This window comes from Pelmatolapia mariae, linkage group LG4 (genome assembly GCF_036321145.2).
Source record: "Pelmatolapia mariae isolate MD_Pm_ZW linkage group LG4, Pm_UMD_F_2, whole genome shotgun sequence".
NCBI classification, from domain to species: domain Eukaryota; kingdom Metazoa; phylum Chordata; class Actinopteri; order Cichliformes; family Cichlidae; genus Pelmatolapia; species Pelmatolapia mariae.
Window position 1 is genome coordinate 10,871,167 of NC_086230.1, and position 134,203 is coordinate 11,005,369.

General features: G+C 40.0%; 9 protein-coding genes and 1 non-coding gene across 16 annotated transcripts; 4 read left to right on the forward strand and 6 right to left on the reverse strand.

The window, feature by feature from the left end:
• Nucleotides 1-314: 314 nt before the first annotated feature.
• On the reverse strand, nucleotides 315-19,936 carry xpnpep3 (X-prolyl aminopeptidase 3, mitochondrial). Its single transcript, XM_063471419.1, has 12 exons — nucleotides 19,820-19,936; nucleotides 19,623-19,736; nucleotides 16,006-16,128; nucleotides 15,733-15,920; nucleotides 15,343-15,562; nucleotides 6,435-6,616; nucleotides 6,273-6,335; nucleotides 5,815-5,928; nucleotides 5,607-5,692; nucleotides 4,456-4,639; nucleotides 3,759-3,879; nucleotides 315-3,678 (listed from the first exon to the last, which is right to left on the reverse strand). The coding sequence occupies exons 2-12, from the start codon at nucleotides 19,687-19,689 to the stop codon at nucleotides 3,512-3,514; spliced, it is 1,515 nt and encodes a 504-aa protein (XP_063327489.1). The 5' UTR covers nucleotides 19,690-19,736; nucleotides 19,820-19,936; the 3' UTR covers nucleotides 315-3,511.
• A 1,497-nt stretch (nucleotides 19,937-21,433) lies between these two features.
• On the forward strand, nucleotides 21,434-58,944 carry st13 (ST13 Hsp70 interacting protein). Of its 2 annotated transcripts, none has more exons than XM_063471420.1 (13): nucleotides 21,434-21,579; nucleotides 21,977-22,116; nucleotides 24,316-24,364; nucleotides 24,458-24,554; nucleotides 54,235-54,308; nucleotides 54,455-54,521; nucleotides 54,645-54,729; nucleotides 54,836-54,946; nucleotides 56,109-56,211; nucleotides 56,375-56,491; nucleotides 56,589-56,628; nucleotides 56,848-56,954; nucleotides 58,151-58,944. In XM_063471420.1, the coding sequence occupies exons 2-13, from the start codon at nucleotides 22,007-22,009 to the stop codon at nucleotides 58,283-58,285; spliced, it is 1,095 nt and encodes a 364-aa protein (XP_063327490.1). In that variant the 5' UTR covers nucleotides 21,434-21,579; nucleotides 21,977-22,006; the 3' UTR covers nucleotides 58,286-58,944. The 2 variants fall into 2 exon arrangements, with proteins under 2 accessions (XP_063327490.1, XP_063327491.1); XM_063471421.1 differs by lacking the exon at nucleotides 21,434-21,579 and adding an exon at nucleotides 21,652-21,769.
• Nucleotides 58,945-59,309: 365 nt separating this feature from the next.
• rbx1 (ring-box 1, E3 ubiquitin protein ligase) lies at nucleotides 59,310-62,536 on the reverse strand. Its single transcript, XM_063470534.1, has 5 exons — nucleotides 62,437-62,536; nucleotides 61,508-61,586; nucleotides 61,299-61,369; nucleotides 59,652-59,737; nucleotides 59,310-59,474 (listed from the first exon to the last, which is right to left on the reverse strand). The coding sequence occupies exons 1-5, from the start codon at nucleotides 62,509-62,511 to the stop codon at nucleotides 59,462-59,464; spliced, it is 324 nt and encodes a 107-aa protein (XP_063326604.1). The 5' UTR covers nucleotides 62,512-62,536; the 3' UTR covers nucleotides 59,310-59,461.
• Nucleotides 62,537-62,726: 190 nt separating this feature from the next.
• On the reverse strand, nucleotides 62,727-62,798 carry trnaq-cug (transfer RNA glutamine (anticodon CUG)). Its single transcript has one exon. It is a non-coding gene; the product is annotated as a tRNA-Gln (tRNA).
• Nucleotides 62,799-63,922: 1,124 nt separating this feature from the next.
• Nucleotides 63,923-69,148, reverse strand: chadla (chondroadherin-like a). Its single transcript, XM_063470535.1, has 11 exons — nucleotides 69,053-69,148; nucleotides 68,317-68,475; nucleotides 67,558-67,752; nucleotides 67,325-67,480; nucleotides 67,080-67,225; nucleotides 66,654-66,892; nucleotides 66,175-66,446; nucleotides 65,159-65,495; nucleotides 64,712-65,064; nucleotides 64,326-64,492; nucleotides 63,923-64,243 (listed from the first exon to the last, which is right to left on the reverse strand). Exons 1-11 carry the CDS (start codon nucleotides 69,062-69,064, stop codon nucleotides 63,952-63,954), a joined length of 2,328 nt encoding a protein of 775 aa, XP_063326605.1. The 5' UTR covers nucleotides 69,065-69,148; the 3' UTR covers nucleotides 63,923-63,951.
• Nucleotides 69,149-70,191: 1,043 nt separating this feature from the next.
• Nucleotides 70,192-78,578, reverse strand: LOC134625314 (ran GTPase-activating protein 1-like). Of its 3 annotated transcripts, none has more exons than XM_065470437.1 (16): nucleotides 78,490-78,578; nucleotides 77,583-77,702; nucleotides 77,357-77,484; nucleotides 76,406-76,465; nucleotides 76,137-76,316; nucleotides 75,860-75,994; nucleotides 75,486-75,644; nucleotides 74,975-75,088; nucleotides 74,431-74,530; nucleotides 74,217-74,301; nucleotides 73,057-73,204; nucleotides 72,594-72,710; nucleotides 72,389-72,494; nucleotides 71,396-71,484; nucleotides 71,156-71,320; nucleotides 70,192-70,835 (listed from the first exon to the last, which is right to left on the reverse strand). In XM_065470437.1, the coding sequence occupies exons 2-15, from the start codon at nucleotides 77,692-77,694 to the stop codon at nucleotides 71,195-71,197; spliced, it is 1,659 nt and encodes a 552-aa protein (XP_065326509.1). In that variant the 5' UTR covers nucleotides 77,695-77,702; nucleotides 78,490-78,578; the 3' UTR covers nucleotides 70,192-70,835; nucleotides 71,156-71,194. The 3 variants fall into 3 exon arrangements, with proteins under 3 accessions (XP_065326509.1, XP_063326606.1, XP_063326607.1); XM_063470536.1 differs by lacking the exon at nucleotides 78,490-78,578 and adding an exon at nucleotides 77,888-78,016 and having other exon boundaries at nucleotides 71,199-71,320; XM_063470537.1 differs by having other exon boundaries at nucleotides 70,193-70,835; nucleotides 71,199-71,320.
• Nucleotides 78,579-81,598: 3,020 nt separating this feature from the next.
• Nucleotides 81,599-98,331, forward strand: LOC134625988 (zinc finger CCCH domain-containing protein 7B-like). Of its 2 annotated transcripts, XM_063471423.1 has the most exons (22): nucleotides 81,599-81,802; nucleotides 82,046-82,113; nucleotides 82,234-82,270; nucleotides 84,536-84,733; nucleotides 86,468-86,626; nucleotides 87,373-87,453; nucleotides 87,907-87,949; nucleotides 88,053-88,225; nucleotides 89,990-90,584; nucleotides 91,136-91,197; nucleotides 91,289-91,382; nucleotides 91,559-91,720; nucleotides 92,485-92,699; nucleotides 93,400-93,500; nucleotides 93,643-93,824; nucleotides 94,393-94,478; nucleotides 94,802-94,962; nucleotides 95,674-95,779; nucleotides 96,154-96,262; nucleotides 96,421-96,557; nucleotides 96,683-96,852; nucleotides 97,582-98,331. In XM_063471423.1, the coding sequence occupies exons 2-22, from the start codon at nucleotides 82,055-82,057 to the stop codon at nucleotides 97,760-97,762; spliced, it is 3,111 nt and encodes a 1,036-aa protein (XP_063327493.1). In that variant the 5' UTR covers nucleotides 81,599-81,802; nucleotides 82,046-82,054; the 3' UTR covers nucleotides 97,763-98,331. The 2 variants fall into 2 exon arrangements, with proteins under 2 accessions (XP_063327493.1, XP_063327492.1); XM_063471422.1 differs by lacking the exon at nucleotides 82,234-82,270.
• A 2,092-nt stretch (nucleotides 98,332-100,423) lies between these two features.
• On the forward strand, nucleotides 100,424-111,040 carry LOC134625989 (thyrotroph embryonic factor-like). 2 transcript variants are annotated; one of them, XM_063471425.1, is made up of 4 exons: nucleotides 100,424-100,654; nucleotides 105,812-106,372; nucleotides 107,274-107,476; nucleotides 107,826-111,040. In XM_063471425.1, exons 1-4 carry the CDS (start codon nucleotides 100,549-100,551, stop codon nucleotides 108,039-108,041), a joined length of 1,086 nt encoding a protein of 361 aa, XP_063327495.1. In that variant the 5' UTR covers nucleotides 100,424-100,548; the 3' UTR covers nucleotides 108,042-111,040. The 2 variants fall into 2 exon arrangements, with proteins under 2 accessions (XP_063327495.1, XP_063327494.1); XM_063471424.1 differs by lacking the exon at nucleotides 100,424-100,654 and adding an exon at nucleotides 104,174-104,798.
• A 4,811-nt stretch (nucleotides 111,041-115,851) lies between these two features.
• LOC134625316 (protein Tob2) lies at nucleotides 115,852-120,885 on the reverse strand. Its single transcript, XM_063470539.1, has 2 exons — nucleotides 120,644-120,885; nucleotides 115,852-118,296 (listed from the first exon to the last, which is right to left on the reverse strand). Exon 2 carries the CDS (start codon nucleotides 118,092-118,094, stop codon nucleotides 116,883-116,885), a length of 1,212 nt encoding a protein of 403 aa, XP_063326609.1. The 5' UTR covers nucleotides 118,095-118,296; nucleotides 120,644-120,885; the 3' UTR covers nucleotides 115,852-116,882.
• Nucleotides 120,886-126,467: 5,582 nt separating this feature from the next.
• On the forward strand, nucleotides 126,468-130,122 carry znhit1 (zinc finger, HIT-type containing 1). Of its 2 annotated transcripts, none has more exons than XM_063470542.1 (6): nucleotides 126,468-126,533; nucleotides 127,596-127,693; nucleotides 128,258-128,302; nucleotides 128,928-129,007; nucleotides 129,094-129,263; nucleotides 129,685-130,122. In XM_063470542.1, exons 1-6 carry the CDS (start codon nucleotides 126,509-126,511, stop codon nucleotides 129,690-129,692), a joined length of 426 nt encoding a protein of 141 aa, XP_063326612.1. In that variant the 5' UTR covers nucleotides 126,468-126,508; the 3' UTR covers nucleotides 129,693-130,122. The 2 variants fall into 2 exon arrangements, with proteins under 2 accessions (XP_063326612.1, XP_063326611.1); XM_063470541.1 differs by having other exon boundaries at nucleotides 128,227-128,302; nucleotides 129,685-130,116.
• The last annotated feature ends 4,081 nt before the right edge of the window (nucleotides 130,123-134,203 follow it).

Genomic DNA, 134,203 nt, shown 5'->3' on the forward strand with positions numbered 1-134,203 from the left:
TTTTTTGTAACTAAGTATAACAAACAAGATGTTAAACTACATAAAACATTTCCTTGTTTCTAAAAAAACCAAACACATATCAGTTAAACCAACTGGCTTTTTAAAAAAAAACAAAACAAATCAAGTTCAAAAGAGGTCTCCAAATATTTTCTGGCTTTCACAATAAACAGTCCCAATCAAAAGTTTAAGACCACTTGAAAAACGGCAAAAAATCATATTTTGCATGGTTGGCTCTTAACAAGGTTCCAAGTAGAGCTTCAACGTGCAACAAAAAGAAATGGGAGTGAGACGAAACATTTTTTTGAGCATGCAATTTATTGAAAACAGCGCTTAAAAGGAAACAAGCTGTTTTACAGCTGCATAAAATGCAGTATTTTTAGTGTGTTATTCCGAGGCGTGAGTTCAGCATCTGTGTTATAGCACAAGCTGATTTCCAATCCTCTGCTCAGCTTCCAAATCTACGTTCTATGGATTTAACTCATGTTGTGAACTGATAAGAATCAAATTTTACAAAAATAAAATTGTGAAACAATATCTTTTCTTATTAAAAACCAAAACAAAACGTGGTATTATATGGATTTATAAAAAATTAAATGGAATGCAGCCATTTTTATTGTAATCAGTTTAACACATATGTTCATTTTACATAGGTGTTTTATGTTAATGCAAAGTAGTGATATTTAAAATATACTATATATTATGCACTAAGCTCCCAGTTTCCTTTTCCCAGTGTCAAAAATAATATTATCATTCAAGATAATGTACTAGACTGCATTATGTTTAAAATGGTTTCTAATATTCTCCTGATTGACATTCACTACCAGTTAAAAGATTGGACACACCTTCTCATTTATTTTCATGACTATTTACATTGTAGATTCTCACTGAAGGGATCAAAACTATGAATGAACACATATGGAATTATGTAGTAAATAAAAAAGTGTGAAACAATTCAAAACAAGTTTTATATTTTAGATTCAAAATAGCCACCCTTTGCTTTGATTACTGCTTTGCACACTCCTGCATTTTCTCCATTCCCTCATGAGGTCGTCACCTGAAATGGTTTTCCAACAGTCTTGGAGTTCCAGAGATGCTGGGTGCTTGTTGTCCCTTTTGCCTTCATTCTGCAGTCCATCTCATCTCAAACCATCTCGACTGGGTTTAGGTCAGGTGACTGTGGAGGCCAGGCCGTCTGGTGCAGCACTCTATCACTCTCCTTCTTCTCCAAATGGCCCTTACACTTCCTGGAGGTGTGTTTGGGGTCATTGTCCTGTTGAAGAATAAATGATGGTCCAACTAAACACAAACCAGATGAGATGGCATGTCGCTGCAGGATGCTGTGGTAACCATGCTGGTTCAGTGTGTCTTCAATTTTGAATAAATCCCCCACAGTGTGACCAGCAAAGCAGCCCCACACCATCATATCTCCTCCTCCATGCTTCACAGTGGGAACCATGCATGCAGAGACCAACAAAAAGCACAGATTTCCACTGGTCTAATGTCCGTTCCTGGTGTTTCTTGGCCCAAACAAATCTCTTCTGCTTGTTGCTTTTCCTTAGTAGCTGTTTCTTAGCAGCTATTTGACCACAAAGGCCTGATTCACACAGTCTCCTCTGAACAGTTGATGTAAAGATGTGTCAGCTGCTGGAACTCTGTGTGGCATTTATTTGGGTTCTAATCTGAAGTGCTGTTAAGCGCTTGATGGTTTTTGCGACTGCACTTGGGAACACATTCAGAGTTTTAGCAATTTTTTCAGACTGACTGACCTTCAGCTCTTAAAGTAATGATGGACTGTCATTTCTCTTTACTTAGCCGATTGGTTCTTACCACAATATGAATTCTAACAGTTGTCAAATAGGGCTGTCAACCTGACTTCTGAAAAACACAACTGATGGTCCCAACCTCATTAAGAAGGCAAGAAATTCCACAAATGAACCCGCACAAAGCACACCTGTTATGATCAATTAATCAAGTGCTTTTGATTACCCTCTGAGTTTCTATGGAACCAATAAGAGTGAACTTAGTACTCCACAGGAATGCACAAAGCCCTGTGATGATAAGGTCTGTAATTGACAGTGAACTAATACTAATACTGCATTAATACTAATACTCTCCGTCTTCATTCAAGCAACATATATATTCAGATTAACCACCAAAAACTTTCCCTGACTTTGACATTAAATATTAAATATTATTTTTTATTAAAAATATACTACTTAGAGAGTAAGTATAAATATACCAGCCGTCACCTGAAATGCACTGAGATCTTTTAAATTTAAACCTTGAGGCTTGACAATAGGACCAAAGCATTTCATGACTTTTATTATTCCAAAAGAGCACTTGGCTCTCACACTACAGGCTTACTTAAGGTTTCCAGAGTATTTAAAAGTAGAATGGGAGGCAGAGCCTTCAGCTTTCAGGCCCCTCTTCTCTGGAACCAGCTCCCAGTTTGGATTCAGGAGACGACCACCTCTCTACTTTTAAGATTAGGCTTAAAACTTTCATTTTTGATAAAGCATTGAATTAGGGCTTATCTGTCCACAGTCTGGTATCACTCAAACTTTCTTCCTGTTAAAAATTAGTTTTTTTTTCCTGCCTATTGTAGGGTCTTTACTTTATAATATAAAGCAAATTGAAGTGAATTCTGTCGTGATTTGGCACCATGTAGATAAAAACTGAATTGAATGAATGGTCCTACAAAACAGTCCTTTTTGTCCAAGACATAAGGGGACAACTGACCCTTATAATATAGTGAAGGAAAGGTCATCTCTCCCTATGATCAATCAACAAAACATCCTCCCTAAGTAACCCAAGTTATACCCATTGAATTTATTAGTTATGAAAGAAATATTGGAAATATTTTAATACACAATAAGTTAGAAAACAACACAACTCTCCTCTCTGCTAAAAGAAAAACAAAATCCAACACACACTGACACTCTTGTGACCTTTTTCACATTCAGCAGATCAATGAAGACATCACAATAACTCCAGATTTATGACGAGCAGCCTTTTCAGACAGTCTGTTCAGTATTCAGGGTTTGGATTCTTTGTACTGCAGTATGAGTTGGAAAACAATTATGCACTTCTGTGTGCAACTTCTTCAGTGAGATAAGAAAATGAACCATAGTTCAGAAAACATGATGAGAATCAAACAGGTTTTATGACGTAAAATACTTTCATGGTAGCTGGATGTTAGCTGTTGTTTGTAGATGTTGATTTAGACTTTAGTGTCAGATTTAGCTCACTGATAGAAGAATCTGTAATCTGCCTTTTTTTGTAAATAAAGAATTGCAACTTTATGTTTGGCTGTTTGGTTTTATGTCTTGGAGCTGAGTTGTTCTAATGCAGCCAGTATTTCATAGACAGTAGTGAGGATAACAGGTTGTTGTGACTTAAAAACTAAAGTCTTATAGTGTGCTCCCACCTGTAATGCACCATGGCCCTGAGTCTCATGATATAAACAGATAGCAGTGAGTAGCACTCGGCCAGTTCTCTTTCTCTCCCTGCTCTATCGCTGTGCACAGGCCCGCTCTACATCAGCGATGGTCTTTGGTGCATCAGAGGACAGAATCAGAGGTCCTCCCTTCTCTCTGATCACCACGTCATCCTCAATCCTGACACCCAGGCCTCGAAAGTGCTTCGGCGCTTGGTCGTTGTCTTCACAGATGTATAGCCCTGCAGCAAGACACAATGTGAGCCGTAACGGTAACGGGACAGAGCATTTACATGCACGTGCAGCCGTGTGGATTTCAAACCTGGCTCTATGGTGATGGCCATTCCTGGCTGAAGAGGTTGCGAGCGAGATAGCTCAGGAGTGTCGTGGACATCCATGCCCAGGTAATGGCCAACGTGGTGGGGGCAGTACCGCCTTGCAGCCTGGAATTTAAATAAATAAATAGTAAAAAAGGCTGCAGCAGTCAGACGAGTGGTTCTACTAAAGTCAAACCTCACATAACCCTTAACAAAGCACAACCACATTAAAGAGCACTTAAAACACCAAAAAAAAAAAGATTTATAGAAGTCCAGCATGGACCTGAGAGGAATCCTCTGGATTAGGTCATCTGGTCTGGACAAAAAAAACCAAAAAACTTTTTGAAATGTTGAATTGAAGCCCCAGCTTTAGTAACTACCACCACAAGATATCCCTTGTAATACTGAAAGGGAAATCTGACTTCATAAGAATATAACGCCAGCATTCCTTCTGAAGCCTAAATTATACTCTGTTGCAGATACGGACAGCCGGAGACCCGACAACAGAGTAGTTATTCCTGTTATACTTCTTTGACGACCACTTGAAGTCCGCTGCATGTGTAAAAATTCTGAGGAAAAGTAAGATTTGTCCGGACTCCTCCTCTAGGGACCATGACACTGTGCAGATGAGCCTAATTAAATATAAAGTGCACAACCAATCTACCAACCAATCTGGGCACCCACTGTTTTTCCAATTATTACCTTTAGCGCCTCAGCATCGCTGGTACTGGCCTCAAGGATGCCAAGCCGCTTAAGCTGTCGTCCCAGCAGAGCCAGCATGGTGCTGTAGATGTGATCCAGACTGACGCCTGGAGAGCAAAGAGATAAACAGGAGCGCTGGACCTCCAGGACGGATTCGTAGAGCTCAATCTGTGCAGGACTGAATCTAGTATTGAACAAAAAAAAAGAAAAGAAAAAAAGACAGTTTATTTCTGTGACTGGAACTGATCAACCTTCAAAAACACAAACTACAGTTTCTTTAATTTAAGGGACCTAAATTCTAGAAATCAGATAAAATGAAATTTAAAGTTGAATACCACGTTCACCAAACCAGGATTGGAGGTGATGTGGACCACCTTTATTAACACATGCATTCTGGAAACAAATACTTGGAACAAATAGATGACTAAATAAACTTGGGTGTAAAATGAAGTTTGACAAATTTACACTGTACACTGACTCATGGGCTGCGATGCACAAATGGCAACTTCACTCTATCCTTAGCGAAGTCATGATAACAGATGGAAAAGAACTTCTGCCACAACTCAAGGCGTAAAGGATTGAAACCTACAATCAGTGATTGTAGTTTTGTAGTTTAGCTTCTCTCATTTCCAAAAGTTAGATCACCCCTTTTTTTTCTTAAAAAAATAATTTAAAAAAAATGGCTGGTTCTATTAAGGGTTGCCACACTAGATCATCTGTTGCTATGCAAGCCAATACGCACTGTGGTAGGTAATTATTCAGATCCCCATATTAGATTTGAAAAAGCTTTTGTGTCCTTCTTGAGGGCATAAACTCTCCATATTTATGGGACTGGCACAAGCAGCACTCTGGCATGTTGCTCTCATGGCTGGGTTTTGTAAAACTAAGACAGATTCTACAAAGCTGGACTAAAAGAAACCCAACAGCTTAACACAAAAACGCACGATGCATTTATAGATGGCAAAAATGGCATTTTTCACTGAGAGGAATGTGACAAACTTCATTTTACTCTTTGATAGAGTATCAAGGAAAGATCTTTGTCTATTCATAATATAATGTAGTGATTACACATGAGCTCATTAAACAAACTATCACTTCTGTAAACAGTTGGCACCAAATATTGTAAGGGTCCATGTAATCAGCTTGCTTACTTTCCATTTACTGGCCATGTTCGAGTGATATCGCTGACATAACCAAAGTATTCGCAACCACCATCCAGCAACACCATTTCACCATCCTGATGGAGGAGACAAAGAGGAGGGAGCAAAACATAATGAGTCATATATGCTACTTAAATACATGTAAACTAATTATTCTCGGGAATATCAGTGTCCTCTGATGCTTTCATGGAGTAATTACCTTGATTATTTGGTTGTTATTTATGTAGTGCAGAGTGTTAGCTCGATTTCCTCCAGCAATCACCGGAGGGTACGCAAGAAAGTTAGCACCATGGATCCGATTCTCAAAATCAAACTGGAAAAAAGGTTATGTTAAATATAAAGAAAGGAGGGGTGGCTCAAGACTTTTGCACAGTACAGTACGTAACAAATAAAGTAGACACTGTAAGACTTAAACAGCATTTTCAGTTTAAGGTACAACTCTCTGGAGTTCCATACCTGCTCTTTTAAAGCAGATTCATTAAATTAGGAGGTAAATTTGGAAAATTTCAAAGCTGCTTCTCCAACTGTAAAAATTAATAAACTAACACTTACTGTTCTAATAATTACATCATGAGCCTAATCAATGAAAGACACAAAGATAATGACTGCTCACACACGTAAAGGCAGTGAAGAAATAAATGTCATCACAGAAGTCACCTTAGCAAACAGAACAGCTTCATCCACATGTCCTTGAGACAGAGCCATTGTCCTCCTAAAAGCCTGAAAGATAACAATATGAGCTGCTGCGAGTACACTTTATAAATCTAACATTCACTTGGAGTCTTCAAGAGCTTCACAGGAACCAATTTAAACATCAACCTGTGCCGTGATTCGACCCGCCTCTTGCATGAGAGCCACTTCGGCTGAGCTTTTGAGGGCCCTGAGAGAGTGTATGAGAGGTCTGAGAGTGCGCGGTGTCGGCCCCGCCTCCAGAACGGGACACACGTGAGCCTGGTGGAGCCGAGGGTGAGCCGGCTGAGAAGTATCGTACCACAGCATGCCTGGAAGAGGATCAGAGAACACAGAAATGCTAAGAGTGAATTTGAGGTCCCAATCAGTGAAAAGATAAAAGAACTAAATAGAAAAAAAAAGAAAAAGAAAAATATTTTAATACCTAAAAGAAGAGTTTAGGCACTGAAATAGGAAAGCATTTATCCAACAACTGTGCTACTTGTCCACTTTATGCTTTTCCACCCAAGGCTTCCAGCAGCTGGATCTTTGTTGCACTGCATTTTTATTTACCTCACACTTCCTGTCTTTCTTTACGACCGTCCTGTCAAAAAGAACATCTTCACATCAGTCAATAAAAAACTTAAAATACTGGCAGCTATCAGTGCTGCCCCTCAGCCTCCCAGTAGATGCACCTGCAGTTTCAATTTGAAGAGCCTAGGTGCTTTTCACAAAACTTGAGCTCTGATCTTGACCTTGAGGTCAAAGTCCCCAGGATTCATACCGATCCCAGATTTTGAGTAGATGCAACTATGGTATCAATTTGAAAATCCTACTTCGCCTCACTCTTGAGTTAGCATATCCACGCTGCCCACCTGGCTGCTCGGTGGGGTGATGACAATACCCCATTAGCATTTTACAGCTGAAGGATAAAAGAATCCACACAGATCCGCAGGTGGAGAGCCAAAAAAATGAACACAGAACAATAATTAACGGGTCGCACACTGCAGAACTCTAGAATCCTTATTTATTGCAGCAACCCACCTCAGCAGCAATAACCTCAATCATCAGTTTCTTACATCACTGTGGAGGGATTTTGGTCCACTCTTTACAACGTTGCTTCACCTCATTGAGGTTTGTGGGCATTCATTTATGCACAGCTCTCTTAAGCTTCCACCAAAGCATTTTAGTTGTGCTAGAGTCTGGACGTGAGGTGAGTCTAGGCCTGTCAGGTGAGGTCTGACTGACACCTTGATTTTTCTTTTTCACCCATTTGCTGTTAGGGATCATAGTCCTAATGCATGGCTTAATTTTTTGCCAAGCTTCAGCTGCTGGACAGAGGGCCTCCTGTCTGCTTGGAGAATACTTTGGTATGAAGAGGAGTTCATTGTCAACTCAATGACTTCAAGGTGCCCGAGTCCTGTAGCTGGAAAATGAGCCCATTCACCGTGCTGACAGTTGATATGAAGTGTTTGTGCTGATATGCTGTGGTTGGTTTTCCCCTGTGCTGTGTATTATGGCCATAATGCCAAACGTGTGGCTTGTTGCATCATTGTAAACCTAATTTCCCCCCCAAACTGTACAATCATGAACTTTTGGGTCTTTTGCAGATTTTCTGACCTTGAGGTTAATTTGTTAGGGCCACCAATACTGGGCAGAAGTTTTGCTTCCAAAACACTGCATGTTATGACATGCATAGGTTCTTTCTCTTCAGCACCCTCTGCTGGTCATAGTGGGAATACTCACAAGCTTATATTTTGGTGGGGTTTTTCTGTGTTCCTGTGGGTAGAGGAAACAGGAAGCTGGTCGCTTGTTAGCCTGCAGAATATGCTGTTTGTCGCCTTAGATGCTCTTTAAAACATTTCTGCCTTGGGGAGTTATTGCTTGTGAGTTTTAATGTACAACATGTTTACAAGTTTATTTGGTGCATTTCTATTACAGAGATTTGTTTAGAAACCAGTTATTTCATCTGTTATGTTTATCTTTGAGGAAGCTAAACTCGCTAAGTTGTATTGTGATCAATACTGAGTCGCTGTTGATTACACATACTATATAACAGTATCGTTCATATCCTAGAAGTGTGAGTTAAAAGGAAAAGACATCTTGTAACATTTACTTTGTGTTTGTTTTTAGCTTTACGGGAAGAAAAGGATGTCAATCATTGAACTACTGACGAAGTAAAAAGCCTTAATCTTATTTCCGCCTCCAATGTTCATTGAAACCATTAGCTGTCTGTCAAGTTGGGCAAAGGGACGCACAATAAGGACAGAACAGTAAAAAAGCAGCTTCTCAGCGGGCAGAGATAATCAAAGACAGAAACCTCGGCTGCCAGCACGTCTCATCTCTACTACTGCTTACGCTTGCCACACAGCAGCATTGTGGGATGGAGGACATACAAGCCCCAAAACAAATAACGCAGCTGTCGGCTCTAGAGACCAGGTTAGTGGCCTCTATAGCATCTAGTGGATCATCAGTCAGTCGAGCCGTTGCTGCAGCTCGTGCTAAACTGGAGGCAGCTCGCGCACGAGCCGATTATGCCAAAATAGAGTCAGAAATGATGATTGAGAAGGCTTGCATAGAAGCCAAATTGAACACTTTACAGTATGAAAAGGAGGTAGCAGCAGCTATGGCGCAAGCCAGCATCCTTGAGGTTGCAGCAGAGGAGTCTGTCAAAACTGAAAGGAAACCAGCCTTTGAAGAGACTGCTGAAAGGACACGCCAGTATGTGGAGCAGCATCTACAGCCAACCGAGAGTGCTAAACCAGAGGCAGAGCAAAGAGAGTCAACTGTTCATGAGCTGAAGCCCACGATTCCACCCAGGTAAAGCTTTGGTACTCCATATGTTGAATCCCACTTGTTCAAAATGAGAAACAAAGCCATTCCAACATCAGGGCTATCTCAGGAACCAAAGTCTGGTATTTACCCCCACTCAACACCGCACCCACCAGAGAGCACAAGGGAAAGGTCGCCTGATCGAGTCACACCACAACTCCTACCAGATGGCAGTGCTCAGGTGGGTGATATAGCAAGGTACTTGGCACGGAGGGATCTTATTAATGCTGGTCTCACAAAGTTTGATGACTGCCCTGAAAATTACTGGGCGTGGAAATCCTCCTTTCTGAATGCAATCAGTGGACTAAAACTCAGCCCCAGTGAAGAGTTGGACCTCCTTATTAAGTGGCTGGGGCATGACTCAGCACGGCATGTGAAAAGAATAAAGACGGTGCACGTCTGTCGTCCTGAAGTTGGACTGGACAAAGCCTGGGAGCGCTTGGAGGAATGTTTTAGCTCTCCAGAGATAATTGAAAAAACACTGTTCGACAGGCTTACAAACTTCCCAAAGGTCAGTAGCAAGGATCCTGTGAAGCTGAGAGAGCTTAGTGACCTGCTGCAAGAGGTTGAGGCAGCAAAATCAGAGGGTTATCTCCCAGGACTAAGCTATCTTGACACTGCACGTGGTGTTGCTCCAATTGTGGACAAGTTACCACACAATATCCAGGAAAAGTGGCTCTCTCAGGGTTTTAAGTATAAAGTTGACCATAGTGTCATTTTCCCGCCATTTTCCTTTCTCTGTGACTTTGTCTGCAGAGAGGCACAAGCCCGCAATGACCCAGGCTTCAGGCTCTTAGCATCTACAACAGACCACTTTAGATCAGATACTACAGTGAGGAAGCCCTATAAGGGTTTGGTCTCTGCTCACAAGACGGAAATATCACAGGAGAAAGCTGGCCAAGACAGTGTGAGAGAGCAAACCTGTGATGTGGAAAGGCAGTGTCCTAATTCATAAAAAGCCACATCCCCTCAAGCGCTGCAGAGGGTTTCGCAATAAACCCATTGAGGAGCGTAAGACCTTCCTCAAGGACAATGGTATCTTTTTTAGATGCTGTTCTTCCACTAGTCACATGGCCAAGAACTGTAACACAACAATCAAGTTTACAGAATGTGAAAGCAGGAATCATATCTCTGCCCTTCATCCAGGACCACCCCTTGCAACTCTCTTTGGTCATGGCGGGGAGGGCATGGAAGAGACGACTCAGCCTGCTATAACATCGACTTGTACCAAAGTATGTGGAGAGGCTCAGAGAGGAAGATCCTGTTCTAAGATCTGCTTGGTAAAGGTTTTCCCAAAAGCACAGCCAGAGTGAGTGACAAAGGCTTATGTCGTGCTCGATGATCAGAGTAATCGGTCACTTGCCAGGTCAGAGTTTTTTGATGTTTATGGCATAGAGGGATCAGAGTCTCCATTCACACTTCGTACATGTGCGGGAACGACAGAAATGATGGGTAGAAGAGCTACAGGCTTTGTAGTGGAGTCACTAGATGGAGCCACATCAGTCACGCTGCCGACAATAATTGAATGTAATAACATTTCGAGTAACAGAGCTGAGATACCTACCCCTGAGGTGGCAGCAGAACATGCTCATCTAAGGCCAATAGCCCATCTCATCCCACCACTCGATCACAAAGCTGACCTACTTAGTGTCCACAAAGCGAGGCAGCATAGAAACGGTCCTCACAGTGCCCCATATGCACAGATACTGGACCTGTGATGGGTCATCATTGGTGATGTCTGTTTAGGTGATGCTCACAAGCCTGCAACTGTGAATGCCTATCACACTAATGTGCTTGAGAACAATCGCCCATCCTATTTCAGACCATGTCCAAATATGGTTCATATCAAAGAGAGTTAAGGGTCCAAGTCTGAGCGTAAAGCCTTCCCTACCACCGAAACACCTAGAGTTAAGGCATGCACTCTTGGAAGCACTATCTTTGATACATCTGAGGATGATAACAAAATCGGCCTTTCTATTGAAGACAAACTGTTCCTAGAGGTCATGAAGAGAGAGATGTTCATAGATGACAGCAACAGCTGGGTGGCGCCACTTCCATTCAAGGGACCTTGCCAGTGGCTGCCCAACAATCGCGACCAGGCCGTCAAACGTTTATCTTTTCTTCATCGCACCCTTGAAAAAAGGCCTGAAATGAAGAGGCATTTCTTTGCTTTCATGCAGAACATATTTGATCGTGACCATGCTGAACTGGCTCCTCCACTTGAGGTGGACAAGGAGTGCTGGTACTTACCTACATTTGGGGTGTACCATCCTCAGAAGCCGGGTCAGATCAGAGTTGTGTTTGACTCAAGTGCAAAGTGCCATGGCGTCTCTCTCAATGATGTTCTCCTCTCTGAACCTGACCTCAATAATAGCTTGCTGGGAGTATTGTTGAGGTTCAGACGTGAAACTGTTGCAGTAACCGCTGACATTGAACAGATGTTTCAAAGTTTCATTGTAAGAGAGGACCATCGAAACTATTTGCGCTTCCTCTGGCATGAAGACAACAATCCTGCCAATGACATCTGTGAGTATCAAATGAAGGTTCACGTGTTTGGCAACAGTCCCTCACCATCCGTAGCTATATACGGCCTTCGATGTGCAGCAGCTCATGGTGAAGAGGAATTCGGATCAGATGCACGACGCTTCGTTGAGAGGGAGTTCTACGTTGATGATGCGCTTATGTCAAGGCCCACAGCCAGTGAAGCTATTGATCTAATGAAGAGAGCACAGGAAATGCTTGCCACATCTAACCTTCGCCTGCATAAAATAGCATCAAACAGCTCTGAGGTTCTTGATGCGTTTTCTCCAGATGACAAAGGGGCTTAAGGAGCTAAATCTGGAGACTGATGTGACACCTACACAGCGAAGTCTTGGTCTGATATGGGACCTAAAGAAAGACGCCTTTACCTTTCGAGTAGCAGAGACAGTGAAGCCCTTTACAAAGAGAGGTGTCTTAGCTACAATCAATGGTCTTTTCGATCCCTTAGGATTTGCTTCACCGGTTATAATCCAGGGAAAGATGCTGCTGAGAGAACTTTCAAGTGAGGTCCTAGACTGGGACACTCCACTGCCTAGAGAAAGGGAGGCCGAGTGGGATACATGGAAAGAATCTCTTGTCGATCTCAAGAATGTACATATTCCAAGAACCTACACTTCTGCTACGATGTCAACAGCAATCAGAAAAGAGTTACACATCTTTTCAGATGCCTCCACTAAAGCCATTGCAGCAGTTGCTTTCCTAAAGACCACTGGCGAAAATCAGAACCATCAGGTGGGCTTCGTTCTAGGGAAAGCAAAATTGGCCCCACAATCTGCTCATACAATTCCAAGACTGGAATTGGGAGCTGTTGTGTTAGCTGCAGAGCTTGCCGAAGTCATCACAAGTGAACTGGACCTAAATCTTGATGCAGTTGAATTCTACACAGACAGTCGCGTGGTTTTAGGCTATATAAGCAACCAGACAAAGAGGTTCTATGTGTATGTTGGCAACAGGGTGCAGCGAATCAGGAGGATTTCAGAACCAAAACAATGGCACTATGTCCCTTCGAGCTCTAACCCTGCTGACATAGGCACACGCTCGGTGCCTGCTGCCATGCTTGGTGACAGTGCCTGGCTTAAAGGTCCTGCCTTCTTGTTACAAGCTAGTGTTACAAGAGAAGCTAAAACCTATGACCTTGTGGACCCCGAGTTGGATGATGAAATACGTAGCTTTGTCACTCACACGAGTAATGATGGGTCTCTGTTTGGATCGCAAAGGTTCAGACGTTTTTCCTCTTTGAAGAAACTCCTCAAGGCCCTTAGCTTGCTCATTCATATTGCAAAGGTCTTCAAGAGCAAAGGTGAAGGTCCCTCTTGCAGTTCATGGCATCATTGCAAACAGTCTCGCACAGCAGAGGAACTGACAAAGGCTGATATTGTCGTCATCAAAAGTGTGCAGAAGGAAATGTTTGAGGAGGAACTTGCCTGTATTGCCAATGGTAAAGACATACCAAAACACAGCTCTTTACAAAAACTCAGTCCCTACTGTGATGATGAAGGACTCTTGAGGATAGGTGGAAGGCTCAAACATGCCAACATCGACTGCAAGGAGAAACATCCTCTCATTATTCCAGGTGGTAGCCACGTTGCCATGTTGATAGTAGAACACCATCACCAGCGAGTAATGCATCAGGGACGGGTGTTCACAGAAGGTGCAGTCCGTACTGCTGGATATTGGATTACAGGATCAAGGAGGCTAATCAAGCAGATTATCCACAACTGTATCACCTGCAACAGATGTAGGAAGAGAGCAACTGAGCAAAGAATGGCAAATCTGCCTTCTGATCGTATCAGCACTGAACCTCCTTTCACCTTCGTGGGCTTGGATGTATTTGGCCCTTGGTCTGTGGTCACAAGGCGCACAAGAGGAGGCCAGGCAAATAGCAGAAGGTGGGCTGTTCTTTTTACGTGTCTTAGCACACGTGCTGTGCACATTGAACTGATTGAGCCGATGGACGCATCAAGTTTCATCAATGCCCTGCGTCGATTCTTCAGTTTGAGAGGGCCTGTTAAGCAGATTCGATCCGATTGTGGGACTAATTTCGTTGGTGCTTGCCGGGAGCTAGGTTTCACACTGACAGACCCTGACGTGTCAAGCATTAAGACATACCTGGGAGAAGAGGGATGCACCTGGATCTTTAATCCACCTCACTCTTCTCATATGGGAGGAAGCTGGGAACGTATGATAGGGTTGTCCCGACGTGTCCTGGATGCAATGCTTCTCCAAACCACGCACTCTCACTTGACACATGAGGTGCTTTCCACTCTAATGGCAGAGGTAACAGCCATCATTAATGCTAGACCTTTGTCTCCTATCACAACAGATCCTGACACACCCTTCCTGTTGACGCCTTCCATGCTTCTCACTCAGAAGGTGTGGACTCCTCTCCCCCCTCAGGGAAGTTTTATTGAGAAAGATCTCCATCGACAGCAGTGGAGGCAAGTTCAATACCTTGCAAACACATTTTGGACCAGATGGAGACGGGAGTACTTAGGGACACTGCAAAGCCGGAACAAGTGGCAACGTAACCATGCAAACCTCAAGGTGGGAGATTTGGTGCTCATCAAAGACGCACAAGTGAGGCGCAATGAATGGCCAATGGGACTTGTCAACCAGATCTTCCCGGATAAGGCAGGGTCAGGAAGATTGAAGTGAGGGTCTCAAGAAATGGAACTATTAATACTTACCTGAGACCTGTGTCAGAGACAGTGTTATTGATGTCCCCAAAGGACTGAGAAGTATATGTGTCATGATGGTAAACATTGTATTCAGATATAATCTGTAAAATCTTGCAGTTTATGATGTTTTAGTTGGTTCATAGTGGTATTTTACAATACCAGACGGGGAGTGTTATGACATGCATAGGTTCTTTCTCTTCAGCACCCTCTGCTGGTCATAGTGGGAATACTCACAAGCTTATATTTTGGTGGGGTTTTTCTGTGTTCCTGTGAGTAGAGGAAACAGGAAGCTGGTTGCTTGTTAGCCTGCAGAATATGCTTTTTGTCGCCTTAGATGCTCTTTAAAACATTTCTGCCTTGGAGAGTTATTGCTTGTGAGTATTAATGTACAACATGTTTACAAGTTTATTTGGTGCATTTCTATTACAGAGATTTGTTTAGAAACCAGTTATTTCATCTGTTATGTTTATCTTTGAGGAAGCTAAACTCGCTAAGTTGTATTGTGATCAATACTGAGTCGCTGTTGATTACACATACTATATAACAGTATCGTTCATATCCTAGAAGTGTGAGTTAAAAGGAAAAGACATCTTGTAACATTTACTTTGTGTTTGTTTTTAGCTTTACGGGAAGAAAAGGATGTCAATCATTGAACTACTGACGAAGTAAAAAGCCTTAAACTTATTTCCGCCTCCAATGTTCATTGAAACCATTAGCTGTCTGTCAAGTTGGGCAAAGGGACGCACAATAAGGACAGAACACTGCATACATATATATATTCCTGTGATAATAAGGTTTGTGAAAGACCCTGAAGCAGTGTCACTTTGTTTCTTTATTCAAGCAACATACGTAATTCAGACTGACCACACAAAACCATTGGACCTCCTTTTCCTTTCTCAGAGAACAATATGGCAGTTAGTGATCTGGTAGGAATGAACCATAACACTTTTTTTTTTTTCTCCACAGGATTGCAAAGAGTAATACCCCCCCCCCTCCCATGCACCCACCTTTCAGGCTCTTGAGTACAACACCCAGTTCTTCTATGCTATGAACTCTCTCTATGCCAGTCAAAGCAGCTGCTCCATCCTTCCCAGACCGCGGTCCGTCCCACAGTTCTCTCCCCGGGTCTCTGCGAGGGACGAACAAAATAGCCTGGTCTGGTCGACCCTTCCCGTGAAGAACCAAGGCACTGTCAGGTTCGAGGAAACCACTGAGGTAGAGGAAATCCTGAGGAACATATGTTTTGAGATGAATTAGTAAAAACTTGCTAAAATTACAAGAAGTACTCAGTAGACCAAAATAAAATTTCACCCAGGAAAAGGAAGAAGAGCAAAGTCCAATTTTTTCTCCTTTCTGAAGAATTCTGAACTGAATGCAACTTAAAACCAAGTGCTCACCTGGTTCTGATGGAAGGGATAAGGGATGTCATTGGTCATGTATCTAGTTGGGTGAGACAAAATGATGGCCACATGGGTGCTGGAGGAAGCAGAAGGTCCGAGTCTTTCGGCCTGAGCCTCGATAAGTGAGGCCAGTCGGTGTCTGCGGAGCTCATATTCCGTCTGGCTTAAACCTGGGGTTACCTCACCTGAGGAGAAGCATGCTTTCCTTAAAGAAATAAATTAAGAAATGACATTTTACAAGATCAGCTGTCCACTGTAAACAATACTAACCATGTTTGATGAGGTGTGGATGAGTGAAAGGACTGGGCTGGCCAAGGTAACGAGGTGGAACCGTCTTTGGCTTCAACCCGCCAGGTTTCACAGAAATGTTTCTGCACAGGCACCAAATACATCCTACAGACAGAAACACACACAGACTGTAAACAGGTGCTTTGGTCAATTCAGTTTGACTAAAGCAAAGTTATATCAGTTCTGTCCGCTGGGTGATGCTGGAGTATTGAATATAGTAGTTTTTTCTCATGCATCTTTTTAAACAAGAGTTTAAACAAGAGTTTAAAAAGATGGGGTTCGGTATTAAAAGTGAGTAAAAGTTTAAAAAAAAAAAGAAGACCCAACCCCATTTATAGCAATTTTCAGGCCACTACAAAGCATCCCGATGATTATTTATTGGGTAGAAGTCTGCCTGTTTTATGCAACATATCAGTGGGACGAGTGGGTGTCTTCAAAATGAGAGAGAGAGAGATCAGTTGCGTTAACAATCTATTATCTCCCACCTACTTACCTTTCGCTCATGTTACTAGGTAACAACAGGATGTCATGGGACAACTGACTGTTAAAATTGGTGAGTGATCTAACCCCTGTGACATTAACAGATTTTTTTAAAGTGTAAAACTAGAGCAAATGTAATATTATACATATGTATTCAGTTACAGTGTGTCTGATTTCAGCCAATATGTAAAACTTTTTCATACAAAACCATTTAAAAAAAGGGGGGGGGGGTCATTTAGCAATCACCTAGAGGTGGGGGGGGGGGGGAAGTGACAATGATCAGCTCCAGGCTTCGCAAACCAATAAGTTGCGTCACAGCGGCTTTATCAGCATAGAACAGCGTCTCACATCAGAAAACATTTCAGTGTACCGACGGGTAAATCGCTGCCCACTGGTGGTGAAGGTTTGAAGTTACATTTTTTTAAAAGCGCGATTACAAAACATACCTTTATATAAACAACTAAAAAGCACAGGGGCGCTGGACAATCATAAATTATTATGACTTTATTAGATATTTATTATCTGAGCATCAACATATGCTGTATTTTACAGGTTGAAGCAATGGTGAAGTTAGAGTAGACTATCTGTACAGTGCTGTGAAAAAGCATTTCCCTGATTCCTGATTTCTTCGTTTTTTGCATATTCGGTACACATCATCATCAACATCATCAACAAACACATTTTTTTATTAGAAAAATATAACCTGAGTAAATACAAAATTCAGTTTTAAGTGAATATTTCATTTAATAAGGAGAAAAAAAACCTACCTGTCCCAATGTGAAGAAGTATTTTGTTAAATCATGAACTGTGATTAACCACATTTTTGGAAAGCTGAGTGCAATTTCAATTTAACTTTTTTTTTTTTTTAATTAAATCTTCATCTAAGGACCACATTTTGTATTTTCTCAGGTCATCTTTGCATATTCATTAGCTAAACCACATAAATGGGACGCATATGCAATAAATAAATAAATAAATCAGGAAGAAGAAGAAAAAAAATCATGGCATTGTAACTACATGCCAGTTTAGTTCAGCGGATCTAAGCTCCAGTACTGTGCAAAAGTTTTGAGCCAAACGAAGAAGCACAGGGGTGGCTGTGTCCATAAGAACTTTTTGTTGATCCATCTACTGTTCACTGAAGGGTCATTAGAAACGGTCTCAGTGGAAGGCAGAGGGATGCCAAATTACACAAGAACTGGACCAAAAATCAGTGACAACAGGTCTGATGGAGTGTTGAATCCAAATGTGACATTTCTGGTTCAAACTGTCATTAGTACGTACAGGGGAAGTCAAGAGAGAGGTGCAACAGTGAGTGTCTACAGCAGGGGTGCCCAATCCCAGTCCTCGAGAGCTACTGTCCTGCAGCTTTTAGATGCATCCCTACTCCAACACAGCTGAATCAAATGGTTTGATTGCCTCTTCAGCATGCCATCAAGTTTGGCAAATGCCTGATAACAAGCCATTCATTTGATTCAGGTGTGTCGGAACAAGGATCCATCTAAAAGCTGCAGGACGGTAGCTCTCGAGGACTGGGATTGGGCACCCCTGGTCTACAGCAATCTGTAAAACAGGGTGGAGGCTCTATTATGGTTTGGAGTTCCATTTAAGCCAGTGGTGTTGGGGATCTTGTCAAAATTGATGGAATTATGAATGCAGAAAAGTACCATCAGACTTTGATCCACCATGCAATCTGCCTTTTAAGTCTGACGTCATTCACCGTTTCAGGGTCCAAACTCCTCTTTAGTTCCCAAACTCAAACAAACACTGTTGCATCACTGGGAGCTAAAAGTGCCAAAGGTCTTTAGTTTGTAATTAAGTAAAAAGTGTGGCTGCTCTACCAGGTGTAACAATCAAGTTTAAGATTCAGGCATCCATGAAAAACAGGATTTATTAAGTTAGAGGTTAGTGGGGAGTAAGTTCGCTAGTTTCTATCCAAAGATGATATACCATATTCTGACTAAGTTATCCTGAAAAATGAAAAGTACAGCGCAGCAATCACTTTGGACATGCATGAAGACAGAAAACTAAACAGCAGCAATGTTTGTAAGGTTACTGAAGTTGGGCTAGCTGTCAGAGCTATGGTTAATATGGAAAATATAAACACATTAGCACAGTGAAGCTGGAGGATGAACGCTAACTTTTTTGCCCTCAATGAAAGTTAATGTGAGGGACCCCGATGGGCAAAGACAAATGCAATCATACGACAGGAAAAAGACGCTGAAAACGGACCAAACTTCAGTCAGCAGAACGCCTGTGATTATCCATCCCCAGCACAAGGTTAGTCACTGATATCCTGCTGTATAGTTTGGATTACTCGCTATGAACAAATTCCTGATCCTCAGCTTCATGCACCCATTCAAATCTTCGTTAGCCTCAGAGCGATACTTTTCTGACACGTTCAAATATTTGGTGGCTCCCAAACCATAAGCTGGTTTAAATCAGCTGAGCTTTACAACGTGCTGCAGACAAATGGTGGTAATAAAAACCTAGAGAGGTGATCAGCCAGTGATCACTGACTATTTTAAGGGCTTGTTCAGATTAAACTGAACACAATACAAACACTTTAAAAAGACACCAGCCTTAATGGAAACAGGGTTTATACGTCATCACTTAACAACCGGATACTATCTGGAAAGTGTCTGATTGATTTTTCAGGATGATAATGATCCCAAACACACTACCAATGCAGTAAAAGCATACATAGAAAAACACACAATAACACTATCAGCCATGGATTGGTCTCCCCAGAGCACAGACCTCGACATTATTGAAGCAGTGTGGGATCATGTTGAAAGAGAACAGAACAAAACCAACATCCAGAGAAGAGCTTTAATTGTCCTTCAAGAATCCTGGAGAACTATTCCTGAAGATTACTTAAAGAAATGAAAAGAAAGCTGCCTAAAAGATATTAGACTGTGTTGAAGAATAAAGGTGGTCGTACCAAATATTGACTTTCAAGCTGGTTAGAATTATTCAAACTCTGTTATTGCCTTATATACTGTCTCTAGACGGGGGTGTTTTTTTCCCAATTCCCACCAAACATGTACATAAGCGAGGCATGGTTCAGGACTTTTGCACAGTAATGTCATTGTAGTAATTGTAAAGTTACTGTCTCTAACCTCCACTCCAGGTCCGTGGCATCAGCTTGACAGCGGTCCTCACCAAAGCGCTCGCTGAGAGCAACATTGTTGCTGCAACTTGAGGACACCGATCAGTCACAGCATGTCGCTCCCCTGCGGAACAAAGTGTGACAGTCAGCGATCTACCGAGCACTCATATTCACAGAGACACCCTGAAGTAACTTATTATCACTTACCGAGGTTAACAGTCTCTTCTCCAGCAGTTATATGTGCCCTGAATGACAGCTACACCTAGCTAGCTCGCTATTCTCACGTCTGCTAGCCACGCTCGTTTGTAGTTCAGGAGATTTGCTTCCCTGAGTTTGGTTTCCCAGGTAGAGAAGCGGAACCCTCTCCCTTTACTACTTGTTGAACCGACTACAAGTGAGCTTTTATTTTACTTCTTGATGCATTCTCAATCATCCAGGAAAGTAAATCTCCAAAAGTTGATTCTGTTCATCTGGACGTAGCGTTTTGTGGAAGAAACGTTTTGTCACTCATCCAAGTGACTTCTTCAGTCTCCAAGAAGACTGAGATTCAGTCTCCAAGAAGACTGAAGAAGTCACTTGGATGAGTGACGAAACGTTTCTTCCACAAAACGCTACGTCCAGATGAACAGAATCAACTTTTGGAGATTTTATTTTACTTATTTCTACACTCAATAAAATGGAGGCTATCGAGTGCCAAAAGGAATCAAATAACTAGTTAAACAATTAATTAAATGTAATTAATTAAAATTGTTAACAAATAAATTATTAAATGTTTTAAATGACATTATTGATATTTCAATTAATTATGTATAGATTTATTTAATGTATTATTTCATATTTTAATTAATTATCACATTTTTATTATTTACTGAATGATGTATTTATTTGATTCATTGAGGCACTGTATGTCCTCCATAAAATACACCATCAGCTTGGAAAAACAAGTCACAAATATTGCTCTCTCATAAAAAAATAAACTACTAAACTAGAAACCAGCACAACACTGTCACTCTATTATTTAGTATGATTTTAACTTACAACAAGAAAAAAAAAAAGCAGAATATTACAGGAGCTTCTTTCTAGCATTTCTACTACATGGTAGAAACAACAAATACGTGTATATTTATTAGCGATTTACACTATGAAATTCAGCGTATATGATTAGAAAATGAAAGTGCCTAAACCGTCAGGCGCGTTACTGCCTGGGAGGCTAGACTCCGGGAAAACTGGTCCACTCCAATGATGAGGTAACATGCTGCCTGTGCATTTTAACCCTGAGCGTGACATTTCAGGGAATAACGAGACAAGGTTCAAGGTGGGATGGGTTTGTATTTTTTTTATTGCCTATTATTGCACCTAATTTTCGTAATTATGTTCCTCTTCTTGTATACAGCGCTTTGTGACTGTTTGCCTGTTAAAGTGTTTAATAAATAAACTTTGCTTATTCATTTATTTATTATTATTGTCACGATGCTGATACAGTCATGACTAGTAAAAAACAAAAATCTAAATGCACTGTTATATTAAAATGATCCAGTACAACTACAGGAAATGCTATTCACTATGTCAGTAGAAAGAATATTAAATATTTATATATATTTATATTAAATATTATTTTAAATATTTCTATTTACAGATATTTATATAAGAAGAAAAAAGTGTTAACGTTTTTACTACTTGGGTTCATTAACCCCTCTAATGAAATAATCTCGTACTTCTAGGGTTTACAAAGTTTGGGGGAGCTGAGTTGATTCGCACGCGCTGTGAAGCAGAACCGTTCCTGTCAGGCCAAGCTCAGGGCACACACCACCCTTACCCCCTCGGTCTGTCCGATAACACGCCTGAATGAAAACCCAGGAGCGACGCCACTGTCGGTGAAGGTGTATTATAGTACTAACATCGACTGCAGGCTTCCTCTGTGTGTGTGTTTTTTTCCTTAACTGTCAGTTAGGCATATCTTCGGCCGGGTGAGTTTGCTTTTATTCCTGAAAAAAATGTTTGCATCTACGAACTATTTTGATTAATCACGGCCCGCGGTGCAGCAAGCTAACGACGTTATTATGCGTCAAACGGTCGCCGCGTCACAGATGAATTCACATTTCTAGAAACTTCTGACCTACGACCCCTGAAACAGTCACTACTCGTAGTCGTTGCGTGGTTGGTTCATTTGTAAAGCTTCAGTAGTGCTTGTTGCTGGTTTTATATTGAACTGTGGAGCTGGTTACTGCGCACGCTCATTCAGTCCTTGTGCTTTAGCATACCTAGCTTACGGATGCTGTCATTTGTTTACGTGCAGCTAAACACAACTCCGGACTTTGCTAAGCTGTTGATTGTTTTTCCTCTCTGGTTTCCCCCTGCACGTAGAGCTCCGTCTGGTGGACGTGAAACTGCAGCATGGACCCACGGAAAGTGGCCGAGCTGAAAGGCTTCGTGCAGTTGTGCGAGGCTAATCCCGGGATCCTGCACCTTCCAGAGATGGGCTTCTTCCGGACGTGGCTGCTAAAGTCAGTACACTAAGAACTTACCTGTTGCTAAAAACAGTGGGAAGCCATTGTCTAATGCTGGTCTTCCTGGTTTAAGGAATCACAGATGATTTTTTTTTTTCATAATGCCAAAACAAGTGCTTAGGTGAGATCTCAAACAGACTGTAGGGTTGATCACATGCCCTGTTCCGCCCACCTAACGGTAAAGAACACGGCCCCCCACCGTAGGGTGCACAAAGCAAAGCCTCACAACACAACGAATTGTTAAAGTAAAACCCCAGAGGTTATTTTGCTTCCGTTGTTATTAATACCTCAACTCTGCAATGCAGAAAACTGTTTTGTTTTTTCATCTGAACAGCTCGGACTGCGGTACTATTATTTGTTTATGTTTTTAAGGTGCAGTCACTTATTTTTTTGAGTTTGTTTAATAGAAAAAGATATTGTGCTTATGAATATACATCGATTAGTGTGTAATTATATTGTCCAACAAATTGATGTTCTCATAAACTAATTAGTTCTCTTAAAAAAAATACAGAGGAGCAGATGTCACTTTATGGAAGCCGCCATGTTACCCTGCAAACTTGAATACAGTGACTGAGATGTACATCACTGTATGTGGGTAGAGACCAGCAGCATACGTCAGAGGCCGCAGAGAAATCGTAAGCGTTCGCATGCGGTGGAGGTGAGATTTAATTTGTGTCTGCGCCTTCGCACTCAAGATATGAAAAGTTACACCTAGGTTTTATCGGTCCCCTTCACCAAAGAAGTGAAAAACGCACGATGGCATCTTAATAAAACATCATCCTCTTGCTCCTCACCTCAAGCCTCATCTCCTAAATTGAACTCAGAAAGGTCTAACACACAGAAACGTGCATAAACATGCTTATTTATTCTTGATATTGTCACAGTTGGGTATTGTCAGCCGATTAGACACGCGACCCTCCTGAGCAGACAATGAACAAAAACAAGCTGAAATCAGTTGACTGCAGTCTGCAAAAGACTGACATCTGGTGGTGAGATTTTCAGCACTGTAACTTTAACTAAAGTAGCAGACTTTTGTCTGTGCTGCTGAGAATTTTTAGAAATAAACTGCTTGGAAAAACTGAATTAAAAACCAATTAGCCAAAACATTAAAAACTAGGCTACTAGTATTCAGACACCCACCAAAGGACAGATCTGAGACGTGTGTGCTGCTGAGCTCTAACTTCATTGTTTAATCACCTAACTACAAATCATTAGTTTTCTGATGGATTTGAATACAGCTTTTGTTTTACTACACTCTTGGGCTCACCAGGAGCCCACTATGATTGTTGGGGATCTGACACAACTTCCTGTGGGGATAAAAGAACGGTCTTTAAAGGTTTGGGACAGGTTAAGTAGGGTAAGAGGCTAGTGAGTTCACCTTCTCAGCATCTGTCCTCACAATTATTATCATAGAGGCATGTGGGCCAAAATCTCAAATCAAAGTTCACGGAATGAATGTTTTAAGGTGCCAATATATCGTCCGCTGTGGTCACTTTGCTCACTCCGCACCGTCATCACACAGATACAGGCTTATACTGGCTGTTAAGCCATGAGAAGTCGCTGCAGTATTTTCCTAAATGATAGTTGTCAGGGCTCCGACAATATCGCATCACAAGCACCGATAAGAAAGAGAAGAAGTCAAAACTGGAAGCCAAGACTTTGTTGAGTGTCTTTTTTTGGGGGGGGATTCTTTCTACACACTTACGTTTTCAAACAGTTGCAATATCTCCCTCTGCGCGTCAGTACACGATCGTACACTTGTGTCTTCAAACAACCTGCAACTTCTGCGGGGCAACGAGCCAAGTTACAAAACTCAAGAGGTGCAGGACCTGCCAACACGCCACAAAGATTGGGTCTCGCAACACAGGATGTGATCTCAAAATCATCATCAGAAACCAGCGACGCAGGGATCATTAAAGCGGCCTTACTTTGTGCGCTGCTTGTTTTACTCAATTTAAGCTCACTTTTTGCAGTTTTACATGCTGTGGTTCAGTGAAGTGGTACCAAGGAGAGGGACGTAACTTTAAATCTGATGGTGTATGTGATTTGATTACACTAAAATGTTGAGAAATTAACTAAGCAATATGTTCAGGTGAAGGTGAAGTAACCCTGTTACAATATCTGTTTAGGCTTTTCCTCCAAAACAATGTCTTAAAATTTAGTGTTTTGTGTTTATTTTATTGTTCTGTTTTGCAGCATGGGTGCAACAATCCCTCCACCACCCAAGACAAGTGACTCATGCCAGGTGATGCCTAAAATATTATTTAATTGCCTTTTACTTCATGCTAATGTCAGAAATTACACCTCATCGTAACAAAGCGTGCTTTCTGACTTGTAGGGTGGATGTCCCTGTGGCCCTCCACCCACCGCAGCTTCGCCTCCTGAGCCTGAGCCTGCGCCTGCTGTGCCGTCTGAGAGCGAGGAGAGTGAAATAGGTACTGTATGCCCCACTCAACACTTTGTTTCATGACAGCCTGGAGCTTTGATTTACATGCTGTAAATTTAATAGATTAAATGAAATAATGCACACAATTTACTGAAGTTTTTTTTTAATAGAGTACACTTTAACTGCTAGTCCTTTATTTATCAATGAATGTTTTAATTAATTATAAATAAACAGAAAACACTTCTATTTACATCCTATTAAAGCATTTTAACATCATTATTTAGTACTGAAACAGACTCAGAGCTCAGCCGCAATCATCTAAATTCCTGATTCTAAATATTTCAAAACTATAACAATGAGGGAGTTAACACAAGAATCAAGTAAGAATACTAAAGAGAAATTACTTGAACAGTTACCACCAGGATACAAACATTAAGTTCACCAAGGAGGATGCCGGGGAAAACACACACACACAGACATAAACATATTAAAAGATATCCAAACTGGCCCTTTATCAAGTCACCAAAAATGCACCGAAAAGAACCTGAGGCATCAACCAGTGAGGAGCACAGTGACTGGGAGAATAACGCTGTCATCCACGGCTAACATCCACGGCACTTCAGACCCAGCCACACACTCAGACAAAAACCCTAGCTAAACAACTCAGTGCAGAGAGGAGTGCTTGGTTATAGACATGAGAGCGACCATTCCACAGACACATGGCACAACACGCCTCTTCTACAGGATGAGACTGGGCTGTATGTTTGCCTTTAAAGGACAAAGGATGCTCTCCCGAGGATTCTAATGTTCACATTTTGGACAGAGAACAGGAGGCAGTCTACATCCAGTTTTGATTTAACCACCATTCATGTTTCCACGGTGACAATCCCGTGAGCTTTTAGAGCTGAAGGGGCTTACTGGATGAGACGTGAAACCCAAAAGAAGTCCAGTTGGCTTCAACTTGAGCCATTTCAGATCAGGATAGAATTTTTTCCATCTAGGCTGAAAAAGCTACAGATGGAGCACAGTGGAGATGTGGCTGGATGCATGTGCAGAAAAATAGCTCACTGATATACAGTGTTGGGTAAGTTACTTTACTTCAAGTTACTCGTTACTTTCAAAGTAACTAGTTACTAGGGACAGTAACTTTGGTTTTACTCAGAATTCTCTTGTTAATGTGTTGGTTCCGTAACTGGATACCCAGCAAGATTCCCAGTCTTCTAGCTTGCTTACTTGTCATAAGTGCACTGTGCCACCTACCAATAGAAAGGAAAAGATAATGTGCATATTTCCACAAGAGAAATCCCACGCCTGGACCGCCGTTGACCGCCTCCATGATTCTAGCCTACGTCACAGCGTCATGTGTGCTTTTTACATCCAACACAAAAACTGCAGTCGTGGTGCTTGCGATTGTACTCAGAACTTGGAAATTCTGCCTTCTGAATAGGAAGATGTAGGTAACACCAGACTGCAGATGAGCTGCATACAGGGCTGGACTGGGACAAAAAATCATCCCGGGCATTTTGACTAGAGAGCGGCCCGCCATTAAGGAAAAATCATAAAGCCTTTTAATGAAAACAAACACTGTTGTGACAGTGATGTACACTGTTCTGATGGTATATATGTATCAGTCTATCAATCGTTTGTTGTAAGATTCAGATAATTATTTTTTAAAAGCTAGACATTTTAAACTAGAAAAATTTGCATTTCCTGCGAAAATGCAGTGTGGATGCTGTAATGCTGAAGCTGTCTGCTAAAAATAGCTGAAAAAGCTGAAAACTTGCAGAAATTGTAAAAACTTTGCAGAAGCAAAGGAACTTTGCTAAAATGTAGTAACTTAGCAGAACTGCAATATCTTAGAGGAAACATCATACTTGGCAGAAATACAATAGCATAGCAGAACTTAGCAGAAATGTAACTTACCAGAAACACGATAACTTCTCAAAAATACAAGAATTTAGGAGAAATAGTATAACATAACAGACAGAATATATTTAGCCAAACATTCTTAAACATTACAGAAATACTATGATTTAGAAAAACAGTACAACATAGCAGAAACGCTGTCATTTACCAGAGACACTGTAATATACCATCAATATTGTAATTTTAAATAAATACTATGTTTTAGCAAAAATACTCCAGTTTAGCACAAATATTATAACATAGCAGAAATACTATTCTATAGCAGAAATGCTATATTTAGATAGAAAAATATAATATTGTAGAAATACTATGATTTAGCAGAAATCCTACAATATAGCTTAAAAACAATGATTTGGAACAGATACTATGATTGAGCAGAATAGTAATAACTTAAGTGAAAATATTGGAAAGTTAGTCAGGACTTCCCTCAAACAAACAGCCATAAATTCCTAACCGTAGGGGCTAAAACGGTCATTCTTAGACCGTTTTGTTCAGACGACATGGGGGAATCTTGAAATGTTGACCATTTAAAATAAAAATATGAAATATTATAGATATATGACATAGATGATTGGCTGGCTGGGAAGCCATGAAGGCAACAATATGCAAATTTGAATGTGCCAGCCCTCATATATGATTGGTTGTCTTAGAAGCCATGAATGCCCCAATATGCACATTTGAATATGCCAGCCCTCAGATATGATTGGCTGGCTGGGAAGTCAGGAAGGCAATAATATGCAAATTTGAATGTGCCAGCCCTCATATATGATTGGTTGTCTTAGAAGCCATGAATGCCCCAATATGCACATTTGAATGTGCCAGCCCTCAGATATGATTGGCTGGCTGGGAAGTCAGGAAGGCAATAATAAGCAAATTTGAATGTGCAAGCCCTCAGATATGATTGGTTGTCTTAGAAGCCATATACAAAGCAGTAAAACTGTACTATGATTTGGTACAAAAACTATAATTAATAAAAAATACTATATTTTGCAGAAATACACTTTTTTAGCAGAAACACTATAGTTAGCACAAATCTTACGAAATAGCAGAAATAGTATGATTTAGCAGAAATGCTAGATTTAGCACAAATACTGAAAAGCAGCAGAAATGCTATGACTTAGCACAATATTAATAACTTAAATAGAAAAATTGGAAAAGCAAAATGGACAGCTGAACAAATGCTGAACATGCTAAGGGTCCCTCAAATGTAACTGTTAAATGAAAAAAAATCAGCAAAAAAAAGTATAACCGTCACACAATCACAAATATGGACACATATGGAAACACACATGCACAGAGAGACACACACAGGACCAAATTCAGTCAACCAGTCTAAATATATTGAATTTAAATCATACAATAAGATGCTCCCATAAAAAGGCTCTCTCTGTCTGTCACACACACACACACACACACACACACACACACACACACACACACACACACACACACACACACACACACACACACACACAGCAGCAGCAGCATCAGCATCAGCAAGTGAACAGGGGCTGTTAACAGCATGTTTCTAGGTCAGTCAAACAGCTGTGAGATTCTCAATTTGAATCCACCAATCAGAGAGGCTGTGTGCTTTTTCCCGCCAAAACTGGTGCACCAAGTGCAGGCTTTTACACATGCAGCAAAGAGAGAGACAGGATTTTTGCAGTCTATTTCTCATAGTCAGGACTCCCCTCAAACAAACAGCCATAAATTCCTAACCGTAGGGGCTAAAACGGTCATTCTTAGACCGTTTTGTTCAGACGACATGGGGGAATCTTGAAATGTTGACCATTTAAAATAAAAATATGAAATATTATAGATATATGACATAGATGATTGGCTGGCTGGAAAGCTATGAAGGCCCTAATATGCAAATTTGAATGTGCCAGCCCTCAGATATGATTGGCTGGCTGGGAAGCCATGAAGGCAACAATATGCAAATTTTAATGTGCCAGCCCTCAGATATGATTGGCTTGCTGGGAAGCCATGAAGGCAACAATATGCAAATTTGAATGTGCCAGCCCTCAGATATGATTGGTTGTCTTAGGAACCATGAATGCCCCAATATGCAAATTTGAATGTGCCAGCCCTCAGATGTGATTGGCTAGTTGTGAAGTCGTGCAGGTCCTGATATATAAATTTGAATATTACAGTCCTTACAGAGGATTGACTCCCTGGGGACCTGGCAGAAATATATAGAAATACAATGATTACCCAGAAATACTGCATTTAGTAGAAATACTATGTTTTAGCACAAATACTATAAAATGGCAGAAATACTATAATTAAGCAGAAATACTATATTAAGTACAAATCCTGTAAAATAGCAGAAATAGTATGATTTAGCAGAAATGCTATATTTAGCACAAATACTGAAAAGCAGCAGAAATGCTGTGACTTAGCACAATAGTAATAACTTAAATAGAAAAATTGGAAAAGCAAAATGAACAGCTGAGAAAATGCTGAACATGCTAAGGGTCCCTCAAATGTAATTGTTCAATGAAAAAAAAATCAGCAAAAAAAAGTATAACAGTCACACAATCACAAATATGGACACATATGGAAACACACAGAGAGACACACAGGATCAAATTCAGTCAACCAGTCTAAATATATTGAATTTAAATCATACAATAAGATGCTCCTATAAAAACTCTCTCTCGCCCTCTCTTTCTCTCTCTCTCTCTCTCTCTGTCACACACACACACACACACACACACACACACACAGGGAGAGAAAATCAAGTTTCTAGGTCAGCCAAGCAGCCTGGGAGCTGCTAAATTTGAATCCACCAATCAGAGAGGCTGTGTACTTTTTCCCGCCAAAACAGGTGCACACACGCAGCACAGAGACAGGATTTGTGCTGTCTACTTTTCATAGTGAGGACTCCCCTCAAACAAATGGCTATAATTTCCTAACCGTAGGGGCTAGAACAGTCATTCTTACACCGTTTTGTTCAGAAGAGATGGGGGAATCTTACAGTGTTGACAATTTATCATTAAAATATGAATTATTGAAGATATTTGACTTCTAATGCACCATAACTGAGTAGAGGCAAAGCGAAAACTGCCTTGACTTGCCCTCAAACAACGGTTTCTAACTCTAAATCTATTTGGAGTATAGATATCATTCTTTCACCGTAAGAGACAGCAGGCTTTGGTGAACAGTCATGGAAATTTTCAGGTCTCTGTGGAAATCTATCAAAAAGATATGACGAGAGAAAAAAGTGCCTCATTTCCAGAGTTTGAAATCTGAAGAAATCTGAGCGAGGGACAAATTTCCTACCCTCAAACAAACCCAATTCATGGCCAAATGGTAATAGCTGAGAAAAAAATTCTTGAATTGTGAGCGTCAGGAGTGTCTGGAGATATATTGGCACAAGCCTCATGTCTTAACTTTGCTTTGTTCGGGAGATATGACGGTTCGAAAATGCCTCTCATTACAGAAATCAAGCGGTGATTTTAAACGAACTCTCCATTGACTTTCTATGGGGATTTTTGAGACTTTGTGTTGCTCTGAGGAGATTTGCCAAAATTCTATAAATCCCACAACAATGATAGTGACATTTTCTGAAAGCCAGCAAAAATACCTACGTTTTGATGTATAATTTGTGGCGGTTGAGTGAAAATTGAGCAAGTAGCAAGAAGCTGTTCGGACATAAAGAGAAAATTGCGAAAGGTACAGTGGCTCACACAGAACCAACTGCATAGCAACCATAACAACACATGTATTTTGTGAAAAATCACAAAGATGAAACTCAAAACTTAAAGAGGGATAAGATGAAAACAGTAACAGATATGAAAAAGCTGAATCAAACATGAATAGCCCAATAATTTGTGAACATTTTAAAGTTTAAATGGAGTTTCTATGTGAAAGTATAAGGAAGTAGTTAAGTTTCAAAAACAAGCAAGTTTTAGCAGAATTGCGGAAGTTTCCCATTCATTTCAATGGGACAAATTAAAGGAAAAAAACTTGATATTTCAAAAAGTATAATAGTAATAAATACCAAAAGTCATAGCCGGAAAGAGCAGAAATAGCAAAATATTGTGAAATTTGAACGGTGAAAATAGCACAAAAATTGTGGAACTAGTTAAAGGCCAAAAAACGTACGGAAGCAACTTGAAGATGAAGAATAATAATAAAGAATAAAGAGAAACAGGAACTCAATAGTGTGGATGCTTAACAGCATCCACACAATAATAAAGAATAAAGAGAAACAGGAACTCAATAGTGTGGATGCTTAACAGCATCCACACAATAATAAAGAACTAGAAAAAATTGCATTTCCTGCGAAAATGCTGTGTGGATGCCTTAACGCTGAAGCTGTCTGCTGAAAAGCTGAAAAAGATGAAAAGTGTCAAAAAGTTGTATGGTGGTGGAAATAAAAAAAGTCACCATGAGCAGGATTTGAATCTGGCCCTCTTAGTCTAAAGGCAGCTACTCATCTCACTGACCCAAACTCATTTACATGAACAAGAGGTGGAGAGACAGACAATTCTGCTGAAATGAGCAGAAGCTGCTGAGAATTGTGCTGATGAAAGGTGAAAAGGCTGACAATTTTGCAGAAAAGAGGTGAATCAGAGGAGTTTCTGCTGAAAAGAGATTTTTTTTTGAAAACAGCCAAAAAACCTGGAATTTGTGCTGAAAAGGGGTGAAAAAAATGTAAACTTTGCTGAAAAAGGGTGAAGAAGCTAAAGTATACCAAATCAAAGTATTTGTGCCAAAACATAGTATTTCTGCCATATTGTGGTACTACTACATTACAACATGAATACAGATTAAAGATGAAAGAAACTGGCAACAAATTCCTCCACTACAAACCAGTCTGATACCACTTCTTTGCAGTGTTCACGTTTACTAAGGCACTACCCAAAAGGCGCTACAAGAGGGCACTCCAACACAAGAGATGACCTATGTACGCTGATGCACTTAGTAACAGTCAGCCTGCTTGAATTGGCAGAAATACAATGATTTAGTAGTAATACTATAACATAACAGATATACTGTGATGTTGCAGACATAGTATGTTTTTGCACTACTCATTTGTAGTGAAAAAAATTAGCAATATAAATTACAGGTCTGTGATAGTGTATAAATTTGTAGTGAAAAAAAAATGTTGACCAAGGTGGGATTGAACTGATAACCTTTGAGCTGCAGAGCCGTATCATTACTGAATGCTGCTGTAATACTATGATTTTGAAGGAATACTATAATTTGGTAGAAATACTTTGCCTTAGTAGTAATACTATAACATAACAAATATACTGTGATTTTGCAGACATAGTATGTTTTACCACAAATAGTACGATTTTGCTCAAATACTATGAAATTGCAGTAATACTATGATTTTGAAGGAATACTATGATTTGGTAGAAATACTTTGCCTTAGTAGTAATACTATAACATAACAAATATACTGTGATTTTGCAGACATAGTATTTTTTTTGCACAAATACTACGATTTTGCTCAAATACTATGAAATTGCAGTAATACTATGATTTTGAAGGAATACTTTGATTTGGTAGAAATACTATGCCTTAGTAGTAATACTATAACATAACAGATATAGTGTGATTTTGCAGACATAGTATGTTTTTGCACAAATACTACAATTTGGCAAGAAATACTATGTTTGGGCACAAATACTATGATTTGCTATAAATACTATGATTTGGCACATATACTATAATCAGCAGATATACTATATCACAACAGAAATTCTACAACTTAGTAGTAATACTATAACATAACAGAAATTTTAATTTGGGAAACAAATAACATGATTTGGCACAAATACGATGATATGGCAGAAATACTATGATTGGGTACAAATACTATGATTTGGTACAAGTACTATGACTTAGTACAAATATTATGAATTGGCACAAATACTATGATTTAGCAGAATTACTATGTTTTAACATAAATAATATCTTTTGACAGAAATTTTAGCTAAAAGGTACTCTTTCTGCTTTTTAGCAGAAATACTGTAATTTTGCATAAATACTATGATTTGGGATAAATACTATGATTTGGCAGATATACTATATTCAGCACATACACTATAACATAACAGAAATACCTCCACCTACTAGTAATACTATAACATATCAGAAATGTCATGATTTGACACAAAAACCATGATTTGGCACAAATACCATGATTTGGCAAAAATACTATGATTTCCCAGAATTACTATGATTGAGCAGAAGTACTAAGATGTAGTAGAAGTACTTTGATTTAGCAGAAATACTATTATGGAGGAGTAATACTTTAACATGGGAGAAATATTGATACACACACACATACACAGAGCCTAAAGGGAACAGTGGCTGTTAAGAGTCTGGGCTTGGTATATCTAGGTCAGTTAAATTAGCTGCACCTGCTGTAATCAGCCCTTACACACACAGAAACAGAGAGGTATGAGTTTTCTTCAGTGTATTTCTGACATTCAGGATTCACCTTGAACAAATGGCCATAATTTCCTAACCGTAGGGGCTAGAACGCTCATTCTGACACCGTTTTGTTCAGAAGAGATGGGGGAATCTGCAGGTCTTCATAATTCAGAGATAAAATATAGATTCTTGAAGACATATGACTTGTAATACACTGTAACTTAGTAGAGGCGAAGCAAAACTGCCTTGACTTGCCCTCAAACAACGTTTTGTAACTCTAAATCTATATGGAGCATCAAAATCATTCTTTCACCGTAAGAAACAGCAGGCTTTGGTGAACAGTCATGGAAATTTTCAGGTCTCTGTTGAAATCCATCAAAAAGATATGACGAGAGAAGAAAGTGCCTCATTTCCAGAGTTTGAAATCTAAAGAAATCTGAGAGGGGGACAAATTTCCTACCCCCAAACAACTGTAATTCACGGCCAAACGGTAATAGGTGAGGAAAATACTCTTGAATTGTGAGCATCAGGAGAGTCTGAAGATATATTGGCACAAGCCTCATGTCTCAACTTTGTTTCGTTAAGGAGATACAACTATTTAAAAATGCCTCTTATTAGAAAATTCAGCGGTAATTTTGAACAAGCTCTCCATTCACTTTCTATGGAGTGTTTTCACACCTTGTGTTGCTCTGAGGAGATTTGCAAACAATTTGTAAATCCCACAAGAATGATAGTGACATTTTATGAAAGCCAGCAAAAATACCTACATTTTGATGTATAATTTGTGGGGGTTGAGTGGAAATTTAGCGAGTAGCAAGAAGTTGTTCAAGCATGAAGAGAAAATTCAGAACAGACCAGCCCTCACTCTGAGTTAATTGCATAGCAACCATAACAACGCATGTATTTTCTGAAAAATCACAATTTTGCAACTCAAAACTTAAAGAGGTATAAAATTAAAACGGTAGAAGATCTGAAAAAGCTGAATCATACAGGAATAGCCCAATAATCTGAGAACATTTTAAAGTTTGAATGGAGTGTCTAGGTGAAAGTATGAGGAAGTAGTTAAGTTTCAAAACCAAGCAAGTTTTAGCATAATTGTGGAAGTTTTCCATTCATTTCAATGGGACAAATTAAAGGAAAAAAGTGTAATATTTTAAAGAGTATAATAGTAATGAACACCAAAAGTCATAGCCGGCATTAGCAGAAAGAGCAGAACAGTTTAGAGTTTGAACGGAGAAAATCGGCTGAAAACTGAGGGAGTAGTTAAGTGCCAAAAAGTGTACGGAAGCAACTAGTAACTAGAAAAATTTGCATTTCCTGCGAAAATGCAGTGTGGATGCTGTAATGCTGAAGCTTTCTGCTAAAAATAGGTGAAAAAGTTGAAAAGTTGCAGAAATTGTAAAAACTTTGCAGAAGCAAAGGAACTTTTCTAAAATGCAGTAACTTAGCAGAACTGCAATATCTTAGAGGAAAAATAATACTTGGCAGAAGTACAATAGCATAGCAGAACTTAGCAGAAACATTGTAACTTACCAGAAACACGATAACTTCTCAAAAATACAAGAATTTAGGAGAAATAGTATAAGATAACAGAAAGAATATATTTAGCCAAACATTCTTAAACATTACAGAAATACTATGATTTAGAAAAACAGTACAACATAGCAGAAATGCTGTGATTTACCAGAGACACTGTAATATACTATGAATATTGTAATTTTAAATAAATACTATGTTTTAGCAAAAATACTCCAGTTTAGCACAAATATTATAACATAGCAGAAATACTACTCTATAGCAGAAATGGTATATTTAGAAAGAAAAATATAATATAGTAGAAATACTATGATTTATTAGATGAGCTGTATTTAGCACAAATCTTATAAAATAGCAGAAAAAGTATGATTTAGCAGAAAAGCTGTATTTAGCACAAATCTCATGAAAAAAGCAGAAATAGTACGATTTAGCAGAAATGCATAATTTCGCACAAATATCATAAAAAAGCAGAAAAAGTATGATTTAGCAGAAATGCTATATTTAGCACAAATCTCTTAAAAAATCAGAAATAGTATGATTTAGCAGAAATGCTGTATTTAGCACAAATGCTGAAAAGCAGCAGCAATGCTATGACTTAGCACAATAGTAATAACTTAAATAGAAAAATTGGAAAAGCAAAATGGACAGCTGAAAAAATCCTGAACATGCTAAGGGTCCCTTAAATGTAATTGTGAAACGAAAAATAATCAGCAAAAAAAGTATAACAGTCACACAATCACAAATATGTACACATATGGAAACACACATGCACAGAGAGACACACACAGGATCAAATTCAGTCAACCAGTCTAAATATATTGAATTTAAATCATACAATAAGATGCTGCCATAAAAAGTCTCTCTCTCTCTCTCTCTCTGTGTCACACACACACACACACACACACACACACACACACACACACACACACACAGACACACAGACACAGACACACACACACACACACACAGGGAGAGAACAGCACGTTTGTAGGTCATTCAAGCAGCCTGGGAGCTGCTAAATTTGAATCCACCAATCAGAGAGGCTGTGCACTTTTCCCGCCAAAACAGGTGCACCTCTTTTTACACACACGCAGCACAGAGACAGGATCTGTGCTGTCTATTTTTCATAGTCAGGATTCCCCTCAAACAAATGGCTATAATTTCCTAACCGTAGGGGATAGAACAGTCATTCTTACACCGTTTTGTTCAGAAGACACGGGGGAATCTTGAAATGTTGACCATTTAAAATACAAATATGACATATTAACCCTTGGGGGTTGTTCAAAATCACCACCCTTTCAGCTTGTTCGTGGCCAAAAGTGGCCACCTACAGATTAGGTCTGTAATTTTTATTATTTTGGGGATTTTTTGCCATTTTTTCTGCATAAAGCTTTTAAGTAACTTCAGTTCTTTCCATAAATATAAAATGATTATTACTTTTTTATTTTTTAACCCTTTAAACACCAGTTTGTTTGTCCACTGCACCAGCTGGACGACAACCTCAAATCTCGCAATTTTATATAATTGCATTGCTACTGAAATTTCTTGTATTATTAATAGTAGAGTCTGGGGCATATAATTGATTCACATCAACATTGATTACAATGCATTGTTATTTTAGTGCAGAGAGAGCAAAAACATAAAAACTCCCTCTGAGACTGTTCGTGGCCAAAAATGGCCACCCCTTGTTTACATTTACAAAATGCTATAAAATTCATATATATTAAGAAAAATGTCCAGTTTTTTTTACATGATTTTTTAGATTAGCATCAGGGCTATTCATGAAAATCAAAATTTCATTAAAATTCTGAAATTTAACCCTTTAAATACCAGTTAGAGCACATAATCATAACAACTCATAAATAGAGAAAATCATAAAATCCCAGTTTTTTTCTAAATAATACATGCCATCTGATTTATTTGCTAACCATGATGAAGGTTACATGCATAGCAATAATTAACAGCATCAATGACATTTATGCATCTTTGTTTTTTTGTGCAGTGACAGAAAAACAAAAAAACTCCCTCTGAGACTGTTCGTGGCCAAAAATGGCCACCCCCTGTTTACACTTACAAAATGCTATAAAATTCATATATATTAAGAAAAATGTCCAGTTTTTTTTACATGATTTTTTAGATTAGCATCAGGGCTGTTCATGAAAATCAAAATTTCATTAAAATTCTGAAATTTAACCCTTTAAAAACCAGTTAGAGCACATAATCATAACAACTCATAAATAGAGAAAATCATAAAATCCCAGTTTTTTTTCTAAATAATACATGCCATCTGATTTATTTGCTAACCATGATGAAGGTTAGATGCATAGCAATAATTAACAGCATCAATGACATTTATGCATCTTTGTTTTTTTGTGCAGTGACAGAAAAACAAAAAAACTCCCTCTGAGACTGTTCGTGGCCAAAAATGGCCACCCCCTGTTTACACTTACAAAATGCTATAAAATTCATGTATATTAAGAAAAATCTCCACTTTTTTTGACTAGATTTTTTAGATTAGTATCAGTGCTGTTCATCAAGACCAAAATTTCAATCAAATTCATAATTTTAACCCTTTAAATACCAGTTAAATCACATAATTGTAATGATTTACATAGGGATAAAATCATAAAATCCCCATTTGTTTTTCTAAATAATACATGCAAACTGATTTATTTTCTAACCATGATGGAGGTTAGATGCATAGCAATAATTAAAAGTATCAATGAGTTTTATGCATCTTTGTTTTTTTGTGCAGTGAGAGAAAAACAAAAAAGAATCCCTCTCAGCTTGTTCGTGGCCAAAAATGGCCACCCCCCGTTTACATTTACAAAATGCTATAAAATTCATATATATTAAAACATTTTTCTATTATCATTGGCTTGATTTTTTAAATTAGCACCGCTTATAGTCATAAAAACCAAAATATAATTCAAATTCTGATATTATACCCTTTGAATACCAGTCATATTATGTATTATTATAGTAAAAATAGTAATAAAGTTCACATCTTTTAGCATATAAATGGTGAAACCTAATATGTTTTTTATCATCAATGCAGGACAGTAACAGTAACTGTTACTTTATTTATTTATTTATTTATTTATTTATTTATTTATTCTTTCTTTTTTTGGGGGGGGGGGGGGGGGGGAATGAATGGCCAAAAGCAATGTCACACATGGTGTGTTAGTGGCCAGAAAGGCAATTTAATGACCAAATAATCCCTGCAATCACCAATAAAATGATCAAAATTTATATTCCAGTATCTGTGTGCTTCTGTGTGCATCCTCATTAGCAGCAAGATGTACTAACCACATTAGAGTGGTTTTTGTAGGCACACTTTCTACACCTGGTTCAAGGGGCTGCTGTTCCGTTCCTTTCACGCATCCTTTATTCCCCATCACCGACTGCTGGTTCCTTGTGTGTTGCTGTCAAAAGAAGCATATTCCTCCGTTGCTTTGGCATGTGGGATATTGCTGTGGTAGTTTTGGTGAAGCCAAAGACAGACAACAAAATCTTCCTCTGTTGCAACTGGAGGAGCTGAGGAGGAAGCTCTGGGTTGTTTCCCCTGTGCCGGTTTTCATCTGAGGAGTTCCTCTGCCAATGTGACCGAAGGAAAGACGTTGTCCTCGGAGCTCCTCCGTCAGTTGGAGTCTGAACCCCATGCCTTTTTTACTTCCTGAGAACTTCCAGTGTTTTCATCCAACATGCTATGTATTGCTTTATTCTGGTGTAGGTTTTATCTCCACTTCATCTATAATCATCCAATCCTCACACCTTGGCCTCCCGTGCAGGTTTGTAAGGGTGCACAGCAGCTAAAAGATCTCCTTTGTTATAAAAAAGTCAAAAGTAGATCTCAGGCTGCTAATGCAGGACTAGGGTGACCCCTAAGGGGAAATGGATTGTGGTGCAGTCTCTCTTCAGTAGTGGGACCCACATGGTTTTCCTTTCATGGCGGATCCACTGAGTCGCCAGCTCCTCGGTCTCAGAAAATGCTCCTATGTTCCTATGCCCCCCAACCCCAATCCTCCCCCAAAGAAGAGGATTCGGGCACTGGCTAGAACTCAACATCAGTGGTGATGCAGTCAGCCTCTTTGAAGATTGTCCCCTCATCTTCTGGAGAGGAGGTTTCTTCATCTTGGGCAGATGTATTTTCTTCAAGGGCAGAGGACTGCTTGCTGTCCTTGCTCTCTGACCAGATCATATAGGCAGTGCTTGAAGCAGTAATGATCTAATTGCCATATTGCCAGAATAAATGATCTGGAAGCTGTTAGGCTTACTTACAGCAGTAGCTCTGTCTGCACCTGCATAAACTCCAGGACACGTTTGCAAATAGTGTTTGTTGTTGTTTACGCTCCAGCTGCAGCTGCAGGTTTGAACTCTGCAAAATGTCCCGTGATTGGGGTTTTTTTGTTTTTTGTTTTTGTTTCTAGAGTTGATATTTTGGGTATGGTATCTTTTGATGAAAAATACAAGAGTAAAAGTGCTTTTAACATGTGCTTCAAAGCTAAGTTTGACTGGGAACCTCAAAGCTCAATATCCTGCATCCACAGAAATTCACTGCAGCCTATGTAATGTTTGAATTTATTCCAGTCTATCTTGCAAATAAATGTTTGTACTGGAATGTCATGCACAAACACAAACTATTAGATCCTTAAGATCAAACCTATGTCAAAATTGTTTCATTATTTTGGTCCATTGGAGTGTGGTAGGCCATCAAAGGCCGCTACTAGAAACTCAGAATATTACATGAAATTGCTTGCTTGGCCAAAAATGGGTAAATGATGTAATTTGGTGAAAAACATTAAAAACTACAATTTTCATGTGTTGAGTTTAGAATGAAAGCAATTTTACCTAAATCGCATGATATAGTACTGTCAGTAACAAGGAATCAAAAAAGGTGGTTATAATGGGTTTCAATTGGCCACAAATGGCCACGATAGAACCAAGAGGAACTATTTAGTGTATAGTGAATATTATTGACATTATTAAGGAGCTGATGTTGAAAATTAAAAAATCTCAAAAAAATACACACCTTTGGAAAGTTTCATTCCATTTGCATTAACAGAACAGAAATGGTTGAAAAAAGAAAAGTGAAGTGGCCACAAATGGCCAGGATAGAACCCCAAGGGTTAAAGATATATGACATAGATGATTGGTTGGCTTAGAAGCCATGAATGCCCCAATATGCAAATTTGAATGTGCCAGGGCTCAGATATGATTGGCTGTCTTAGAAGCCATGAAGGCCCCAATATGCAAATTTGAATGTGCCAGGGCTCAGATATGATTGGTTGTCTTAGAAGCCATGAAGGCCCCAATATGCAAATTTGAATGTGCCAGGGCTCAGATATGATTGGCTGGCTGGGAAGCCGTCCAGGTCCTGATAGGTAAGTTTGAATATTACAGTCAGTCCTTAGAGGACTGACTCCCTGGGGACCTGGCAGAAATATATAGAAATACAATGATTACCCAGAAATACTGCATTTAGTAGAAATACTATGTGTTAGCACAAATACTATAAAATGGCAGAAATAGTATGATTTAGCAGAAATGCTGTATTTAGCACAAATACTGTAAATCAGCAGAAATGCTATGACTTAGCACTATAGTAATAAGTTAAATAGAAAAATTGGAAAAGCAAAATGGACAGCTAAAAAAATCCTGAACATACTAAGGGTCCCTCAAATGTAATTGTTAAATGAAAAAAGAATCAGCAAAAAAAAGTATAACAGTCACACAATCACAAATATGAACACATATGGAAACACACAAGCACAGAGAGACACACAGGATCAAATTCAGTCAACCAGTCTAAATATATTGAATTTGAATCATACAATAAGATGCTCCCATAAAAAGTCTCTCTCTCTCTCTCTCTCTCTCTTTGTCACACACACACACACACACACACACACACACACAGGGAGAGAACAGCACGTTTGTAGGTCATTCAAGCAGCCTGGGAGCTGCTAAATTTGAATCCACCAATCAGAGAGGCTGTGCACTTTTCCTGCCAAAACAGGTGCACCTCTTTTTACACACACGCAGCACAGAGACAGGATCTGTGCTGTCTATTTTTCATAGTCAGGATTCCCCTCAAACAAATGGCTATAATTTCCTAACCGTAGGGGATAGAACAGTCATTCTTACACCGTTTTGTTCAGAAGACACGGGGGAATCTTGAAATGTTGACCATTTAAAATACAAATATGACATATTAAAGATATATGACATAGATGATTGGTTGGCTTAGAAGCCATGAATGACCCAATATGCAAATTTGAATGTGCCAGGGCTTAGATATGATTGGTTGTCTTAGAAGCCATGAAGCCAACAATATGCAAATTTGAATGTGCCAGGGCTCAGATATGATTGGCTGGCTGGGAAGCCGTCCAGGTCCTGATAGGTAAGTTTGAATATTACAGTCCTTACAGAGGACTGACTCCCTGGGGACATGGCAGAAATATATAGAAATACAATGATTACCCAGAAATACTGCATTTAGTAGAAATACTATGTTTTAGCACAAATACTATAAAATGGCAGAAATACTATAATTAAGCAGAAATATTATATTAAGTACAAATCCTATAAAATAGCAGAAATAGTATGATTTAGCAGAAATGCTGTATTTAGCACAAATACTGTAAATCAGCAGAAATGCTATGACTTAGCACAATAGTAATAAGTTAAATAGAAAAATTGGAAAAGCAAAATGGACAGCTAAAAAAATCCTGAACATACTAAGGGTCCCTCAAATGTAATTGTTAAATGAAAAAAGAATCAGCAAAAAAAAGTATAACAGTCACACAATCACAAATATGAACACATATGGAAACACACAAGCACAGAGAGACACACAGGATCAAATTCAGTCAACCAGTCTAAATATATTGAATTTGAATCATACAATAAGATGCTCCCATAAAAAGTCTCTCTCTCTCTCTCTCTCTCTCCCTGTGTCACACACACACACACACACACACACACACACACAGGGAGAGAAAATCAAGTTTCTAGGTCAGTCAAGCAGCCTGGGAGCTGCCAAATTTGAATCCACCAATCAGAGAGGCTGTGTACTTTTTCCCGCCAAAACAGGTGCACCTCTTTTTACACACACGCAGCACAGAGACAGGATTTCTGCAGTCTATTTCTCATAGTCAGGACTCCCCTCAAACAAATGGCTATAATTTTCTAACCGTAGGGGCTAGAACAGTCATTCTTACACCGTTTTGTTCAGAAGAGATGGGGGAATCTTCAAGTGTTGACAATTTATCATTAAAATATGAATTATTAAAGATATTTGACTTGCAATGCACCATAACTGAGTAGAGGCGAAGAGAAAACTGCCTTGACTCACCCTCAAACAACGCTTTCTAACTCTAAATCTATTTGGAGTATTGATATCATTCTTTCACCGTAAGAGACAGCAGGCTTTGGTGAACAGTCATGGAAATTTTCAGGTCTCTGTGGAAATCCAAAAAAAAGATATGACGAGAGAAAAAAGTGCCTCATTTCCAGAGTTTGAAATCTGAAGAAATCTGAGCGAAGGACGAATTTCCTACCCTCAAACAAGTGTAACTCATCTCAGAACGGTAATAGGTGAGAAAAAAATTCTTGAATTGTGAGCGTCAGGAGTGTCTGAAGATATACTGGGACAAGCCTCATGTTTTAACTTCCCTTCGTTAAGGAGATATGACGATTCGAATATGCCTCTCATGACAGAAATCAAGCGGTGATTTTGAACAAACTCTCCATTGACTTTGTATTGAGAATTTTCCAACCTTGTGTTGGTCTGAGGAGATTTGCCAAAATTCTATAAATCCCACAACAATGATAGTGCCATTTTCTGAAAGCCAGCAAAAATACCTACGTTTTGATGTATAATTTGTGTGGGTTGAGTGAAAATTGAGCGAGTAGCAAGAAGTTGTTCGGACATGAAGAGAAGACTGCAAAACTTACAGTGGCTCACTGAAAGCCAAGTGCATAGCAACCATAACAACGCATGTATTTTGTGAAAAATCACAAAAATGAAACTCAAAACTAAAAGAGGGATAAGATGAAAATGGTAACAGATATGAAAAAGCTGAATCATACAAGAATAGCAGAAAAATTTGTGAACATTTTAAAGTTTGAATGGTTGTTCTAGGTGAAAGTATGAGGAAGTAGTTAAGTTTCAAAAACAAGCAATTTTTAGCAGAATTTTGGAAGTTTTCCATTCATTTCAATGGGACAAATTAAAGGAAAAAAGCTTAATATTTTAAAAAGTATAATAGCAAAAAATACCAAAAGTCATAGCCGGAAAGAGCAAAAATAGCAGAATAGTTTAAAATTTGAACGGTGAAAATAGCACAAAAATTGTGGAAGTAGTTAAACAGCAAAAAACGTACGGAAGCAACTTGAAGAATAATAATAATAACTAGAAAAATTTGCATTTCCTGCGAAAATGCAGTGTGGATGCTTTAAAGCTGAAGCTGTCTGCTGAAACTAGCAGAAAAAGCTGAAAAGTTGCAAAAATTGTAAAAACTTTGCAGAAGCAAAGGAACTTTGCTAAAATGTAGTATCTTAGAACTGCAATATCTTAGAAGAAATAGAATACTTGGCAGAAATACAATAGCATAGCAGAACTTAGCAGAAATATTGTAACTTATCAGAAACACGATAACTTCTCAAAAATACAAGAATTTAGGAGAAATAGTGTAAGATAACAGAAAGAATATATTTAGCCAAACATTCTTAAACATTACAGAAATACTATGATTTAGAAAAACAGTACAACATAGCAGAAATGCTGTGATTTACCAGAGACACTGTAATATACTATGAATATTGTAATTTTAAATAAATACTATGTTTTAGCAAAATACTCCAGTTTAGCATAAATATTATAACATAGCAGAAATACTACTCTATAGCAGAAATGCTATATTTAGAAAGAAAAATATAATATAGTAGAAATACTATGATTTAGCAGAAATCCTACAATATAGCTTAATAACAATGATTTAGAACAGATACTATGATTGAGCAGAATAGTAATAACTTAAGTGAAAATATTGGAAAGGTAAAATGACAAGCTGAATAAAAAGTAACATGATTAAGTTCACTCAAAACTAATTTTTGTTCACCTGTGAAAAAATAAACTAAAAATACATTTAGAAATACAAATAAGAACAGCGTCTTATTTGTGTGTGTCTTTCTCTCTCTCTCTCTCTCTTACACACACACACACACACACACACACACACATTTAGGCTCACACACACACACACACACAGCATCAGCAAGTGAACAGGGGCTGTTAACAGCATGTTTCTAGGTCAGTCAAACAGCTGTGAGATTCTCAATTTGAATCCACCAATCAGAGGGGCTGTGTGCTTTTTCCTGCCAAAACTGGTGCATCAAGTGCAGGCTTTTACAGCACAGAGAGAGACAGGATTTTTGCAGTCTATTTCTCATAGTGAGGACTCCCCTCAAACAAACAGCCATAAATTCCTAACTGTAGGGGCTAAAACGGTCATTCTTAGACCGTTGTGTTCAGAAGACATGGGAGAATCTTGAAATGTTGACCATTTAAAATAAAAATATGAAATATCATAGATATATGACATAGATGATTGGTTGTCTTAGAAGCCATGAATGCCCCAATATGCAAATTTGAATGTGCAAGGCCTCAGATATGATTGGCTGGCTGGGAAGCCATGATGGCAACAATATGCAAATTTGAATGTGCAAGCCCTCGGATATGATTGGTTGTCTTAGAAGCCATATAAAAAGCAGTAAAACTGTACTATGATTTGGTAGAAAAACTATAATTAATCAAAAATACTATATTTGGCAGAAATACTATATTTAGCACAAATCTTATGAAATAGCAGAAATAGTATGATTTAGCACAAATGCTGTATTTAGCACAAATACTGAAAAGCAGCAGAAATGCTATGACTTAGCACAATAGTAATAACTTAAATAGAAAAATTGGAAAAGCAAAATGGACAGCGGAAAAAATGCTGAACATGCAAAGGGTAACTCAAATGTAATTGTTAAATGAAAAGAAAAATCAGGAAAAAAGTATAACAGTCACACAATCACAAATATGGACACATATGGAAACACACATGCACAGAGAGACACACACACAAGATCCAATTCAGTCAACCAGTCTAAATATATTGAATTTGAATCTTACAATGAGATCATCCCATAAAAAGGCTTTCTCTCTCTCACTCTCTCTCTCTCTCGCTCTCTCTCTCTCTGTCACACACACACACACACACACACACACACACACACACACACACACGATCCAATTCAGTCAACCAGTCTAAATATATTGAATTTGAATCTTACAATGAGATCATCCCATAAAAAGGCTTTCTCTCTCTCACTCTCTCTCTCTCTCTGTCACACACACACACACACACACACACAAGATCCAATTCAGTCAACCAGTCTAAATATATTGAATTTAAATCTTACAATGAGATCATCCCATATAAAGGCTTTCTCTCTCTCTCACTCTCTCGCTCTCTCTCTCTGTCACACACACACACACACACACACACACACACAAGATCCAATTCAGTCAACCAGTCTAAATATATTGAATTTAAATCTTACAATGAGATCATCCCATAAAAAGTCTCTCTCTCTCTCTCTCTCTCTCTCTCTCTCTCTCTCTCTCTCTGTCACACACACACACACACACACACACACACGATCCAATTCAGTCAACCAGTCTAAATATATTGAATTTGAATCTTACAATGAGATCATCCCATAAAAAGGCTTTCTCTCTCTCTCTCTCTCTCTCTCTCTCTCTCTCTGTCTCACACACACACACACACACACACACACACACACACACAGGGAGAGAGAAGTAAGTTTCTAGCTCAGTCAAGCAGCCTGGGAGCTGCTGAATTTGAATCCACCAATCAGAGAGCCTGTGCACTTTTTCCCGCCAAAACTGGTGCACGCAGCACAGAGAGACACAGGATTTTTGCAGTCTATTTCTCATAATGACGACTCCCCTCAAACAAATGACCATAATTTCCTAACCGTAGGGGCTAGAACAGTCATTCTTACACCGTTTTGTTCAGAAGAGATGGGGGAATCTTAAAGTGTTGACAATTTATCATTAAAATATGAATTATTAAAGATATTTGACTTCTAATGCACCATAACTGAGTAGAGCAAAGCAAAAACTGCCTTGACTTGCCCTCAAACAACGCTTTCTAACTCTAAATCTATTTGGAGTATCAATATCATTCTTTCACCGTAAGAGACAGTAGGCTTTGGTGAACAATCATGGAAATTTTCAGGTCTCTGTGGAAATCCATTAAAAAGATATGACGAGAGAAAAAAGTGGTTCATTTCCAGAGTTTGAAATCTGAAGAAATCTGAGCGAGGGACAAATTTCCTACCCTCAAACAAACCCAATTCATGGCCAAATGGTAATAGATGAGAAAACAATTCTTGAATTGTGAGCGTCAGGAGTGTCTGAAGATATACTGGGACAAGCCTCATGTCTTAACTTCGCTTCGTTGGGGAGATATGACGATTCGAAAATGCCTCTCATTACAGAAATCAAGCGGTGATTTTGAACAAACTCTCCATTGACTTTGTATTGAGACTTTTCCAACCTTGTGTTGCTCTGAGTAGATTTGGCAAAATTCTATAAATCCCACAACAATGACAGTGACATTTTCTGAAAGCCAGCAAAAATACCTACGTTTTGATGTATAATTTGTGTGGGTTGAGTGAAAATTGAGCGAGTAGAAAGAAGTTGTTCGGACATGAAGAGAAAATTGCCAAAGGTACAGTGGCTCACTTAGAACCAACTGCATAGCAACCATAACAACGCATGTATTTTGTGAAAAATCACAAAAATGAAACTCAAAACTTGAAGAGGGATAAGATGAAAATGGTAACAGATATGAAAAAGCTGAATCATCCATGAATAGCCCAATAATTTGTGAACATTTTAAAGTTTAAATGGAGTTTCTATGTGAAATTATGAAAAAGTAGTTAAGTTTCAAAAACGAGCAAGTTTTAGCAGAATTGCAGAAGTTTCCCATTCATTTCAATGGGACAAATTAAAGGAAAAAAGCTTAATATTTTAAAAAGTATAATAGCAGAAAATACCAAAAGTCATTGCCGGAAAGAGCAAAAATAGCAGAATAGTTTAAAATTTGAACGGTGAAAATAGCACAAAAATTGTGGAAGTAGTTCTACGGCGAAAAACGTACGGAAGCAACTTGAAGAATAATAAAGAATAAAGAGAAACAGGAACTCAATAGTGTGGATGCATAAAGCATCCACACAATAAAGAATAAAGAGAAACAGGAACTCAATAGTGTGGATGCATAAAGCATCCACACAAATAGTGGAATAAAGAATAAAGAGAAACAGGAACTCAATAGTGTGGAAGCCCTTTTAGGGCATCCACACAACTAGAAAAAATTTGCATTTCCTGCGAAAATGCTGTGTGGATGCCGGAACCCTGAAGCTGTCGTCTGAAAATGACTGAAAAAGTTGAAAAGCTGCAAAGATTGTATGGCAATAAAGAAACTGAAAAATTATGCTGAAAACAAGTGAAGAAGCAGAAACTTTTGCTGAAAAGAGGTGAAAAGGCGAAATTCTGCTTTAAAGGGGTACAGAAGTTCAAATTTGTACTGAAAAGAGGTGAAAAGGTTCCTTCTGAAATGAGTAGAAGATACTGAGATTTGTATTGATAAGAGGTGAAAGGCTGAAAATTCTGCTTAAAATAGGTGAATCAGCAGAATTTCTACTGAAAAGAGGTAAAGAAGTAGAATGTTGCACTGAAACAGGTGAATCAGCAGAATGTCTGCTAAAAAAGAGATTTCTGTTGAAAACACCTGAAAAAGCTGGGATTTGTGCTGAAAAGGGGTGAAAAAACTCACAATTCTGCTGAAACGGGGTGAAGAAGAGGTGTTGGGCTGTTGAGAAGAGTTAAATAAGTTGAACTGATATGTTTGGGTACAAATACGATGATTTGGCAATAATACTGGGTTTTAGCAAAACTACTGTGATTTGGGTGAAATACTATGATTTAGAAGAAATATTATGACTTTGTACAAATACAATGTTTTGGCACCAATACTATGATTCTATGATTTGGTTCGAATGCTATGATTTGAAACAAATACTATGATTCGGCAGAAATACTATTATTTAGTAGAAATACTATGATTTACCAGTAGTACAATGTTTCTGCAAAAATACTATGATTTGGTAGAAATACTATGCCTTAGTAGTAATACTATAACATAGCAGATATAATGTGATTTTGCAGACATGGTATGTTTTTGCACGGATACTACGATTTCGCTCAAATACTATGAAATTGCAGTAATACTATGATTTTGAAGGAATACTATGATTTGGTAGAAATACTATGCCTTAGTAGTAATGCTATAACATAACAGATATACTGTGATTTTGCAGACATGGTATGTTTTAACACAAATACTACGATTTCGTTCAAATACTATGAAATTGCAGTAATACTATGTTTTTGAAGGAATACTATGATGTGGTAGACATATTATGCCTTAATAGTAATACTATAACATAACAGAATTTTTAATTTGGCACAAATACCATAACTTGGCACAAATACCATGATTTGGCAGAAATACTTTGATTGAGCAGGAGTACTAAGATGTAGTAGAAGTACTTTGATTTAACAGAAATACTATTATGGAGGAGTAATACTTTCTGCAGAAAAGACGGAGAGAAGCAATCACAGTAGCTGCTCATCTCACTGAGCCAAAGCAGTTCTTGTTCCAACAAGAGATATGATGAGAGAAAAAATATGCAGGGGGGCCGAAGAAACTGAATTGTTGTGAAAAGAGGGGAAGAAGCAGAACTGTATGCTCGAAACAGGTGAAAATGCTGAAATAGTGTTGAAAAGAGGTGGAAAAGCTGAAATTCTTCTGAAAGAGCAGAACAGGCTGAAAATTTTCAGATACTCATTGAGCCAAACTGGAAAAGAGGTGAATCAGCAGAATTTCTGCAGAAAAGAGGCAAAGAAGCAGAAACTTGCGCTGAAAAGAGATGAATCAGCAGAGTTTCTGCTGAAAAGAGTTTTTTTTCTGAAAACAGCCAAAAAAGCTGGAATTTGTGATGAAAAGGGGTGAAAAAAGCATGAAAATTTTGCTGAAAAGGGGTGAAGAAGCTAAAGTATACCAAATCAAAGTATTTGTGCCAAAACATAGTGTTTCTGCCATATTGTGGTACTACTACATTACAACATGAATTCGGATTAAAGATGAAAGAAACTGGCAACAAATTCCTCCACTACAAAACCAGTCTGATACCACTTCTTTGCAGTGTTCACGTTTACTAAGGCACTACCCAAAAGGCGCCACAAGAGGGCACTCCAACACAAGAGATGACCTATGTACACTGATGCACTTAGTAACAGTCAGACTCCGTGGATTGGCAGAAATACTGTGATTTAGTAGTAATACTATAACATAACAGATATACTTTGATGTTGCAGACATAGTATGTTTTTGCACTACTCATTTGTAGTGAAAAAAATAGCAATATAAATTACAGGTCTGTGATAGTGTATAAATTTGTAGTGAAAAAGAAATGTTGACCAAGGTGGGATTGAACCCACGACCTTTGAGATGCAGAGCCGTGTCATTACTGATTGAGCCACCTGGGAGGGGGGCAGGTGGCTGAAAAACTAACACATCAGGAATCAGAAATAGATCGCGGTGAGAGGCGAAAAGCGCCGTTTTTTGGTGTTACAAAACGTTGTGTAACTCAAAAACCAGGAGGGCTAGCAGCATAATCCTTGTACTGGGTGAATCAGCGGACTTTGGTGTATTTTGCCTGCGATTTTCATAGCTCTTTGTGCCTCCGTCGCGGAGATATGATGAGAGAGATGCAGTGTTCACGTTTACTAAGGCACTACCCAAAAGGCGCCACAAGAGGGCACTCCAACACAAGAGATGACCTATGTACACTGATGAGTAACAGTAACAGTCAGCCTCCTACTTAGCCACTACGTAATACAGCGATATTACAGTGTACAAATTCACATAAATTTGCAGGGGGAACAAACAAATGTTTTGGTACAAATGCTGCGCTTAGGCACAAATATTATGATTTGGCAGACATTATGATTTAGCAGAGATAATATGATTTGGCAGAAATACTAAACTTTGGCACTAATACTATAATTGAGTGCAAGTACTTTAATATAACAGAAATACTATGATTTAGCAGAAATACAATGTTTTTGCAGAAACAGGGTAATTTCACTCAAATACTATGAAATAGCAGTAATACTATGATTTGGCAGAAATACTGTTTCAGTACAAATACCATGACAAAGCTAAAATACTATGACTTAGAAGTAATACTATAACAAAAGGGATTCCTCAAAATACTATGAAATTGCAGTAATTCTATGATTTGGCAGAAATACTGTACTTCGTACAAATACAATGCTTTAGTACAAATACTATATTTTGATTTGAATGCTATGATTTGCAACAAATACTATGATTTGGCACGAGTAGTATGATTTAGTACAAATATTACGAATTGGCACAAATACTGTGACTTAGTAGTAATACTATAACACAACAGATGTACTGTGATGTTGCAGACATAGTATGTTTTTGCACATATGCTACGATTTCGCTCAAATACTATGAAATTGCAGTAATACTATGGTTTTGAAGGAATACTATGATTTGGTAGAAATAGTATGCCTTAGTACTAATACTATAACATAGCAGTTATAATGTGATTTTGCAGACATAGTATGTTTTTGCACGAATACTACGATTTCGCTCAAATACTATGAAACTGCAGTAATACTATGATTTTGAAGGAATTCTACGATTTGGTAGAAATAGTATGCCTTAGTACTAATACTATAACATATCAATTATAATGTGATCTTGCAGACATAGTATGTTTTTGCACGAATACTACGATTTCGCTCAAATACTATGAAACTGCAGTAATACTATGATTTTGAAGGAATACTACGATTTGGTAGAAATAGTATGCCTTAGTACTAATACTATAACATAGCAGTTATAATGTGATTTTGCAGACATAGTATGTTTTTGCAGAAATACTCCAATTTGGCAGAAATACTATGTTTGGGCACAAATACTATGATTTGCTATAAATGCTATGATTTGGCACATATAGTATAATCAGCAGATATACTATAACATAACAGAAATTCTACAACTTAGTAGTAATACTATAACATAACAAAAATTTTAATTGGGCACAAATAACATGATTTGGCACAAATACCATGATTTGGCAAAAAAATACCATGATTTGGCACAAATACAATGATATTGCAGAAATACTATGATTGGGTACAAATACTATGATTTGGCACAAGTACTATGAATAAGTAGAAATACTATGATTTGGCGGAAATACTATGATTTAGCAGAAATCCTATGTTTTAACACAAATAATATCTTTTGACAGAAATTTCTGCTAAAAGGTACTATTTCTGCTTTTTAGCATAAATACTGTAATTTTGCATAAATACTATGATTTGGGATAAATACTATGATTTGGCAGATATACTATATTCAGCACATATACTATAACATAACAGACATACCTCCACTTAATCTCATCACATAAAATAAATATTATGATTTGGCCCCAAAACCATGATTTGGCACAAATACCATGATTTCTCAGAAATACTATGATTTAGCAGAAATACTATGATTGAGCAGAAGTACTAAGATGTAGTAGAAGTACTTTGATTTAGCAGAAATACTATTATGGAGGAGTAATACTTTAACATGGGAGAAATATTGATACACACACACATACACAGAGCCTAAAGGGAACAGGAGCTGTTAAGAGTCTGGGCTTGGTATATCTAGGTCAGCTAAATTGGCTGCACCTGCTGTAATCAGCACTTACACACACAGACACAGAGAGAAGTATGAGTCTTCTTCAGTGTATTTCTCACATTCAGGACTCCCCTCGAACAAATGGCCATAATTTCCTAACCGTAGGGGCTAGAATGCTCATTCTGACACCGTTTTGTTCAGAAGAGATGGGGGAATCTGCAGGTCTTCATAATTCAGAGATAAAATACAAATTATTGAAGATATATGACGCGTAATGCACTGTAACTGAGTAGAGGCAAAGCAAAACTGCCTTGACTTGCCCTCAAACAACGATTTGTAACTCTAAATCTATATGGAGCATCAAAATCATTCTTTCACCGTAAGAAACAGCAGGGTTTGGTGAACAGTCATGGAAATTTTCAGGTCTCTGTGGAAATCCATCAAAAAGATATAACGAGAGAAAAAAGTGCCTCATTTCCAGAGTTTGAAATCTGAAGAGATCTGAGCAAGGCACGAATTTCCTACCCTCAAACAAATGTAATTCATGGCCAAATGGTAATAGGTGAGAAAAAAATTCTTGAATTGTGAGCATCAGGAGTGTCTGAAGATATATTGGCACAAGCGTCATGTCTCAACTTTGTTTCATTAAGGAGATATGACGATTCGAAAATGCCTCTCATTAGAGAAATCCAGCGGTGATTTTAAACAAACTCTCCATTGACTTTCTGTGGAGACTGCTCAGACTTTGTGTTGCTCTGAGGAGATTTGCAAAACATCTGTAGGTCCCACAACAATGATAGTGACATTTTCTGAAAGCCAGCAAAAATACCTACGTTTTTATGTATAATTTGTGGAGCTTGAGTGGAAATTGGGCGAGTAGCAAGAAGTTGTTGGAACATGAAGAGAAAATTCAGAATGGATGACTGTCCACTCTGAGTTAATTGCATAGCAACCATAACAACGCATGTATTTTCTGAAAAATCACAATTTTGCAACTGAAAACTTAAAGAGGGATAAGATTAAAACAGTAGAAGATCTGAAAAAGCTGAATCAGACAGGAATAGCCCAATAATGTGAGAACATTTTAAAGTTTGAATGGAGTTTCTAGGTGAAAGTATGAGGAAGTAGTTAAGTTTCAAAAACAAGCAAGTTTTAGCAGAATTGTGGAAGTTTTCCATTCATTTCAATGGGACAAATTAAAGGAAAAAAGTGTAATATTTTAAAAAGTATAATAGTAATAAACACCAAAAGTCATAGCCGGCATTAGCAGAAAGAGCAGAACAGTATAGAGTTTGAACGGAGAAAATCGGCTGAAAACTGAGGGAGTAGTTAAGTGCCAAAAAGTGTACGGAAGCAACTGGAATATAGTGGAATAAAGAATAAAGAGAAACAGGAACTCAATAGTGTGGAAGCCCTTTAGGGCATCCACACAATAAAGAGAAACAGGAACTCAATAGTGTGGATGCTTAACAGCATCCACACAATGAGAATAAGAAAGAAAAGTACTTCTTTGTGCCCCCCTCTCCCTGTTAATGCCCTACCTGGCCCCCTGGCAACACTTTCCTAGACCCGCCCCTGCACAGTTACCAGCTGTCAGCTACATAGAAAAGAGGATCCTGGTGTTATTTGTCCCTCAGAAACAGTTCATAACTTCCCTTCAACTCATTCATGTCACCTAAAAGGTAAACCTGTTTCTCTTTCACCTGTTCAGCTCTGATGATTCAGTAAGAACATCTCCTGGTTTCATCTTCATGTTTCCCTCTCACCAGATAACCAAACTGATATCATGACCAGCAGGTTTTACAGCTGTGGCTCCAGCAAACATCAGCTGATACTAGAAATTAATATTAAATAAATTCTAACAACAGCTAATCAAGCTTAAACGTGCTGCTGTTGTTTAACGCGACCTCCGCTGGTTTCTTCTTTCTGGCGCAAAGTGGGCGATAAACAAACGAGAGAGAAAAGCCGATCAGCTGATAATTGATCAGTTTCATGATTGGAGTAGAAACAGGAGAGGGAGGGGGAGAGAATGAGAGGAGAAGAAGAGGCAGCTGTGCAGTAAAGACACGGAATAACTCCAGCTTTGTGTCTTTTTCATTCTAGCTGAAGTTCGGGACAAACTGTGTTCCTTTTCACCTCAATACGAAACGCGTTATATTTTCTCTGAATACGAGACGATTCCGTTTTTTACGGGATGGTTGGCAACTCTAATAACTAACCTTTTGAACAAAATAAAGTTCAACATCAGTAACATCATAGCACCCACCCAGCTGTATAGAAACTCCGTCATGCTAGCTAGTACACAGTACGAAAAAGTCAGCATAACGAAAATAAACTCCACCTAAACTTGGTTTATATCTGACCCAGATAGACTGCAGGTCATAACTTCTTACCTGAAGTTCAGTTCACCTGACACTCAGACCGGCGGCCGCCTCGGCTCTCTCTTCCTCCTGCGTCCCCTTTCCCTCATCCACCTGCTGGCCTCCACCACTTGCTAATGTTACTGAATCTGTGGAAGCTCCGCGATAGCCACCACACGAAGTAACGAATAACGACCCTATCTAAATCCCAGTAACGATTTTGGCATAATAACTAGTTACCGTGCTCGTTACCACAATAATAACGTAGTTACTGTAACGCGTTACTTAATAACGCGTTAGTCCCAACACTGCTGATATATAACAATTCTGATGTGGTCACATAAAAATTGGTGTAACATCCCAACACAGAATGTTTTTACATTATATCCCTTGTTGGTAGCTGAGATGTGGTGCAGTTTTTGCTAGCTGTTAACCTGTTTTTAAGCTACACCAATAATTTCATTGAACTTATTTCAGTTAGTGTGGAGCTGAGTAAACGTTCCCCGCCAACAATAATGGTTCAGTCCTGCAGGGATGCTGATGCGAGTAATTGTCTACCCTCCAAGTTATAGAACAAACCGCTCCTGTCTTAATTATTTATGTTATGTTTTTCTGTTTGGTTTCTCAGAAATCGACAGAGAGGGAGTGATCGAGCCAGACATTGATGACCCGCAGGAAATGGGCGAGCTTCAAGACATTGAGGTAAAGTTATGCACATACATTAAATCAAAATTTAAACCCTATCTTAGTTGGAAGCTGAGCCCCTGACTAAGATTCAGAGCCAGAGAAATTACTATATTTTAAATTTTAGACAGACTTGAGGCATAGATATCCATACTCTCCCACAGGTCACAGAGGAAATGATGGACCAGGCCAATGAGAAGAAGATGGAGGCCATTAACGCTCTAGGAGAAGGTGGGTTGATGGTCTGTTTACAATGAACAGTGAATGCAATTCCTGAATGCTTCTCCCTGTACATGGAAAAATAAATTAAAATGACTCTATGATCTGTAATGTCTCATTTTAAATATATTTTAGGTGATCTGCAGAAAGCTCTGGATCTTTTCACTGAAGCCATCAAGCTTAACCCCTGCCTTGCCATCCTCTATGCCAAGAGAGCAAGGTGAGAGTCCACTGTGTCCTTCAATTGAAACCACCGCCTCTTCTTCCCTCAGATACCGTCTGTTCTGAATGCCTTTGAGTGTAACTGGTTATTCTCTTCGTTTTAGTGTCTACATCCAGATGCAGAAACCCAACGCAGCCATAAGAGACTGTGACAGAGCCATCAGCATCAATCCAGACTCTGCACAGCCTTACAAGTGGAGGGGGAAAGCTCACAGGTACGAGAGAGCTTCTGCTGCACAGGCAACATAGCCAAACTCTCATTCCAAACTTCCACAAAAGCATCATTCAGGCCTGAATTACTCCCCTAAATGGGCTTGGTAATATTTAATCATGTGATGGGGTTTGATTAACATTTCTCTTTAAAATGAATGTACTACCCAAGCCCTTTACTTTAGTCCTGGGATATATATACTAGACATCATAGTCCAAATGTGTACGCATTTTCCATTTTTAGTCTCCGTGCTTCGAGACTGGTCAGTGCTCATGATGTTTGCAGTGATAAGACATGCTTTTATTTTGAAGGCGAATATTCTCCATTTCTGGTTCATGTCGCACTTTTTCAGCTTTCACAACCAGTCGGAGAGTAAAATTTTGAAGTTTGCAGACAAGTTGATGTCTTCCATGCAAACTACATGTGACAAGGTTTTTTGGTACAGCACCCTCTTTCACCTAGCAACAGCCAGCAGCCCTCAGCAACCACCAATCACCAAACAGACGGAGGAATGTGCATTTTTCCCTCTTGGCCTGTGTGAATGGGGCCTTAAAAATGCTCCAAATAGCACCAACAACAGACAAAAACACTTCAGTGAGTCAGATTAAGGGAGGTGATGTTAAGCAGATCTCTGTCAGCTCTGCTTCACTGTATTCAATTAGTTCAGTTCGGTTTTATTTATTTAAAAAAAACTTGTTGGGGGTGAAGGAAAAGAAAAAAAGTAGAGAAAATGTATTGTTGCCCAGTAGTGGCTTCTTAATTAAAGGATATTTCAGAGGGTGTCTGTCTCATGAATCTGAACTGGGGCCTCAAAGCTGAAGGCTCTGCCTCCCATTCTACTTCTAGAAACCACAAGTAAGGCTGCAGTGTGAGAGTGAAGTGCTCTATGAGAGTAACAGGATGATTTGATGAGGACTGATTGATCAGGGTTTTATATGTGAGGAAAAAGATTGTAAATTCAATTATGGATTTAGCAGCGAGTCAGAGAAGAGAAGCTAATGTGGGAGAAATATGATCTCTTTTTAGGAGCTTTTAGAAATACCTTTAACTCAAGCAGCCATATAAGTCCTAAAGTGATTAAATATGTGAGTTGTTAAAGTTCTGAAGAAGGTAACTGGAAATGGAAACCAAATATTGTCAGTAAATTGATGTTTGTCCTGCTGCAGGCTGCTGGGACACTGGGAGGAGGCAGCCAGGGACCTGGCCACAGCCTGTAAACTGGACTATGATGAGGATGCCAGTGCAATGCTGAAGGAGGTCCAGCCAAAGGTAACAGTGAAGTGAAGAGAAAGATTAAAAAAACGCTTTGCCACAGTTTAATTTTTTGGTGGGAACAGTAATGCAGGTAGTTCAATATGTAGAAGGTTGCAGTTAAACAGCAAAGTCCTGATCTGTTTACACGATCTTAATGCAGGTGAACTGTAATTTTCAGGCCAACAAAATCATAGAGCACAGACGCAAATATGAGCGCAAGAGAGAAGAGAAGGAGATCAAAGAGAAGCAAGACCGGATAAAGAAAGCCAGAGAGGAGCACGCACGGGCTCAGAGGGTGAGTTGCTGGGAGGAATTCCACAGATTTTCCAGGAGTGAAAAAATCCAAAAACTGTATGACACTGATGAATGTCTCATTCATTGTTTTGCAACAGGAAGAGGAAGCACGACAGGCTGGAGGAGGATTCTTCCCAGGTAGGAGAGCAAAAGCAACTCGTTTTACTGCCGGATGCCTTATGATGGAGTCCTATAATTTATACTCCTGTAAACACTGATTGTTTTATTGATCATCCTGTGTCTGCAACGTCCAGGGGCAGAACAATGTGTGAAGCTGTGTGTTCATGTCAGGGTTCTGTTATGCATCCATTTATTAGACACATAAGTGCAAGTATAAGTCTAATCATGGCTTGGCAGGTCCGGGTGGATTCCCAGGCGGATTCCCAGGTGGAGCCGGAGCTGGTCCCGGCATGGCTGGTCTAGGTGAACTCCTGAAGGATCCTGAGCTGCTTAATGCCATGAAGGTGACTAACTCTGTCCTCCACATCACATCACAGCTGTCCCATGGTTAGGGTTGGTCATTTTAACACATAACACGGTGCTGAGGAGAGTCTTGTAGACAGGATGGCTAATAGAACAATTTTGATGCGCACACTTAGACCAGGGAGCTTCAGGAGCGGGCTTGTTGTTTTTCCACACAGTAACAAATGATTATTTTAGCCTTTAGGGCAGCATGGAGATGAATTTAGTTGTTGTTCTAATGTTTGCTCACTGACAAAGCTGTCTGCACAGTGTAGCCAGCGCCTCAATAAAGGCAGACACCTAGAAACTGTATTTCTACTTGGTTTAGGAATATTTCTCATCGTTTTGACATTTAAAAATCATTGATGTCACCTTTAACATTGTAGAATCTTTATCAGGCAATATAAAGCACCTTGAGGGAAGTTTGGTTTTTTTTGGGGGGGAGGGGGGGGTGGAATCAAACTACTCTGTACAGTAAACTGCCAGTGTCAGCAGTTAGGTCAGTAAATGTAGTCTAGTGTAGTCTGTAAATATTTATTTATCCATAAAAGAATTGTAATGTTAGTGTCACAGCCAAAAGCTGAAGGTACAATACACTCACCAGCCACTTTGTTAGGTACAGCTGTATGTCTAGTCAGCCGATCACATGGCAGCAGCCTTTAGGCATGTAGACATGATCCAGATGACAAACTGAAGTTCAGACTGAGCAACAATGGTGATTTAAGTGGCTTTCAATACAACATTGTTCTTGGTGCCAGACAGGCTGGTGTGTCTGGATTTAAATCAAGTTCTTGAGCTGAACAGTACATAAATCAGGCAACTCCAGGCCTCAAGTGCCGGTGTCCTGCAGGTTTTAGATGTGTCCTCGATCCAACACAGCTGATTCAAATTGCTAAATTACCTCCTCAACATGTCTTGAAGTTCACCAGAGGACTGGTAATGAACTAATCATTTGATTTAGGTGTATTGACCCAGGGTGATATCTAAAACCTGCAGGACACGGGCAATTGAGGCCTGGAGTTGCCTACTCCTGACATAAATCATTCAGCCACACATGGCTGTTATGCATTGTTGAATCAGTAAGACCACCATATGACCTATGGTAAAAAAAAAACGTCCAACAGTTTTTGTTAAGCTGATTTAAAAATGCCCTGGGTGAGTAAAGTTGACCCCATTTTTGTCCAATATCCAACTCCAGGACCCTGAGGTGATGGCCGCCTTCCAGGATGTCGCCCAGAACCCGGCCAACATCTCCAAGTATCAGAACAACCCCAAAATCATGGCCCTCGTCACCAAGCTGAGCTCTAAATTTGGAGCTCCTCCACAGCCATAGACAGGACGGGACCGAAATGGGAGAGAAGAACGAGTGGATATGTGGTGAAACAATCTGGAGAGCAAAGCTTTTCAACAATTATTCACTGTGTGTAGTTCAAACAGGGGAGCAGGTGACGGGTTAACTGGCATGGTGTAGAGGAAGGTTGGCAACTTTTTTTTTAATGTTCTTAATCAGCCTGTTAGCACTTAGCAAAATGTCAACAAAGCAGCCCGGTGGTTAGGAGTCAGGTCTGATACTTATACACCCCGTCCAGCACATCTCAGCTGGGAATTCACTTAAACCACAGGTTGACGTTTTCTAACCTGCGTCATGAACAGCCAAACCGGGAGCCTCCTGCATTAAGACGCTAGCTTAGAAACATTTCTACCGCTGTTTAATACTCGCTATGATTTAGCTACTGGTTTCTTTCTGTGGATGGAGCTGAACTCTCACACCACTGTGGGCCCTTCTTGTTATCAGACGTATTATTATAAAAAGTATTGAACATGTTTGACCCTGTTGGAAAAATAATTCACAAAAATAAAAGCTCTGTTCCTGCAAATCAGGTTTGATCTGCATTTCTAGTTCTGTTTCCCGTTAAATGTCATGTGTAAAAGAGTTCACTCATTTTTATTTTGACTTCAGTTTTCCTGTGATAATTAAACTGGAAAGAATGATCTGAAAACACGACTCATCTTTTCACCTGTCATAATCATTGCCTCAATCTGTTTACAAACACATCAGCTGGTTCCAAATGTGGGTCTTTAAAGGTACTTTGATAAATCAGGCCTGGCGGGAGAGTGGGTCACCAGCTACTTAATCCATCCACAACATCTGTCTTTCAGCCAGAGGATTACCACTCTAACACACAGCCGGCTGGGCTCTTATCAAAGCAGATCTGACTGAGCACTGTCCTGTCACAGCAGACGGCTGATTTGTCCTTTGGATCTCATTCATTAACTCAGTCTTTTGCCCACAACCCCTGAAAATGTGCCGCTTGTCCCTTCCTCTTTAAAATTCCGACAACACAAGTCACACAAGCTGTATTTGTCACAAGATTCCTGTTTATTTCTGTACTTACAATATACCAAAACAAAATACATGAGCAGAAACAGCTTTTATAAGCGGGTCAGAACAAGGATAAAGTGAGGGTGCTGCTTGCAGAAGCCAACAAAGGGGTGAAGGATAAACCAGCTAGTGTCCATATCTGTGAAAACATGACAGAGAGGATGTGCTGTCAGTACAGCTCTTCAGTTTTAAAGAATAAACAATTTTCTCTGCGGATCAACAAATGATCAAATGCACTGTTAACCAAGGAACCCCTTAAACCCTTGTGATTGGACCACACAGTAAAACTGTATACAATGTAATGCATGGTACTCACTTCTGAAACTCCCACTCCCTGTTGTCCAGAGGACACACCTGTCTGGTCTTCAGCCAGCGAGAAATACAGTGGAAGTGGAAAGCATGCTGGGAAAGAGAAACAGTAGAAGGATGGTAAAACTACCTAAAAGAATTTTATTTAACAAAAATAATTTATCTAGTGGAAAATCGATATTTTACTTCAGGTTTACAATATTTAAGTATCATATATCTCCATTCCCCTGTATTGTAATTTTATTTATTATTAGTCCTTTATTAATCCAGGTAAAAATCTCATTTCCAAGAGAGACCTGGCAATACTGCTAATACTCTAATTCTTTGTACTTCCACACGACAACAATCAAACTTTGAGGCACAACTGGAAAACAAAGAAATAGATCATGTGCGCTTAAAATAACAAAATGACCAGAGGATCAAGTTATCCCAGATTATTTAAAACCATTTTTAAGGATTTGGGAAACTTTAAAACCTTCCGTTTAAATAGTGTTCATTGCATGTATAGTTCCTGCTTATAAACCTGGCATGATCAAGCTCTTATAAACACAACAGCCTTGTGCAGGAAATGCCTATTAAAGTTCATTATGATCAATGTTGGGAACATCGCTTCAGAAGTTATACTAACATTAATTTGTGTTTAACATGATTCCTCTCACCTTTATGGATCAGCATGCTGATCATTTTTGGTTAATATGAATCATGATCAAGAGCATCTACAAATAAAATAAATAATATACTTTATCTGATATTTGGGAAATCATTTAGTAACAACAGCTGAAATTATGAACAATGGCGATAATGATATATCATCTAGAAGATCACCTCTGCCCGATACATTGAACTTCCTATATTTGCCCTTCCTGGCAGCAGAGATGACTGTTACAGGAGGTGCCTGTCATCGTCTTTTTAACCTCCTAAGACCCGAACTCTTCCAAGGCATGCATTTTTAATTTCTCTTTGATATTTGGGCATATTGGGGCCCGATGAATGTAAAAACAAAGAACTACCAGATTTTTGTTTTTAAGGAAAATGAGAGCCACATATGAGGATATTTGTTTAAAATTTTGATAGAACAGTAGCAGTATAATGTCCTCGTAAGTGGATATCAGGCCCATGTAGAGAAAAATTGAGTATTTTGGTCTAAATAACCCAAAATGTGATGTCCACATATGTGGATGCCAGGTCCTAGGGGGTTAAGATCACTCCTTAGAAGTCCTAATCTGACTTTGTGAATCTGCATGTTTTCAGTATGAATGCCAAATTTGAACAGGGAGCATCAACAACTGTCAGTGCTACAGACACCAGGGTCAGACTGTGAAGACTCAGTTCTACTGTGATATCCTGAGTTGTCCCAGGGAGATCATTCAGTAGAAACAACCTGAACTGTGGAGTGCAGGGCGCACACACTTCCTATGACTTCCTCCTTTGTTCCCAAAAAAAATTATTTCAGACACCCATTTTCATCTTCTTTGCTGTGTGTGATTGGCAACAAAAGCCAATCACACACAGCAAAGAGAGAGAGAAAGTAGAGAAAATCAAGTGGTCAGATCAGGATTTTGCTTCCACAGTGCAATCCAAACAAAGAGCAATGGTCTCAAAGGGGAGCTGAGACCATTTTGATCACAGCGTACATGTTAGCATAGAAACTTACGTTGCAAACACCCCAGGCTACAGTGCACTCTTCAGAGGTTGCAGAAGCTTGGTTGGCCTGGCACTCTATGCCTAATGGGTGAGGGGGGAAAAGAGAAATGTGTCAACATAAAAAGCACCATATCACCTACAATGATAAGCAAACCTCATTTACTGTCAAAATGTGCACCAAAGAAGAGATCAAAGACCAAAATGTAAAACTGAACTCACAGAGATCCATGATGTGGTTCCTACAGATAGCACAGTTATCCACCACAATGTCCCAGGCCCAGAGCGCCACAGCATTCCACTGAGGGGGGGGGAAAAATAAAATCACACAAATATATGATCCAAGATTCATAATCTAGAGATTATGTAATTTAAAACATGTCTATATCCCCTTATTTGAACTACAAGAGGGCCAGCAGTGCACAAACTGCTGTGACTTGAGGGGCACTTTTTGAGCTTAATGACAAACATGACATAAACATATGTTTTATTTAAAAATATATATTTTAACTTTGGTTCATTATGAGTGTCAAATGTCTTTTGATTTGAAAAAGAAGAAGCAAAAGCATCTCTTGGGTGTCTGTAAGAGGGCCTTATCCACTTCCCCATCCCAGAAACACGCTTGAGATGTTACTGTAAACTCTATAGAAGTACTCAAATCATTAGAGATTTAAGATCTCATTTAAGGCATGGGGCCCTAAATATATCATTTGAATCTAGCTTATTGAGAAAGGAATAGCATAAAAACGAGACACAGTCTCCATCGAAAACATGTCAAAAGTGTAAACATTATTTTTAAATACAAAGCAAAAATTACGTGTGAAATGTAGCTAAGCTAATTTCGCCGGGGTACCGTTTGAACAGCTGATGTGTTTCTGCCCATTACACCTTTGTTATTAATTCAGAGATATCTGTGAGGCCGTTGATTCTCGGCCCCTTAATGGGAAGTGCAAATTCGTGGGTGCTCGTTACTAACAGCTAAAAGCCTACTGTCCTAACTGATTCTATGCCACAGTGACTTAGCGCTAAAGTTAGCATGCTAGAGTTAGCTTAGTAAAGGCAGTGAGCGGCACTGAGCTATGATAGCGTCCATTGTTCACATTAGACAGCTTCTTAGTAACTCCCCGGTGAGAGACCTTTTACAGCCATACCTTCTTTACTTCAAATCGTTTCTTGCTTGCGCTATTAGTACCGCTCGGTGTATCCACGTCCATTGCTGCTGCCATCTTGAACGGAAGAGTATGACGTATGAGCCAAATCAGGCGGAAGAAGAGCGGCAGTTTCCGCCGGCGAATTTGAGAAATTTTAAAGCGTATTATATCGATATTTGACGGCGTAATGAAGACAGATGATAGTTATTTTCTTATATTTCTTTCAAAAGCTAACAATGTTAACTTTCAGGAACACAAAGCGAAAAGCTTCTCCATGATCCATAATAATTAGGTTCCACCGAGATTTGAACTCGGATCGCTGGATTCAGAGTCCAGAGTGCTAACCATTACACCATGGAACCCCCACGACGAGCCCTCAACTACAGCTCACTATAAAGATGGGTATTACAGGTACAAGGGTCTGTCATTTCCCGTTAGATATAGTAAATTGTTAGAGCACAAATGTTGCTAACACTGCCAAGTAGTTTGAATTAGTATTGATCTCCCATCGATGCTACCGTGATAGGATCAATACTTTGCTTCTATCCTCTAAGTTCAGTTTGTAGCCCACTGAATTTTGGAATTAAAAAACTATAGCTCAGACTTTCTGTATGAAAATATCTGAAAGATTTTGTATTTACCGTCACGTCTAGAATATTTAAAACCTATAGCACATTTAGATAACAGATGTTGACCAAAAGTGCTTAAAAGACAGGTCTAAAAAAAGAATAGTTTTAAAATAATTAAGAAGGTGAAAGATTTGTTTTGTTGTTGTGTTAACTAATTATTGTGGGAAATTTAAAAAAAATCAGAGTGATTTTAGTGGTCATTAAAATGTGTTCAGAATTTGCATATTGATGACTCATTTTATAAATCATGAAACACTGCGCTCCCTTACATAAGCTGCCCTTATTGGCTAAAAATATTGGTATTGGTATAGGGAATACTGTCTTGATATCAGATCAATACCAAAATTTGCAGTAATGCACAGAACTAGCTGTGTTTGTCCGTTTTTGTTAGCTTTCAGTATGGATACACCCATAGATAAGATTTTTTTTAGCCATGTGGTTTCCTTCTATAAACTACACTCAATCCCAATGTGGGATATTGCTGTGCAGTCTCACATAGGGACAATGTGGGATAACATGGCCTCGCTGATTTCACCTATAGACACTTGACGCTTGGCCTCTGTAAATTAGTATGTGCACCACTAAATATACATTTCTGTAATATGTATAGCAGTTGGGCTCCTCTAAAAATGTGTTTTTATTCTCTCTCAACAAACCTTTTTAGTGTCACATTAAAGTATCCCTGCAAGAATAGCGAGAGATTGGCTGAGTGACTGTCAGGTTTTCTCTGACTTTTTGACTTTGATTTTTTGCTTGGATAGAAAAGACTTCCATGGCTCAACATTTTAATTTAGAACCAAAAAAAATGTAGCTTTCAGGAAACCCATCTCCTTAACACTCAGGTTTATTGCAAAAAAAGAGGAAAAGGAAAATGAGTTACATGTTCTCATTTCAGTATCTTCTTTTTCTTTGTTACTTTTGGTGGCCCAGGTTTTCTTTGAGGCTGCTTCCTGGGCAGTTTGTCGACTTTAGCTGTGGTCTGTGCTTTGACTTTTCGGGATTTCAAGGAGTCTGCTTTGGATTTCTTCACTTTTGGATCTGCAGCACTCTTCTTTTCTGGTGGAGAAATGTTCTCTGGGCAGGACTTGAAGACGTGGATGCCCCGGACCTTCTGACCTCTGAGCTCAGGAGGGTGACCACAAGTTGCGGTCAGCTCCAAACTAACACTCTCCATCCACCTGAGCCACAGATACAAAGAGACAGAGTCAGTAAAGCTGTCAGTTCATTCTAACTGTAATCCCAGGTAAATCTTACACCGACCTGCGCAGAGGAAGCAGAGAGCAGTCACAACGCAGTGGGTTGTCCTGCAGGTCCACGGTCTCCAGGCCGGTGAGTGGGCTCAGATCAGGAAACTCCTCCAGCTGGTTTCCTCTCACAGTCAAAGTCCGCAGCTCTGAGGCCAGCCCCAGCAGTGCATCCTTGGAGATCTGCACAGTGGTGCAATACAAAGAGTTGAAAAGAAAATTCTTTATCTTGAACAAGCAGTGAATAATCAGCACATATGTTCATATAAACAGTACAGTCACGTTTGGACTAGATATTGGAAGCCTGGCGTAATGGCTGGTGTTCAAATACTGACAATGCTGAGAAAACATAAACACGTTGCAAACTAACTTGTGATATTGGCTTAAAAGGGTCTCTCGTACCTTTTCCATTCCCATATGATCCATGTAAAGTCTCTTCAGACTTTTGGATAAGGGCTGGAAAGCATTTGGTCCCACCCAATGAACTGAGTTCCCAGAGAGGTTGAGCTCCTGCAGATTAGGGGTCTCAAGCAGAGCATGGGTGGGCACCTCAGTCAGCTGATTTGAATCCAGGTGAAGGGTACATAGAGAGTCAGAGTCAAGAGCACCCTTGGCAATGTAAGTTAAGTTGTTATTGCCCAGATATAACTCAGTAAGTTTAGAGCCCAGTGAGGACAGCAACCCACTGGTCTCAAGTTTACAGATGGCATTTTGCTCCAGGTGTAGCACAACCAGACTTGGTAAGAGTGACAGAGCTAGAAGAAAGACACAGAACAGCCATGTTTTAGTTCCAGTGTTTCTTGCAGATAGTATCTACTGAGGCAGACTTAATGTAACTTATCCACTGACCTGATCCGGGGAACTGTGCCAGCTTGTTCCTCTCCAGGTGGAGGTAGGTGAGCTTGGGTGCTCCAGCAAAGGCCTTGGGGTCCAAGGACATGAGGTCATTATCAGAAAGATACAAATACAAAAGGTTTTTCATCCCTTGGAGGGCACCACCTTCAATTTCATGGATTTTGCAGGACTGCAAGTGAAGAGAAACAAGTTGGCTGCTGCCTGGGAAGCTGTTGGCTGGAAGGTAGTGGAAGTGATTATCGTGGAGGTCCAGCAGCTGCGTCTTGGCGGGGAAGCCTCGTGGGATTCTAGTATGGCCCCGACCCTCACATGTGGCATGCTGAGTCTCAGTCTAGAGAAAATCAATTTTGAATGTGATACCTGCAAAACGTCTCAGTGGAAATAACAAACAGTCATCGAGGAAGTACTTTGAGGGTTTACTTAATAGAATACCGACATATCACAGTGCTCTGAGACACTGATAAACATATGAGTAAAACAGCTGCCTTGTAGCACGCAGCATTAGCCTTCATTTAAAGGCTTTTGAAGCATTATTTGTAGTGTGCCAAACATCTACCACTATGTACCTACAGTGGAATTTTAGAGCTTTCAACTCAATTTTATTTATATAGCATGGCCACTTGATCCAACCCCTAACTACATGCTTTATCAAAACCCTTTTAGCATAGCTCTCTAGCTTAAAACTAGAGAGGGTGTCTGCCTCCTGAATCCAAACTGGAAGCTGGTCCCACAGATTAGGGCCCTGAAAGCTGAAGGCTCTGCCTCCCATTCTACTTTTAAATATCCTAGGAATCACAAGTAAGCCGCAGTCTGAGAGCCAAGTGCTCTACTGTGATTAGCGAAGTAAGTACAAGTGAGCCAAGTGACAGTGAGGTAAAACAGCAAATCTATGAGAAACTGGAGTTTTTATTTTTTCTTCCTGCTTTCGTTGTTGAGAGATCAGCAAATGCTGGAGTTGAACTGAAATGTTCATGGAAGTGTCCCAGAAGTGTTTTCTGTCTCCAACTTACATCACATTCACAGTTAGCTGGACACTTGACCTTCTGCTTTGGCTTGGCAGTGGCTGTGACCGTGGGTGGGACTCTTTCCATACTCTCCTCCTCCTCCTCATCCTCCACCGGTGACTCCCCCCTCCTGCAGCGCAGATCCAGAGGAGACACCGCCTGCAGAGGCTCATCTGAGAGGTGAGGAGGTCCAGAGCAGGCCCCCAGCAGCTTCACACCACTAACTCTCACCCACTGCCTCAGTGGAGACATGTAGCAGTTACAGTAGATGGGGTTCCCTTTAGAAAAAGTAAGAAATGCCTGTTGGTCAGCATGTAAAAATGACACATGGTATGCTATCACCCCCCTACATCTTTCTTTCTTGGCCTCACTATGAGACATGAGAAGTCAGATCACTTACATCTGCTGGTCTGGAAAAAATGAAAGCCTGTTATGTTAAAGTAAAAGTCTGTGTCCAATAAAAAATATCAGAACGCAGGCTTTACCTGTCAGGTTGAGGCTGGTGAGCTCTCTAGGGCCTGAGAGGGGCTCCACGTACCGAAGATGGTTGTGGCTGAGGTCAAGGTGTGAGAGGAGGGGGGCTTGAGAGAAGGCCTTGCCTGAGAGGTCCTGAAGGGACATGTGGCTGAGGTACAGGTGTGTAAGCTTTGCCATGGAAACGGAATCTTCCCCGAGGTAGACCATGGGGTTGTGGTTCATGTGCAGCCGTGTGACCTCACGGAGTCTTAACAGGTGGAGGACATGGCAATTTAAAATTGTCACTTAAAAGCTAACAAATTTTACTACATATATTATTGTGGTCAGTAGTTTGACTTCTTTCTGAGTGCTGCTGCAGCTGAGGATTCAATACTAAACACACATTAAAACACACATATCAATATGTCCCATAATAGTCGTCCAGGTTGTCCCACCTCGTCATTGTCTGTGTGGGGAAGAACTGCAGCTCATTGTGATCCAAGTCGAGGCGGCTGAGGGTGAAGAGCCCAGCAAACGCCTCAGGTGCCAGGTTGTTCAGAGAGTTGTGGCTAAGACGAAGAAACCTAATGCTCTGCAGCCCCTTGAGGAGGAAGAGGAGGAGAAGGAGGACTGTTGTGGAATCGCATTACCAAACACATCCAAAAAGATTATTAACGTATTTACCCATAATTTGGAGTACCTGGAAGACCATGTTAGGGATGTAAACCAGCTGGTTGTGGGTGAGGGCCAGTGTGTTGAGGAAGCCGAGCTGTGTGAAGGCTCCAGGCTGGATCTCCTCAATGCGATTGTTGTCAAGACGCAGCTCTTTCAGGGAGGAGAGACCGTCAAAAGACTCCTGCAGCAGTGAAAAGAAGAGAACATCATTCTCATAATAAAGACTCGAGAGGAAAAACTGTGGGCCTCTGATCTTACTTGATAAAGGATTTCAATTTTGTTGTGAGCCAGGTTTAGAGAGACCACTCGGCCAAGAGTCCGAAAGGCGCCCTCTTTAATCTCGATGATGTTGCAGCGCTGCAGGTTGAGATGGGTGAGGTAGGGTGTGTGCATGAATGCCCCCCTGGACAGCACCTGCAAGTTGTTATTCCTCAGGTCGAGTTTCACAGTAATCTAGAGGAAACAATGAGTATTGGACACACAATTACATGCCAGGACGGAAACCAGAGTGAGGGTGGTTTATTCAGATAATAAGTCTGGTTAACTAAATCACTATTTGGTTCTAAAATCACTCCCTCTTGATTTCAGCACTAATTACTCACAGAATGTGGTCCGTACTTCATAATTATACGCTTTCATTCTTTCTTTACTGAGGACAATGAGTGATCATTCACAACACAGGCTGGGAAATAATTACACGCAGTATTTTACAGAAGCTTCTTTAGCAGCAGCAAACTCCCTTTAGATGTTTCTGATGTTTCACTGAGGAGAAATCTTTGTCCTATAAACCTGTTTCAGTTCATCAATATTTCTGGGATGTCTTAATTGAAAACCCTTTTAAGGTCGTGCCAGAGCATCTCAGTCAGGTTAAGAGGAGAGCATTTGAAATTCTTATTGAAACACGTGCACGCGCCATCCTTCAGAGTAAAGAGGAGAGGATCCATCCAGCTTGTTATCAACCCTCAGTTTAAAAAGCCTAAGATGTCTAAGATACAGCAAAACCACTGAATTCCTCACCTCCTCCACAGTCGGGGGGACATCTGTTAGGTTCTTGCCCACACAGGCTGTTGTGAGTGTGGTGCTGTCACAGCTGCAGGCTCTGGGACACTTTTTGGCTTCCACGGGTAAAGACAGTGTTAAAACAAGGAGGACGACTTCAGCAGAGAAGATCTGCATCTGTGCCAGTAACACACGTTAGAAATAGAATTACAGGAGTGGCTAAAGGCCCCGGGTTGGGAGATAAACACTAGACACACTAGTTCAAGTTATAAAGCTATTCTGCACCTTACAGAAGCAAAACAACAGATTTTGGGGTCTTGAAACATGGATTCCTCATTTACTTGGATACAGGACTCTGCTTTTTCTTTCATGTCTATAAAATATTGTTGAAGGATTGTCATGTTACCTAATGTATCTTTAAGGAGGCAGAAGAGCTCTCCACAGTTAAAACCAGCATAGCTTTTTACTTTGTTTGGTATTTATTTTTGATCAAAGGTTCTGATTTCCCCTGGTCTCCCACAACTGGTTCCTGGTTCCCAAAACTCAACGCTTTGGCTTTAGCAGCACATAGCGCACATCATTTATCTGCCATTTTTAGAATATAGATGTAGAAGGTGATGATCAAAACTGATTGACTACTCAATATCTTACACTGTATATCTTAACACTGAATGCTACCATATGAGAAGTCTAAACTCCAAAGCAAATCAGAGTTCAAAACCCAGACTCACTGAAAACAAGCAGCTTGGCTTACCTTTAACCACATGGCTGTGCTATCAGTGTTTCCTTGGTAACAAGAATTAGAGATGGATTTAATCTGCCAGTTCGGGCCTTAAGTTGTCCACTGAGGGCTTTACTTCACTCTGAGTGTGTCCAGTACTTACAGTCTGTGGTCCAACAGGCTAACAAACAAGGCTTTGGTAAATTCTTTTGTGGTGACCCCTGATCTCTGTGTCCTCTCTCTGCAAATTAACACACTGGCTTCACATTTTCTGAGGCACAAGAAGCGAGCAGCTTCTATTTGCTGACACATGAGATGAAATAACTCACTGCTGGTTTGGAAAAATCAAGGCTTTTAAATCTGAATGCCGGAGCTTCATCCATAAGCTTCCATTATAACCTTAAAAAAGCCTGCTTCATCAGGCAATAATAATTATTACTACCATTTCAACTTTTCTTTCTCCGTTTTACATTACTGTAAAATCTGCATCTGCATTACATCTTTGGAGTTTAAGGTTTTGCTTTTTATTTTTAAATAAAACTCATTCCAATAAAAGCTTGGATGCTATCTGAAATATAAAAAAAACTAAGTGTAATGATTTGAAATGCTTATAAATCCCATTTTTATTCTGACTGCAACATTCGAAGAAGGAAAAAATTATTTGGGAAAGAGCCACGTTCACCACAACAGCCTTCTTCTTTTAACTGCAGCCAGGCCATTTCAGCACTGAACCTCTTCGCTAGGTTTAGCATTGTCTTGCTGAGATATGCAAGGCCTTTTTCTGAAAAAGACATTATCTGAATGGGAGCACATATTGCTCTAAAAGCTGACCTTATACCGTTCAACATTATTGGTGCCTTTCAAATGTGCAGATTATTCTGAAATTGCTCTATAAATTGTGGACAAGGGTTTTTGCCAGATTGGTTAATATATATCCAATCACATTACTGACCCGTTGCCAGTTAACCTGAATGTTCCTTCAGCTGTTTCAGTAGTTTCCCTTATCAGTTTAAATATTTAACGTTTTCCATGTTTTATTGTGATTAAAATATGGGTTTATGAGACTTGCAAATCACTGCATTCCAGTTTTATTTCCTTTAAACAGCATTTTGTCTTTTTTGGAATCGGGGTTGTAGAAACTACACAGTCAGTATGCAGAGACTTTAAAAAACAAACAAACCCTCAAATGAGCTTTATTTTTGCAACACAAATTCATCAACAACTGTCTAACCTGAAAATACATTTCAATTTATTTAATGCATTTTAATGTGGTATGTTACAGTCTTGTTTCTGCATGTCAATAGATATTTTAATATCACAATTTGACAATATTTGTGAATATATAACAAATATTTGGTGTGAAACAAGAGAATAACAAAGGTGAAAATTAAATAGAGAAGCCACAATAGCTGCGAGTGCCAAGTCCACACTGATCCTGGTTTACAGCTGTCACCTGTGGAGCGTGAGGCCTTTTCTCATTCACCCGAATACAAAGAAGGTGAAGTTAAAGGTATCAGTGCTAGTCAGTGGTAGTTATTTGAGCATATACAAAGGGCTTCAACAAATTCACACCTTCAGAGCTTATTCTATTTCATAAGACGTATTCAAGTTATGTCCGAAGTCCAGGGAAAAAAGGGGTTTTCTCAAGTGCTCCTCTTTTTTACTTTTGTGTTTGTGTGTGCTGGTTTCCAAAGGCCCATGAATGATCAGTCTATGCGCACGTGTCCACAGTCCTCAGCTCTGAGACCGGATTCTCTGCAGTGTTGATTGGAGATTGTTTTTAGCATTTCCACATGACTCCAAGGTCTTGTTATTCCTATGAATGACACATGCAGATTGTACAATTATTTATCCATTATTAAAAAATTGTTTTTCATTAAAAAATCTGGAGATTTTCTAGGATCCCGTGAAACACCCCCAAATCAACAATAATTATTTAATTATTAATTTTTTTAATAATTAAACTGCACCAAAATATTGAATTATATAAATAGTTTAATCAAGAATATAATGAACCCTCTCCAACACAAAAGTGAGATAAAACCAGGGCGAATTAATCACCATCTGTTTACGCACCTGGTGCAGAAGCATTTATGTGCTACGTTACTAAGGATAGGAAATAATGGCGTTTTGTACCTGGAAGCTGCCTTTTGATTGGCTCATTCTGTCACGTCCTTACCGGGACATGAAGGCCTCCAGCACAGCCACGCTCTCTTTGGGGAAGTAGTCCTGTCGAACGACATGCTCCAAAGCTTGGAGGTGGCCGGGGACCACAATCACAGGTTTCACCTTATCCTCGCTCTGAAGGTAGAGGACCAGAAACATTAGGAAAAAAAAAAAGCAAAACAAAGACACATTTTGCAGAGTCTTTCATACCTTAATAAGTCCAAGCAGCACTAACAAGGATGATACAAAGCTGTAGCCTTGGAAGGAAGAGGAGGTGAAAGCTTTCCTCAGGAGCCCATCTGCAAGAGGAAAAACATCTTTACAAACTGAATTTTCAACACTGGAATAACACACCACTGACAACAAGTTTACTTTCTCCAACTCCAAGCACCACAAAACACACATTTATGCAAAGCAAAATAAGATTTATTTATTTTTTTTAAAAAAAGCACAAGTTTCCATCCACCAATTTGTTTGTTGATGGGAAAAATTACAATAATCTGAAAAAAAAAAAAAAAAGTGCAACGTGTGGGGAACGTATACATATATATCGTTATATCTTAAGGTTAGCGTGGCTCTCTTGGATGGAAACAACTACCAGCATCTGAAGCTAATGATTTTATATTGCTTTATTAATCCATACACACCATGCTAGTGTAAAAACAATGAAAATAAATAAATAACATACATTTAAAAAAAACAAAACAAAAACAGACTCTGGCACATATTGTATACACCAATAGAAACAAATGCCAGTTTTACACTTTGGCTTTTATTCTAAATAAACATTTAAGTGGATCTATTATTATAATGCTCCACTTAAAATTTTTGACTCTGTATGAACTCGGTGAGGACAGAAGCCCCGCCCACCTTCCGCACAAACCATTTGTTTGCAAGTGGCAGCCAAACGTGAAAGCGGGCTCTAACTGTGATGAGCCAAAACCACTTTTTTCAGAGTAGACTGACCTTTCTAATGACTTAGATGAGGTAAATTGTAGGATTATTTAAATAAAATTAAATAAAAATAAATTAAGAGTATTTTAAGCTTCAGCAATAGCTGAAAATGAGAAAACTATACTATACTCAAAGTAATATGTGAAAAAAAAGAAAGAATCAAACAGTTTAGCACAAAATAATTAAAATACACAAATGTCACACAAGTCTGGCATTTGCAAGATGATTCAACTCCACAAAGTGTCTTACCAATACTGTCCAACACTGCATTCTTAACTTCATTATTGTCCTCCTTGTACACAGATGCAATCTTGAGGAAGGCTTCAGCTGTTTTTGTAGCGTCTGAAACATCCACCTGGGCCCAGAAGAAGAAATGTTTACACACTAAAGGACTGCTGGATCTTTGCATAGGATTACAAATGTGTTTTAATGTCACTGGAGATTTCTTTGCTACCTGCTGCTCAATAAGCAATGCTCTCGTGGGGCCCAATTTAAGCAGTTTGTCAGGGGAGGGAAAGCTGAGGAAGGAGGAGACTTCCGGGGGTCGAGGTGCTGACTGTGGGGTGGAAAACTGTAAGAACAAGGCAAAAGAAAAAATTCAAACCACAAATGGGTGCATATGATCACAGCTAGTGTGGATTTTAGACTTCCTGTAACCTATTCAGTACAGAATGAGGCTTCTGTTAGACATAATAGTGACATCCCTCAATACTTTAACACGTTAGTCATCATTTGGATTCAATAAGGCCCATATCTTACATATATCCCACTTAGAACTAGTGTATATTTTTTTCCTTATAGAGATTTAATGGTTAAAATTTAAAAAATTATAATTACAGACACATTTGATGCCATTTTACTCATTTAACTTGAGCCAACTTTTGTTAAAACTATTGCAATGAACAGACATGTCTTACCTTATTGCCAGTGCTTTCCTCTTCCTCCTCTTCTTCCTCTTCCTCCTCTACTTCCTCCTCATCCACATCCTCCTCGTCATCATCTTCTTCCTCATCGTCGTCTTCGTCTTCCTCGTCATCATCATCTTCTGGCTCGCCCTCATCATCACTGAAGAAGATTTATTTATTTATTTTTTTTAAAAGCACAGCTCTGTAGTGAGGACTTTGCAAAAAGACTTCATTACCTAAAGCTGCGTCCACAGTGGATGCGATTTGCGCGTTTCACATCACTTGATAAACTGATATTTGACATCTGACATGTGATGTATTTACTACCGGGTCATTCAATGGTATCCTGAGTTGGCAGCCGTTTCAATCACTCGCCTGGGATTTGAGAAAAGTTTATCTCGGGTACTGTCCACTTCATGCTGGTTAGTATTTGAGTAGAGTATTTAAGAGAAGCCTGGCAGGAGGATCTCAGTATAAAGATTATAGACGGCAGATGTCAGAAGGCTCAAGAGCATCTACGGACCTCGTCGGCATGTGCCAGATAAAGGCCTATTACAATTCAAGGTTCTACACAGGCTACATTTATCAAAACGCAAACTGTCTTCCTTCCTAAAACGATTCCTTCTGTTATTGCATCCTGTGATCGAAGCGAACAAATACCGGCTTCTCTAGCTCAAAAATCCTGAACCTGTCCACACATCCGAGGAATTTGCACTAAGACATTTCAGGCCTTGTCAGAAGTTTTGCTAAAGCAAATTGCTCGGGGCCCAAACCAGACATTATTTTGGGTGAAAGCAGCAACCCTAGAATTGTCAAATAATCAATACATGTTAATCGGATTTGCGCTCTTATTGGCACGAAAACTTATTCTGTTGAACTGGAAGCAAACGAAGCCACCAACTCTTCAAAAGCGGGACTTATTCCATGTAATTTGGCAACTCTTTGACTACTTTAACAAATCCAAGGCATGAAAAATGTATCTGTAGTATTTTTTCTTTGAGATACTTTTTTAAGTTGCTGTAAGTTCATATGAAGAACCTCAAAAAGAGAGTTGTGGGGGGAAAAGGGTCTGAATGTCACTTTCTGTGGTCCGTGGTTGCCACACTGCTATGAATCACAACCACTGTGGATGCAGCTCAAGCAGACAGGAGTCAGACTAAGCTGTGATTTACCTGAGTGATCCAAGTAGCTCGCTCATGTTCATGGCTTCCATGGCGACTTTCAAAGCTCTGCAACCATCCTCTCCGATGCAGTTACCTGAAAACCAGAGATCCTTTTACACAAGCCGTGAAGCCAAATGCAGCCAAAACAACATTCCTCCATAATGTCTCAAATACAAACAAACAAAAGAAGCATCATGACTGACACCGACTGCATTCTTTGTACCATTTAGGTCCAGTTTCTCCAGTTGGTCCTTGTCTTTTACTGCCTGTGCCACGACCAGAGCAGCATCCTCAGTAATCTCACCGTACGACAGATTGAGCTCCTGTGGAACATAAAAACTATTTATTCAGAAAGGTGTCCCACGTACATACATATGCTTTTATTTTAACTTCTGTAACGTCACTGTAGACTTCCACTATGTAAAACAAAAGGCGATGATAGGAGCAGCTGTAAAGTAAAGTTTTCCTTCACACGCGAGCTCCTAGATAGGTTTCTACTGCAGGTCTATTCTTTGTTGCAAATGTGAGAGAAAAACTTTCATGGTGACAACTGAGCGTGAATTAAACGAGAAGCGTCGAAGCAAACTTTTACATTAAGGATTTTTTTAAATAATCAAGTTAATCGATGAATCGTTACAACTCTAATACCATCGTTAACCCTGTGCCCTGTTGTCAGGATGATAGGGGAAAAAATAAATATTGTCCAAGCCTGCTGCCAACAACAACTTGCAACAAAGAGCTGGTAGTAGAGGGTTCCCCTCACTTACCTTGAGGATCGGCAGCCCCTCTGACACGCTCGCTGCAATCGCTTTGGCTCCTTCCGGTCGTACCAAACAGTCTCCAAAGTTTATCACCTGGATGCTCCGCAAGTGTTTCAAGGCCTGTGAAGACACAGACAGTATCTGCTGTATCAGGCTGAAAATAACCAGTACAAATGATGGTGATGCATATGTTCACTATATTCAAATCATTCTGTCCTATTTTGCAGGCACTGTACAAATGTATCTTGTGAAGGCATAACTTTAAAGAGTTATATAAACAATACAGATCTTTTCTCTGTGCCTTTTAAACCAATCAGATTCTTTTGTGCAGGTGTCAGTGAAGCAGATTTCCATGCCTTTTTCAAGACTATCCAAGATTCTTTTTCCAGGCCTGGGAAATGAACATTTTCAAATACTTTTCAGGTATTTCATGAGTGCACAAACTCTGTTTAAAAAATAATAACAATAACAACTCACTTACTAGATATGCAACTACTAATCCCTTACGTATGTATACCTGAGCCATGGCGATAGCCCCCTTCTCAGTGAAGGTGTTGTCATTCAGATTGAGGATTCGAAGTCCTGGATTGTGTTGCATGGCTTCGGCCAGGGCGGTCACACCTGCGTGATTGATGCCATTCTGGGGCATGTGAACCTCCTCCATGCTGCCTATAAGCTGGAAAGACAAACTTTAATCGTACACTTTCGCTGCTTACACATAAAAGATAAAACTGTGAAGCTCTATTTTGAACCTGTCTGACAGCATAAACTGGCTGATAATTATTTATACAAAGTGGTCCAAGAATAAAACGTGTCAATCATTAAGAGAGGAATGCGAAACAGTCGTTCTGATGCATAAAAATGAAGCCTGTCAGTGAAAATCAGTCTTACCTTAAAAGCCTGAGCGAGGGCAGTGGCGCCATCGTTCTCCAGTCGGTTTCTTCCTGCAACAAACACCTTCAGGCTGAGGGGCGATCCCTCAGCGCTGGATTTTTTATGGTTGTAGATCAATGATGCAGCTAAAATCTGAGGAGTACAAAACAAGTACAGTCATAATGATCTATGATGCATCTGTCCACTTGTCTGGTTTTCATTTTTGATGCTTTATTCTTGACAATGACGACCTTATCCAAGAACACACATGAACACGTGTCATCTCCACACTTACCTTGCCACCTCCGATGCCCATGCCACAGTTGTTGAGCCGTAGCTCCTGCAGTGTGTAGCAGGTGGAACTCTTTAGCAGATTCTCAATGCCCTTTACTCCATCGGGTCCAAAAGCATTGTCGCTGAGGTCTAAAACTGTGAGCCTGGCACCCGCCAGCATCAGAGCATCACCCAGTGAATTCTACAAAACAAAAATAGGAAAACAGGAAGTGAATCAAAACTAACCGCTTGGGAGTCAGAATTGATGTGTTATTGATAATCATGTAGTACCAGGGCAGGTGGGATCTCAGAGCGCAGGCGACCTGTAAACATGTCACTCCAGTAACAACGCTGAGGAGGAAGGAAGCAAGGAGACATGAGCAGTGTCAGTGGAAGCCACAAGATGATTGACTGATTGATTGTATTCCATTACAGGGCAGTTAATCATATCAATTATTAATCTGCAGAGGGATCTGTTGCAAGTGCACATGTTATTAATCTTTCAGGGCTGCTGCTATCAATTATTTTAGTATTCCAGTATTTTGATATTTATTCTATTAACTAACTGGATAAGAAACACTTGTCTTCTGTGTGCCAAATTAAAGTCAGATTTCTTTTTTTTTAAGAAAAAAAACATTTAATGGAAAAATAAATAAATGCAGTAATCCATCAACTTTCTTCTGCTTATCCAATTCAGGGTATTTAAAAAAACAACAACTATATTGTATCTCCTGGATGAGGTAGATTTGGTGTGTTCGTGTGTAATTAACAAGATTTATTCATCTAAATCAGCACAATGTTACTCATGCCTTAAAATAAATACATCCTAATACACCCCGTACCCCCTTTAGATTCACCCATGCTTGTTGCAGGTATCAGTGTGACAGACAGCAGAAGGCTGTTGTCAGCCTTCAGCAAGCTGCCATATTTAAACATTGTGTCAGACTAAGTTATCAGTTCATCTGCATATGAAACCTTTTATTTTAAGGGTGTACCCAACCTATCGCCCTAAGGCAGCTGCAGGATGCCAACCCCCCTTCACCCAAGCCATGAATTGGATAAACGTTTGGATTTCTCATTCCAGATTTTCATACTTCAAACATTTGCTATGATAAAGCACCTTTCATCATATGCCTTTGGAATATTAATATTAATTTTATTTTTATTAGTTCATATTTATTGTGGAGAAATATAAAACTGCTGAAATGTTACAGAGCTGATGAACAGAGAAAAATGTCTCACCTTCAATGCACTCTTTGTCTCCAGGGCCTTAGCGATGGCCTGTGCTGCCTCCACACCTACAGTGTTTCCCTCCAACCTCAGAGCCTGTAAACCCTCAAAGTCCTGGATCTCCTTCACCATCTCCTCAACTGCAGAGATTCAAATGATCATAATAAAACAGGTAACACATAAGAAAAATCATTAAAGCCAAGCCTTTGGATTATTTTAGTGATTAAGTGACACTCACCTGACTGAGCATCATCCAGCTTTCTTCCCTGTCCTTTATAACTGAGCTCTCCATCCTCCACTCCAGTTTTGGCCAGAGAGTCAGCCAACTGCGCAACATCGTCTGTCGCCATCCTGGCACCTGAGGACCAAATGCATCACTTTTTAACTTCATGATAAACTCCGCTGTCTGACTCCTCTGCCCAATACCAGATGCTAACAGAACCAAAACAAAAACACCCAAAAGAAGTCATTCAAACTCTAAATTATTCAGCTGCGTGTGAACAATCTGGTTTAAAGAGCGCGGGGTTTTTCTGGAAAACCTACCCTTACTGCGACACAAAAACAGCTGAAAGCGCTTGTTTCACTGAGGGAATAATGCACCTCAAAAACAGAGTTTAAGTCTGGAAAACCACCGGAGCTCCCATGTCTACACTGTGTAACCAGTAATCTCTACAGTCTCCTACATAACGTCTGCACTCTGCGTGCTCGTCTAACACCCGGAGACAGCCGACAGCTTTGACGTAACGGTCACTGAGACAGAGAGTTGTTTTGGGGTGGATTTCCTCTTACAAGCAACCGGCGCCTAGCATGGGCTAACGTTGCTACCATTATGCTAATATACCTGCATGAACTGTAACAGGCTCGTGTCCGTGGAGCCTTTACGATCGTTTCTGGAATTTATAATCCATTTTTATACCATAATTATATATTTTCTTATGCGAATATGAACGGAAAAGATTCACGTGCTAGCAATGGTACATTCAACGTGGTTACAGCTCGGTCAGTCCTCTGTTAGCAAACATTTCAAGTTGGCCAGCGCCAAGGTTAGCCCCAGCCCTCGGGTTGAATTAGTTATTTTACACACCCTTAATCGCGTTTTAGCTAAACATGAGTCTACTCTTCATATAAATGAATGCTGTCATTACCACAACACTGCTGTGCCGCTTGAATACAGTCCGGCGGGTCGCTCCCTCGCTATTGCGCCTCTTCTTCTTCTTCGTGAGTTTTATCAGCGATTGGCAAACAGCAAAAATGGTGCATTACCGCCACCAACTGGTAAGGAAGGACCTTAACAAAAATATTAGTCTGTCTTCAAAAATTAAAAAGCAGCCTCATAACCTTTATATCTTGATTTTTTTAAATTAGTTTATTTATTTTATTTTCTTTAATGAATAGCTTTTGTTCTTATACTGATGTTTTAGATTACTTGTCTAAAACAAGCCAGCATCAGAACTTCAGCCAAACTACAAAAATAAAATACGAAGGTCAGCCGGGATGTGAACCAGAAGCAAAAGCAACAAATCCTGAGATGTTAATAACCCATTAATCTTCGAAAATATTTTGCCATGACAATTTGTTATGTTTTATTTCTCATGGAAAATACAAACTAGTTGCAACATTACAGAGATCCTCTTTTATTCTTGTTCTTCTTTTGGCTGTTCCCTTTAGAGTTCACCATCCTCCTCACATCAACTCTCTGCATGTCCTCTTTCACTACATCAATGTATCTTCTCTGCAGTCTTCTTATTATCCTCTTAACTGGCAGCTCCATCTTTAACATCCTTTATCCCATATATTCAATATCGCTTCTTCCCTTTTTATCAGTGCCACCGTCTCCAAACTAAACATCATAGCAGGTCTCACTACCATCTGAATGGTGATTTTGCATATCTTTATGATCACCAGAAACTTTAAACTCGGACACTCAGAGTTATGAACACTTATGCCTGCATGTGATTGTGTGTGTCCTCAGTCATGAGGTCAAACTGCATGTTTTCTCCTCTGAGGGCTGCCTTTGTAATTTCAGACACTTGTAGGTGCCATACAGCAGTGTGATGGTGGGCCTCTTTCTGATATATTCCAGATGTGTATGGGGGTGAAGACGAGTCAACAAATGGCATAACTCAGCGGGTAGGTCTTTGGCATATTTATGCAGGCTTTGTCAAACTGCTTTTATTCTTGTGGATGTCAGAGCTGTTTGGCCCTAGCTTGTTAAGTTAAATATGTCTGTGATGCTCTAAAGGGCGGCAGTTTTATTTCAATAGAGATCAGAGGTCATCTCCTTCTATTTGTCACACTTACAGGATATGATCATGTGATTCATCATCTCTTGACTGTGCTGATCTGCTCTGCTAAACGCAAAATTTCCTTCTGTGTGCTGTGACTGTGTAACGGAGGAAATATTATGGCACCCATTGTTTTGTGATTTTAGTTCAATTTTTGTCTTTTAGTGCTTAAAAGGTTTAACATTACTTACAAATATAAGATGAACTGTTAGTTAATCATCAGTTTATCACAGTATTATATAGGTATCCTTGTTGTCCTTGCTGTTTTTAGATTAAAGCATGCCTTCTCACCAACACTACAGCACTTTACCAGCTTCTGATTGGCTGATTCAATCATTTCTTCCCCTCCAAAATGGTGCTATTTCATCTATCTAACATTTTTTTCATCATCACCTCATGCATACATGTAGTTTGACAGCATAAAAGAAATTAAACCATTTATAACGATTTTGTAAAGTGAAATGTAGTACATTCAGATTAAACTAAGAACCATTTTTTATGCTCAAACTTGTTCATCTCCTTTACAAACAGGTTTCACAGGTTTCCAGTGCAGCAAAGTGGGGCGGAACAATCTTGCTTTTGCTTGTTAAAATATTATCATATTACCAAAATAAAACCCCTCTGAATTTTATTTTGTAAAGTTATGCCTGTAAAGAAATTATGTATCATGGTTTGTATTTTTTATTGTATGCAAATACCATGTGAGTTTGAGTAAATCAAACAATATCAGCTTTATTTATACATCAGCTTAATGCCAGTTCATATCATTATTTATAAATATTATTGAAGTGTTTCATACACTAAATTAAAAAATGTAGGGGGAAATACAGCAAAGATTGCGATGTGAGTAAAAAAAAGGAAAAGAGGGGTCTAGTAAACTGGGAATAAATGTGAATGTTTTGCATAATACAGTAATTCAGTTTATTTAAGATAGCTTTTTAAAAGATGTGACAGCGTTTATACATTTGTATCTGTTCTCTAATTTCTAAAAATGTCAAATTTGAATTGAGCACTCCATCATTTTAGGTCCAGTTCACATATACTGTGCCACACCTCAGGCTTTTCTTCCTATTTCCCTCCCTTAAGAATGGCTTCTTGACAGCCACCCTTTCACACTGAAACCATTTCTGATGACGCTTCAATGAACAGTAAATGAATCAGCTGAAGGTTCAGGTATCAGGTCTTTGCTAGATTTTGCCTAATTTTTAAGCACGTAACTTTCAGAATGAAACATCTATTATTTATCTATCTTCATTTAAGCCTGCTGCTTCTTTTGTGCTCCACTTCTCCTGTCTTATCAGATGTTTTAAGGACACACTGGACATCATGCTGAGATAATCACCTTGGTAATGGATAAATACAATTTTGTATCTGTCAAACTGGTTTGTTTTTTTTTTGTTTTTGTAGATTCAACAAAATAAATGTGAACAAATTATGTCTTTTTGTTGTTGTTTAAAATGTAAAAATATAGAATTGGTTCTTGTCTAACTTGTCTGCTCTTGAGTTAAGTGCCTTTTTAATATTTGAATGATTCAAAGATCAGTGTTCAGTCGGTTAACAATCAACAACAACGTTCCTGTAAACATGGTCACATACAAAACTGAAACGAAAGAAAAAGCAGCCAAAGAAGACCTTTGAAAGACCCACAGAAAGCCCGGATACCTGGTGCTCAAGAGCACTTTAAAAATAATGAGAAGGTCCGACTGCTTGTGCAAAATCAAACGAAATCAAGGGTGGCTCAAAATTTTTGCACAGCACTGTATTTATCTACCAATTAATCGAGTTAATATTTTTGTAATGTAAACAGTACAGCACCGCTGTCTTCCTCGCAGGCCGCACTAAACAAACACCAGCAGGTCTCCGAGGGTCACGACGACGACCTGAGCGCGCTGGTTGGCCGCGCGGTTGTGACGCATGGGCGCTTGTCGTGTCACGTGACTGCAGCCAGTAACGGGGAGGAGGTCTGCAGCTGTCTGGATGTACTCAGGCTGCAGAGAATCGAAACTTATCCGAGGAGAGGGAAGTGTCGGGCGGTTACAAACGAAACCTCCTTGGGGTTTGCTCCTGTCAAAGTCTCTCCGTCTTCGTCCGGAAACAGCATGGCACACGTTTAAACTTTGCTTCGGCTCAATGAACTTCCTGGCTTCTTCTTCTACTTCTTCTTCTTCTACTGGTAGGTGTGTCCGAAGCTGGCCCAGGCTGGTCTCACAAACGGCCTCGCGTGCTGGATGTTTGCGCCTGTGATAAACAGTGAATGAGGCTGAACACTGGCTGAATGTGGGAGTGTTTATAGAGGCTTGCAGTTCTTTTTGACTACTTTCAAAGGAAGCGGGTAGCTGATTTTCACAGCCACTGCCACTGAAGTTGGTATTTCCTCCTAATCCCTCTCCGTTTGTCTGTGTGTCTCCCACTCCAGTGGACAAGCATGGACCCTGGCCGAGAGAAACGCAAGGAGGAGATAAACAAAGCTCTGGCTTTTATACAGTAAGATCATTTTAATTTTTATCTGAGCGCACCCAGACTGAAAGTGAAACTGTCCCTGGGTTACTCACGCCTCACAGCCTAGCTGTGTCATAACGATTTTAACAAGTTCCTCTGCTCTAGGTCCTCCCTGGCCTATCCTGACCCCGACGGCTATCAGGTAGTAGCTGTTAATGCTGTTATGTCCTTTTGCTTTTTATGCCCTGTGCATGCTTTGGTGTGAAGCACTCTGTCTCTTTTTGCTACCTTCCTTCTTTCTATTCCTGGCTCTATGTAAAATCAAGCACCGGATAGCTTTCTTTTGACTCTTTATAATCCTCCCCCATTACTCAGTTCAGTCCATGTTTGCTCGCTATTAATGTTTATTGACCGTTGACTGTTTAAATGAAGAAACAAACCACATCCCCACGCTACACCTCCAGAACAATGCATAAAACCCACAGGGAAACCTGTAGACTCAGGGGTTCCTGCTTGAATACCATTAAACAGTGCACCTTTGTCTCTGTTACATCTCATGCAAGTGTCAGAAATCTAAAGGCAAAGTTGTGGAGTTCTGCAGCTGTCTTGTAGGTTGTGTTGAACCGTCTGCTGTGTAACATCCTGTTTATAGATGTGGGTTTCAGTTGAACCCAGTCCTCTTCATATAATAATTCTGCACTCAGATCGTGTAGGAGAAGTTTTCTATAAAACATGCAGCAGTATGCGATGAACCATTGGTAGTTAATCTTGGTTATGTGCAGTCCTAAGTGCACAGCATGATTCACTATCTTGTAGAACCACCTTTAGCAGCGATGACTTGGAGCTCTGGGTTTCTGTATGACTTTATCAGTTATGGAGGAATTTTGGTCCGCTCTTCTTTACAACTTTGCTTCAGTTTGGTGAGGTTTGTGGGCATTTATTTATGCACAGCTTTTAAATCAGGTTGAGATCTGGACTTTGACTGGGTCACTGCAACACCTTGATTTGTTTCTGTTTCGGAAATCCTCTTGTAGATATGCTGATGTGCTTCAGATCTTTGTCCTGTTGCAACCCCCAGTTTTCAGCCAAGCTTTCTGTCGGACAGGTGCCTTCACGTTTGACTCTAAAATACTTTGGTATACAGAGGAGTTCATGCTCGACTGCAGGGTGCACAGGTCCTGTAACTGAACAAGTCCAAATCCTCACGCCTCCAGCACCGTGCTGGCAGTCAGTATGAGGTGTTTGTGCTGATATATTATGTTTGGTTTTCTCCAAGCATGGTGCTGTCCATCTTTAGAGAGAAGAGGCTTTTTCCTTCTGATCCTTCTGAACCATAGTTGTTCAACCTTTTTCTGACTGTACTGTCATGAACTTTAACATTTAAGGTGCGAACCGAGGCCTGTAGAGTCTGCGTTGCAACTCTTGGGGTTTTTGTATTTTCTCTGAGCATTGCACAATCTGACCTTGGGTTGAAGTTGTTGGGACTTCCACTCCTGAGAAGGTTACTATTTGTCTTAAAGCTTTCCCGCTTGTGAATGATCTTTCTCACTGCAAAGTGATGGACTTCAAAATGTTTGGAAAAGCATTTTGAAGTCCAATGATCCACACCAGCAAACTGACAAAACTTCTGCTTTTATAGATTTGCTCACACTTGCTGAAAATCAGTTAATCAGCTACATTTGATTAGCAGCACCCAGATTGATTCCCAATGGGCCATTTTTGCAGAGTGACTCCATAACTCTATGAAAAGTGATGCAGACTTAAGCTTTCTGAACACGACAAATCTTCCAATCCGAAGTTTAAGTCGACTCTGTTCTTTGTGTTGCTGCAGTACAACAAATCCAGCAACCACATTTAATAATCAAAGGTGAAAGCAAGCCTACTGGAGTTTTAACAGTGTGAGCTGATAATCCTCTATTTTAGTAACACACTCACAGATGAACTTGACGTGTCACCAGAGTAGGAATCTCATTGAATTTCCAGTTAGGTCCTGGACTGTGTATAGGAATGGCCGTAATTTCCAAACAATGAGTGCAACAGCTTTCTCTAACCCCTTTAAACTAAAATCCCCCGAGGTAGTTTAAAGAAGCAGAAGTGCAGAAATGGTGTCTTGACCTTAACCCTACTGCCACTGTGAGGTTTTTTTGGCCTCTTTTTTAATGACAGCTACCAGCAAAATGTATTTTGGAGAAAAGTCTCAACGTATGAGAGTGATAATAAATTATATATGATTTAACATAAACCAAATGAATTGTAAACACATTCAACATTTTTTTCCCATGCAGTTTAAAGTCCTGCTTAGAATAGTATTAAAATACGATACTAACCCCCTTAATGCAAATACGTGCATGTCAGTATTAAGGTGGACCTTAAAAATATAATGTAACTTACAAGACGTTAGCGCAGGTCCGCATAGGTTTAAAAAAAAGAAGTTTCTTATTCCTTTCTTTTCTTTTGCTCCTCACAGGACTTCCTGACCCAGTTAGTGTGCAACCTGCTCGATGAGGGCAACGCCTTCTTCCGAGACGACCAGTGCGAGCAGGCTGTCAAAGAATTCAGCGAAGGCTTGAATGTGTCATGCTACGCTGAAACGGAGGAGATCAAGATCCCTGAAGCTTTGCTCGAGAGCCTGTATGTCAACCGGGCGGCTGCCTACCACAGTTTGGTGAGATAACATTTGCTCTTGTGTCTGTGCAGCGTTCTGCGTATAGGAGTGAAGTGGGGCAGGTTAACGTCTCATGCTGTGAGATTTCACGATGAAGTTCTAGTATAGCAGCATGTGTAATGCATATAAGGCTTATCTACCTCACTATGTAAGGGAATGAGGTTTTTTTCTTTTTCTTTTCCATAGCTCAGACATTTTGAAACAAACGCTTGTGAGGAATGCTCCTCCACACCCAAATGTGCATGAGCCACATAAAAGTGGATCAACCTGAAATGATTGTTGATTGAACCTGAGCTTTTAATATCTATTAAAATCCCAGTGGTTAGTTGATAACATCTATATTTTCTACTTTAACAAAAACCAATTGTAAACATTCTTAAACATGAACTCCATGGCTTTTCCTCCACTGTGCTCCAGACTCACTTACGTTCTCTGCTGATGGCTGGATTGTCTATGGTGTCACCACAGAAGATGGATTAGATTTTATGCCGGACGTCCTTCTCGACACAGCTTTTTTGTTGGGTTTATGCCTCCTTCTGGTCTTTAACTGGAAGTCTTTCACACATTAGGTGGATGTGTTAACCGGGTTAGGGTTGGGATCATCAAACCACATTTTGTTGATATTTTTTGAGGTATCAAAATTCGTCATTAAGGGTGCGACAGGTCTCCAAATGTCTTTATGGGTTAAAGAGTGCAGTGACATTAAAGATCCTCCAAAGAAATCCTTTAACCTCACTTTCGCTTTGTGTTTGGACCAAATTTGCACATGATGGCATGCAAACTTGAAAACAAACTAAGTTATTTCAGACCAGACTGATCTACAAGCAGTTCCACAGAGCTGCTTGCATGGTTGTAAATGCCTGCTGAAGTGTTATAAAAGTTATGGAAATTTGGTTATCAGAGGGTGCATACGTGGCTTGGTGTGGATGTCCATGTGTCTTCTAGTTCAAAGCAGTGCACAACACTGCAAGGTCACCAGCTGTGCATGCTTTTTTTCTTCTTTTTTTTTCAAATGGTCCAAACACACAATAAAATTCATGCCCAGGCGGTTTCAGGCTGTCCTGCTTGAATATGCTACTGTAGCAGTCCAGAGGTCTGTGACATGCACGTGTCCACGAATATCCAGCCAAGCCCAGCAGTGTTTACCAGCAGTCAGCACAGATATTGCCAAATCTATGCTTGTGTGATTACAAAGGCTAATAATAGATGATTTAGTTGATGTCTACTTTTGTGGAAATTATCCCTGTTTTTGGGGAAAAAAATGCAAAAATCAAATGCTTGAGCAACACTGGAGCATGGAACATCTAATTTAATCTTTAACAAAGCCTACAGCGGTATTAAAAAGAAAAGGTAGAAATCCAATGTAGCGGCTATTCTTCCTGTAGTGCATAACTTGGATTTACCATTCTAAATAACTGAGGCTATCCTGAACCTCCCACCCCTCACACTTGATTTATGAAACCACTTATAAAAACAGATCTGTTCTGATTTACTGCCTCTAATATGTAAACATCACTAAATCATTCAGATGTGTTTGTCTGCATTCAAGGCCACAGAGCCTTTGACCTGCATACCAGTGAAGTGCTCCATAGCAGCTACACACAGTTTAAACCAAGAGACTGCGATTTCTTCACCTTGTAGAGTTTTACTTAAAGCTAGATGGGAAAATGAAGTAAAGAATTAATGGTATATTACTTTGATTTCTTTTGTCTGTTTCTCTCATGTTTTCCACAGGGGGAGTATGAACAAGGTGTGCTGGACTGCAACAGCGCTCTGGAGGTGTGCAAAGACAGCCGCAGAGCGCTGTACAAGAAGGCCCTTTGTTTGAAGGGGCTTGGAAAGTATAAGGAGGCCTACGACTGCAGCGCCAGCTATCTGCTCATTAATCCTCAGGTGAAGGATGGACAGAAATGGGAGCGTTTATGCTGATAGTCTTATAAAAAGCTTTCAGTAAGGTCTGAATATCAATCTGTTGGTTAAATCAACAGCAGCACTGATTTGTAGAAGCAACGGACAGTGCAGTGTAAACATCTTGAGCCACTCATTATTACTGTTACGCCACTGAACCAAAGGTTCATCAAAGGATGAACCAGGGCTGTGTCTTTATATAACAAGAAACTTAGCAAATAATGAATTTTAAATAGTATCTTCAGACACTTTGTAACTACAGCCTGTCACAAAAACACATCCCCAATTCTTAGTGAAAATAAAATAACAACAAGGTGATTCCCAAATTTGGCTACTTAACAACTAGCAAAGACACAGGAGAGATGTCCCCAAGTCTTAGCCCTGTGACATATTGGTGTCCAGGATGTAAGTGGAAGAAAATCGCTGCATCTTTAAATCCCTGTTAATGTGTATGGAGGAGGTCAGGAGAGAGATTTCATCACATTCCTTTTTTATTCATGTTTAGTAGAATTTAATCAGTTGTCTGCATTTCTATTCATTTAATTTTTATCTTTTTTAAAATGATGGCATCAGATTGAAGGAATGCATTTTTTTCCATAACTGAAACGATGAATACCTTTTAACAAGATGAGATAAACTTATCTGTGTCTCAGTCTCGGTGTTGTTCATCGCATATATGTTAATTGTAGCTTGGAGCATTTCAGTAAATCCATTCGTTTACCTGTTGGCAGGACCAACAGGTGAATGAGCTCGCACAGGAACTGGCAAACCATCTAGGTCTGAAGATTCGAAAACCTTACGTCAGCACAAAGGTGTGTAAATGTTTAAATCTGGTTCATTGTGGGTTGTAGGACTTTATCAGCCTTCAGCTTAGTCATAGTCAGACAGGACACAGTCCACATGTGATCAACAATTATTATCACAGCGCAAGCAATCTTATATTCGGATGTTTATGACTTTGCCACGTAAACTAAAACCTTAGCAGTGTAGTTGTTTAGTTTTCTCCAAGGTTGATAATTTTCCATTATCTCATGCTGCACACGGTTATGCACACACAGAGCAGAGCTGTTCTTACCTGGGCCTCAGCTTACTTCGTCCCTCATATTTAGAGCGCAATCTTTTGTGGTAATGCTTTACAATGAGGCAGCGGCTGCAAATACATTTAAAAAAGACACTCAATACTATACTTGAAATGACAGAATTCCCTAAAGAAAATGGTTTCATTTTATCCTTCATCTGACAGCGATTTATGTTCTTCTCTCCAGATGTCAGGCGGTAATGTAGAAAATGGTAATGGCGTTGCACCAGGTGGGAATTTTTGACATTTGTGCCTCTTTTACTCTCTGTTCTTGATCATTTTGTACACAAACACAAGAAAGGTCCAAGTAATTGCACTTCTGTTCTTTTTTAGTCAACTTTCCCAGCGTGCCTCAGTCCTCATTTCCTTCCACACCTACCAGCTGCAGCACACCTACTAACTCTGCAGTACCTGAAAGGGCGGGCACTATCGAGGACTCCGAGCTGATGGGAGATGACATAGACAGTCTGCTGGACTGTGTTTCTACTGAGCCGGAAACAGCTGAGGTAAACTCTAAGTGCTTTGTTTTTTTTCCTTTCAGACCAGCGGACTAACTTTTGTTGCTGATGATGGAAGAAGATGTTTGTGTGATATAAGTGCTGAAATGTTTCATTTGAGTGAAAATCAGACACAGTTTACTTCTTGTTTCAAGCAGCTCACCCAACACAGGGAATTCTGTTTACCTTTTACCTCTTTCAAGGGAAAGTATGGTGAGTCCTTGATGAGGTCTGAGTGAAATGCAACAATACTTAGAGATTAAAGAAGACTCTACTGAACACAGGCATACTTCTAGAGGGTTTTGTTTTTTGGCAAAAGGAAGACCAAGAGTCCAGTGAGGACGTTTGGACATGAAAACAGTTTTGAAAATTGATTTGGAAACATTGTCTTTATGTTTTTTGTTTTTTTTTCTCACTATTATGCATTAGCCTAAACAAAAAAAGCTAGTTTTTCACAGAGTTGCATTGAGAACTATTTTGTTCTGAATAAATGTTTCACATACTGATGGAAGAAATAATTAGATCCCTTTTTTAAAGTAGCTGTAATACAGTGTAAAAAATACCCTGTCACTAGTAACAGGCCTACTTAAAAAACAAACAAACAAACAAACATGGACTGTATATAAAAGATGGATGTGGCCACCACGATGTCTGCGGTTTGTTTTGGAAGATTCAGTGTTAGTGGTTTTTCTTACAGACACACAAAATATCAACAGATCTCCCTAACTTTTGTTATTTGTAGTTATTTATGTCAGTACTGTTTAAAAATAATCTTGTTTTATTGTCACGATAAAACATGGATTATTAGTTTGTGCTCTGCTTGGATTGGCTGGTTGTTGAGTATGTGCCATTCCAAACTTAATGCCAATACATTTGGAAAGTTGCAGAGCGCCCTCTGGTGGACAACATTGGCAATTATAACATGTTTGAAAGGCGTTTCTCAGAATCCTGTATTTTAAATTGTTGGGGGGTTTGTAGGTGCTGATGCTGATATACCAGCAAATAGCTCATTTTGTCCAATATATAATATATGTTTTGGTGAATATATCTGTTGGGTTGTAATTAAGATATCTGCTAATGCTTGCAAACCTCATCAATAAACTGCATGGGTGCAACTCCCAGGCACACATCTCCTAACTAGCCCTAAGTAACAGGTTACTAAAATAGTATAATTTCACTCAGCTAAACATCTTGGATAGTTTGTATCACACAGTAGGATATATTATTCAACAAATAATTCAATTTAAAATGCTCCAAAATGCATTAGAAGACACTAATCTGCTACAATCTCTGTGCCAGGATACCTGTCAATCAAAGCAACCCCCTTCTCTAACCTCCAGTATCTAGATGGGGAACAAATTGAGGAAAAAAATGAAACGATGAAAGAAAAAAAAAATCATTATATTTCAGGGGCAAGCAGGGCCACTTTATGCCTCCTTTTAAACCTTTTAAACACACCCCTCCTTGGAAGGTTAGAAACAAGCTGTCAAAACAGTAGTAGTTTCTAACATAACTTGGGGACAGAAACGATGAAGTAAAATTAACAAGCTAATGGGCATGAAGGACTTTATAGAGTCAGGCGATTCCCCTCTGTGCATAGTGGTTTTATTGATCCATTACTTAGGCCAAAATATTGATTAATGCAGTATTGTATATGGGTTATTTACCAGCTGTGTCGGCCAGCATCCATTCCAACTTTCATGTTTAATTATCCAGTTGAGGCATTGTCATGTTTTGCTTATGTTTTTTACATCCTGCCTCCTTTCTTGACAGGATGTATTCTCAGTGCCCAGCAGGACATCCACTTGCACACAAAGAGGCCCATCTGTCCTGCCCGCACCGACACCCCAACTACCCCCGGCCTTTTTCAACTCAGCCGTTAACCAACTCAACTCCTTGGACTCCTTTTCTGGTTCTGGGCACGGCACCTCAGCTGCTACACTGGATATCCTAGATGACCTCTCGACCTCTGACAAAGGTGGTGTTGCAGATGCTTCAAACTTACTACTGACCCCTACGAAGCTGGACGGTCTGGACGGTCTTGATTCCCTCGATTCTCTCGATGACGCCTTGGATAAGATGCCAAGGGCTGCTGCTGCTGAAGAAGTTATTGAGGCCAAAACAGAGCTGGATGTTGGAGAAAAGTCTCTTGATGAGCTGCTAGATGAACTAGATCCCTTAGAGACACTCTCTAATCCAAGCAGCCAGGGCGATCATGTCTCTAAAATTAGGAATAGATCCATGGACCGGCTTGACTCCCTTGATTCCTTGGACTCATTTTCCTCGATGGAGGGTGTTAGAGTAGCTTCGCCAGCAGTCTTAGTCGGGGGGTCTGGCCTGGACTCGCTCTCTGATTTCAACTCAGCAGGTGACTATGATTTATATCTGGCTTATTATAAGGGATGCACTGCTTTTTTGCTCAAACATCCACCGATATACATTTGTATGATTCACATGCCCATTTAAAGATATGCAGAAAGGCTGAAGAACAGTTATTATTTAATAATAACTGAAGCAGTCTGACCATTCTCCCCAGGGATTAACGAAGCATTTTCTCCCAAAGAACTGCCGCTCACTGGATGTTATCACTTTGTCATACCACTCTCTGTAAACCTTACAGATGGTTGCATAGAAAAATCCCAGCAGATCGGCTGATTGTGAAACATTCAGACCTACCCGTCTCCTCCCAACAACCATGCCACATTTAAATCCTAAAGCTGAGTTTGAACTTCAGCCATGTCTGTGTGCCTAAATGCATCAGGTTTCCGCCGTGTGATTATATGATAAATATTGACATTAGTGAGCAGCTGAACAGTTGTACCTAATGAAGTGGCCAGTTCCCCTTTAGTGTCTGAGGTTGGTGCTTCAGCCCTTTTACCTCATGCAGTTCATAATTTATGTTCTCTGCTTGCTCCTCAGGTATCTCAGGCTCTCATAGTATTGCGGCTCCAGTAATGCGATCTCCAAAAAATCATTACAAAGTAAGACTGATGATCAGGCTTGTGTTACATTTGCTTTCCTTGTATTTTCCTTAGCATTAACTGATGTCTTATTCTTACCTTGGAAACAAAGGAGAAGGAAAACCAAAGGCCGGCTGCAGTGTATAACCCTCTGTCCTCCACCCATGAGTTCCTGCAGGCCTGCTCTGCTTGCTACCCTCGAGAAGGTATGGTAGGATTTGAGTGACATCAAAATGGTCCTGCTGCTTATCAGCTGGTGATGGTTTTACAGTGTGGGAAGTTTGATGCCCTGCTGTTCTCAGTGGAACTTTAAAGAGGAAAACAAGTTCTTTTAATGTTTGATGAATATGTTTTGTGTATTTGTGCACTAATTCTTTCACAGGTATAGGGATATATACTTATGTTCACAAGCCAGACCTGGTCCACAACTGTAAGAGAGACATTCTGCTATGTAGACTGAAAGCTGATCCCCCGTTAGACTGGACCAGAGTGCGACCGCTGCCCATACTGAAGGCCTTTGGTGGACGATTTGTACTTTGCAAAGGTAAGGAGCTCAAGATCAAGGTCATGAATCTTTTCTATTTTTCATAGTTATTTACTTATTATTGCAGATAAATACGTTTTTAATGGTAAAGTCTGAAAATGATGACAGTCATACATTTATAAGTTGTTGCCAGATAATCAACAATAAGGGACTAGTTCCCCACTTTTTCATTCATCAAGTTTAATTTCTTTTATGATTAAAAAATACAATTAAAAACTGTTTTGGTGGGGATTTTATTATACCAGTTCCCTTAATCATCTGACCAGTCTATTGGAAGAGAGAAGAATATTTTACTACACATTTTAATTATTTATTTATCTTTATTTAATCAGGAAAATATGACTGTTGACTTTCAAAATTTCTGACCTGTCCTGTTCTGGCCAAAACTTGTATAAACTAGTAACACGCATACAAATACACACAGAAAAAAACCCACACAAGGCACTTACACTAACATACAGCTGATTTGAAAAATGTCTAAAAACATCAAAAATTTATAAACTTCATTGCGAGTAAAGCCTTAAACATCAATAAAATTCATTTTCCTGTGCCAGAAGCAAACAAGGGTGGTAATGTTCAGGAAGAACATTTTCAGTAACTACATCCAACTCATCTAAATTCCTTCAGTGAGACCAGTTCCTGACGTTCAAGAGCCAGCTGACTCATACACTTCAAATTTCTGTGCAGTGAAAGAAGGAAGGCAGTAAAACTTGCATACTTAGTGTGCTTATGTGAATGAAATGTGTGTTTTCTTATATTCCCAGAGTTGCTGAAGTCTGGAGAGCTGGGTGTGTGTAAGTATGGAGAGAAATGCACGTTTGCCTACAACCAGATGGAGATCGATGTTTGGACAGAGGAGAAGAAAGGCAGGCTGGACAGAAACCTACTGTTTGACACAAAACCTTTTAAACTGGACCCTGTGAGCAGCATCATATGCCTCCTACAGGAAAACAAAGGCACGTTCATGTTCCTCTGTCAGGTTAGTAAACGTGAGCTGTGTTTATTTGAAATCTCTGTTTTTCTCTTTGATAATGGAGCAGGGGTATAAAAGCTCTTTAACCTGATCAGATTAATGTTAAAGATTTACATGATGCACTCTGGAGTTTCTCCATTTGTTTTGTGTATTAAATGTTTAATCTGGAAGCTTCAAAAGTACCACTTTCCATTTGTTCTTTTGAACTATGAGAGTTGAAAATGTGGCTACTTACCAATTTTAAATTAACTATGGTACCCATTCTTCCAAGAGGAGTGGTCAAATATTCAGCCAGAATTATGCCAGCTTGTTGATTGCTATCAAAAGTGTTGGCTGAGGTGAATCTTACTAAGGGACATTTAAACAGATATCAGTGGTAATCATTTATATAACCACTTATAATTTGTATAATTTTAAACCTGTGTGAATTTGAAAAGAAAAGGAGCGTTCAAAGACTCGATTAAAAGCCCCAAATCACCATGCAGTTCAATCCCACGATGAGTGGATGTAAACTGCTGACTGTATGTTATCCAATGCACACTATGTTTGTAATATTTGTGTCTGGATGTAGCACGCTTCCATCACGACAAATGTTCATTTCATTTCTAAGATGATCTTCTCCATCTTTCTCCCTTTGTTTCCATCACCGGTCTCTCTTCCTGTCCTTTCCTTTCAACATCTTCGTCTTCCTGCTGTGTCTCTCCAGGCGTGCTATGACAGTAAACCGAGAATAATCAGTAAGCGCTTCCAAGACGATCAGACCATCTGCTCTAACTTGGATGTTTGCCACAACTTTGATGCTAATAAGTGAGTGTGCTTACAACATACGGGTTATTACAAGTTCTTGCTCTCTCACCTACTCTCACTTCTAATCCTGCACCAACTCTTTTCTCCATATGGCTTCTCCTCTGTCTCCATCACGCTTTCTTTTTCCCTCTGTGCCCATCAGGTGCTTGGCTTTTGTGGTGAGGACCCACAATGTGATCTACAAGAAGGTTCGCCCGTTGAGCGTCCTGTGTCACATGGATCTGTGCAACCAAGCCATCCGGTATGGCTGTGTCAGAGAGGACAACTGCCACTACGCCCACTCTGTTATCGAGCTCAAAACCTGGAAGGTGCAGAGAGAAACAGGTGCCTGACAAATACTGTGCTTCACTGTTGTCATATTAATTACTGAGATCAAACTTAGAACAACAGATTGAGAGCTTGTGTGCTGAAATGATCTGAACCAAACCTGTGCCTTATAATAATATCACACTATTATGTCTTAGTAGTAAGTGCTTTATTCATCATTTATATAACATCACTCCTCCTTAGTATGCCATTTACAGCAGTGATGTAGTAGCAGTGATAGCTGTACATGGTGTAACAGATGGATAAACATGTCTGTATTTATAAATGAAATACTAAGGTAAGTAATGATATGTAAATTATAGAATTAAGCACCTGCTAATACTTTACTAATGCTTAGTGTGAAAATTAAGTTACACTGAAGAATTGTACTGTATGAAAATTAGTTATGCTATAAATAGAAATAATAAACAGTTAATTTCATTCATCGATGACACAAAATCCATCGCGATCTGCCAGTATTTCCACTGTGGAAAACATTCACTGCCACAATATTCATTCAAAAAGTCCATCAAAGCGCACTGTTGTCCTGTAATCGTTCTCCCTGTTTATGAATTTTTATTTTCAGGTGTCAGCCCTGACGAGATTGTGAGAATATCCACAAAGTGTCATGACAAGCAGGAGCAAAACTCAAGCAAACAGAAAGGAAACAGAGTAAGAAGCATTGTAATGTAATGGTATTTTTCTTACTAACCCATTCCAGTCTGGCTCTTCTTTAATGTTACTGTTATTACTGTAAATATGTGTTGGAGAGATGATGCTCTGTAAGGTGAATGTTTCATCTTGTTAACCATTCAGTAGATTTTGATATGAGGACGGTCATACTTATCATCGGTATGCTTGTAGTGGCCCGACAATGTGTGTGCGTTTGCGTTACTGCTGATACTAAATGCAGACTTCCATCCAGCAGCCTGTGACCTTATTTAACATTTCATCTGTGGACGAACTTCCCTTTTTTGACATTTAATTTTAAACAGGTGCCTTTTGGAGGAGGTGGGGGCAAACCAGGAGGGGGAGGAGGTGCTGGGAAGAGTCTTAACATGCGGATGAAGTTTGCCTGCGGTCAGTGCTGGTTGGACGGCCTGATCAGTGAGCCAGACAAAGGCCTCAAGTACTGCGGTGCTAAAGCTAGACATGCGTGAGTAAAGTGAATACAGGTGCTCAGTTCCTGTACGAGTCTAGAGTTTTATTTTTAATATTTTATAATATTATGTCATATTAGGCGATCACTTCAGTGATTAAAACTTAATCATTGTCCAGTGCACCTCAACATGCTGTTACACAGCCAATTAAACTGTGATTTTTCCCTCCAGGGTGTATCTGGCAATGAATGAATGAATGAATGAATGAATCACTAAAAGAGAAACACTTTGCAATGATTTTTAATATTTCATTTTAGATCATAAAGGTAAAATATATAGAGTTTGCTAATAAGCAGCGCACATTTTAAAGTACAACAGTGAAAGTTTACCACACAGTCCATGTTTTCTTCTCTTTTTGTCCCACACTCACCAAAATTTACTATATGAAGAAAAAAACTATTAAAAAAGTTATAAATATGAGATGTTGGACTTTTAATTTCACAGAGTTACATGAATTTTAAAATGCCGAGCAGTCAAAACGACCCTCTGGGCAGTTCTAGTGTTGAAGAATTGTTTCACCAACCAAATGAATGATAATCCCTCAATGTCTGTCACTGCAATCAAAGAGAAAGTGCTGTTTAAGTGCAGATGCACTGCTCTTACAAAGCCTTGAACCAGCCAGCTTCTCTCTTGCTCACCATTGCGTTCAGATAAATCCGCCAAAGCACGAAGCATATTTACAACAACGTTTTTGTCGTCACCTTCAGGTGGACTAAAGACAGGCGAGTGCTGCTGGTCAAGTCCCAAGAGAGAAGTAAATGGGTTCAGGTGCGACCACTGCCACACGCCAAGGATCTCCCTGCACAGTATTATGTAAGTCTGCACTTTAAAGCAGAAAGGCATTTAAACCAAGCACTTACATCATAGACATCATCCCTGCACTGATACAAATGAGGACTTCCCTCACCGTTGTTACATTATTTGGTGGCGTTTGTAGCGTTCCAGTAGAGAAGTTGGATACTTTGTCTCACAAATGGCACTGTGCATTGTTGGTTGAACAGTAATGTGTTCCCCCATCACTGCTTTACTTCTTAAAATTTCACTTGTCAGTCATTATAAATGCTGATGCCGATATATCAGCGAATAGCTAATATTGTCCGAGCAGGCTCTAGTGTTGATATTTCAAATGATAGGGAAGGGCGTCATCTGAGATCGGTATTTAACAGCGTGATGCTTTCTCCTGACAGATGTGTGCGCAGATTTTGGAGAAGAGGAAATGTAACTACTCTGGGGTCTGCACCTTTGCTCACAGCCCAGAGGAGAAGGACATGTGGATGTATATGAAGAATAATGACTGTAAGTTACTAAAAGCAACCAACGCTGTTTGGTTTGATTGGAAAAATAAAGGAAGCACTTCTTATCTGCATGAGGGAAGTGCAGTTTGTACGAGAAGAGGTCCACTCACTGAACGTCCTCTCAGTGATCTGATGTGAGAATTATTTGTGTGCCTGTAGTGAGAGACATGCAGCAGATGTATGACATGTGGCTGAAATTAAGCGGTCATAATCGTCAAGCAGATGGATCCACGGTCAACCAGCCCAGCCCTGAGGAAAAATACATCACTATGCCCACTGATTATGCTGAGCCAATGGTGGGTTTAACTTTTCTCTCTTTGTTTCAACAAAGCAAAAGTCTGAAAATCTTAAATAAAACTCTCATATTGTTCTTTCAGTTAGTAAGAAAAGATGAGAGTATTTCTTCCCGTCTTTATTTTAGAGTGGCTTTCACTGCCGCCTGTGTGGCAAACACAGTAACAGTGAGCGGCAGTGGCAGCAGCACGTTTCCACCGAGAAGCACAAGGACAGAGTGTTCAGCTGCGAGGGAGAAGATGAAGCTCTGACGTGGAGCTACCGCTTCCCGGGTACACGCTTTGAACTCTGCTCCAAGTAAGAGATTCTGCTGGATCAGTTTGTACATGCAGACAATGAATAAAAGTGAGCTATTATGCTTTTTTTTTTCATTTTAATAAATGAAGAAATGAAATCAGCATATGTACAAGTAATCGACTTGAGCCACTTTAGGCTTCAGACTGATCTGAGAGTGTCTGTTTTAGTCCATTTTCTTTCCTACTCTTTGCTCTGATGAGGTCATAGAGAGGGGAAATCCCGAGTATGGTCATCTCAGGGACACATATGTGACTGTGACCACAGAAGCCCCACCCACTGTTTATGATGGACAGCCAATCGGAGAAAAGCTGGCTTAAGTTGAGGATGAAAGGAGCTAAAACTGCTTGTTTCAGACAGAAGAAACTGATGGGCTGCACCAAGTCCACTGTGAACTGCAAATCATGCAAAACTACCTCAGTACAGTTTAAGAGTAAACATAAGTGAGAATAATAGATCCACTGTGTGAGGTGTAAATCACATGACCAGTTTGCAAAACCTGAGCTGTTGTAACAAACTGTGTGGCACAGGATATGAGGCGTTTGGGGACAGTACAGAGCTGTAGGTCACTTGTGTGCAGGAAGTATCCAGGTCCTAACATGTAGGACTCTCACACTTTATCATCCAGCAGAGATTAAGTTATAAAGTCTGCTGAGTGAGTGGACTAAATCGTATGGTAGTGTTTAGTTAAAGCAAAGCTCACAACATAGTGTTTCATTTAATAACTGACAGGTTGGATGGCAGCTGTCCTGACGGTGCATGCTGTGACTACGCCCATAGTCCGGAGGAGCTCCAGGAGTGGATAGAGAGACGAAAGTTCTTACGACAAAAGCTGGCCAAAGCTAGGGAAGATATGCTCATCATGCCTGATGAGGTCGACTTTGGAAAATACAACTTCCTGCTTCAGGACTAAGAAGAATTTGACTTTGTGAGCCATTTCTGTAACTGCCAAACAGCATTACAGTTTGTCAAGAGTTTTCAAATCAAAACCAACAGCAGCAGTTCACTTGAAGATATATATATTTAACAAACTTGAATTTAAAAAAGCGCATATTTTAATTTTCTTGTGACTTCATGGCGCTACATTCACAGCTCGTGTCTCTCCAGCCAAAACATTAACTGCACTGTGCTGTGAGCGTAAGGCTATGTGGTGCCACACTAAGAAAGAAAAAAATTGATCATCAGTGAAGATTTATAAAGGTTTCATATGCCATACCTGCAGCCTTTCTTGTGCCTTTGTTGTTTTACCTTCTGTTTGTGTTTTGCTCAATCAGGGATTGTTACTGAAGTGTGCCTTCATTGTGCAGTTCACTAAGAAAGGAGGTTTTCAAAACTTTCGTTGTGCAATAAAATGTCCCCTATATGACAAGCTGGCTTGTACTTCTGATTTGTACTCGTGCAAAGACAGCAGAGGTCCAATTTTGTGTTCTGTTTAATAAATTTTAACTAATTGAGTGGTGGGGGAGTACTTGACCCAAATGACTATCTCAACCATGAAAGAATATCATTCCTTTGCCTTGAGATTCTTGGGTTGTTTTTGTAGTGTGCCTTGGATCATTGTGCATTTGCACTGTGGAGAGCTCTCTGATCAGTTTTGTAGCATTTGTCTGAGTCTGGGCAGAGAGTGTAACTCTGTACACGTCACCATTCATCCTGCAGCTGCTATCAGCAGTCATAGTATCAGTGAATGCTAGTAAACCAGTTATAGTGCTATCTGTATAAACTATACTGCCAAAATCATTCAGTCACCCATCCAAATCATTGAATTCAGGTGTTTAAATCAATTGTATGGTCACAGGTTTATAAATTTCGCCACCTATTCATGCAGAATGCTTTTACAAACATTTATGAAAGAATGGGTCATCCATATCCCTGACATCCATCTTATCCATATGGCAATCTGATGAATGATTCTGGATTTGGTGGATGTCAGGAGAACGGTACTTGTCTGGCTGCATTGTGCCAAGTCTAAAGTTTGGTAGAGGGGGGATTATGGAGCGAGTTTGGTGTGGAAGAAATTGACTCTTCTGACCTCAAAACAATCAAACACCTTTGGGATGAATTACAGCAGAGACTGGGAGGCAGACCTCATGGATGTACTTCTGGAAAAATGGTCAGAATTTCCCATAAACACTACTAAACCTGTGGAAAGTCTTCCCAGAAGAGCTGAAGCTGTTATAGCTGCAAAGGTGGGCTGACATCACATTAAAACCTATTGATTAAGAATGGAATGTCACTCAAGTTCATATGTGTGTGAAGGAAGACAAGCATTTCTTTTTTTTTTTTTTGCAATGTAGTATTTAAGGTATCTTTATATGCACATGCCATAACATTCCCACCACGTTTGATGGGTAATGTGGTATTCTGTATCATTCTTGTACAAGTTCATCTTGGTTTCATCTGTTCATAGAATTTTCCAGAACTGTGAAGGCTCTTTTAGATGTTTTCTGCCAAAGTCTAATCTGTAACAAGTAGTTTTCACCTCATGATAAACTTTCTGTGTTTTTCATTCCCGAAAGCCTCTTTTGATTGTAAATTTGAACAATATGTCTGTCTCCTCATAAGTGTGCTGACTTGGTTAGATGTTGTGAAGTTGTTTTTGTTAACCATTGAAATAATTCTGCCCTCATGCACTTTAGCTTCTTTAACTTCTTCTGTGGTCTTTCAGACATTTTTACTGAGCTGGTCAGTGTATTCGTTCTTTTTAACAGTGCACCAGATTATTGATTTGGGGCTACTCCTGATGTTTCTGCTGTGTATGTGATAGCTTTATTTTGATTTTTCAGCCAAATGAAAACCTCTTTCAGTTGAACTGCCCTTTATTTCGGTCTCATATTTAGTTACCTATAAATGGAAATTCATCCCTTCATCTACGCTTCATTTGTTGTGAAGTAAAAAGTAAAAGTCCTTAGCCGGCCATTAAACTGATCGACAGGCTCAATATAGCAGCTCAATAATTCTGGAGCCTCTGAAAATTGAGGGGGAGGACTAACATGTGTAATCCAAAACTTTTCCTAAACCCCTTGAATTAAAGGGTGAAAGTAGTGTATTTGTATGTATGGAAGTATACACTCTAATCGGAAAAAGCATCTGGACTGATGAGTTTCTTAAAACTCAAACTCAAAGTAGTCCAGACACTTTTTTTGCCCAGCTCCTTAGACTACAATGACCTGGATGACTGAGAACCTTCACAGATATACGCTCTAATACTATAAAGCATTACTTTATAATACTATTATAACACTATAATGGCGTATAGTGTGGTTAACAAGTTTCAGTATAATAGTTTGACACACCTTGAATGGTTAAGTCACTGTGTAGTGCACTTTTTAATCAAGCCACTAGGTGGCACGTGGCGCTCCAGATCCCACAGTGTCACTGCACGTGCTGCCGTGCGTGGGGGAAAAGCCAGAGCCGCGCCGTTAAAGGTTGTTGTTTTGGTTGTGATTCTCTAGAGCCCGCCCCCTGCTTTCTGATAGGCGCTGCGGTATGATTGGCGTCCGCGCGCTCAATTGTCACCGCGTCAACACGCTGAGGGGGCGTGGCTCGCATTGGTAATTATAACTCTGATTGTGCTCGGACACATGCAGCAGTCCCCGTGACGTTAAAAAGTTGATTCAAAGCGCACGTAGTCGCCTCGTCGGACTAAATAAGAGTTGTGTTTTCGTGCAGAGCGGGCAGTTTCACAAGTTGTCTAACATGACGGCGGCTAACCAAATGTTTTTCGAGGACAGGAGCGACGTGCCGGACCTGCTCAGGTACTTGGCCGACTGTCCCTTCTCCTTCCCGGCCTTTGATGACAGCGGTAAGCATGTTTTTAAATAACTTTATAACTGTTTTTGCATCTTTTTATGAGAGCTGCTTTTGCTAGCGTGCAGTCTGTAGTTGGTAGACTTATTTAAGTAGCATATGGTGGTGTGTAGTTACATTCATGGAAACACTAAGTACGTTTTTACTATATTTAATTACTTTATGTGACTTTGCCACATAAAGATTTGACACAGAGGCCCATGAATATTAAGGATTAAACTATGTCACTGGTTGTAAAATGAGTATAATTAATTAGTTACATTATTTTTAAGGTTTATGATTTAATATTGTCCGGTGACAGTTGCTATGTTGCCATTGTATTAGAGAGTCTGAGCTAAAAGTAATGCAGCAGCCCTGCAATTCTTCATGGTATCTTCATCTTATTTATCTTGCTTTCAGTGATACACATGAAGTGGTTTTATACATAAAGCTAATGAAGTGACTTCTGTTATTTTGACTATTAAAACTGACTAGTGTTTTTATTACACCTTAGCATTGAACTAAGTACTTAATCCAGCTCTAGTGTAAAGTTATTTTACTAGCAGACACTTTAAACCTTTCTGTATGGGAAACTGTAGAAGTAAAACCACCCGTAAACATAATTAAATGTCTCCTGTTCAGTTCATTATTTTACTGAGTGCAGTAATATGTGGTAATCAGAATATCACTCTAATCTCTTGAAATATGCACAGGTGATGAAAGGCTGTGAGGTGTATTGTGTCAGCAGACTGTCTGTGCTGTTTCTCCGTGTAGCCTGAAACTGATGCAACAACACTGAAACAGTCCTCACTCAGAGTTTCATCATTTCATTTGCTTCTTTATGCACTCTGCTTATGTTATGCACACTTTCTTGCTTACTTTCTGTTAAAAATAAATAAATTCTTTGGTTTACTTTTCATTAGAAGTCGCTAGTGCAGTGACATAGGAAATGTGAGAGGGAGTGACATGCAGGGCATGCAAGAAAGACCGCCAGCTGAAACTGAACTAGATGTGCTGGGGTTGTGTTACTTCACCTGTGCTCTGATGTCTCCTTAAGCGTTTTACTGGCACTTATGTGGGACACTTAATTGCTCCAGTATCACCAAAGTTGGTCACAGTGAGGTTTCGAATATACCTTGACCTGTTAAAAAAATAAATAGATAAATAAATCTTAGTATGCAGTCCCCATCTTCTCATGACTAATGAGAGAGTTTGTTCATCTCTATAGACAACCAGACAGCTAGCTCAAAGGCACAGTGTCAGATTTGGGTCAAACAACTTGCAGTAAAGCTGTGGCTAATGATGCATAGGAAATAAAACCACTCTGGAGTTTGATTTCCTTCATAAAGACCAGTCTGTATCATCCAGCCCCTGAAATCAGAGTTGTGCTGTATTAGCAGATTTACAGCAAATATTTAGCTGTGTGTCATAAGTGTATGTTATACATTGGCATCATGTAAAATCTATGATGACCTAGAGTTGACCTTCGGGGGGCACTTTAAGTAAATGTGGTTACAACTGAAAGGAACTCTGCAGTAAAAGCAATAAAACTCAAATAAAGCAAAATGAGTCGGCTAGTAGAAGCAAATCATGTGCCAGTAAAGTTTGTAGTATGTTTAGTAGTTTGTAAGTATGTTTCTAGTCATGTAAAAATAACAAAAATCCAAAATTATTTATGTAAAAAAACAAAACAAAACCAAGTTTTGCAGTAGCCTGAGAGTTAGCTTAGCAAACCTGAAATAATAATAACAACATAGATTTGTATAGGGTCTTTCAAGAAAGCCAAGGATGCTTTTCAGTAGAGTAGATAGAGGTTAAAAAATGTAGCATTATAGAAACTTGTTTTGCTCTCATGGTCTTTCACCATGCTAACTACATATTATTATATTATGATTATTATATTATTATCATTAAACTAATAAAGTATACTTTCATCCATACTTTCTATGCACATTTACCTACATGATGCTGGTATACAGATGAAGAAATTGTACAAAGTTGTAATGGCACTACCCTTTGCATCCCTGATACCCTGACACACAATGTTTGGCTTTAGATTTACATGTTTACACATGTTTGCGACACCGGAAAAAATCCCACAGACATGCAAAGTAATCATAGTTAGAAACTCAAATATAAATATTGCCTTTTATTATCTTGTAGTATTGACAACCAGTGCTGACTCACTAGTACATAATATGCCGGCCCTGTGATAGGCAGTGTCTTCGCAGGACACTTCAGTGGCAGATTATTGTGATATTGTTATTGTGTTTACTGTGGTTGAGGCCTTAATGTTTCTGTAATTTCCCCTGTAGATCATATAGAAAACATCACCATCAAGTTTTAATTCAATTATTTCTCCCTCATCTCAGTGTGCATACAAAGTTTCCTCTGTTCACATGTGTTGAACAACAGCAGACTCATATCTCAGCTGTTTTATGAGTGTAAATTGAATCAGTTTAAATAGACAGCAGAGGGCACTGATAGGTGTTTATTGTGCTCTGGTTTGCTCTGTAGACACAGCAGACTCCAGCCAGGACCGGTTCTTGCTTTGTATTTTTCCAGTGAGCTGCAGGACCCAGAATGAAAGCTTTGTGTTGTGTGAACCGAAGACATAACAAATGATTTAACAGTTCATTTCCAATATTGAAACATGCTTCCTACTCCCCCTTCTTCTTCTTCTTCTTCTTCTTCTTCTTCTTCTTATTATTATTATTATTATTATTATTATTATTGTTGTTGTTGTTGTTGTTGTTGTTTCAGTTTGACCTTTATCATCCTTGTAATGCGATGCAAAATGTTGCACATGAGCTCACTAATATTCGTGGCCACAGAAACCTTAATAGAAACCCTGGTCTCATGTGTCCCTGTCTAACCGTGTACGTGGACAGAGTGTTAGGACACCAGTCTTTTGGTGTGCGGTTTCAGTGTTCAGTCTGTAGAAGCTCATGGCACTTGTGCTGAACTTGGAGGAAAAAAAAGAAAAAAAATGAATTTCACTGCGGCTGAACATCGTGTTCCTGAAACAAAACAATATGCGAGACAAGGTCGTGCGCGCTCCCCGTCGCGCGGAAACACGCACGTCTCTTTTTTGTGGCAGTGAGGGTTTATTTTTTAGATTAATTATTATTATTCGGTGCAGTTAAACACGGTGAATGTGCTCATTAGAGAGGACCCGGAAGCTGGTGCGTGTAGAGTTAAAGCGTATCTAGGGAAATATGTGATAGACGTTATAGATTATACCTCGCATGCACTATTAAATCAATATAAAATAAAAACACTGTCGTGCGCGTGCCCGCTTCAACCAGCTCGCATTGGCTTGCACGTGCAGAGAATCTTTAAGCCACGCCCATCGACAGAGTGTGCTTTCACGTGAGTCGGGTGCGGGCGGGGCGCACGTGTTTGGCCACGAGTATCACGCTCAGAAACCAAGCGACTGCACGAGCTCACAACGTGTTTATGTGGGTGTGGGTATTTGCGCTATGCGTGCGCGCGTGACACGCAGTTCTTGCCGTGAAAGTGTGAGTACCTCGTGCCTCTAACGCCTTCTAATAAAGATGTTAATATGATGACTGCACGAGGCCGAGTGTTGCATTCACGTTGCGCTTATAGGGTCTGGGTTTTTTCCTTCTATGTAAAGCCATGATTTTCTTGTGTGTTTGTGGCCAATGCGCAAACGTAGAGCTACCACAGATTAGAAGCAAAATGAAGCTGCAGTAATATATTCATATATGAAGTACTGACAGCCAATCAGCTGCTACTATTGCGTGAAAGAGGCGTGGCACGGAACTCCTGAATATCCAACGAGCGCGCTCCGTGGGTAAGGAGAAGAAGAGGCTCGGTGTGGTGTTGTTTTTGACTTTAAAAAGCTGCATTTTCGGAGCTAAAAGGCTCAAAATCAGCGATAGTGTCGACTCCAGCGGCTAAACGCGGTTCTTGTGTTCCTGTTTTTCGGACGCAGCTCTCGGTAAAAAAAAGGCAGCGTCGCCTCGGTGTGCTCGGAGCTCGGCACGGAACAATGCCTGGCGAAGCCGCGATGGCAACGGAGCTCCAGCCCAGCGGTAATACCGCTACAGCGTCACCCCAGAAGTCTTTCCCTTTTGTTTTAAAGAAAATTATGGACATACCTCCTCCGAACATCCTGGATGAAGGAGAAGACGGTAAGCATTATTAATTATTATAAATAATAATAATAAATTCAAATTAAAATGCTGCCCAGTTTTCCAGCTTGTGAATGAACCACGAGTATATAGGTTTTAAGGCTGGGTAGTAATCAGCGTCTGGGGTTTCGCCTAAAACGTGTGGTCGTGGTTTTGGCTCACATGCCCTATGTTGCGTGGAGCAAACGATGAAGAACAAAAAGTTCCTGCTCTTCTGCGCTGAAAATCAAGGAGCTAAACCAGACTGGAAACAGTCAGGACAGAGCGGACTCCCTGGGGTTTCATTAAACAGCCCGAGCTACTTTTCTTTGGTTCCTGGCTGATGGTGATGGTGTTTTCTGACTTCCTTCTTTTATTTTAGCATCTACTCCCTCTCTCTGCCTCCGTCTGTCAGACTGCTTATCGGGCTTCTTGGATGTAGCCCGCCTTTGTTTATCCACTTGTTTGTCAGGTGTCACATCACCACCACCCCTTTCCACCCAGCCTCTTCTCATTCATAATTTCACTTTCCTACCGTGTCTCCTGAATAATGTTGTACCATACTGCAAATTTTTGGTATCCATCCAACACCCAAGTAAATACAGGGCCAGTATCGCCAATAGCGATACTTACAAAGGCAACTTGTGTAGCAGAGTGGAGTGTCATTACTTATGAGGTCATCACCAATTTGCAACACATTTTAATGACTGGGATTTTTTTTGTAATTAATACATGCCTTTCAACTTTTTATGCTTTTTAAAACTGTTTTTTTAGACCTTGAATGTTTGATATATATATATAAAATAATTTTGCTTTATTTTTTTGTTTCCAAAAAATAATAAACTCAGTGGGTTATATACTGAACTTAGAGGATCGATACTTTGTTTCGATCCTCTATCTTGTTGATACTGTTGTCCTTTAGATTGATCCACCCACCTCTACTACTGAATAATATTTGAACAAGGGAACTGTTCATTTTCAGCAAGCAGCCATTAATTTCACTTTTTCTTTTATGCTTTATGTCTTTAATGTAGAAATAGAGAAGGAGAAGCTGTGCTCATCTGAAGATGTGGATGGAGGAGGGGCTGTGGCAACGAATCCTGGTGGAGGCTCCAGAGGAGGTGGTGGTGGAAGTGGGGGCAGTGGAGGGGTATCAGCCTCCCTGACCCCAGCCATTTGGGAGAAGACCATTCCGTATGATGGGGAGACATTCCACTTGGAGTACATGGACTTGGATGAGTTCCTCCTGGAGAACGGTATCCCTGTGACCCTGGAGGAGGAGGAGCTGCAGAAGACACTGACAGTTGAAGACAAAGGCAAAGTCATTCCCAAGGCTATTGCAGCAGCTACCACCACCACTCCTACTACTACTACTGAAACAGCTACTCCCGCTACTCCTGTTGCTGCAGACTCATCATCTCCCCCCTCTGCCTCCATGGCCACCCCAGATCCAGAGGAGCCTGTGACAGTCACCACGTTACAACCGGCTAAGCTAGAAGAAGAACAAGAAGAACAAGAAGAAGAGGAAGAGGAAGAGCAAAAAGAGGAATCTTTGCCTGAGGAGGCAACGCCAAAAGCAGAAGTGAAGAAAGCAGGTGAGCAGATTTACTGCATGTGTTAAACATTAACACCTGATGAAAACTGTTATTTCCTCTCAGTTATGCAGCTCTAGTTTTATTTAGTTTGGTCTAAGAATGTCAATGCTGGCATGGCTACCTAAGTCATAATGATTAATAAATGTTACCAAATCTGGCCAAACAAGCTCTGTGACAGACTGGTGACCAGTCCCAGGTGTAGCCTGCCTCTCACCTCATGACAGCTGGGATAGGCTGGATTAAATAAGGAATATAGATTTTTCCAGTTAAATGTGGATAAACCAACTTTATAAAATGCGGTATGTCAGAGCATTTGTCAGTAGGACATAACTTATACAGATTTTAGTGCTTGCCCAGCCATTTCTGTGCATTATTACTCTGCTAAAGTGATGTGGTGAAAGGCAGATTTTTGCATATAATTTTCATCTAGGTCTTCAATGCTAATATAGTCAAATAATTTCACTGCAGGCAGTTTAATCACATGTTAACAAACTGACACAGAAGCAGTGATGGACATATTTTTTTAAATGTATTTTTAGGAGGTGTCCAATTTAGACACCTTTCATTTGAGCTGCACAGAAACTTTTAAAGCCTTTTTTCCAGTGTGGCATGTAGTGAACTTATTTGTTTTACTACTTTTTATAATTATTTTTATGTAGGTATGGTTATTATTCCCACAAAGACTTGTGCTTCTTTTGTATAACCCTCATTTTGTTTTGTTTTCTTAAAATGAGTGTTTGCAATGATAAAATGTCTTTGTGGGATCAGCGGCCGAGAGCAATGAAGCCTACATAGCTCCCTAAAAGGTTTCACAGTAGTGGTGTGAAGTCTGGCTACCTGGTTCATTGCCGTTTACCTGTCTTGTGTCCAAGCTTACTTTTTCCCTTGCTGGACTCTGCAGAACGTAACACGCCCTCCCCGATCGACCCAGAAGCCATTGAGGTGGACATTAATTTCCAGCCAGATCCCACAGACCTGGTCCTGTCCAGCGTGCCCGGGGGTGAGCTGTTCAACCCTCGCAAGCACAGGTTCTCCCAGGAGGAGCTGAAGCCGCAGCCAATGATCAAGAAGGCCAAGAAGGTTTTTGTTCCCGATGAGCAGAAGGTCAGTGGAATCAAATTTTCTTCTTCCCAAACTGCAGTTGAGATCAGTTCACTCCAGTCTGAAAAAACACTCTTGTAAAAACTAGTTAATATATGTCATACAGTTTAAGTATGACATATATTTAGAAAATTTCCACTCTTTTCATCTTGTTCAGTTGTAAGAAAAATGCATTTATCAAAATTGGGTTTGCAGAATGTTTAAGCTCCAACTCCATCAGTTAGTTTGTGTTTCTATGTGATTACATTAGCCCAATAAAACATTAGAACTGAGCTGATGATCTCCTCAATCCAATCCCTTCTTTTATGTGGGCAAGTTTAACTCTTCTTTCTGTCCCTTTTCATTCCTCTAGGATGAGAAGTACTGGTCAAGAAGAAAGAAGAACAATCTGGCAGCGAAGCGTTCCCGCGATGCACGCCGCCTTAAGGAGAACCAGATCACCGTGCGTGCATCCTTCCTGGAGCGTGAAAATGCTGCTCTGAGGCAGCAAGTGGCTGAGCTGCGGAAGGACTGCGGTCGCTGTAAGAACGTCCTGGCTCGATACGAAGCCAAGTACGGCCCACTGTAAAAAAATAAATAAATAACAGAAAAAAGGAAAAAAAGAAAACTCACAATAAAACCCATGACGAGACAAAAGCAGAACTCCCTTCCCCGCAAATTTCAACACAGATATAAACACCTAAGGAATCTAAATTTGCACTGTTGTCTTTGCTGACCTCCAGTCACTGTGTTCGGCTCCAGTTTCTAACACGACGCTGGAGTTTTGGATACACACTGGCAGACAGTGAGGCATGATGGGAGCGGTGGTCACAGGAAGGCCTGTGGAGAGCGCCTGGCTCCTACACTCGGAGAGGAAGTGGACCGTTCTGGATTCTCCCATGGTCAAACACACATGGAAAATATGGTCGTCTCGAGAAAAGTTCAAAGAGAGTCACGCGACATGAAAAGAGCGGGTCGGTTAGAAAGAATCACACGCTTTCAAATTCGATACAGCAGTTTCCGTCAGAGCACAGCACACCTTAATGGACCAAAGCACGAGTAGCGTCAGTCAGAAGTTGTGTATTTAGAAAGGTGCACATGTGCACCTGTTTTCCTTGTGTTGCACTTAATTAGGAGGCTCAGAAGAAGAAGAATATTTACTAAAGTGTAGCAGTGTAGGAGAGGAACAGATGAAAAGTGAGCCGGAGTCAGGTTCAAGGTGGTACTCCCAGTCTGGAGAAGGTAAGAGGGGGGAGACCTCAGGAAAGGGGTGGTCCAGTCAGAGTTCTTCCGTCACACAAGCACGCCTCTGCACACTCTTTAAAAACAACTGTTATGTATATATAATCATCTCTCTGCACCATTTTTATAGTGTATAATCCATTTTGCACTTTTTCATTAAAAAAAGAAAACACACACGTGGTGTGTGGAGATTAAGCTGGTAGCAGCTGTCTACCTTATTAACAATGATCACAGTGGGAGCTGTTTTAATGGTAGCATACTAATGAAAATGCAAAGTAGGTCTAAAGTTTAAAGCTTCTGTGATTTTTAACATCTTTTTTCTACTAAGATCAGCTTCCAGAGCCTCAAAGATTCAGTGAAGGAGCAGATTGTTTTATATATGGGGAAAGAGTAGTAGTTTCTGTCTGTGGGTTACTGTTAAGGGCATGCTGTGCATTTGATCTCCAAGGCCTTCGATTGTAGAGGGGTATGTTCACATGTACAGTACTACGCACATGTCTTGTGCCACCCTTCATTTCCTAAAATTTTGCTCATAAAGTGGGATATAGATGCAGGATTTTATTGACCTGTGCAAACATACATGGAAATACAGTATCTAAGACAAAAACAGAGTTTTTATAATTGTAACCAGCTTGAAAGTTGATATTTGGAAGGATCACCTTATTCTTCAACACAGCCTGATCTCTCTTAGGCAGCTTTCTTCTCATTTCTTTAAGTCGTCTTCAGGAATAGTTCTCCAGGACATTTAAAGCTCTTCTTTGGATGTTTCTGCTGTTTTGGTCTGTCCTATGTTAACATGACTCTACACTGCTTCAATAATGTTGAGGTCTGAGCTCTGGGGAGGCCAATCCATGACTGATGTTTTTCTATTTGAGTATGCTTTCACTGCGTTGTTTGAGATGATTGCCATTCTGAAAAATGAAGCTGTTTCCAATTACAACACTTTCCACGTAGTATTTTATGATGGCTCAAAATCTAACAGTACTTTTCTGCCTTCATAATTTAATCAATAGTAACAAGATCTGAAAACTGTTTAATGCCCATCAAACTGTTACTTTTGATCTTTTGCGTAGATTCAACAAAAAAATTTAAACAAGTATGTGTTTTGTGACAACTGCTAGTAACAAAAATACAATTTAAAATGGGTTCTTTGCTAATTTGTCTGTCATCTGTAAACTTTTTAATACTGGCCTTTTTTAATACTTAATAAATTCCTCTGAAAATTGTCTGGTACGAGGACTGAACTGGAATAGTGAAAAAGCAGCCAGTGTCAAAAAAACAACTTTGAAAGAGCTTTTTAGAAATCCTGGAGAACTATTGCTCAAGACTACTTTAAACAATAACAAAATGTGGCTCCTTGAAAGCAAAATATAAAGAAATGAGGGGTGGGTTTAAGAGTTTTTCACAGTGCTGTTGGGATGTTTATTTACTGCACACTGCAGTTAGTGTGCTAGAGTCACTGCCTGCCTAACGGTGTAGAGAGAACTGGATTGATTGGTTGCTTTTTGTTTTTTATCTTAAGCAGGCTCAAAGTCGGCTGTTTCTGAACCTTGTAAATATGTCTCCTGGTCTTTATTTTGCTAAGACGGGGACTCTGTGTCTTTATTAACCCTACAATATTCCTTATATTTGCCAAATAGTTGAATGAGTGCTGTATTTATTCTTGGGTAATAATGCATTTGTTGATTGTGATGTACAAACAATGTGTCAGATAATTTTATTTCTTTTTAGGAACAATACCTATATAATGAAACCAATGACAAAGCAGGGAATTCAAAGGGTAAACTGTGCTTTTGGATGTTTGTTTTAAAAACAGGTTTATATAGTAATGTGGGCTTTATTTTTTTGGGGTGGGGTGTTGTGTTCTGAACACACAAAGGACAGGGTGCACTCTCCTTTACCTCATCCAACACTTGCTACTGTGAAAGGTAAAACATGGAGCATGGCTACAAAGTGTTGGTTGAAGCAAAGAACACGTACAAAGCAGCTTAGCTCCATTTGGCAAAACCTTAAATCCGACTTTATAAACTGAGTTCTTTCCGCCAAAGCGTCTGTGTGAATCTTGATTAGTAAATATGTTGCAGACTGTTATGGGACTCTGTATCTCAAACTTATAATTTTTTTGATTTTTATCAGCCAGCTTGTGCTCATAATCCTGGAAAGAAAATAAATGTGGCAATAATACTCTGTTATGTAATGCTAGTTTGATTTCAGTAGTGATGTTGTATGTATACTTACTATGATGTACTAAATAGAAAAGCCCCAAAGTCATTCGTGCTTCCAGTTCTCAATTCTCTGTAGTCCGGGATCTTAATGCATGAAACCCAGTAAACCTGTCTGTCTCTCTCTCTGTTGTTTGTTTGTTTTTTAAAAAATACGTTTTATACCAAGTGTACTTATGTCTGTAAACCATTACTGAAAACTAGAGCTCTTTGGTTTTTGGGGGGATGACGTAGGCTGATGGTGTATTGTGCAGAACAGTTAAGAAAAAACAAAAAAGCAGAGCATCTTTGCTGTGATGTCCTTTTGTTTATGACAGCACCGCCTTTCCTTGTGCAGCCAGCGCTTGACCTTGTGGTGAAAACAGCATCTTTTAATCACTGTGGATTATTATTATTATTATCATTTTTATTTTAAATTTTTTTATTTGCTATAGATTGATCTATATCTGGATACACTGGAATCAGCTGGTGCTTTTTTGTGTTGGTTTTTTTCTTGATTGCTAATGTGATCATTTGAGTTTCCTGATAGTGTATTGTAACAGCTGGTTCTTGGGTTTTTTTTCTGTCACATTGACCTTCAAACTCGACATCGACTGCACTGAGCTTTAGACATCAGTCTAGCTGATGAATGCAAACTTGGACATTTAAAAAGAAAAAACTCTAAAATGGTACTGGCCAAGAGAAGTTTTTAGAAGCCAATAAAATCAAGATCATATTTTGTATAGTAATGCATAAAGTATGTAGCAGTTTCTGTTTGATGTGAAGCTCCTTATGAAATCAATTTTCTTTTTCTTTTTAAAGAGTTTGGAGTTTTTCCCCAATTCTCTGCATGCAGACCTGCAGTTATGACTTTTGGCCACCTACTTCTGCCACCTACTGACAAAAGATGGCTCCTGCACTTGTAAAACCCTTTGTGCCACTTTTGGGTAACATTTAAGGAAAACTAGAATCCTGGATTTCTGGAAGCGTTATTCAGTCTGTAAAAGCTGAAGCCACCTATTACATTTAACCCACAAAGCAGCTGAGGTTTTATACTTCTACCAGTGCATCAAATAAGAATGAAAAAATAAAGGTAGTAAAAATTGAAACAAACACATAACACACAAACACACACATAAAGCAATACACAAATAATCGACAGAGAACATCTGCTGCCTGCAGGTGGCACAAGTGTGTGTGTGCACAGGTGTTCGCTCTACCTGTAGGTGTGCTCAGAGCAGCACGACTAGATCTCTAGTCTAAACCTCAGTTTTAAGGTTATGGCTTGAAACTCTTGACACTGGTTTGAGATGCTTTGCATCGACAACACCGTGCCCTTGTTTACTTATTTGAAGTAGCTCCCGGAAAACCATTTTAAATCTCTTTCTGGAAACATTTTTAAAGACTTGTGGTGTTTTTGGCTTTCTGTTCTGATTTTTATACAAATGTGGGTTTTTTCTCGTTTTTGTATTGTCCCTATCATGTATTGGATACATGCAACTGCAGTATCGTGTCCTAATTGTATCTTGTATTATGCATATGAAATAAATTTGGAGTTTTACCGACATGTGGGCTTGTCTTTTTGACCTTGCCTGATTTGCTGACCAGCTGCGGCGGCTGTGTGACAAACGTCGGGTAACAAAAGGAGCTGGTGGATAAATGAAGGCATCTTCCTCATTCTTGATGCGCTTGCACACACACACACACAAAATCCCCCTGAGTGCACATCTTTTTTCCCCCTTTTTTATTGTCCCTTCATTACCTCTCTCCTGCGGCTCATCAGTATTCCAGCAGAGTAGGAGATGTTGCGTAATGATCACATCGACAGACAGGGGAGCAGAATTGCGTAACACATAAGCAGCCTCTAAAGACCAGAGGGATGGGTGTGTGTGTGTGTGGAGGATGGAGCAAAGACGGCGAGGAAGCAGGAGGTGGGGACAAGCAGTGGAAAGGATCAGGTAGTGGTAAGGATGGGGAGTGGGGGAGGGAAGATAGCTAGATGATGAAAAGAGAATGAGGGATGCGGTGCTGAGGATGCAGAGCTATGCATGTTGTCACACCACTACATGCTCAGCACAGCCACAACATGAGCAAGCCAACCTTCCAGCTGGCTGTACACAGACACCAGCATGGGGCAGGACAGGCAGACGGAGTGCTAGGTGATGAAATGCAAAGTAATATCTGCTGGGATGGGTCCAGCTGAGGTGGGCTGGTGAACAAGCTGGCTGCTCACCATTTGAGAATTCCATCCTTGCTTTGAATTATTGATCAAACATCACTCGAATCTGTTTACCGCAATCAGAGCGATGAGCTGCTCCAGGACTCTCACACACGAACCAAGGGTCTGCTCCAACACATTCCAGCATGAACCCACACAGAGACCACAAAGGAGGAGGACTCACCCCCGCACTCTCACGCACAAATGAGGACGACACAATCAGTTTAATTTTTCCATGCTTATAATTTTTTTTGCCAATCTGTTTTTATTACAAACTTAAAAAAGAATCTCATACAATAAGAAACTGCAGTAGTAACTCCCCATTCCCGAGGGGGCAGCACAGAAAACAGGTCATTGCATCTCAGTAGTGAAATATTCATTATACATCTACAGGGTGTACAGATCAGATACAAAATAGGAAGAATAATAATAAAATACAGGCAGGAAAGAAAACACTATTTATACATCATCTGAACATTTTATTAGATCCATTTTACTCTTAAATGTTAATTCACCTTTTTCTTTTTTTTACATAGAAAATAAATTTATTTTATGACAATGAAATATCCCAAAGTGCAAAGTAAAACGCACACATCGATATAAGCAAAACGACATCAGAATACAAAATTCTTGTCTCCATCTTCATTCCTGCTCAACCCTGATTTTAGAACAGCCCGCATTCAGGTTTATGGTGCCCCCCCACCTTTATTCACTTCTTTCAAATATCTAAGAGCTGACTTGCCAGCTTGTGTTATTAGTAAATTTAATACCACCATCTCCTCTATGCTGATTTTTTGTTTTAATTTTGGTTTTAATCAGGATGTGAGGGGTACAGAGAAATGTTTCTGGTCATGCATATGACTCAAAGAATCCCTCCAAATGTTTTCACCATTAGCGTCCCTAACGCCATCTAAACCAGGGTTGACAACAGTTCAGAGCAACATTCATTTCCTTCATCTTTTCCCAAACCGGTTGCCTTCCTATTGAAGAGAGATACTGGAGAGAGGTAGAAACCCCTTGAATCCTTCAGGGTTGTTTAAAAAACTTATGGCATTTCATTGAACTGGAGAAGGGTGTGTAAGTAAAGACAGTCTGGGATTATGGCTATAGTATCAGTACCATAAGGATCCGGCTGATGGAGCAAGGGTGGCTCAGTCAAGAAAAAAAACGATAAAGATAGAAAGAACATTTTGTTCTTTTTAATATTAGCAGATCTGGGAATTGAAATACAGATAAATTAAGAGTGTTGGGGAGTTTATAATATACAGAGTGTGTGCTACGTGAAAATAGGACTAATTCTTTTTTTTTTTTTTAAATTTAAAAAAAAAAAAAAAAGAAAGTTTTTTTGGTTTAAATGTAATGCCTATGGGGAGGAGTGCTGTCAGACTGCCCTCGGAGCACAGAAAGAGGTGATCAGCCATCTTTTCCTACACAAACCCACTGTAAACATTTCTAACTCCAACTGCAAACTGAAGAATGATTACATTTACCCGTCTTATTAGACATATGGTGTACAAGGTACAATACACATTCAATACTTTATTCTGTACATCTTTATTTACGTCTCAATTTGCATATATTCATGTTATTTTTCTGAAAAAATAACTTCAGCATGTAAGAAACTAAACAAAGAATCTCAACATAAGAACTTTTTATACACATATTCCTGGACTCTGCATGTCTTATACAAATGTTTAAGTGATCATTTTCAAAAACTAATATAAAAAAAACAAACAAAAAAAAAAAACAGTGGAAATAGATTCAAGATCAAAAAGAAAAAAGAAAGAAAAAAAGCCTTTCCCCTCACAACTGTAACATTTACAGAGGTGTACACTTCACCCACTCATTCCCTCTAAAACAAAAAGAACTAAAGCTCGCTGCATATGACAGTAATGCCACATTGCAAAACCAACGTGAGGACAAGACAAGGGTCCTTCTCATACAAAAATATCTATAGTCTGAAAAACATTAGCAAAATAACAAAAAACAAAACTAAACAACCAGCCAACCAAGAGTGAGACTAACTGTCTCTTTCCCGTTTGTGATGCAAATGTAGCTCATTGGAGTTTCCAAAGCATTTCATGACATCTGAATAAAATGTGCAACAGCCAAACGGAGGGCAAAGGAACGGTTCGGCATCGGGAGCCTGGTAATAAAGTGCTGGACAGCTGGACGCGGACATGTGGAGGTTACCCTTCTCTTTCAGGGACGAACCAACAATGACATCAGGCCCTGCTGTTAAACTGCACCGATACAAACATCAGATCTCTGACAAGCTATCCAGTGACGCGACAGATGCCACAGAAGAACACTCCTCATTGCATCTCTGTTCGCATCGCTGCAGCTGGGAAAAAAAAAGAAAAAAAAAAAGAAAATAAAGAGAGCAACCTGAACTGTATGATTCTGGTTTTTCCTTTGCAACAGCCGGAGGAGCAGAGATCGCTGAAGAATTTTAAGAGGACTGAGAGAATAGTGAGCCTTTGGCTTCAATACCATTTAAGCCCATCAGAAACGTGCTCTGGGTGTTAAAGTGTCGCTTTCTAAGCCAGTACACCCTGAATGGCACAGGGGGCAACAGAACCCTCTAGCTGCTTCTCTCTCTTCCCGTCTCCCTCCCTCCCTCCTGTCCATGCAGAGGAAAACCTCTCCTTCATAGTCAAAGTCATGCTAAGCCATTTATCACAATCCCTAACGCTGAGCTGCTGCTGCATTCCCACCCCCACCCACCCTCACCTCTCATCCTTCCCCGCCTGATCACCTTCATATGCTGCTGACTGGTGTATGTTTGAATACGTGTGAAACCATAATTTGCATCTTTATGTGCACAACTGGCCTAATCAGCACATGGTTATCACCTTAAAATTCAAAAGATTCATTTGTTTTCACATTCATAAAAAGGTACCCCCCACCCCCAAATCCATATTGCTGACCTTCACAGCTGCAATTTCCCTTGACAGGTACAATACATTCAACTACATTACTCTTAGCGCCTCGATTCTCCCCTTAGCTGCCCTCGCTTCATTGAAACCCCGGTCACGTGCCCATTCCAGCTGATGATAACCTGCTTTCAACATGTGTCCACCGACAAGACTCGAAATATGCCCGTGTGTCAGGTTGTTTCAAAGGTAGCAGGGCTTCACCGTGCAAGCAACGAGTCTCTCAATCACTCTGAACCACAACCAAACAGAAGCGAACTATACGCACAGAGAGCATAGCCCCTCCACCAACCCCACCCCGTATTTGTGGCAAGTAGGGCAGAGCAGATTGCAGAGCAAAGTGCTGAGTTTTCCACAGCCGTCGTTCCCTGCAGGACTTGGCAAAGTCCTTTTTCACAGCATGACAGTGCAGTGCAAAATGGAGCTATACTAGAGTCCATTAGACTACAAGTCCCAAAAAACAAGAAGGAAAAAGGAGAAAAAACTCACATTAGCATTCATTGCAAAATCATAAACATGAAATTGGAGACGGCAAAAAGGTGGACAGAAAAAAAGAAAAAAAAAAAAAAAAAAAAGCACCCATTCCAAGCCAACACAAATAACAAATAACAGCAATGGACACAGGAAGTAGGAGCAGGGTGGGGTTTGGGGCGGGTTAGAGATACCAAACAAATCACACTAAATATTTAGTGGACATTTTAAATCTTTGTAGTAAAACTAATTCTTAACACGCATTAGTATTAGAACAATTTGTTAGAAAAACTGAAAATATCAGGAGGGTCATTGCCGTACACCCAACTGCTCCTGCAACAATTCTTATTACAAATGAAGGCTTAGTTGGCCAGCACGACAGGCTGGAAAGACTGGCTGGGATATTGCAGGTTGTAGTTTCCTAAACCCTCAACAAATGGTGGCTTCTCCATGTAAGAGATCCCTCCACTGCTGCCAATGATGCCCACGCTCTGGGCAGGAGGGCTGGAGAACGGATCAAAGGGTGGGTGGGTGTTGATAGTGTGCGAGGGCTGGAAAGGGCTGGTAAGAGGCTGCATGGGCTGGGTGTCTGCATCAAAGTAAAGAGGGCCTGGGGATCCTGGGTAGACAAACTCTTTGGCGTTGGGGGAGAGCTGGCTGTGGATGGGACCCCCGAGGGAGTGCAAGGAGAGAGAGAGGGGCTTGTGCTTAAGCAGCTCTGGTGCTGAGATGGTGGTAGGAGAGCGGGAGAGTATCCTCTGGGATGGTGGTACGATGACACCAGAGCCTGCAGACCCTGACCCGGCCCCACTGCACTTCTTCATTTTGGTGGAGCCGAATTTGGTGGCGGCGAAGCTGGCAGTGGTGAAGGTGATTGGCTGTGGACGGGCAGCAGGAAGAGTAGCAGGTGGCTGCTGAGTGGAGAGGTAGGGCAGACCGCCGCTTGGAGGAGAAGGAGTAGATGTGTTGGAGGAATGGATGCTGGGATCAGTGGGTGTGCTGGAGCTGGGGTAGCTGAAGATTCCAGGGCAGGACTGGGCAGATAGGGGTGTGGGAGAACTGGAGAGGGATGGCATTAAGGAAGGAGATGCCTGACTTCCAACTGGTACAAACACTTGAGCATCTGGATTAAAGCCCAAGCTCTTGGCATCCTCCGTCTCTGCATCTCCTTTGGCCTCTCTGATGACCCCTTCGGCCGGCTCGCTGTCACAACCGAGGCCAGGGGGGTCCTCCAGATAGAGCACTTTCACTGCACCCTTCTCTCCAATCTGGTAGGACACCTCATAAGGGTCAATCCACACGCTCAACTCTGCAGGAACATTTGCCCGCACCTCCTCCGTGTCCAGCCCACTTCTTTTGGCAGCCAACTCCACCACAGGGTCCCTCGGTGCACCCAGGTGAATGCAGCGGAAAGCAGAGCCCCTGAGCGGGGCCTCGGGGTACCAGTGACCCTCAAAACGAGACACTAGTATCCTCTCCAGCTCCTCGCCAAACAGGTCGGCTCGTCGACGAGGCAGCTTGTTGTACAGGTAGGACACGATGAAGTTGAGAGCGACCTTCACTTCCAGATGCATGTCTGCACCGGGTTAGTGCCAGTGTGGGAACAAAGTGTTCAAAGGGGATGAGATGAAAGTGAGGCAATGCAGTGGCAACAAATCTTTTTGTCTCCCTCTGGCTTATTGTGCAGTGTTTGATTCTTTTAGTGTCACCATGGTAAAGGCACCTTGAAGGCAGAGGCTGCAGGTTGCAGGCTGTGTTGTGTTGGTAGGTTCTCAACTATGAAGACAAGAAGAGAAGAGCAATTTAACTTTGTGTGAAAATGAGGAATTTGTTTTTCTGCTGATCTCTCACAACAGACAGTTAATGTGATATTTTTGGAACACAGAAAGATGGGGCTACAGGGGGATTGTAATCAGAGTATTTTTTTATAGTGAGCTTTAAAAAAAAAAAATCATAGAAGTCTTACGTACAAGACAATTACCCACATAAAATGCATCACAAAAGAAGAAATTCCTGCCAATTACTTTAGATACAAAAAAAGAAAAGAAAAGAAAAACATGCCAAATCCTAATGGAGTCATAAGCTTCCAACAACACTGAAAAAATGCATAATAATAATGCGCCTGCCAACCAGTGCAAGCATCAGGATATGGATTCAAATGCCTACTGGTATTCTATTAACACAGTAGTGATATGAAGTATACCTCCTGCACGATTCTCACTCAGAAGCAGCAATCCTAAAATGTACCCTTTTATATTTCCTGTTTATCAGCCTCAGGATGGATGTAACAGATGCTGTGCGCTTCCTAAATCCTGCATAATCTGAATGCAATTGCATGAAGTGCTTCTTGCTTTAATACACAAATGTACAAGAGTCCACTCGTCACCATGCACATTCCCACTGAGAGCAACATTCTATGCATATCATAATACAAAAGGATGTACTGGAGAAGATGTGTAAAATGGAAGGACAGTTAGCCGACTCCATAGAACACAGTTTCCCAGAATGCACTGAATGTGTTCAACACCACCCCATCTCCCTCCCTTCACCTCTCCTCCCCTCCTCCTTCCTACATGCACACAAACAATTCACTCACATTCACTTCCCTGCCAGATGGGGATTCAGAAGCTAAGATTAGAAAAATGCCTCAGATTAAAGGCAATTCTAATGTTGCTACAGATAAAGCTGCACAGCCTGCGCGCAGGGCTGCAGGGGTGACACAAAAAATCACAGGTCTTGCATTTTTCCCCTTGCATAAAAAAGGGTGACATTGAAGGATAAGATGGGGGCTGTTAGGATGAGGCTATAAGTAGGGCCATGTTTTTGCATCATCTGAGGTGCAAATTCCTTACCTTAATAACGAGTTACACTGACAAAGAAAGGACTGCACCGGTCTTTTACCTGAAACAGCCATCATCAGTGTCTCCAAAAACCTTGAGTGCACAAACCTCTAAGCCACCTACTGCATTTCCCACCTCTCATTTAAAAAAAGGGAAGCAAGCAGCTAGATACACAAGATCCAATGTCAAACAATGACATCAGAGAAACAGCTCAGCTGTTGTCCGCAGATGTGTGGCTTTCAGAGTGAAATCTGAAGAATACGAACAAGACTCCAATCTTTCCACAGCCACAAGCCCCACCACCTTGCATAACTGAAACATTTGCATTTTCACTGGCAGACTTTATTCTAGTCTTGTTTTCCCTCTCGTCAGGTCATCAGCAGGGGTGGTATTTTTTTGTTTACATGCAGGCATTAGCACAGCACTGACAGAGTACTGCTAAACATCCACTATATACCAGACAAGCGGCACAGCTACACAATTTGCTATGAAAATAACAAAAACAAAAAAACGTGTATAAGGGCAGCAGAGGGAGGCCTGCATGCTTGCCTAGAATAAGGATATGAATGTTGCAGGGATTTGTACTCGTGTTCCTCACTTACCACCAACAGAAATTAAACTGTCTGCTACTTTAATTTTCCTTACATTTGGAATTTTGTGCACATGTGCCTCCTTAAGAAAAAAAAAGGCAAACATGGACAAATATGTTCAATGTTTGCAAGAAAGCATTAAGGTCTACCTGGAGAAAGGATTAGTGACATTTGCGAGTCAAAAGGCAGTGGACCAGAGAGGACATTGGTTTAGCTGATGTGCAAGTGGAGAAGCCTTCCCTGGCAAATTCTCGCTGTAAATTAAATTATAAAGCTAATTAAGTGGTGAGCAGCCTATCGACCAAGTATCTGAGGAACGAAGGCGGCAGCCCTCTCTCTCTCTCTCTCGGCACAAACACCCCCGCAAGCACAGCAGAAGGAAAATAAACATGAGCTGAACACACTCCGGGAGGCTCGCTTTAGCTAATCTATAACGGGCTCGGGCAAAACAAAAGCTGTGTCTTTCCAGGGGCTCAACCCTGTGCACCTTCTCTAACGGACAGTTAAAGCTTCTAGAAGAGAAAATAGAAGAACAATAAGAGCAACATCCCGCTGTCAACAAATTTATATTTGTTTATATAATTGTTTAAATTTGTTACAGTCCCTGCATTATCAGGGACTGTAACATCTAGTCCTTTTTACTGAACATAAAAGCAACCAATTCCGCGCACCGGCTGACGGTTAATTACTCACCTAGCTTCACTGATGTACTAGCTTGTCTCGCACTCCTGCGTTTTGTTTTTTTAAATTCCCTTACGAGGACTCCGATTTCACGTGTCGACTCACTGGTTCAGATGCGAAATAGTTTGTATTTTTTTCACCATCATAAATATTTTTTTTTCTCCCCCACTGCTGCCCAAATAATTGAAGCCTCTCCAAGGTTTCCCCACTTTGTCTTCAGCTGACAGTTTGCATGGAGGGTCCAGTAAACTTTGCTGTTTGACAACCCAGCGTATTTATACAGTGTGACTCGCCCACACCCCCGTGACGGCAGGGACTACTTTCTTCCTATTATTATCTTTTCAACATAGCGGTTCTGACGCTCCTGTCGTAGCATAATGTGCTCCTGTCGCCACTATATTATTATCTGTATTTCATAGGTTTAGTTTATCCAGATTTAAGCTGATAAAAATAAAAGTGACTCCTTAATTTCTGCACAAATAGCATGGTGTTGATTAATCAGTTTTCTCGAATAGCCAAAAAGCCAAACACCCCACTGTATAGTCGGGGAGTGCACTTTTCCAGCTATTAGAACATTATAAATGACCCAGCGGGATCTAGTTTATATCGCGGAGGGATATTTGTAGTTTCATATGGTGCTGAGCAATTTACTAAAAATATAAGCAGTGACAGCAACAGAGTCCTAATTGGCGGAGATAGGGGAGGACCCTCACCTTATTGGACTACAGCCGCTAAAGCGACCAGACTTTCATCAAGGGCTTGTGGGAAATGGTGTTCATGTTGCAGAATGACATGGTTAAGATAGCAGTAAAAATATTGCGCGTTTGTTGTTTTTCTCTTTTTCTTTCTCTTTGTTTTTTAAATTTCATTTAAACAATTATACAGCTGAATTAGTTACGTGCATATGTAATATTTTTTCATATAAAAAAAACATAAACCAAAAACAAAAACTCAAAAGAGCAAAAATAAACAAATGAACAAACAAATGAACAAACAAACAAAAACAAACAAATAAAATCCATATACTGTACAAGAAACTGTCACAATGGGCTTATTTTAAATCAATATTATTAGTTCAAACATAATTATTTTACATTTAAATGTATTGAATTTAAATGTAAAATAATGCTATTAAGGATTTCAGTTCCCCACTATGTGTGTGTGTGTGTGTGTGTGTGTATATATATATATATATATATATATACACACACACACACACACACATATATATTATGTATATATATATATATATATATATATATATATATATATATATATATATATATATACATAATATATATGTGTGTGTGTGTGTGTGTGTGTATATATATGTATAAATATATATATATATATATATATATATATATATATATGAAGTTTTTAGCCGGATGTCAAACAACATAGCAAATTTCCCAATGGTATAAGCATCAGCAGTACGTTAATGTGTAACTTGAGTAATGATGCTGGGAGAAAAAAACTGTTGAATCGTGTTTTTTAATTGATGACTTAAAACACTAAACTCTAATATCAGAGGTTTATTTTAAGTTTATAAGAATATAAAAACTGGTAAGACGGTGAGTTTTTCTTCTCACTACCCATGTTATGTTGTAGTATCCATTTATCATGTATGTTACTTAAAAATGATTACAATGAAACAACTGTAAAAATGTTTCATTGTAATCATGAAATAAACCAGATTTTCACTGTCTGCATCTTTTACTGTTTTTTGCTTTTGTTCACACCAACTTTGACAAAACCCACAGACATCCAGAGTTAACTCACTAACAACGTGGAGCAATCACAGTGTATTTAGCTACTTTTTTTCCCCCTAAACACAATCAGCTGACTGAGAGAAATGCCTGTAGCCCTCCACTTGGTCAGTGTGAACGTTGAAGATGTGTTCCATAGACACCTTATACTTGTATTGCCTTCACTTACATCCGGCACTACTATGTTCTATTTAAATCCAGGTTCCTTTTATAGTTTGCAGTGAAATTTTTTAAACCATTGCTCAACGGGCCAGAAGTGCAAGTCACTCTTTACTGACACATTGTAGATAAGTTTATTTTCGGACAACACAGCTAACACCCTCACACACTCTTTCATTTAAAACTGAGATTCTAAGTTGTAAGCAGAAATACTCAGCCAGGAGCATGTATCCCCACTTTCACAATCCTTCAAAAAAAGTAGCACAAAAAGATAACTGACTCAACAATGATAAATAAAGCCACCCTAGAATATGTTTAATAATTCAACAAGACTCCCGCCTTCAACGCATGTACATTTAAATTTTGGAACAGGCTCAACATTGCCATTGTTTAATGGTTTTAACTGCTCTCAAAAGTCATCTTATGGCTTTAATACTTCCAGCTGATAAGGAGACTTACTGCATTTCAAATACACGCCCAAAGGCTTTGAATATTCACTTTGTCTGTAATGACAGTATCAAGCTACAAAGCAGTGTTTTTACTAAAATGCAACATTTTCAGACGGCTGCGTTTTGTTTTTTGTTTTTATTTCACTGTAACAACCCCCGGAATGCAATTTTTTTAGGATGCTATTCTTGCAGTTTCCATTTTTTATATCTTGTGCTTTTGGAGTGAGGGTATCTTATACACACGTTGTCACTGTGTTTTGTACTACCAGCTGTTAAAAGAGCACATACTTTTACTTTGAGCAGTTTGTATCTAAGCATTATGTATCTAAGACATCCCTGCAGTTTAACCAATAAAAGTGGGTATCAATTGCATAGCAGTGAAAATGTGTGCTCTCATATTAGGGTCCATAAACAGTCTTGAACTAGCAGAAAAGGAAAGAAAATGCAATATAAAGCATATTACTGAAAATGACGTCTTATTGCCAGCGTAAAACATGTATACAACATTATATACACAATATATATGAAAACATCACCGTGCGCTCCTCTTGGACCACATACAGAATAATAGTACTGTTTTGGCTGTAGCTGCATCTGCACCTCTGTATCCATGCTAGTGCTGACCCACAATGCAATGGTTGTGCTCTTCGCTAAGCTCTGGTCGTGTGACCATCACAAATTCTACCTCAACCAAACTTTACACCTTATAACGCTTTTAACAAACACTTATTTTGTAATGACATATTTTAGACAATTTTTCAATCAGTGTTGCCCTTTTTATTATCTTGTCTAATAAATTTTTAACCCTTTCCAACAAATATATGAACTAAATTCAACATGAATCTATCACAGAAAAATATAAAACAAACACCTTTATTTAACTGTCTCAGAAAATAGAATAACAGTGATTCTAATAACAGGAGTCACTGAGAGCCTGTACAGAGTCTGACTTTCATGTGTGTGAGAGTGTGTGTGTACCATGTTTTGATATCTTTCTGGGAACCAAAAGTTGGAATGTTACTATACTTATGTGGACAAACAGTTTTTTTATGGGGACAAAATTCTGGTCCCCCTGAGTTTGAAGGCATGTTTGAGACTCAAAATGTGGTTTTAGTGTCAGGGTTACAGTTGTGTGTGTGTGTGTGTGTGTGTGTGTGTGTGTGTGTGTGTGTGTGTGTGTGTGTGTGTGTGTGTGTGTGTGTGTGTGTGTGTGTGTGTGTGTGTGTGTTAATGAGAGCACACACAAGACACTACACACTGATCTCTGAATTTTTTACTTTTTACCTTTGGAAATTCCACCATAGGCATGAAGGAGAGATTGGAATTACAGATTGGACTTGGATTTGGTTTTACTTCTGTTCACTATCATCATCATCATCATCATAATTACTGTGTTGGATTATAATTCTGAGAAGGATTTGGACTTCCATTATCTTCCAGGTGGACTGCAGATTCTCAAGACTTCCAAGGTTTTCTCAGCTGATTATAACTTTGAGAGAAGTGGGATCAATCAAGGAATCCTGCTTTCCTGATTAATTCCATGAACACAGAGCACTGAGGTGGAACACATCTTCTCACCACCAACCTCTCTCCCCCCAAAGATAAGAACAAAGTCAGAATTACCTCAGAGTGGGTTAATTAAATAAGTGAGGTGATTTGATTATTCTTTATTATTCTTTTTATTTATTTTATTTTGCTTGGCTCCTGCCAAGCTGTTTTAATCAAATCTTCTGCAATTAAAGTCCAAACTGTGGACATTCCTTTTTAAACCCTTGTAAAACAATAAACATATAAATCTGGGTATAAATCTATATTAGCCCAAATAGCTCTAATAGGTTGCTCTAGCCTTTAGCTCTAACCATCTCAGATCAACAACTACCACAGTTTAGAGAGGAGTGGCCATAATAGATATGACTGATAAGATTTGACCTGCAAGGCTTCTCGGGTTTCTTCATATCAGGGCAAGCAGGGAAGACACCTGGATGTCAAGGCAGTCAGGCTGGACGAGTCCCCTCAGTCCCCTCAATACAAGGGAGACAGGATAAGCCGTTTTGAGCCGTGTGACGTACAAAGTGACGTTTAATGACCAGGAAAAAAAAGTTTTTTACGTCCCGGACCTAAGAGCAAAGCTGCACATGTTGGGGAGGTTGTCACGGGAAAATTTGCTCCAGGCCCGGGAACGTCAGTAGTGCCTGTGCAACGGAGGGACGAGGCTTACTTCTCTTTAGTTTCTATATCAATCAGATCAGGTTTTCAATGCATGCAGACATAAGTGATGTAAGTCTCAGGTAAAACTATTGATATCTCTTAACTGCTGCATCATTTACAGAGCAAAGCTTAGCTGGACTCTCAGCATTAAGAAAACAGTGTCTGTGTCTTTTCCTCCAGGGCTCGGTCCTCATTAGAAGGGAATAAGTTACATTTAAAAGATCAAAACAGGTTTCCCAGGTAAAATATCTTACCTTTACTTTAGATGCCCCTCCCAAATATAAAACACAAGATAACTAAGTTATAACAATAAGCTAAAATACATTTAAACTTATCAGAGACTGTTTTTGTTTGCTACACATACTTTTCTGGACTCTGATTTGTTTTTTTCATTTAAATTATTGTGAAACCTCTTGAAGCTTCCACAGTGATGATGATGTACAATCAGGCAATTCAAGGTTTGTGATGGTTTTATGAAATTAAATGTGAGTTTTACTAATTCACAGAACTTTACATAATTGCTGCTCAGTGACTTCGTGGTTCCTCTTACATGTCGGGTTCAGTAACGTATGGAGGAACTATTGGAAATTCTCTCCCCAGCCCTCAGCATGACCTCTTTCACTACATCTGTGAATCTTCTCTTTCCCTCCAGCCTGGCAGCTCCATCATTCACCACATCATTGTCCAGTGAATCCACTATAACTGATTACAATATTTCATCTCCAGGTGGCAACACTACTACGGTGGCCCCGAGAGGCCAAACGGACTGCAACTTAAGAAAACACCAGCAATAAGAAAAACGCTGCAAAAGTACACAAAACACAACGGAAATATGAAAAAAACAAAACAAAACAAAAAACAAAAACAGAAAGTGTTTCTGGGGAGACAATAACCCGACGGACCAGTTGCAGGAACCCAAAACATGCTAGGTGTGTTTTATCATGATTCATATAATACTGATGACAGATTTTTAGGCTAATAGTTAGGCTAACACACTTACCTCTCATCTTTTCTTTCCTCACAAAACCGATAGATCCTCCACTTCTGTTAAGTGTCTCCCAGCGCAATTCTTAGCATATTTTGGTACAACTCACTGAAGAAAACGCTCAAACTTTATTTAAAATAACAAACATAAAACACTCACTTCAGAAAACAGTAATATGAAGATCAGTCATCAAATCATCAAAAAGTTGTCACCCTTTAATTGTCCTGTCAGCGGTCCAGGCGACAAACGCGCTTCGTTTGCTTTGACAGGGACCTACGCGGCCGCCGTACAGAGGACGTGAACAAAGATGGTGCTGGAGAAGAAAGGTTCCGGTGAGTGTTGGTCTGTTTGAACTTCTTTTGAATATAAAACACTTTAACAGAGAGCCCCTCTGTTGTTCTATCGTCTCTAACTCGGAGCTCACAGGGGAAACGTTGGTTTTAAACTCAACTCCGGTTTGCTGAGCGGTTCGTGTTGTTTACTGTTAATGTTATTATTACTGTTTTTATAGAGCTGCAGGGTTTTATTCTAACATATACATGTTAAAAAGAAATAGTCCAGTTATTTTTAAAAAATCCAACTTAAAGGAGAGGATCGACCGTAGGTGATGTTACTTTGCGGTTTATTTAAACAGGACCACCTGAAGGATTTTGGGTGTTTTACTGAAGTAAAAGATGTTTTTTGGGCTCCAGCCGTGAGCCGAATTTAAGTTAAGTACTTAACTGGTTCAGATCCTGTTTGATGAGCTTTCAGACAATAATACGAGAACAGAATGAGATAAATTTAACGTTTTCACAGTGCGGGTTGGTTTGATTGGAAGGAAACACTAAAACTACTATTAAAGGGTAATTCAGGGACACACCATCCAGCTTTTTCCAGTCCTAAATTGATAGCAGGCTTTTCTGCTGATAGTTCCTCCTTTCCCTGCTCTCAGTCTCACTGTGAGTGCACCTCCTCACACACGGAGTGGAGCAGAGAGATATTCTGAACATTATGTTGCTGTAAGTGCATCGAAGCTTCCTCCCAGGAGTCCCAGTGAACGTGAAGAGACAGTGAAGCCAACAGGGAAAACATCACCATCACTGGAGCTTTTCAGCATGGTCACACTCTGTGTTTAAAACCTTTGCAGACCCGTAAGCTGTTACTGTGGCAGGTTTGAAATCCCTTAAACTGCTGAGCCTTTGAGCTTTCAGCTGTTTTTTCCTGGTCAGAATGAACCTCTGTGAGGCGACTGTGTGCTGAATCACAATTAGCAGTCCTGATGATTTCCCTTTGGTTTACATGCTGAAAAAACTAGAACAGAACTTTATAGAAATGAGCTGAGTCGATGGGTCTTTTGTCACTGATACCAACTGTTGACCGACTGATGGAAACTGTGTGTTTGGATCCGACAGCTCGGGTGGAGGCCGGTCAGCGCAGAGTTTTGGATGAAGCCACCAGACAGAGGAGGCTGACCCGTCAGCTGGAGGCTCTGGAAAAAGACAACTTCCAGGTCTGTGTCTGTGATTTAAAGTTGACTGACAGCTTTTTCTGCTCTCACTGACCTCTAACGTCCACACAGAGCTCCACTCTGTACACTGGGATCACTTCATCCACCTCACATTCACATAGAAACAAGCACAGGTGGAGATTTTAAGCCGGACTTCTTTAGAAATCCTCTAACATTGAATTGTGCAGTTCAGGCGACTAATCAGAAGAAAGCTCAGAGCTCTCTCTGTGTATGTCACATATTACAGTAACCTGTAAGGCGCATGAGCTGCTAGATCACTGATGTTCTGCTTCTGTCAGGGTCAGAGGTCACGACCCTCTAACCCTCTTTCACCATCTCCAGTTGCTCGGTGTGGTCTTACAGAAACTAGAAGTGGTGAATGAACATAGGTAAACGTGGTGTTGCTATAATGAAATACAAAGATTTTAAACATGTCCACCTGTTAGTGATGCTGATTGGCTCATGTATGTCTGACGGGCTGTTAATAAACAGTCTGTAATGTTGCTCAGCGATGACATCTTGTTTTGTGTTTCCAGGATGACCCTCTGTCCTCCCTCCCTCCTCCAGGTCCTACTGCCCGCCTACCTGCCTTCAGTGAGTCTGAAGAACCAGGTGAGTTTTTCACCCTCCAATCTGCACATGAAACCTACACTTTTGACAAAAGGGCATCTTCCTGACCATCCCTTTCACAATAAAACTTCTTTACATATCTCTACTGTGTTCCTGTACTGGCAGAAAAAGTCTTATAGAGGTACACGGTAGTAGCTGAAATCTTTATTCCTTGAAACTTGAGTAGCTGTATATAGGCTGGTACTTATAAAATACTTTTCTACTCTAATTAAGTATTCAAAGCACTTTTCACATGGTTCACATAGCTCTGACATTTCTTGTATTCACAAATAAAGGCATATTGGGCAATTCGAGGTTCATCATCCATCCTAATGATACTTTGGTATCCAAACTGGAGAAGCTGAGGCCTAAACCACTGACCTTCTGATTGGTGGATGAGCCACTCTCCCTGCTGAGCCACAGCTGGCCCAACAGTAGTGATTAGAAGTGGAAAATTACAACCAGATCAAATCCTGTTTAAAAACCTGCAAATATTTTTCCATTGTCACCACACCGACCAATTTAAAAACTGAAAAGTCCATATTAGGAATCGTGTTTGTGATTAAAAATCTTCCAAAAAATCCTCTAAACATTTTCTGTCCTCCTTCTTCTCTGTCTGTGCGTCCAGAGAAGAAGAAGAGAAAGACGAGGGGCGACCACTTCAAGCAGCGTTTCAGGAAGAACTTCACCACGCTGCTGGAGGAGGAGGTGAGTCAGACGCCCTCGCTCCTCTCTCTGATTGGCTGAAAGATGGTCGTTAGCTGACCCACTGTCTCCTCTCCTTTGATTGGTAGAATCTCTCAGAGAAGCCAGAGCCTAACTACTTGTCAGCGGCGGCCCCGCCATCCTCGCTACCTGCACGCCACTTCTGCTGCGTCTGCGGGTTCCCGTCACACTACACCTGCACCACCTGCGGGGGGCGCTACTGCAGCACCAAGTGTCTGTGTACACACAGAGAGACGAGGTAAACACACCACATGTTTTTCAGAGATCTGGTTGCTCAGGTTAGATAGATGTTCAGCATCAGTTACCATGACGATGTACCAGGTCAGAAGTTTACCTCATGTCAGCGAGCTACTTCTCCAAAAAAGGGCCACCTCTTGTGACTGGATGGACTCGATTCTGATGGTCTTGGTTCAGTTTTGGAGGGTTGCTGTAAGAACTGGAACCACTACAAGCAGAACGAGGACCATCATCTCTAAGATTCGGAGATTATCTGCAGGATCAGGCTCATTGAAAAGGGAGCTGCAGGTCTAACAGGCTTTAAACGCTCTCTGACCTCACAGCTGGAGGCGCTGTGATGTCACCGTCTGAAGAAACTGGAAAATCTCCTGACCAGAGTTCATGCTTGACAACATCTTTTTTTCTCCTGTGTGTCTCTGCAGGTGTTTGAAGTGGACGCTCTAACTGCCACCACCTTGTTGCCCTGGTGATGGAGGTGAGGGTTTCATATGGGATGCATGAAGCTGCATCATAAAGAGAGTTGGAACCCTTTGTGCCTCTGCTGGCTGCTGTGAGAGCAGCTGGACAGAGACTCACATGTGCAGGTGGACAGGAGGCTTCTTGTGATGTCACAGCATTGCAGATTCACTCAGGAGATTTGGCTGCTTCAGTATTTCTGTATATTTTTCTTTACTCTGTCAGTTCTTTGTTTACCTGTCATAACTTAGCTCGGTGTACAAATGAAGAGACATGCCCGGGTTTGTTGCATCATCATCATCATCATCTGAGTGGGCAGAATCAGATTAATTGTAAATATCTGTGTATCTTTAACTTTAATGTTTTCTTTATATTTCAATAAATCAGATCTGATTTCACACAAAGTCTCCCGATCCAGGACTGGATATATCAGCTACTCGATCTACAGCATCCATCTGCAGTCATGTTTCTGTCTCTACGAGCTGCTCACATCACTTGAGATTTTTCTAAGTACAGGTCATTCCACATTATTTCATCAAACACCTCGCACCTGACCATCAAACATCTGCCTGAAAAAATTGCAGCAGAAAGTTTTAAACAACATTTCTTACAAACTCAAATTGATTAAACTTTGTTTCAGAGAATAAAGAGGCAGACTTAAAGTCAAAGGTTAAATTCCATCTAAGCTGTTGTTTGTGTCAGACAGAATTTGATGCTGGTGTTGGTCTGATGGAAGAGTTACAGTAACTCGGGGGTGGGCAACTCGAGGCCTCAAGGTCCGGTGTCCTGCAGGTTTTAGATGTGTCCTTGATCCAACACAGCTGATTTAAATGGCTCAATTACCTCCTCAACATGTCCCGAAGTTCTCCAGAGGCCTGGTAATGAACTAGTATATCTAGTCATATGCTATACTATCTAGTATACATAGTAGTATAGCATATGATTTAGGTGTGTTTACCCAGGGTGATATCTAAAACCTGCAGGACACCGGTCCTTGAGGCCTGGAGTTGCCCACCCCTGCAGTAACTGCTGGTTGTTCAGTGAGAGGAGCCAAAAAACACACGTTTACAATCCATTTCACTTTTATATAAGTCTGAAACAAAAGCTGCCAAACACCTGCAACACTTTATTGTCTGAGCTTTAGAAAAGGTTTTTTGACCTGCAATAAACATCTGCACTCTGCTGTCACACTCACACATTTTTGGAGATAAAATATCTCAATTTCAGGAGCGGGCGCACGCCTCCAAACATGCCCTATTCAGTTCTTATCTAAGTATATGATCCCTCAGTTCTACAAGCTGTTCGTTGTCGTTTTCCTGCCCCCCCCTTTCAGTCTTTTCACTCTTTTCACTTCTTCACCTCTCATAAGTACATGGCGATCTGCCAGGCCCAGGAGCCGCCGCCAGTCCTCTCCGAGGCTTTCCCCAAATCGCAACTCAATTTATGTCTAAGCCATTCACCTTTGTCTGCTAAAAATACTGTCAAACCTAAAATGAGGATGTGGGCGCACCTGAGTGAAATAAGTGGAAGTTGAATGAAGCTCCACCCCCTCATGTCACTCATCTGAGAGAAACGAGGAATCAGGCTGTTCCACTTCTTTATTAAAGACAGACGCACAGACCATCAGACTGAGTTCAGAACAAACTAGCTTCTTCCTGTGAGTGAGGTCAGCTACAGGAGAGAAAAGTGGAAAACAACACTGCTGCTTCAAGCTGCTGAGGCTCCACACACTGAATGTGAGTTTGAGCAAAAACACAACTCAGTGAAGGTAGCAGAGGGAGGGGAGGTGTACAGATCACATTACCATCAAAAGAGCAGTGTAAGGGAGCTCACAAAGAGCTTTATGGACACAAACTGGGAGAGGTGGCACGCTCAGCTGATCAGTAGAATACCACACTAGACTTTCCTCCAAGAGGGTTGAGGACCCTGTTGTGGGTGCGAGGCTTGTGTCCCAGATGAGGCTCGTGGTTCTTCAGCGAAGTGTCATCAGGAAATGAGGAAGGCGTGGGCTCAGGCTCCGAGGGTGCCGAGACAGCAGCCGCAATGGCAGCGGGTGGCTCTTCCTTGACTGGGGGTGTTGTTTCTTCTTTCACCTCAGGCTGGCTGGCTTTGGCTTCAGGAGCTTGAGGAACTGAAGCAAACAAGCTGACATGTGATATCAAATTGGACACAGCCACCGTGACCCGACCCCCTGGTTATTGCACTCTGTGTTGTGTGTAGTGTGATGGACACCACCATGTTGATTTTTTTGGATCCAGAAGTGATCATAATTAGACAAGAGCATGGAGTACCAATTTATCATCTAAAGCCAGAAAGCTTTAGTTTATGTAAGACACCACAAGCCCTACCATTTTCAAGTCCAGTTCACTAACTGGAGGAGGGTTAAATCACATATTTGTTACACTAATGGAACTAATAAGTGTTTAAAAAAAATGCAGGATGGAGGACAATTTATTGAGACTATCACACATTTTTATTGTTTGCATGGAGCTATATGCAGTAAAGCAGTGGAAATGCACAAATGAGAACATAAATAGACCGAAAATTTGTTTTTTCACTTATCAACTGACTCATTAACTAACTTCCTAAACAACTAAATGCCATGTTGCCATATTTTTTTGATTAGTCGACATTGTACATTTTTCCACCAATAGGAAAGGGTGGGGTTTTTTTTTTGTTTGTTTGTTTTGTGTTTGCTCACAGGCGGAGAGTGCTTTCCAGCGCTTTCCTTATAAAACGCAGTTTTTACCGTTTCTTCCCGCAGTTTCTTCTGTCCCGTCTGTGAGCGCAGAACAACTCACAAAGCAGCAGCTCGGGGATGACGTCACACATATGGGTCCCTCTGTAGGAAAACCTGGACATTTTCATCAATCTCGAAAATCTCGAAAAGAGGACGCTTGGTCACCCTAATATATGTTTATATCAAACTGAATTGAATGCAGTACGTGCAGAGAGCTGTGCTACAGAGCAGAGGTTTAGTGAGATATCCTGAGGGTTAACCTGGATTTACAGATTTGCAGAGGGGGTTCACATCAACACGGTTATGTGCCCCACACCTAATCTGTCTCTTAGCAGGTTATGGTCAGGATAAGTAATGATGGGTACAAAACTGCCACCTACTGGCCAGTCATTTGCATGGAAAAAGTCTCACCAATTATTATTGTGTCCCTTTAAGTTGTGTGCATATAACAGGTTACATGAAGACATTTGTTGTTTTATTGGTGTCAATAGAACAAAAACTTTCTGTCACTTTAATCTGTGTCACTAGTTGAAATTCCAATTAGCCACTTTATTAGGTATACATCTGTAGTATCAGGTTGGAGCCTCTTTTCCCTGCAGAACTGGCTCAGATTCAAAATAGCACTGGAAACATTCCTCAGACTTCTGGGTCCACATTGCCATGACAGCATTGCCATGACATACACCACAGTCTGGCCATTCTCCTCTGACATCAATGTGACATTTTTGCACCGACAACTGACGCTCACTGGATATACTAACAGCCATGCCACATTCAGTCACTTATATCACTTTTCTTCCCCATTCTGATGCTCACTTTGATCTTGAGCAGACTGTGTTGACCATGTCTATGTGCCCAAATCCACTGAGTTGCTACCATGTGATTGGCTGAGTAGACTATTTTTGTTAACAAAGAGTTAGACAAGTGCACGTTACGAAGTGGCTGGTCAGTGTAGAATGAAGTGTTTGATTTCAGAATTTTAACAAAATACTGTATTAACTGGGCTTTGCTTTAATGCCAAAGAATGAAAGGCTAAAGAAGTTACAGGGACCACACACGGTCTTTCTCTGAATGTTTGTGACCTTAAAAAATGTCACTTATACCCAGTGTTGGGAAGGTTACTTTTAAAATGTATTCCACTACAGATTACAGAATACATGCCCCAAAATGTATTTTGTACGTATTCTGTTACGTTACTCAATGACAGTAATGTATTCTGAATACTTTGGATTACCTATTATATTATCATGCTTTTTACAACTACATGAATGTACTATTGCTGTGTGAATTATTACTTTTACTGAAGGACATTAGGTAAGGCTGCACTTTTTGCAGCGATCTCGTATAGAAAACTGTTTCACGCTATATAAAACGGGTCCGTGGCTCCGAGCCGTACTAAAGGGACCTCTGGCTAATATGTCGGGTTCATGTCGGGCTCGTAGCCAAAAACTAGCTTTACTTTGTTGTCTGGGTCAACTTTGCTAGCGAGAGACAGAGAGAGGCGTTGAAAGGCTGCTCCAACGGAACTTATTGTTTCAGAGGAAAACACGAACACAGTGTACAGTCGAGTCTTAATAGCTTACTTACAACTGGGCTCGTCAGGCACTCTTCTTGGCTTCAGTGGTTATTATTATATTTACATGCTTCCAGCTCCCGTTTCTGCTCCGTGACAACTCGCACTTTTCCTTTTTCTCCCTCCCTCGCTCACACATAACGAGTATGGCAGTCCATTCTCCCTGCAGCAC

Coding starts and splice junctions, on each gene's coding strand:
- LOC134625989 (XM_063471424.1), top strand. CDS start 104,657: ATGCCTGGCGAAGCCGCGATGGCAACGGAGCTCCAGCCCAGCGGTAAT. Junction 104,799..105,811: donor CCTGGATGAAGGAGAAGACG/GTAAGCATTATT, acceptor TCTTTAATGTAG/AAATAGAGAAGGAGAAGCTG. Junction 107,477..107,825: donor TTGTTCCCGATGAGCAGAAG/GTCAGTGGAATC, acceptor TCATTCCTCTAG/GATGAGAAGTACTGGTCAAG.
- xpnpep3 (XM_063471419.1), bottom strand. CDS start 19,689: ATGTTGCTCTCAGCGAGCGCTTTGGTGAGGACCGCTGTCAAGCTGATG. Junction 5,693..5,814: donor ATAACAACCAAATAATCAAG/GTAATTACTCCA, acceptor CTCCTCCATCAG/GATGGTGAAATGGTGTTGCT. Junction 3,679..3,758: donor GGCCATCACCATAGAGCCAG/GTTTGAAATCCA, acceptor GTCTTGCTGCAG/GGCTATACATCTGTGAAGAC.
- rbx1 (XM_063470534.1), bottom strand. CDS start 62,511: ATGGCAGCAGCAATGGACGTGGATACACCGAGCGGTACTAATAGCGCA. Junction 61,370..61,507: donor GAACCACATCATGGATCTCT/GTGAGTTCAGTT, acceptor CTCACCCATTAG/GCATAGAGTGCCAGGCCAAC. Junction 59,738..61,298: donor TAGCCTGGGGTGTTTGCAAC/GTAAGTTTCTAT, acceptor TCTCTTTCCCAG/CATGCTTTCCACTTCCACTG.
- st13 (XM_063471420.1), top strand. CDS start 22,007: ATGGACCCACGGAAAGTGGCCGAGCTGAAAGGCTTCGTGCAGTTGTGC. Junction 54,522..54,644: donor CATTAACGCTCTAGGAGAAG/GTGGGTTGATGG, acceptor AATATATTTTAG/GTGATCTGCAGAAAGCTCTG. Junction 54,730..54,835: donor CTCTATGCCAAGAGAGCAAG/GTGAGAGTCCAC, acceptor TCTTCGTTTTAG/TGTCTACATCCAGATGCAGA.
- LOC134625314 (XM_063470536.1), bottom strand. CDS start 77,694: ATGGCGACAGACGATGTTGCGCAGTTGGCTGACTCTCTGGCCAAAACT. Junction 76,466..77,356: donor AGACAAAGAGTGCATTGAAG/GTGAGACATTTT, acceptor CTTCCTCCTCAG/CGTTGTTACTGGAGTGACAT. Junction 71,321..71,395: donor TGCTGCTTGGACTTATTAAG/GTATGAAAGACT, acceptor CTCTACCTTCAG/AGCGAGGATAAGGTGAAACC.
- chadla (XM_063470535.1), bottom strand. Junction 67,481..67,557: donor AAATTGAAATCCTTTATCAA/GTAAGATCAGAG, acceptor TCACTGCTGCAG/GAGTCTTTTGACGGTCTCTC. Junction 65,065..65,158: donor GGCACAGTTCCCCGGATCAG/GTCAGTGGATAA, acceptor TCTTTCTTCTAG/CTCTGTCACTCTTACCAAGT.
- LOC134625316 (XM_063470539.1), bottom strand. CDS start 118,094: ATGCATCTGGAAGTGAAGGTCGCTCTCAACTTCATCGTGTCCTACCTG.
- znhit1 (XM_063470541.1), top strand. CDS start 126,509: ATGGTGCTGGAGAAGAAAGGTTCCG. Junction 128,303..128,927: donor CAGTGAGTCTGAAGAACCAG/GTGAGTTTTTCA, acceptor CTGTGCGTCCAG/AGAAGAAGAAGAGAAAGACG. Junction 129,264..129,684: donor TGTACACACAGAGAGACGAG/GTAAACACACCA, acceptor GTGTCTCTGCAG/GTGTTTGAAGTGGACGCTCT.
- LOC134625988 (XM_063471422.1), top strand. CDS start 81,607: ATGTACTCAGGCTGCAGAGAATCGAAACTTATCCGAGGAGAGGGAAGT. Junction 82,114..84,535: donor AAAGCTCTGGCTTTTATACA/GTAAGATCATTT, acceptor TGCTCCTCACAG/GACTTCCTGACCCAGTTAGT. Junction 94,963..95,673: donor GGTGCTAAAGCTAGACATGC/GTGAGTAAAGTG, acceptor CGTCACCTTCAG/GTGGACTAAAGACAGGCGAG.